Source organism: Fringilla coelebs (assembly GCF_963513975.1).
Source record: "Fringilla coelebs genome assembly, chromosome: 13".
Taxonomy (NCBI): domain Eukaryota; kingdom Metazoa; phylum Chordata; class Aves; order Passeriformes; family Fringillidae; genus Fringilla; species Fringilla coelebs.
In genome coordinates, this window is record NC_140039.1 from 18,952,916 (window position 1) to 19,096,517 (window position 143,602).

Consider the following 143,602-nt stretch of genomic DNA (forward strand, 5'->3'; position numbering starts at 1 on the left):
AACTGCTCAAAAACAGCATAAAAGAATGAACACATGACAAAACTGCTGAAAGAACGTAGGAAGAACTGCAGAAATATAAACTTCTATCTCATACACATAAAAGACAGAACCATTGGATCTTGTATTGATGGCATAGAAATTTCCTTTATTTTGTACAAAAAATACAGAATCTATATATTTCAAAATCATTTGCCATCACTATTTGAACTTTTAAACTTATAACCATTATTTGAAATGGTTTACTATGAAGCATTTTAAAATAACAGTACAATGTCATAAACAAGTTTATCCAAACATAATGAAGATATTTTTCAAATAAATCCCAACAGCTAGGGAAAATTAAAATGAGTCATTTCAGTTGTATTTGATTAGGACATCATTCTATCACTGAATAAGCTTAATGAAAACAGTTTCTACAAGTTTATTGAAATTATACATTGTCTCATCAAATATTAGACTGTTGAACTGGACAAAAATAAAAGTTAGCTCTGAGAGTATCACACAGTCCTATCAATTATTTTCAAAGCAGTCTTGGCCTCCAACAAAAAAAGAAAAACATTTTTGTGCAGCACAGGACAGCCTTGGGACAGCTCATTCTAGAACAAGCTGTGACCTCGTGGGTCACACTGTGCTCCTGCACAGTCCTTTAGTCTTCATCTTCATTAGTGCTGCAGAGAAAAAGCAACGGGTTTGGCTTGGGAGACACCTCCAAGAAATTTCCCTTCCCAGCAGCATCTTCCGAAAATCTGTCAGGCTCGGGTACAGGGTTTTCTTCTTGTTCCTGTGAAATGCAGCCTGCAGTAGCCAATCCTTCAGGCTGCTCTGAAAGTCTCATTGCAGACTGGATTTGCATTTCTAATTCTTCTATCAGTTTTCCAGGAGGAGTCGTAGATTGCAAGGAAACCTTTGATTTTCCATCCCCGACCTCCATCGCCAAAGTGTCTGTGCCCTGCCTCAATCCATTACAGTCAATAAGTGGAGCTGTCCTCTCCTCCTGCAGCGTGCCTTGGAAAGAATTTATTTCCCCATCTTCACTGGTCGAGGACTCCTGCTCATCTGAATCAGAGCCTTCTGTCTCAGATGATGAAGTGCTGCTGGATTCTTCAGAGTCACTTGTCTCCGACTCGGAGCAAAGCAGCTGTTGCTTGGAAACTGTGCCAGCAGCTTTTAACGCCTTCTCTTCCTCCTGTACCAGCACTGCTGCTGCTTCCAGCTCTTCCAGCTCCAGCCCCATGTGGGACTTGCTGAGCGTGGTTTTCTGCAAGGACTCACAGAGTGCAGCCAACTTTTTTGACCTTTAACAAAGAACAAGATATGTTATTGAACCTGACAAGCAGAACTTTCCCATTTGATAACGAGAACACCAACCTTAAACATTTCTTCCATTTGCTTGGTATGCAAACAATTTTCTTCTGCAACCCTGATTGTAAAAGTGGATGTTACAGGAGAAAAAACAATCACAAGGATGCATAATTACAATTAATTAGGGTAGCTTTTCCCACAAGGTTAGACAATATCCCGTTGAAAGGCTTTGAGGATACCTTCCTGAAAGATCCTGCTGTGGAATGCTTCAGCAGTGCACAGTGAGGGAGGAAAGGTATCAGAACAAACCTTTTCAGGTTTGCTGTCTTTAGCAGCCCACTCTGCAGCACAGGGCTGGCTGCATGAAGTTTATGTGCAGCAGAATCATTTTGGTTTCCTACCCTCCCAGAGACATCTGTGAAATGCATATGAACCAGGAGAACATTCTGATTAGTGATCCAGGCTCCTCCTCTCCCACCCAGCCTGCTCACCCACGATCACAGGAGATGTTCAATAACTCTGGCTGCAGATGTACTTCACCCTTCCCTTGGAATTCAGCTGAAATAGAATTCAGCAGGAGTACCAGGACCATTCAGATAAATGCCCCTAATAAAGCAGGCACACCACATTGGCTTCAAATCTCGGGTGCAGCCCCATCCATTTCCTCGAGTGCTGGAAGCCAGCACGTGCTTTACCTGGAAAGGGCACCATGGATTTATAAACAGAGACTGAAATTAAGAGAGCGCCTTGAAATGGAGGGGGGTGAGGGCAGAGGGGAAAACGGGCATAAAAACCCAACATACATCCTGTTTCTTGTTGTGGAGTTTTGCCTCAGACTATCAATCAGCTTTTCACCACTTCCTGCAGCAGCAGGTCTGCTATAAATCCTGCAGTAACTGACTGGGTTTCATTTCCTCTGCCAGGGCTGTGAACCTGCAAGGCACGACACACTGACACGGGAGCAAGGAGCTGGGGATGTAATACACAGCTCCTGCAAGGCAAAAGTTAAAGTGCTTGTTCTCTCACTTGAATGATTTTAAAGATCTTTATATTCTATTTCCCAGGGGGCATAATTACTCAGTATAACATAGATGCTTCCACTTTTTTTTTTTTGCTCCTAAAGGAATTGCATTTTTAAGTGGGGGAAGGGAAATTCAGTAGAGCTTCTTACACGTCTTACAGACAGGGCAACATTTAAATGCTTTAAAAACTTGGAATAAAACACACTGGACTTCCTTAGTTCAACCCACTGACCAGTAAACTGTGAAATAATTTTCCCAGAAGTAAAGCAACAGAAAACAATTTCTATTTCTAGAATTTTAAAATCTAAAGCTAAGAATTAAATGCAACATGATTCTACCAGCCTCTAATAAAAAAAAAAGGGGCACCAAATTTTAAAAATGTATTAATGCTTTCTTTCTAGCAACTTATTTCCATTTATTTGTCAAGGACTTGCATTTTTCTTGAAAAGTTATGGGGGATTTGAGAAATTGCCAACTTAATTGGGAACAAAGCAAGCATTCTCCCTGCTCCATCAGAAAAGAGAAAGGAAGAGAAGCCAAGTGATGCATTGAGAGGTTCATGGAGCCTTGCAGGTAGGTGGGAGCAGAACAAGTGGCTGCAGGGAAATCTGCCTGCTGAGCACACTGGGGAGAAGCTGATTAATACCCCAGGTCACAGGAGCTTATATCCCTTTCAGAAAGCATTTTGCTTTGCTTTTCCAACAGCCTCTTTCCTTCCTTCTAACTGTCTGTGCACGTCTCCCTTCCCCTGTGAGAGCTGCTCAGACCATGGAGGTTCAATTCCTTTTCCTCCCCTGTTCCTGCCTGTCCCCAGCCACAGGAGCTCCAGAGGCTGCCACAGAACCCTGGTTTGTCCCATTTCACGTGGCTCCCTTTCATTCCACTGACACCATGTGCAACTCACCACACACCCTCTGCCACAACAATTTCCCCCAGTTCCCACTGCCTGTCTCAGCCCTGCTTCACTGCTGCCACTATGACAGAAAAGCAATTTTCAAAATCCTGTTTCTCCTCACACCTCCATTGTATCTGTCAATTTCTATATGTATATTCTATAATTCTATTCTGTATTTCTATATGGGGTTTTTTTGCTTTTTCCTATTTTTTCTACCTTTTCATGCCTATTTCCCCTGGTCCAGATTCTCAGTCCTTAAAATCCTCTCTCCCGACTTCACTATTTTCTTATAATGCAGTTTATATATTAAGATACAGAAATATATCCCAGAACTGCACCAGGTATTAAAGAGTTGTATGACATAATGTGCTTTTTTGGCATTAATAAATACTTTGCTGTGACCAGGTCACCTAATGCCAAGTGTTAAGCAAGAAAACACAAGTGATGAACTTGCTTGACTCAACACACATTCTGCTACTAAATTCAAAGTGGTCCTGCTGACAGATAAAGGAATGATCTCCCTAAAGCAATTAAGTTGGTTTTCTAACTCTTGGCCACACCAGGTATTTGCTGTCCCTGCTCACTGCAGGGGGTTGGACTAGATGGCCTTTAAAGGTCCCTTCCAAGCCCAAATACTCTTGACTACAAAAGGTCTCATTTCAGTTTTCTAAGTAGGTCAAATGTTTCTTCCCAACTTTCACTCTTCTCATCCAGTCTCTATCCGAATCTACAGAGCTCAACTTTTAAATAGGAAACAAACTCAAAACTGTCACCCTTCACAATTTAATACATAAACCCAAAAAACTCTGTTCCCCAACTCTGCAATCTTGTATTTAAAAAAAACCCAACAAAGAACACTTGAAGAATGGGGTTGTTTCTTTTCTGTCCCTGTGCAAGGGGACTAAGAGAATTACAATTAGCCATCAGTTCATCTCCTTTAAGGCAATTATCTAATTTGAAGGAGAACCAAGTTTCAGGAGTGCATTTCACATCAGCTTTAAGAAAAGGTGGCAGCACTCCCTGGACAAAAAACAAGGCAAACAGAATAAAAATCAGCATGGAGATGCTTTCAAAGGGAGACAGCGGGCCTCTGAACTGATGGTTTCCCCGGGTGAAAGACAAGCAACAGTTCAGGAAAAGAAAAATGAGACACCAGAAATGAGATTTTGTGTATGAGAGACCTGCAGTAAACAGGTCCTGCTGCTTCCAAAACCTTTTGAGTAGTGTTTGAGAGATTAGACAGCAAATACTTTAATTTTTCAAGTATGATTAATGGAATCCATGATTACTTTAAGACATGCTCATTCAGTATGCACATTTGTGGTAATGATATCTTATTATTATGGTAATAGTGTTCTTACATAAACATGCATAATAGGTTTTAAAGGTGCTACACATGATAATTATTAGTTATCACAATGTCAGTTGCTTAAGGAAAATGTTTAATTACAGGTTAAACTGATCAGATGCATGTTTTGTTTAATGCATAGCTTTGAGGAACAGATAAGAGAAGCATCTCGGGGCTTGTCCATATAGTCTGGAATTAAAATTCCAAGACAGAACTACAGTAATCCTTTTCTAGGCACAGGAGAGTTTCTTCAGGTGCTAGAAGAAGAAAAAAAATCTTGTTCTACAGATCTTAGATTATAAAGGAGTGAAACTGGGCTGAAAAGAACAAAGAATCAAAGGAGATTTAGCAAATAAAGGGAGATGGATAGAACTCAGAGAAAAATAAAAAGAGGATTATGGCAACAGGAAAGGAAGATCATTAGAGGTTTACAGCAAAAGCCACCTGTGGCAGCAGGAAGAGAAGAGCTGGTGATGGCACTGACTGCAGGACTGGGACACGAGTGACAAGCAGGGTGGGAGCAGAGCAGGACACAACTCCAGGTAAAGCCAAACTCCTACAAGCTCCAGTTCTGCTTTCTGTTCCAGGGAGTACAGGGAGCACAGGATCTGAGGAGTCAAGACAGCTGTTATCTCCAGAACATAGAGCTGTGAGGAAGAAGTCTCACTGCAGACAGACATCAGGGATTTGATTGTTTTCAAGAAAGCTTTCACATAAGCTGGAAGACAAAAATCAACCCAGTCACTGACAGTAAAAAACAAATGCAGGACTTGGAGGGAGGAGAGGGTACATCCAGCCACACAATCCTCTCATTTTTCCCACATGATGAAGGAAAAAAAAAATTATGCTTCTGTATATTATGTCCATCAGCCAGCACTATGTAAGGAAAAAGGTTCAAAGAAAGAGTGTTAATAGGTCAGACCTTTCCATCTGCCTGGTACTTCCCTTACATGCAGAACTCTTGTTTTAGCAGTTATGTTAAAAAAGACCCAATAACTCAAGGAGAACTTGAAAATATAAAAATCAGCAATCTGCTCCTCATTCTGAGTGATGGTGGTACTGCATACTCAATCATGGCAGGGGAATTACAGATTATTTGCAAACATGGAGTGAATGTCACTGCCCAGAGCAGCTGTGGCTGCCCCGGATCCCTGGCAATGGCCAAGGCCAGGGTGGACAGGGCTTGGAGCACCCTGGGACAGTGTAAGGTGTCCCTGGTTGAAACTGGCTGATCTTTAAGATCCATTCCAACCCAAACCCTCCCATGGCTCTATGAAGGATGCACACTGGCAGCACAGCCTCCCAAAGCTGCAGTCAGTAACATCCTGCTGTGGAATGGAAAGTGACTTTTCCTGCACAGGCACAAGCTCCAGCTTGCTTTTGTTTTTGTAAACAATAGAAGGATTATTTCTACTGGCTCATCAATTTGGCTTTGCATTCACAGATGCACACAAACATCCCCTGTTCTGAAGTACTCAGTGTAAACAAGGTGTAAGACATGGCACAACCCAGCCTAGTCTCCCTGGTATCTCCCCTGGCTCATCCCAGCCAAGTGACAGCTCAGAGCTGCCAGGGCACATCGAGCTGCTCCTGCCCCAGCACAGCAGGACAGGAACCAAGCACAGGACCCTCAGTGTCACAAACACTGACAGCAGCTCTGCTGGCCAGCCTGGTGCTTGAATGGGACCCAACTGATCTTGGAATGATCTAAAAGTGATCTTGCTCACATGTGCTTAGGGCCCACTCAGTGTTCCAGTGGGAATCAGTGCTCCATGCTGGCAGGGCTGCCAAGCCCTGTTTTAGAGTGTGAAGCACTTACATTAATTATCTTTAAGCCTTGCAGGCAAGATAAACAAGTCTCAGAGGCAGCAGAGCCGTGTCAAGCACAGACGTGCCTGCGGAACGAGCGGGGCTGCGTCCGGCCCTGCAGCTCCTCAGGATGCATTCAAACATTCAAACACCAACCAGCAGCCTGCTGTGCCACTCTGCAGGGCTGACACATACAGAAAGGGCTGTTATTTAACTTATCTCCACTCAGCAGGAGCTCTGGACACACAGGATCCATCTCATAGTAAAGCTGCTGCATTAAGCAAAAGGCTTCCTGTCTGCTGCATCACAAGAGCCTTAATTTTATATCTTTAACACACAAGGAGTTACCAAGTTTAAAGAGAAAGCATCAGGCTATATTTACACCACCTTTCTCCACGAGGCCTGGCAAAACTCAGACTTAGCAGAGAAAGTTTAACAGACAGCCTCTTTCTTTGATAAAACAGATATCAAGCAATACAACCAGACCAGTATCCCACTTTAAATGTGTTCCAAATTACATACCTGGCAGCACTGCTTACAATTTCCCACAATTATTCATTTAGCCAGAGGCACTGCAAGTATTAAGACAATTCTAGAGTTAATATTATCTCAGACATCACCAGATATTATCCCAGAGCCTCAGCAGTTCAGATACAGAGAGTGTGCAAATTTACTATCTGCGAGACATTGAAATGTCAGTTAAACTATAACAAAAAATGAAATTTTCTGCCTTGCCACCAAGACTGGTTGAGGAGAGGCTGCAATAGGACATGACTCGTGTTTCTGCAGGGTCTGTCACTAGTGAACAAAAGGGCACCTGCAAAGGGACAAGCTCTCCACACCCTTCAGATGGTCTCATTTTCCCCTGCTCACAGTGGCTCTTGCTGGATTCCATCCATCACCATCTTCCAGCCCAAGCCTTATCTGCCCACACAGCAGGGGTATGAAGAGCCATTGTTCCAGTCTCCAGATAATGCCAGATGAGCTCCCCATGGAACCCTGTCAGGATCCTGATGTACATTCACATCCCTATGGCAGTAAGTCTACAGCTCAAGTCCTCTCAGAGCAGAAGGCACAACAAGTTACAGCCAAACACAGAAGCAGAAGATAAGAAAGTGAGCTCATACCAGAATGACACAGCTGGCAAAACACCCAGCTAGTCCAGGAAGAAGAAAATAAATTGTGCTTTGCTCTAAAATTCAGACACAGCTTCTGTCTAGTCTCAAACAGCTACTGGAGCAACCAAACTGGTGATCTTTGGGGGAAGCTTGAAGCTGGTAACTGAGATCACCGTGGTCACTGATCAGCATAATCTGAGAGCCAGGGGTGGAGGATCAAGCAGAGGAAAGGCACATCAAAAAATGGCTGTAGCAGAACTTAAAACTTCAAGGGTTTAGCCCAAAAGTAGTACAATTCCTTCAGCTAGGCAACTAACAATGAGAAACATCCCTCCACACCTAGTGTGCACTTCATGCATCTTGAAAGAAAAAAAAAAAAAGATTGAATTCTTATGATACAGAATTGACAGACAATTTGATTTCAATAAAATATTCAAGACATGAAAGAGTCTAGGTTTGATCAGGCCTGACTGGTAAGACACAGGAGCAATAATGATGATGGCACTGAATACTAAAGCAGAATTCATTAATGCAGAAACAGCTTGAGTCAACAGGCACAAAATTGCATAAATGGTCCAACAATGGGGTTAGATCACAAAACCCCTCCAGTTCAGGAGAAGAATCCTTACAAATGGACATTTAGGTGCAATAATAAGAAACTCATCACACTAAAGGCACCATCCATTTGCCCAAACCACTCTTTAAAAAGTCATGGGTTACAAAAGAACTTGAGCCTCAGAATCTGCCCAGAGACAAGAGACTAAGGCTCAATTACACCTTTTAGAGTGTGTTTTATAGCATCTCACATATTTCACCATTTATTATTTCACTTTCAAGGTTATTTATAATGAGTGCTTCAATTATACACTAGTCAGTGACCTCCAATCATAGTGAATTAGCTTTGAAAAAGCAAGTTCAGGATCAGGGAACAAAAATACTCCAAAGGAAGTTCTGAAGGAAATTCAGAGCAGAAAATAATCTTGGTAAGTATTAATAGTGCCACCCACTTTGCCTGTCATGCACACTGCTGTATTACAGACCATGACAACAACTAACTTTACACAGTTTTTACTGCTAAGTACCTTACTACAGGCTTTTATCCCAATTCCCCACAAGTCTGGGCAATCTGTGCACAGATTTTATTTAATCCAGATCTGGAAGCACAACTATTCCTATCAGGTTAAAATTTAAAGCACAACACTACCATGAAGTTTAAGGTATGAACTGAAAAATACATACAGGCACCTGAACCCTTCCATGGCAGCAAAAGGCTCAGTCAGAAGAGCACAGAAAATACTTTAAAATCATCAGAAAGATGAATAAATAACATCTACTAAATTTCTTTCCAGCCTTTATTAGCTGGTTAGCTCATCATACCCTACCTGCCTTAGGAGATGTGAAAGAATCACAGAAGAGGTAGAATTAACAGAGATAAAAACAAACAGCACCATCCAACAGTTTCATGTGCTCCGTTTATTATACACTTTTATAGTAAGAGGGAGAAGCCATAAATAACTCCATTAAAATCTCATTAGCTCTGATCAATGAGTACAGAAGATAATGGAAGAATGTTAGTAAAGGAAAAACAGGATCATTTTCTTCAGAACTTAGGTAAAAATTGACCTAAACTTTAACTAATCTTCTACCTTATCTGCAACAAAAGACAGATGAGTGTAAACACAACAGCAAAAGCACAACACTTGTTCACAGGAATTAATCCTGGATTAATCACTGTTTTCATAGGAAAGAAACAAACCACCTCCCCAGCACATCAAAGACTACTTAATTCCTAAACTTCAAGTCAGTACTCAAAAAAATAAGTGCTCAGTCTGTGCAAGATCTTTCGTGCAACTGCAGGTAGGAATTCTTGCTTTCTGTCTCTCAAGATGATGGACTCTGATTTTTAGCCTAAATAACCCAGCTTTGCACAGTTGCACTGTCCATGTCTATACTGACTGTTAATCATTTCCTTTGTAATAACTCCTGGAAACAGCAGGCAACTTCATCAAATTTAAGAGCAACTAGAATTTAAAGATCTTTGAATTCCTACATATTTCATGAAAATAAGCAGAGGGATGAATAATGAGCCTCCTGGGACAAGGCTGGCAGGACACAGCTATTGTAGGAGGCCAGGGCAGGCACCCACCAAGCCAGCTGATCCATGCTAATTCCAGCTGTGGATACACCTCGTGCCTGGTGGAGGTGTCAAAGGATGTGGGGAAGTGACAAGAGCACAAGGCTTGGGCTGGGAAGTTTATAAAGTCTTTTTTCCTCTTTTCCTCACAGATAAAAGACAAAGCAGAGACTGGAAAAGAGCTCCCTGCACAGCAAATCTTCATTGCAAACAGGAAAAATCAGTGCTGGGTTCAAAAAAGTCTGGAAAAAGCCTCCACTTCAACTGGAGAGGAGCAGAAAAGCTGAAATGCAGCACCAGGAGACAACTCTGGGCAGAGAGAAACCCCCCTTCTGTGCAGGTGACAAAACACAGCCCTGCCCCATAAACAACGGCTGATGGGGAGAATCCAGCAGGCTCAAGGGGAACATAAAATGCTTTAATCTTGGAATTCTGGCTTTCAAAGGGCATTACATGGATTCTGAAACCAAGAGAGTGATGTACTTACACTGCAATCCAACTGGCAGTCTTGTAAACATGAACTGCTATCTACATAGCTTAAAGTATTACAGTTTGTTAACCATAAATCAAATAGAAAACAGCACCAGCGTTTCAATTTAAGTGACTTCTTTTATGTTAATAAGTCTGAATGTTTCAAGTGACTTTCCCCCCTTTATTTATTCTGAAATTCCACAGTGCTTCTTTCATAATGAATCTAAATACTGCATGAGCTGAACTTCACATTTATAAATATTTAAAAAAAAGATGAAGCTTTCCAATATAACATCTTACTTTCATTACTTGGTCTTTTTGATAAGTTGAAACCAAACAGATAATGGATTATAAAAGAAATCAAGTACAGCTTACTTATGTAGATGATATTATGAAAATATTCGTAAGAGAAAACAGACTTGAAATTAATATTAGACTATAAAAAGAAACTGAAGAGTATTTATATGTTTTAAGAATAGTTTAAGGGAGCTCTGTTGCCAAAACAGCTCCAGTAAGTTGCAGCCAGTCCAAACATCTAATAATGGCACAGCTTCCAAAGTCATATATGATAAACACAAATAATGAAAGATGAATAGATAACTCGCCACAAAACAGATGCAGAGAGATCTTATAAAATGATAGTAATATTGGCCATGTTACAGAATTGGAACACTGAACTGCTCTGTATTAGCCCCATTTCCCTCAAGTTTCTTTGCTGCCATTACCTAGAATTTGGTCCTCACCATCACTGCTGGTGATCTAGGAGAAAGCTCTTCTCATGCTGCAAATCAGACAATTTGGGTTACAGTATGGGAATGAAAGGTACTCACACAGCAGGACAGAAAATGTGAATTTTAGTCTCAGGATAATGCTAGCAAAGTCCTGTATTACAAAAATAACAATAATGGCAGGGAACAGGCTTAAAGGCACAATTACAAACATTACTCCAACATGATCCTACCCCTTCACAATGGAATTTATCCACCAAACAACACAGTGGGGCTGATCAGCGTTTAACTCTTCCACTGCTCCATCGCTGCGACCGACACCCAGAACACCTGAAGGGAAAACTTCACCTGCAGCCCCCTCACTCTCAGTCAATCCCCAACCCAGCCTGAAAAGGAAAAGACACCAAACCTGAGCATCTTGCAAACTGCTGGCAGGAAAGCAGATTTTTGCAAGGGCCTGAACAGCCTGCTCCCAGCTCCTCCCACATCTCCACAGCTCCCAGCTGCTCTGGGGCACCACAGAACAAGGGGGATGGCTTGAAACTGCAGCACGGTCCACTTACGTTAGATATAAGAACAGTTTTTAACAATGAAGGTGATAAAACACTGGAAAAGGCTGCCCAGAGAAGCTGTGGCTGCCCCATCCCTGGAAATATTCAAAGCCAGGTTGGCAGGGCTTGGAGCAGCCTGACTGAGCTGAAGATGTCCCAGCTCACTGCAGGAGGGCTGGACTGGACACCTGTAAAGGTCCCTCCCAACCCAAACTGCTCCATGATTCCACAATCATGCCTCATAGGAATAATGATTATTATTAAGCTAGCTGCTGTGCAAGTTGCAAACAAAGCAGGAAAATGTTCCCAGCCTGGAGCTCAGCTTCCCCCTCGGACCAGAGCTGCACATTCCACCTGCTCAGAAAGGCAGTGACTGCACGAGCTCATCCTTCCCCTCATCAAACCAGAAATCCACTCAGCTGAGCTGTGCTGCCTGAACAGACACAGATCACTGACCCTTCTGCAGGCACACAGGAACTGCCTCCCAACAACTTTGGAAAATCAAAGCAGTAGCCTGAGGGGAGAAAAAAATGGCTTTCTTCTTTGCCTTCTCTGCCCACAGCAAGGTGCATTCAGACACAGCCTGAAGGAAGCTGAGCTATAGAAAAGTGATGGAATAAATAGGAAAAAACAACAGAGGGCAGGAGAGCAAAAACATCAAAGGAAACTGCAGCTAGCAGCTGGAAGGAGAGATTAAATCCCTTGTTAAAAATCCATGTTTTACAGGGCTTGCTAAAACATACATGAGAGGGAATTTCTGGTATAATACACACCTGCCTATCACCTTTGTGAGCCCTCAGGGCAGTGTTTTGCCTTGAGGCTCTCAGGTCAGTGCACTGTGTTCGTTGGGTATTGTTATTTACAAGTGCTCTGTGTGCACCTCCTGCTTTACAGACACCTGAAGTGACAGCTCAGGCGTTAAACAAGATGCAGGTCCTAAGGAGAAGCACTGGCAGCAAACAAACAGAAATTGTATTAAAAACATGCATCAAAACACTGGAAGGGGAGACACACAGAATGTGCCTGCAAATTATTAGTTACTCTTCTTAAATCCAAGAACTGGGATCTAAGGTGTAAGAGCAGATGACTTGGAATGAAAATAAACAAATTTGGGGGTTCTACCAACAGTCAATGTACTCTCTGATGAACTGGTAAAGTCCTACCTAAGCTTTAAGGAAAATGACAGCATGTCCTGTTTTAGCAGCATAATAAAACAGCTCAGAATCTCCAATACTTCCTGCATCACACCCAGAACTCAGGTTTGAACCAAAAGGTGTTTATCTGAGCTGTGCAATTTTGATAGAAACAAGGGAGACTGTACAGAATTACCCAACAACACAGGAAGAATGAGTCAACTCAATTACTTTTCACTAGGAAAATGTGAAAATTTATTGCTGTCTGATTTTTTCCTGTTCAAATAGACTGTACGATTTATTTTTTTAATACAACTCAATGGCTAAAACCTGAAATCTCTCTCCCATCATACTTGTAGACAAGTCCTAATCAACCTTTAATTTTCTTACCAATGCACTCCTGATTTATTTGATGTCTTGGAATAACACAGGTCACTCAGACATTTACATTCATGAAGTATTTTCCCCCCTAATCCTCTCAATTTTTCAACATCTTTTAGAACAAGCACTAGAATCAGTGTTTTAACACAGTCTTACAAATGATGCATTTTAAGGTCATGCCACTTCCTTCTTCTAAGTGATACTACTCGGCTTCTTCAGCTGAAGTGCACTCACCCTCTCACCTGCTCAGGTTCAAACTGTTCTGAAGCATGACCCAACCTATTTTTCTGAAGCTGGTGCCCTCAACTGTCTTTTATTCTCCAATCCATAACTGTGTTCTGCAAGCTTTTACTGAGTGTGTCATTTTAGACTTGCTTGTATTAAAATGCACATTGTTCAAATAAGCACTTATGGCCAGTCTGGAGCAGCCTGGGCAATTCGTTTCACACCTTTAAATAAATAAATAATATTTAATGCCACCAAAAAAAAAAAAAATCTAACAGGACACATTATGTACTTTCTTACAGATTTTTAAATATGCATTAAATTAATCTCAAAGACCATCTGAAGCAGCCACTCATTATTGGTAAGAGCAGCTGGGACAGCTCAAAGTTAATTCAGCACTCCAGGCCACCAAGGAAGTGAATGGGAAGCAAACCCAGCACAGCACGAGTACTCCAAGCAGTGCTGCACACTGAACTGCCTGCCAGCAGCAGAAATGCCAGCTTGTAAAACCTGCTAAGAAGGAATTACAATAATTGGGGATTGTAGTCCTGAGCTCCAGTAATTGGGGATTGTAGTCCTGAGCTCCTGCAGCAAGTGCTCGCAGGGCAGTCAGGGTGCAGCCCCAGCTGCCTCACCGTGTTCCAGGTGTGACCACGAGCAGCACCAAGCTTTTGGGGTTTGTCCTTGTACCTGCATGGCTCTTACCAAAGCAGAACAGCAACGGAAAGAATAGCCTTCAAATTAAAAATCTTCAAAATAGGAGGGTTTTTGTTTTGCAGGGAGTAGGGGAAGAGAATTAAGTGGCTTCAGTGCATCCCACAATGACATTATCGTTAAAAAGCTACAGTCAAAAATATAATCCTCTCCCTACAAAACAGATCAAAAGAGATGAAGTTAAGGGGTTTTGTGATGGGGCTGTTACACTACCTGATAAGTGAACACAACAGGCTACGGCAGAACTTAAGCTAAAAACACATGCTAATGGCAAAGCTGCTTTCAAAGCAGCACCATGAAAGCCATTTGGCTTTTCTCTGCACCACACACTCTGCAAACTGGAGTTTTCATCAAACCTGAAACTACTGCAGCCTCCACTAAACCAAGGCTGCCATGGGCAGCAAGGAAGGTGAAGGTGAAGCCCAAGCCAGGCAGAGCAGGAACAGCTGCCCGTGACCCTGTAACACAACACCACGAGGGGCGTTTTCCCTCATGCCTCAACTGGATGAAGTGCTTTAAATGTGCTGTACAAATCAGATTAATCCCACAGAGCCAAGAGGCAGGATTTTCATCCAGAATATATTACTGCTTATGTCTTTGTTCTTTTGGAATCAGGGCTGCTGGATCCAGGAGGTTAACAGCTGAAAATTAGCATATTTCTCTAACATTTGAGAATGCTTTAAAGCACCAATTCATTCTTATAATGTGTTAACACATTCCCTCTTTCCCCCCTCACAAATCAAAAATTTAATAAACTAACATTAGCAGTGCACCATTTGAAAACCTTTTAGGACAGTTTTGTTCCTGAATTCTCCTATCTGAACTCAGTATTTTCACAGCAGAGGTGCTGACACTACAAGAAAAACTCCATTTACTCCCCATTTAGTAGTCCTGAGTTTCAAAGGTTACAATTAAACACTTCCAAGGAACATGGAAGTGTCATAAAGGTGAAATAGGACTTCATGAGTATAGGCAGGTTTAGATGGGGTATTAGGAAGAAATTCTTCCCTGGGAGGGTGGTGAGGCCCCAGCACAGGGTGCCCACAACAGCTGGGGCTGCCCCTGGATCCCTGAAGTGCCCAAGGCCAGGCTGGACAGGGCTTGGAGCACCCTGGGACAGTGGGAGGTGTCCCTGCCATGGCAGGGATGGAATGGGATGACCTTTAAGGTCCCTTCCAGCCCAAACCATTCTATTAATTCATGAATATCAACCCTACAAGCAGAAAAAAAGCAAGTAACAAAAGACTTTTAAAAGCCTGGCATGTGTCTTTTCAAGTGTTCTGAGCTTTTCAAAACCCCAAAACATTGAAGAAAACAAAAATGCCAAGAAGAAACAGCTGCAAAATTGGCACAATCAAGATCTTTTCTACACACTTTCAAACATTTTTCAAAGTTTTCCAGATTTTAGCAAATAATAACCAAATCAAATTTCTTCAGTTGGCAGATATATGATCAATTCCACAAATTATTTCAACATGCCATTGTAATTTATGTTAAAATTCTATTTACATTCACTGAAAGATCATATTTGACTGCAGAAGCTTAAGCATGTTTATATGTTACAAAATATTTTCCCAAATCTAGCAAAAGCCTAAGATAAAGCCAATGCAATGGACTGAAACTACAATACTTAAATTTGAGTTCTTTACTCCCTTGTGCACTTTAGGATCTGATGTGAGGCAGGCAGTAAAAATCCTGTATCTTACGAATCTTTTTTTTCTCCCAAAGTCCTGGACTCCTTCATGCCTTTGCAGCATCAGGGCAGCATTACACTGTATTGATTAAATAAGGGATTCAGAAAACCTGGGGAAAAGAAAAGGGGGCCTGAACAATCACAGTCGATCTCATCACCTCCATGACATGCTGTGAATGTAATTAATCCTACATTTATTTAGGAGAAATTCACATCCTACACATCAAGCAGCAACTCCCTGCTGGCTTCAGACTGGGTAATTACAGTGTAACAAGGACAAGGCTTCCATTGTAAGGAAGAGATGAAAAGGAAAACAGACCTACGAGGCCAACCCACCTTTCAGGGGCTGTCTCACCTGCAAACCAGGAGAAGCAAATATGACATGCTCAGGAATATCTGATTTTAAATTAGTTTGTACCAATGAAGACAGCAGCTTCTACAGAGACTGTAAAAATGCCACAAGGAATCCTGGTTTTCACTTTAAATCAAGGACTCCATGCTCAAACTGGCATGGTACACCTACAGTCACCAAAATTAGCACCATCACATTTGTCTCAGGGTGCAGAGCACGTATTTGTTAAGGATAACAAAGCAAGTTGCAGATACACTTCCATAGAACACAGCAAGGCAATTTAACAGCTCAGCTGCCTCAGCTCACAGCTCTCCCTCACTGCACGTGCTGAAGCTACTACAAAATACAACAGAAACAATGATCTTCATAATCTTATGCTAAGTTAGAAAGTAGAAAAACATACATGTGATCAAACATTCTCTTGTACATGTCATACCTATGAAACTGTGAGGAAAAAACAACTGTAGAACATGCAGGCTGGATGGATGAGTAACCTGGTCTTGTGGAAGTCTCCCTGCCCATGGCAAAGGGCTGGAACTGGATGATCTTCACAGCCCCTTCCAATCCAAACCATTTTGTGCTTCTGTACTGAGAGCACTAAACCCTGGAAAACTGCCAGGAACACTCACAGCTTCACCTTCAATTTAGGAACACAGATAATACACATTTACAAATGTTAAACTGGTACACGTTTAAAGCTAAATATGCATGTAAATATTAGGTAAAAATACTTTAAATTGCCATGGGCTGGAGCTGTTCCCTTGAGCAGGGGTGCAGAACGGCCTGTACTGCCAAGGACTCGAGGAAGCTGTTCAGCCTCCCACCCATGTCATGGCCAGCAGGCACATATGTACAACAGCAGCCAAAAAACCCCATGTGAATAGAGCCTGGCACAAAGGGGAACACAAAACACTGGAGAAAGACATCAGCCCACACAAAGGAACCTCAGCACAGCAAGAGACAGTGGGTAAACTATTCTGACTTCTCTAAAGGACACAGACTCCTGACAGAAGGGAGAAAAAGCTCTCCTGCAGTAAATGCACACCTGGACTGCCCTGGTCCCAGCTGCCCAAATTGAAGCCATCAACCAACCAGTGGTTTCCACAAAAACCCTTCTCCTCTCCTTCATTCCCTTCTGCTTCAAGGAAGGTATGAAAGATGGAGAAAACCTCAGACTTAGAACAAAAATTCAGTTCTAATTTCACCTGGGAGAGGCTGCCATATGTATCAGAGTGGCTTGTAAAAGCTCGGACCTGAAGAACAAAAGCATGCAAACCAGGCAAATTAAATTTAATTTTATTATGGAAATGAAAGCAATAACAGAAGTGACAGCAGGGTGGATGATAAGCTCACTTAGCAGGGGGATCAAATGAAGTGATGACATGTCATTATGACCTCAGGGGTTAAAGATGCAATTTTCCATCTGGCTGCATCTGGCTTTTCAACAGAAATGTTGACACCACCTGCTGAGATTTACCACAAGCTGCCTTCATAGGTCTTTGTCAAGCTTTTGTTAGCCAGGTTAACATTTACTTTTCCCTCTTTTCTGATGAGTTTGGCTGAGCAACATGCTCCCTTTCTTCAAAACCTAACAACACTTAAAAGGATTTACATGCCACCTTACACAATGGATGGAATCATTAATAGTCACTTCACAAGCAGCTTGAAGGGAAATACTAGGAACCTACAAAGCAGGTGAAACTGTCTTTAAGACTGCAAGCAGAAAGATGACATTTTAGCTACACTTGCTAATATCTTCCATTGTCTAAGACATTTTGGAATCTACTTTTCTCTTAGTAACAGGCACCTGAATAAAGTAATTTTTATGGAAATAAAGAAAACCCTAAACAAAAAATCCTTATAATTCCACACCCAGTTTGTACTCCCCATCCCCAGCTGACTATTAGCCACCTGTGTGTGCTTTATTCAGCATCTTCATAATTTCCAATTCCAGATACACTGTGCTTAAAATAAATCAGCTTTTGCCAGCCCAGTGACACATTCACTTATTCATTCATTTATTCCCACAGCCAAACTATGATCTCAAACCAAATCTGTAATGAGCTATTGACACTCTGCTGGCTCTAAGGATTTTGTTTCCACATGGCATACTTAAAAGCTAGTACCTACCAGGGGTGTTTCTCTTCATCTGGAATGGGACTGAGTGCTCTTTTTCACTGGATATACCCATTATGGTTTTGCCTGCGCCAAACTTTCTTCCTAAACCCAGAGATCTGTGCCAACACAGGTGAGCTGATGAGCTTGTTTCCAGCTGGTTTCGAAGTGCCCAGATTCTTCACTAAAAAGAACCTACAGTCTGTTCTAACTGTGTAAACACAGACCCCCACCTCCACCAGGAGTTTGTTGCTTACAGGGAAAGAGGAGAAGAAAAGGAAAACCTTCCATGGATTTTGAGATTATCCTCAGCCACAAAAGGACAAGAGGAAATGGAGACAAAGGAAGTTAATAAAGCCTGATGGAGAAAATAATAGTTAAGAAACAAAACAGGGGAAGTATCCAGACTGACTGGAGATGGAAATAACTTTAACACCAAAAGACCACCACAGTAACATCTATAAACACCTTCCCCTCCCAAAACTCTTCCACCACAACAGCAATTATAGAATCACAGAATGATTGGGGTGGGAAAGAAACTCAAAGCTCTCCTCAATCCACCTCCCTGCCATGGGCAGGGACACCTTCCACTGTCCCAGGGTGCTCCAAGCCCCATCCAACCTGGCCTTGGACACTTCCAGGGATCTAGGGACAGCCACAGCTGTGCCAGTGCTTCAGAGGGAATTCCAAGAGGGATGTCACAACCTTCATCCCTGAAAGGGAAGATGCACCACCCTCCTCTCCAGGTGCCTCACCTTGGTGAGCTGGGACCCCTTGCCTTGAACAGACAAATCACCACCCTGTCAAGGTATGTCCTGAGTGACAAGTGAGCTGAGCTGCTCCCTTCAACATAAAGGAACAAAACCAAGTGTTCCCATTCCTTTTGCACTTGCTGAACTTCAAACACTGCTGAACTGCACAGCAATAACTGCAGCATATGCTTAAATGCTGTCCTGATTCAGGCCTAAAAATAGGACTGGGTTCTGCAGCTCCTCTCTCTCTCTCCCTTGCTCTCCTAATGACAGACAGCCATTGTGCCATGTCACTCTGACAATAAGATAGCTTAATTGCCCTCTTTCCAGCAGCTGTCAGTTCTGCTTAACTGGGACATAATGTGAGAGTCTGGGAGGAAATGTGTTAATCTATCAGTCACTTATAGCTACTGTGCATTTTCCTGGGCTGGATTTAAAGAAACTGGGTTTATGACTGACTTGCTAGTCATTATATTCATTGATATGGGCAGCAGAGGTATTACTGCTTAATGACTCATTTCTTTGTGAAAGACCCATGAAATAACTTTCTCCTTTATTTACTGCACTTTTTCTACTCAACTTCAACCTGAATTTCTCCGTACCTGGTGAATTTCCCACACATTTCAGGTGTGGTTGAAAAAGGCCTCTTCAAATTTGACAGTGTAAAATGAACTGGCTGTTTCAGGAATTCAGCGGGATTGATGCATCAAAATGTTTGGAAACATCTGTAGTTGTTTCAAAGTACTTTATATATTGTTACCTATAGGAACAGAGTCACTGAAAGCACACGGAATAACAATCAGCATCTACAAACCATCATGAACAGCTATGAATGAACTCAGGGTCTTTAATTCTCCAAGAAGTACTGCTAAGGTCACACCTAAACATTACAGCCTGTGCAGGCTGCCTCAATTCTGCCTCATTCCCCCTTCTAATCACAATTATTACCAAATTCCCTCTATATCCCCTTCACTGTCTTGTGCACTTCAGATATTTTATCCCCCAGAGTCTCCTGTTAAATACAAAGACTATTTTAGCCACTGGTTTAGGAGTCTGCATTGCTGTATTAACAGATAAGACAATGATATTTTTTGTGTGTGTATTAGTCATGCCTGTTCCAACTCACACCTTTTGTAGCTTTCAGAGAAGGCTGTGAAAATATAAAAAGGAAGGAAAAATAATACAAAAACTGTATGAAAAACAGTAAATCTGACAAGAACAATATAAAGCTTAGTAAGATTTGAACATGCAGCTTGCTTTAATCATTTAATCCACTTCCCACTGTTTTCCTACTGGTACTTTTGGTTTTAAGCCATTAAAACATGCTGGTATTCCAACCAGTCTGGCTGCAAACTACCCAAAACTCTGGGAATAAGCCATGCTGAGTCCAATAAATGAACACAGGTGAGACACAGAAGTGCAGGGGTTTTGTCTGGAGGTGGCAAAGTCCCTCTTTCCTCTCAAGTAGTGGAAGCCAAAGCTTCCCACAGTGCCAGGGAAAGCTGCAGAGGCAGGAGCACAGAGCACATGGGGATTTATGACACTTGTTCTGGTGTTAATAATCAATTGGTGCAACTGCTACAGCCCATAAATCAATGCTGCATGCAGCTGGGAATGCTTTGCATGTGCTGTCAGTTTTGAACTGGAAGCTCCTTCCAACCTTTATCCTGAAGTTATGTAAGTGCTACATAAACATTTCTCTTCATAGGAAAGATCACAATAGAATGAGAATTCTTCCCCAGAAGCTGTTTTTGCCCCAAAACCCCTATTAACATATTAATGAAAATTCACATTTTTATTTAGAATCCAGTTCCTCCCTCCCTTCACCAGTTGTGTCCCCGTATTTAAAAAAATGCACTGAATGTCTTTGCTTCTCTACCAAGAGCTGCTGGACAGACAGAGTTACTAAATAAAAAAACTGGTCACATTCCCACACATAGGAGACAATTTATTTTACTGATATTTGTTCACAGATGAAGTATGCTAAAAACATTCTCACACCAGGAACTACTGAAGAACTTACTTGACTTTCTGGATCCAGATGCAATAGTCTGTAATGAAGAGATCATTAAGGATGTAAGCAGGGTCACTCTCCATAAAAATCTTGTGAATGTCCAGCAGACACTTCAACACTGCAGCTTTCCCTGGAAGCAGATTTTTGGTTTTGTGACTCACAAGAAATCATAGCAGATCATCTTTATCCTCTCCCACCTGCGGGTTTAATAACCACAGCATCCACAACCTCCCTGGAAACTGGGGTTTGATTCCCAGGCTGGGAACAGCAGCCCTGTAACTGTGTCCTCCAGCATCCACATCCCTGGGGATGGGGAGCCCCTGGATTCAGCAGGAATCTCTGCAGGAGCAGAGCCTGCAGGCCCAGCCATGCGTGTAATTCTCCACAGCTGAAGCAGCCCCTTCCCCCAGCTCCTCCCCTGCTCCAAACTGCAGCACAGACAGGCAGGGCACTGTATTTAAAAAGAAACAAACTAAGCTAAAAAGTAGCTCACAAATAACATGAAGTTATGGCCCATCATCTCGGTTAAGAGGAGCATTTTTCCCTTTGTGCACAATCACCAGTGCTGGGAACACACAGCCCACAGCAGGGCCAAAGCACATGGAACTGTGAGAGGCAATGTGAGGATTTCCTACCAGCAGACCAGGGCCTGGAATTAGGGAGAACTTTCCTGACTTCTACTAGTCACAGAATAGTTTGGCAAAATGAAAGAAAAAACTCACTTCAGGTTCAGGAAGGAGCTATTGGACACACAGTCAATAAATACAGTGAAAGAGTAAAAAGGTGTCTCAGTCCACAACCAGAACACTTTCTGTTGTCAGTTTGACTTTTCCTTCCTATGCAACATTCCAATTAGCTGGAATCTCTCCCCTTAGTTTTCTGATGACAGTTGCTAAAGGGTTAATTGCTGGAACACTTAAAAATTATTTTCACCGTTTAATGGTGGGGAAAAAAAAAACCCCACATTCAAATGAAAACAGCCACCACTGCAAATGGAATCTAATAACCCTCTCCCAAGAGGCTGGCTCCTCCTAGGCTATGAAACCTGAACAGGGATGAAATTACATTTTACAGATTTAGAGGAGAGGGGAAAAAAAAAAAAGAAACAAAAAAGATCAGAACTCCCCCTGCTGTTCAAGCACAAAATTTGTTTGCTTATTTGTAAGTAATTCCATACTGGAAAAAGATACAGCCAGAGAGTGAAAGTTAAGGGCGAGGAAGATGGCAATAAGGAAGAGGAAATGGAGAGAGCAAATAGCCATGGCAAACAGAACAGAAAAAACCCACTGGTTTTAGAAACCAAGTCAGCAAAGCAAACCTAAACCCCCAAATATAACTAATAACTTTTAAATTCTATCCCCATCAATGCTTGTCAAACATCACTATTTTGACTAAAAAGAAGTGTGCTCTTTTACAAAGAAATGATGTGTGGAATTAAAATTTTGCTGATTTTTTTCAGGTTCCAGCTGTCAAGCTGTCAGCCCAAACCATTTCCAACATCCACTCCTGTTACTCATCTGCCAAGTAACAATGTACATCAGTGAATGTTACACTAATTCCCAACTAAAAATGTCTTTCTTCATAAATTCAAAGTTTTGGATTACAGTAGCTTGATGGGTCTCTAATGAGAGGCTGTAAATCTTGCCAGACTTGAAACAGGGAATCCTGCATCAGGCAAACTATCAAATGTCTGCTTTCAGAACATGGGCCCATGATATTTAACAGTTTTTGCATAGTTACAGCTCTGCATTATAGTGATCAATAAATAAACTGCCTTTTATGTGCAGATGCTACTTCCTGATTATTCAAAAAAACCCCACTGGTTGCGTTTAAAAGCACAAATAAAAAAGCTTCCAATGTTTGTAACAGGAAAGTCAGAGAAGGTGTCTGCAGGTGACTGGATCCTTCTGGAGCTCCTTGCTGAGAGATGACAGACAGCAGCCTGAAACCTGAATTTTACAGACTCAGAAATCCAGTCCTCTCCTCACAGACTATTTCAAAATGAGGATAAAATTTGACCCCAGCTCTACATGTGCCATTTGATATGATAATCTGATTTTACACCACCATGAAATTCTACCAGCTTTCATCCTGTGTATTTGGAAGGAAAGTTTAAGTCATATATCTCTATTTTACATTCTTTTTCCCCACAGACTTCTATGTGCTTTTCCATATTTTCAAGAAGGTGCATTCATCTAAAGACAAACTGAACTTTGCAGTTATTTTCTCTTTTTAATGGAACAGTATTCTAAGACACAAGGAAAGAACTCTACAAACTTTCAAATTAAAATATCCTGGTAGTAACTTACCCAGTCAGGCAATATCTCACTGGATCACTGAATGTTCACTGCAATGCTATTTTCTGTTGTGACATTAAATGAAAGCAAATTTCTTACCTCTCATGTACTATATCCTCCCTAGAAAAAGGCTGTCAGCACTGCATCACTGCAGTTTTGTTATCAGAATTTTCTTTTTCACACTTATGAACAGCAACATAAGGCAGTGCAGATAAGTGAGGAGGGACAGCATCCATCTTCCCTTTAAAACTTCACTCCCTGACTGTTATAATGTCAATGGGATTTTCAATCAGCAACAGTTTTTGGCAGTAGTAAAGATTAATATTGCCATTTGTGTGGGTTTTTAATCCTGCAACTCACAAGCATTTAAAATAAACCACTGAAGCACTGCTTCTCATGATCCTTCTGTCCAAAAAATAAATCTAATGCTTTTCTCAAAGAAGTAACTCATGCTAAATAGAGAAGTTGCAGGTAACTTTAACAAGCCAAGGTAAAAAGATGGTTTGTACAACTTCCAGCCCTAAAGACTCACCCAGCTGCAGAATCATGACTGTGTCATTGAAGGCACGTGTCACCAGCTCAAAATGCCTGTACAGGGGATAGCAGAGCACTCTTCTTCCAAAAGATACCAGTACATCATGGATGCTGAAGAAACTCTGTGTGCATCAGTGAAAAATCTGAATTAGTCTGTATGCTTGTTTGTTTTCCTTTATGGAAAAAAGCCAAAGCAGAATAGGGGGGGAAAAAAGCACATTTTGATTTATTATGCCTCTAAAAATCTGTATTTGAATAGATATGGAAATGTACATGTTAAATAGAAACAAGACACTGCACACTGAGTTTGCATGGCAAGATAACAGAAGTCCTGTACATTTTAGTGGTTTGGGATTAAAAAAAAACAGAGAGAACACGGGAATAAAACATCTCAGTCAAGACTTTGCCATCCTTTAGATTAAAGCGATGAATTACATCTGTCCCACATTATTACATATATTAAGGAGAAGCTATAAAAAGCCTTTTAAGAATAAAGGAAAATTAAATCCATATGATATTAACCAAATACATGTGTACATGTAAGATCTTTAAAAATGATACATGACTCTGCTTTTCATGAAAATTCTAGATATTCAAGACAGGGATAAATATACCTGCCTGGGGAGAACAGTTCATTGTCCTCCTTCCTGAGTGAGGAACACCTCTAATTTACTCAGACCAGAGGCATTAAGGAGTTATTAAAGACTTTCTTAAAAGTGATTTCCCTTCCAGCTTTCACTTTCCAAGACAAAATGCTCCCTTTATTAATGAATTTTAAAAAATACCTATTACATCTTGAACTCTCAATCTATTAAAATTAATAAAAGCACTTTGCTGACAGCCAGCACTTCTTTGCATTCTGTGACTACCTCCACCCATTGTTCATTTTAATGGATCACCAGCAAGCATTTAAATCATTTATGGCTTGTGATTGAATATTTAGAGGCTAAGGTGTGTACATGTCATAGCCAGCAAAATGAAAGTCAGCTCAAACAAACTAGAGCTGAGGCATTCTTTTTTGTACAGAATGATGAAAACTCCCAGCCCTAATGGTTGGTCTAACAGAGATAGCTATTCAGAGTTTGGTGCAAGGACTGTGAGTTTTCTAGGTGTGAAATACACTGTTGGCACAGGCTGTACAAGAACTGCTCTATCATAGGGTAAGCACATGCAGAAAACTCCTTCACTATGCTAGGATGTGGGTAAGGAAAAAAAAAGTGAATTAAGACAGGGCATTTTTACTGCACTCCTTTGTAACCTGCTACTGCAGAACTCAAAATAAAACCTGTTGTCATAAGACAAGTTATAACTGAATATAACATTCAACACTAGTGGAAAAGATTGAAGGACTGAACCCAAAAATCCTGTCCAGTTTCAGTTTTGATCCTGCAAAGTGAGACTTGGCTCAGCAGACTCAGAGCTGGGACAGGCCTTTCCACCTTCCTGCATTTTAAGAATTAATGATTTCAGGCCAGGTCCAGTCCTTTCCACCTGCAGCTCTGTAACAGTTTCTTTGCACAGGCCTGGGTGCTTTCAGCGAACAACCTGAATGTGGAGAGATGGAATTCAGGGTTTCCTCTGATCTCTGCTGGTTCCAAAGGATGAGCAGCAACTCCAGCAGGGAGTGGCACTTGGACATGGTTTAATGGTGAACATGGTGATTGTGCTGGTAATGGTTGGACCTGAGGATTTATAAGGTCTTTTCCAACCTTTATTATTCCAAGAGTAAGGCTGAAAAGACGGGGCAGGTAAAGCAATACATGCCAAATCACTCCTGGAGCCCAGAAATCAATTTCTGGTACCATTAAAAACAGGATATACAATTAATTAATCTTCAATACTGAAAGAGCAAACTTGGCACAGAAACAACACAAAACACCAAAAAAACCCCAAGTAACCCAGCAAAAACACAACACAAAACTTGACTTTAACTTTACCTCCAGCCAGCAAAATGTTGCACTCAGTTTCCTGATGTTCCAAGATGATTCAACCTGATTTTAAGAGAAGACAGTAAAACAAGTATTATCTAGTCCAACACTGCTGGCAAACTATAAGATAACATTCTGGCAGCAATTTAAGAACCTTTGTGAATAAGAAGCAGTAATTACATTATGTGCATTGAAATGGCCACAGGACAGCATTAAAAATTATATTGCAATGCAGATGTTGAATAACTGAGTTGCTTCCCATAGTAGGATGATCCAGCCTATGCACAAAATCTTTAAAATATAACAGCAATACACAGAGAAATGATATTTTAATGGAATTCTGTCCCTTTGCACAAAGCAACAGAAACTTGAATCAACAAAAGCCAAGCTCAAATGCCTTGTTTCATGAAAACAGCTCAAGCCTTTTGGCTTGCAGAGAGGGTCCTGAAGCCAGCAGTACATGTAAAATGTCATTATTCTTAATGTGTGACAGATTCATAGCATTTGAGTGGAAGTGTGGTCCAGTGGGATGATTGGGGCAAAAAGCCAGAAAGCCTTGATCTATAATCCTGGCCCTAGTAAAGATTTGTGTGGCCTGAATGTCTTGGTTTTCCTATTAAATAGGAATAAAAAAAAAGGGCAGGGGGGAAAGGAGAAAAAACCCCAGTGTGTTTTCCACACATACCATACAGTTACTGCAAAACCAATAAAGAATTGCACAGCTATGGCCCTGGCAGATTTGCAATTCTGTGCAGCTCTAACATGCAACACAACCACAATCCCAGATTATTCTGGTGAACCAGCAGTTCTGGACATTTTGCCTGGGAATAAGTTATGTTAAAAGGTATGTTCCCTAAATGGCAGTACAGGGTCCAGCACTAGGTTCCTAAAACACGTTGTATTTTTTACTTTTATTAACTTACATTCTTGTCCCCTTCATTGACACGGATCTCGTAGCAATATGCCAGAAGAATATCAATTAATCCAAGATATACGTGGCGACGGCTCCTTTTATCCAGAAGATAAGATTTATTTGTGAACTTCCTCATCTGCTCTCTCTCTTCCTCAGAGAAGACAACTATAAAAAGTAAAAGGATAATTGATTACGAATTTAAAGCTGGCACATTCACTTTAATAGGTGGTAATACTACCTCAACAGTGTCTTTAAAAAGGAGCAGATAACGAATCACAAGTCACCCATCACTCAAGAAAAAGCCTAAATCACTCTCACTTTCCTTCTTAACTTTCATTAAGCTCTGGTACATTCATTTCAATGTCAAGCTCCAGCACAGCACTGCATGTACACACTGATGATTTTGAACCCCTCCAGGTGCCAAGGGTTTCTGTGAATGCCTGGATATCTTACACAGGGATAAATGCACAATCAGGATCCAAGTAAAATGAGGATCTTAAGCCCACATGTATGGGACAAAAATCCAGAGGCAAGTGACAATTTAGAAAGAGTATGGCAGTTCTAACTCTGTTGTTTCTGTTCATGCTAAGCAGGTCAGTATCATCCCTAGAATCACAACTATAGATGATTTATCTCTATTCTACCAGTAAATTTCTTTGTAAGTTGATTCTTCAGTGTAAACATGAACTACACTTTTAAACACCAAAGAAACTCCCAATGAAATTAATGAAAGATAGCAGTAAAGTTTTCTTCCTTTAAAATTCAAACTCTGAAGCATCAAAACATCTGCAACTGGACCATACACACAGAAACTCCAGGTCTATTACATAACAGCAAACAAGATGTAGACTACCCAATTCCCAAAGGTAAATGTTACAAGATGGTCCTTAAGTTGCTGCAAAGTGCCAGGTGTTCTAAATAAAATATCTTTCTCTGAGAAAATACTTCAATGCTGAAAAAAAAGTTATACCAATTGCCTGAAGTTTTTTAAAATTAATTATCCAAGCCTGAAACTCATTATTAACATGTCCAAACCACCACCTACTTTGTTTTCCCTGTACTTCCAAGTACATGGTGTGAAATTATCAGAACAATTAAAATTGTAATTACATTTCTGCTGTACTAAGCCTGTACACTTTTGTACACTTACACTGCCAAGTTTTAGCTAACAATCTGTACCACAATCAGTATTAATCTGATGCAAAGCAGCACTTGCTGCTACTTATCAAGTAAACTAAATTGTCAAGATTTTTGTAACTTTGATTTAAAATTGTTTTGTGTATTTGCCAGTGGCAAAACCATGCCAGAATACAAATGTGTGTTACTATACCCACATCTAAAGGAGTCAGACATTCATCTCACAAGTTACTGACAGATGAGACTGCAGACATAACCTTTACATTTTAATCACCTCTTTTACTTGTTTTAAGCTGGCCATTCCTCATGTTAAAAAAGAAGATACTTCAAATTGTCCTCCAGTAGCAGTGTCAGTGAAGCAGAGTTTAATCTCTGAGGGGAGGATGAGGTCTGACAGCCAGAGGGTGTTTTGTTACAGCCCTACTGCTATTTTACACTGTGATAACACCACTTAAATCACTGGGAGATCTGTATCTCCAGACTACTATGACACTTCCAGCTCTAAATGTGTTAGGGGCACTTAGATAAAATGTGCTGGACCCACACAGAGAGCTGACTCAGTGGTCAGTCAGGAAAGTACAGCTCAGGCAGCACCTCTGATAATCTGCTGGTGAGAGCAGAGCCTCAGTTTATGATCCTGTCAAGCCAAGTCTTGAATCCCACAGCTCTCCCAAAGGGAAAGAACTGAGCAGAACTGACCCCTCATTTTTTTTTCTTTAAACTGAAATATTATGTTACAATTTCAAGGTTTTTAAATGTGTGCCTTTAACCCTGTAGGTTAAGGAATCAAGAACATCAGATGAAGGAGAAGAATGTAGCAGAGAGCAGGTTAGTCAGAATGAAGTTAGTTATTGATATTTTTCTTGCCTTTTAAAACCTGAGATACTTTACAGGGGAGCCTAATCATTAGGAGTTTTGCATGAATAAAAAGCAGAATTTCCTCTCATAACAAAAACTGCTCTGTAAAAGAGCAGAGCCAGGAAGGAACACAAGATGCAAAGCCCTGAAAACAGAGCAAAGCAGGTAGACAGAAATTTGATAAAAAAGAAAAGCAATCCATCTTAAACTTATGAATCCACCAGTAATGGCATATATTTGAGCCAAGCCTTACTGAAAGGTGGAACTTTGAGAGGAAATTGCTTCTCTTTCTATAAAGAAATAAGAAAGAGAACAGCCACTGTAAGCATGAGAGGTTACCCAGAACAAAATAAGATATCCTTGGAGCATATAAATGTTAGATTAAATACATATGTCAGCCTGAGCCTTTGAAGATTATTGTGTTGCCTAAAGAGGAGTTTTTTACAGTAGTGCAATTGGAAGTAGAATAAAAATGAACTCTTAACCAAGCTGAAAGTGACTGTTAGAAAATACAAACCCTTTCATCTGGAATCTGTAGAAGCAAGACACTAATGTAAACTTCAGCAGCAGCAAGGAAGCTTTCCAAAAATGTTATCCCCTCGTGGGAAAAGCTGTGTAATTAATAAGGCTTTATGGAGTATTACTTGACTTGAATGAGACATTGTAAGCGTGAAAAAGGGAATGCACAGTAAGATGTACAAAAAGGACAAAAAGAAAAGACACTTGGAACAAGGAAAAATTTTAAAAAGGCAAAATACACAAACCATGCACACAAGCTGGAGAAAAAGTAAAAAGGTCAAATAAAAATAGATTCAAAGTAAGGACAGAAGAGAGAGATGAAAACTTTAAATGTTAATGAGAAGAGATGAACCAAAAAGAGAAAAAAAATTTGGTAATGAGACATTAGAAGAACCTGATGATGTAAAAACAAAGAGAAAATAACCAGGGATAAATATAAGAGCAGTAATCAACCAAAGAAAATCTTCAGTTAATTGCAATGTCATGCAAAAAATAAAAAAGGCCATCTGTACTTCTAATTACTTCTTGCAGCCAAAGACATTATAAAGACAAAAGTAATCAAGAATTTAGTTCCAAGAAACCAATAAAGATAACAAGTGAAAAGACATCAATGTAAGTCAGGAAAAGGAAGAAAAAAATAATTCTCTTTATTCAGTGCTTCTGAAAAAGAAAATAAATTTTTAAAGAATCTGCTAATTTTTATGTCTCTTTCCCACCATAAACTCACTTTTACATTTAGCCTGAGGAGCAACATGTCTTTATTCAAAAACAAATCCTTCCTTCCCACAGGACAGACAGAATTGTTGATTAACTGCACCATTTCATTGTCTGGGTACAGCAATACAAACCCAGGGGACACATCCTGCTGATGGTCAGATCCCAGGTGGAACAGCCTGGAGCCACCTCCTGCCCTTCTGCATTGCCACTCACAGGAGACCTTCAAGTAGAACCTGCACTCCCTCTCATGGTGGTTTCCTTCACCACAGCTCATTCAGGGTTAGGAACCTCCACTGATTTCAGTCACTTATTCAAACACCACAAATGTCACCAAAACTGAGGTTTCTCCAAGGAAAAGGGTGAGTCTGTTGGCATTGACATCACCCAAACTCCAGATTGCCTCTTTTGTTACTTAAATTTCCTCAAGATTCACAAAACAGTATTAACACCTCCACTCAGCCCCATGAGGGTGAGATTTTTTTTTTTTTATCATTCTTTTTAAATAGATATCTGTTATTACACATGGTCCGGAGCAAAGATGATCCTTTATAAAGTCCCTTTTCCATGTAATTTCCATTAGCAGGCTTGCCAGACTTTTGAGGAGTTTTTCTGGTTTTGACCCTAAAACCCAACAACAGACATGTTTTTCCTCAGTACCCCAATTTGGAGAAACATTCCTTATCAATAAAATCATGCAGCAGCTCTTCATTTTAATTATATTCCTTAAGCCAAGCAACAGGAGTAGTGTTTCATTTACGAAGGAGTGAATGGATAAAAACAAACAAAGGAAGCCCTCATTATTGTATTCTCAAGCCTCTTGTACCTTTGTCCACTGCTTTTCAAATCAAGTGTTTATGATGGACATAATTAACAATTTCAGAGGCTGAAAAGACACCAGGAATGAAGATCAGATTACATTCACAGTAAAATACACAACATCTATCCAAATTCTATTTTTCTCCCAGAGAAAATGAGGAAGGTGCAGGTATTATCAGTGCACTGAGAACCCCTGGTGAAGGGATTATCAGCATCTGCTTTAGGAATATCAGATTTTCATACAACATAGGAAATGAACAAAGAACAATAAAAGAAAATGCACAATAGTAACTTGCAGTGCTCTCTGTAATCACTGTGTGCAGGGAAGCAGCCTCAGTTGTCTGTTAGCAGTGCTCCCACAAGGTCACCTACTCACCCTGGAAACATCCCTTTAGGTTTCTAAATGGACACAAAGAGTTTTCTTTATAAAAAGGTTTGAGACCCATAAAGTAATGTAATAAAGTAATAAATATTAAATGTAATAGAGCAATAAATTTGCTTTAAGAACAATAAGCTGTAACATGGCACCACAACAATTATCATTCAAGCAACTGATGTGTGTATATATATATTTTTATATGTGTGTACTTATATACACATATGTATGTATATTCTCACCAAATGCAGGACTGTCATGTTCCTGATGACTTTCTCTCTGCAAGGCTGTCATCTTTCTGTGAGCATCAATCCACCAGGGTTTGTACTTTAAAAGATGCTTAATAGCTTCATCTTCAAAAAAATCAGCTCTAGGGAAAATAAAAAGAACTTTCATATGCTATTTATTTCAATTCATATTATATGTGGGTACATATTAACACATCCATAGAATACATCTCACTTGGCTTCAGGTTATTTTCCATGTTAGGAATATGTTCTTTGACTTTAAAGCAGAAAATAATAATTATCCAAATAACCACAATATTCTCCTATGTTTCAGTATTCCTTCCTTACCTCCTCCACCTTTCCAGAGCCACCCAGAAGCCCAGGGAATTAATGAGCTTGCAGCATCACATGAAGCTGAACCAACCTGATTTGTTCTGAATGCAGCTAAAGGAAAACACTTCAAAGGCTTCTCAGACAAATAATTTTGTTGGGTAGCTCTCCCACTTAAGAACCAGGGAATTTTTTGGGAAGAAGTCATCCAGGTGAAGACTAAAGGTAAAGCAGGGATGGGGATGGACTTTAACAAGGACACACAGCAGCAAGATGGAAAAAGAAGAGTTGTACATGAATTCTGGAGGAGAGATCACCTCCATCTCAGCACAAATCCACTGTGGTAAAAATCTCAATCTAGTAATTCTGGGAGGATTTATCCTAAAGGATTCAAGTTCTAAGCCTCCTATTACCATCTGAAATTTTGCTTCAAGCTAAACAATGGTATAAATACTAAGAATTAAAAAAAAAACCACAGGAAATTTCTCAATACCTTCTTCATCCCCACACAAAACCTGAACAGAGAATGCAATCTGCTTCCCTGTCACACTGACAGATTTTTTTGTTGCCTCCCTTCAATGTCAAAGCAACTTATCAGCCAGGGTACACTTTCCTCAAGGCCACCAGAACAGTTGTTTGCCCCCATTTCTACCAGAGCTTCTGTTCTCCTCAGGAAAACAATTTTTGCTGAAGAAAGACTGGTATCATCTGTTCTGAAACAACCAAGAAACAGCCATTAAACTAAATGGTGTAGCTCTACCAGGCCAGAACAGAGAGTCTAAAGTTGAAACCTGAAATTACTGCAATTTGCATCCTATTAGAGGTTAGGAACGACTTCAGTTCTAGTGAAATGTAGTTCAAGAAAGCTCTTCTGTTTTTTGTGTGTTATAGGAAGACGAAAGGATGCCTCTGAAATATCCAACTGCGGAAAAATTCCAGGTTTGCAAAGTTACCTTCTGAAACAACCCAAAATGGGTTAAACCCTCTTGTCCCCACAAAACACATCACAGTACTAATTCTCCCCACTGGGGACTATCCTCTTCTCCCACCAGATCCATCTTGCAGGAATCAATTTATTAATAAGTCTCATGGCTTTAATTTACTTTACTTATCTGAACCTAACTTGACCTGAAATACTCCAACCTGAAAGGCACAAAGAATCATCTTCACCTCACTACATGAAATGAAGCATAAAAGAAACACAAAGTTTTGGTTTGGACATTTTCTTCATTCTGCTGTAAAACAAGTTTCACACGATGAAGGCAAAAAACAAAGTAGGCAAGACAAAATTTCATAGCTTCAAAACTCAAATTCTCCCCTCCTAGACAAGCATGGCTTATTAATGCTTCTTTCACAAGGTGAAAACAAAGTTCTCATTTTGTCAGCCCAAGATGCCAGCAGGGAGGGGCTGCTCAGCTGCTGAAGAGGTGAAGTATGAAGCAAGGTTCTGCAACAGCTGACAGCAGCCCCTCTTAAACACAGACTAATTAAAGAGTTGGGTAACCCCAAAACAAATGAGCAGTGTTTTGTGTCAGTGTCATACTAAAAATACCCACTAAGGCATGCTCTGATGAGACAAAACCAGACCAAAAGTAATGCTTTTCTTTCCAAAAGTGATCTTAAACCCAGTAATTTGTGAGAAGGGAATGTGTTTCAGAAGTACCTGGCCAAGTGAAGTTAAACAGTACTCACAGGTAATGATCAGGCTCAAACTTTTCAGCCTCAGCTGCCAAACGTCTCCTCCTACGTTCCTCTGCAGGAGTTTGGTCTGGATCTTTAATGTCAATAACATCACTGAGCTCATCCTGCAAATGGCAACAAAATTGCAGAACCAAGCCTCTGGTGTGGCACAAAAGATTTATTCAGGAAGAATTTAAGAAAGATGCTTATCAGCACTGAAATCCCTAGAAAAGCTCCAATCTCCAAATTCAAGCTCCACTACGCAAATGAAACATCAAAATTCCAAGGAAATGCAATTATTTGAAGCTCCTTAGAACTCATGATTTATCAAGTCTATTCAGGCCATTTTATCATAAGGCAGGGAGGTTATTTTACATTATGATAAATTTGCAATGTTAAACAAAAGCACACAACCCCAACAAAGACAAGATAAGAATCACATACCATTTGTGACTTTTGAGAATACTCTCACTCTCTGAAGTGGCTGTACATTAATTAGTAGGCAATTGCAGTGCCCTTTTAAACATCATTAGGTTGCTATTTCCCATCCCATTTACTGATGGGAAATTTCTTCACAAATTTCATGGTAATAAAGCAGCATGCATGTCCAAACAAAGTAAATACTTTATTAATAAACAGCAATCCTGCTCCAAACCCTGTGAATACTATAATTCATATAACAGTAAGTTAGAATTACATAACTGAGTTGCACTTTTCCAAAGTTCTTGTCTTGTGAGCAAGGAAGCCTACACAGCAAGTTACCCAGAACTTCTAGGAGAAGACAAAATGCACCCACCTGCAGCCTCTGGAACACCCCTGAGCGCAAATTCCCAAATCCATAGGGGTGCTGCAGGGGTGGAGGGCTTTCTTCATAAGGAATCTGTTCCATTTCCCAGTCAAATTCTTCTTCATTCTCTTCAGACAGCTCAGCAGAGGCAGCTGTATCTATGGCATGGTCAGAAAAAGAAACTTATTACATAGAAAAATACATGCTGCTTCCTTGAAAGGTTTACTGTGCTACTGGTGTTTGCCTCTCTTATTTTGCTGCATCTTTTAAGAAATCTCACTCAACACTAAGTCATACAAACGTGTAACCCACAGGTCCTGCTTCAAACTCCCCAACTTTCAAAAATGACCATCAGGAACACTAAATTTTAAAAGCACTCCCTCAGACTGAAATACATCTTCCACTGAAGATCAGCATGTGATCCCAGGGAAACCCTGACAGAACCTGAGTGATGTTATCAATCATTTACAGCAGGAATTAAAAAATCAGAGACAGCCAAACAGCTTTGCCTGTTAAATACTGATGCTAAGGAAGACATGCAGTAGAACTTGTGGTTTTAATTAACTTCTCACTTGAGCTAATAGTCCAGTTGTAGTTGGTAGAAAGCAGAAGACTAAACGTGTGTGTGTGTGTGTGTTCTACAGCCACTAGAGGGGTACAAAGCCCTACAGAGTATTAGCATTTTTTAAAGCACATTTTAGGCATATTTTGGAAAGATTTAAACATAACTAAACTCCTAAAGTTGATATGTATATGATCTGCAGCATATTTATTTTTGCTCTTATCTATACCTTTATTTATTCACACCCTTCTGGTATCTTGGACTAGTCAATAATAAAAATATTGTACTTTTCAACATGTATCCCTCTATAGATCAATAACTGTTTCATTACACACATGTATCATCTTGTATAAATAAGATTGATTTTGTCATACCCATCTCTTCTACCAAAGGTTTTGCTGATCTTGATTTCTTTGGTGCCAAAAGAGATGTCAGCATGTCCAGTCCCTCAAAATACTGGCCAGGAACCTCCTTGGGCAACTGAATTGTAAAAGTACCTTAAAAAAAAGTAGAAATATAATTATTGCATTAAAATATCTGAGACAGGCAAATGTGCATTCTTCCTCTATGAGAAAGGCTCAGAGGAAGTAGGACACATGCAAGCAACATTTTATTTTTCATTAATCCCTGTGCATGTTTTTAACCTTATTTCAAAACAATTCAGGATTTTAATGATAAAATATGAAAGAGAATATTTAACTACTTGAAGTCTCCTGACTTACATTGTATAAACACAAACCAACAGAAGAAAGCAAGCTTTATTTAATTTTTAATCCTTACACCAAACAATCCAGACAAGCTACATTCAACAATATGATTATTGTCTTAAGTCATGTAATAAAGGTTCTGCAAGCAACAAATTTATTGCTTTATCCCTTTTTTTTTGTTTTGTTTTAAAGCATAAATTACTGGAAATAGCAACATTTTTTGACACAGATACCAATACCTTCATCTGTATTGTAAGATGCTTTTTCTCTGCCATCCTCTACAATTCTTCCAGGAAGTGTCAATCTGCAGGCAAAAAATGAGATGCCTCACTGAAAGCCTGACTAATTCTGCAAGTTAATGTCTCAGCCTATAAAAATGTAAGGCACATTCCAAAAGCAGCACAAAGGACTTAGCTACGCTCCTCTTCACAGTAATGCAATCCATGCAGTTCAATCCCCCTGGATTCCTCCCAGCAAAAGACACACTCTACAAAATCTACACCCAGAGAGTTGTCTGGCCATTTACAATTATAAAGCCATTGTACAGTAAATTTAGAAAAGTATTTCTTTCAACTCCCTTTAACATGATTTAATGCCTAAGAACAAAGAGGCCAGATCAAAAAAAAAACCAAAAAAACAAATCTTTGTATGAACTGAGCTGTCGGTAGCCAACACAATAAAAGCTGTAGATGAAGACCATCCTGAAGGGATGAAAATTAAGTTCATTTCCTACTAGGAAGATCAACTTTAGAAAACTTTGTCCACTACTTGCCTGAGAAAGTATGGCTTAGCATAAAATTTGAAATCTTCCCCTTCAAAGTAAATGTCAAACTCTGAAGCTCTGGCATAAGGCACTCTGATTTTTACTGTAAGGAAATCCGGGTCCTGGGTCAGTTCAAAAGCTGGAGTTATCATGATGAATCCAGCAGGAAAAGCAAACACTGCTTGTGTGGCTCTGTAGAAAGAGGAAAAGAAGAAAAGGATTACTGTGGTTTCCAATTTGTGAGAGCAAGTGGTGTCTCCAAAATTCTGTAAGAACATTTCAGATTCCCACATTAATTATCATCCATGTGCTCAAGAAGAAAACACTGATGACAACATCAACAGCATAAAAGTGTTATCAAAAACATGAAGGAACCACCTCTCTGCACCTTAATGAAACAACTGAACACAGAGCTGGAATACAGGAAAGCACCTGTTACATGCCACAGAAAAACCACATTAAAATTCAGTCCCAAAACTTGCCAGCTTTTCATAACTGCTATTTATAATTTCACACATAGCAGATCTTAGACCTTTACAGTTCCCTAGCGAACTGAACACAAACCACTATTAAAAAAAATCCTAAAAACAAGTAATACTTCCAAAAAATAGAGCTGTGTTTTGTAATTCACACACATATTAGCCAGAATGTGAGCAACAGATTTAAGGGCAGTTTAGGTAAAATCCCTCAGAACCATATGTATGTATATACACTGGCATATGTACATATTAGCACAAGAAAAGGAATTTATATAGTGTTATTTGCCTAATATACAACTGTCTGACCTTTCAATAGCTTCTCATCTCAGGCTTAATTTAGAACCCAGTTATGGACTGTTTGGGGATTTCTTTTGTTTGCTTGTTTGTTTTGAAAGGTGTGTTTACAAAATGTCAGAAAGTTTTGAAAATTAGCTTTTTAAACCAAAACTATTTTAAATCTTTAAACAAATAAAACCAGAACAGAACTATTATTTGGGAAATAACTACTTTTCGGTCACTTTCAGTTACCTTTACTAAACATATCCCCATTCTGACAATTCTATGAACAGCCAGAAATCATTAGCAATTAACAAGGCTAAATTAACAGAGCATCCTTTTCCTCATATGGGTAATTAGCCTTATTTAGCATGTATTAAAAAATATTAAAAGTTCCCATTTTAGCATATCACCTGATTCCAGGGTTAACATTTCCACCCATTCCAGGCTGAGAAGCTGCCAGGTGTTTTATGGAATTGTATCTAAATAGGAAACACCTGGCCTGTAAAACACCTACACCTGTACACCAGATGCACTTTCTTGTGGATTTTCTTCTTCTCTCATGACCACAAGCACTGCTAAGAGGTACCAAAACCCCAATAGCTCATTGGTACTCTTCAGGGATGACTTGCCAGTGTGCATTTTTATTTTCCCCAGTCAGCAGTCCATAAATAAACAGCAGCCCCAAAGCCAAGCCCAGTTCTCCCTGCCCTGCGTTCCTGCTGCACTTGGAACATCCCCGGCCCAAATGAATCACCCCAAACCCCTCTTGGGGGTGTGCTACACAAACCCCTGATATCTCACAGCTGAGGAACCACTGGGACACAACACACAGACCGCAGGTATCCCAAATAATCACACCTCCCAGCCTCTCCTGTGTGCTGGGGCAAGGCAGAGGGAGCAGGGCAGGGCCAGGGATGGAGCATGCGAGGCTCGGCGTTCAAACACAGAATTGCTCGGCTTGGGGGGCCTGGGCAGGTGACACAGGAACCGCCGCTGGGCTTGGGATGTCCTCAAGAGGGAGACTCCACGCTCCCCGGGCAGCCTGCTCAATGCTCTGCCACTTGCCGTGCCGAAGTTCTTCCTCACGTTGAGGCGAAACTTTTTGTGTTTTATTTTATGGGCGTTGCTCCCCGTCCTACCGCTGGGCAGCCCTGAACAGAGTCTGCTCGCGTGCTCTGACACCTCTTGGCGGTATTTATGTACGTTAATCTCATTTCTCCCTTCTCCAGCCTAACCAGGCCCAGCTGCCGCAGTCTCTCCCCATCAGAGAGATGCTCCAGACCCCTCAACACCTTTGCTCCCTCCTCTGGACCCTCTCCGTGTCCTTCCTGCACTCAGGAGCCCAGAACTGAACACAGCCTCCCGCCGCTGCCGTCACACCGGGCCACGCGCCGACCTGCGGCCGTACCCTCCCTCAGCCACGCAGCAGCGGTCCCTGCAAGGGAACAGAGCCCTCGGGGAAGGCGGCTGGCAGCGGGAGAATCCCGGGAATACCGCCGGCAAGAGCCCCGGCCATGCCCGCCCGCGTCACTCACGGAGCCCCGCGCCGCTCCCGCCGCCGCTTCCCGCGCCCGCCCGCACCGGGGCGGAGCCGCGCATGCGCACTCAGGCGGGCCGGCCCCGTTGCGGGCGCTCCCCTCATGGCCGCCCCTCAGCCCTCCCGCCCCGCCCCGCGGGCTCTGCTCCTTTGCGGGAAACGTGCAGAAATTCAAAGATCTGTTGTTAATTCTTACTGCCCGTAAATTTGGTGGAGTTTACAACAGGAGTTGTTGGAAAGGGAGTGATTAGCAGGCAGTACGGATGTGGGCAGTGTGGCTGTGTAAAGCGAGGTCACTTAGGGTGAAAATCATAATCCGTTGCCTGGACCAATGAAAAGAATGAATTCTTACCTGCTATTGCGAAAAACATCGCACACAGACTGAACATATTTTGTTTCAGCAGCTGCTTTTCATAAAGAAGTGTGGAAATTGAACTCGAGTGTGTTGGGGAGATGGTTTGTTTCTTTTCTGTGACACCACTGATTTATCCAGTACTAATTCCTGTGAACAAATGTGCTATTTCTGTTATGTTTACACTCCTCTGCCTTCTCCTTTGCTGCAGATAAGGTAGAAGATGAGTAAACACAAGAGTGACCCCACGAGCACTGTCAGAGGAGGAATTCCCAATCACATAAAGCTCTTCTAAGCTACTGGATTAATGCAAACACTGGCAGGGTAAACAGGGGACACATCCTGATGGATCAAAACAAATACAGTAGGAAGGAGAACAAGAAGATCCAAGAGCAGAAAAGTTGTTTTAAAAGCTGTAATTTATTAAATATATCACCTAATGTAGAATTAATCTATATTTTCTGCCTTTGGACCATGAGAAGTATTCTGGTTCTAGATAATTCTCTGCTGCTGACTGCCTTACTGCCCCTCTGAAATGCATTCAAATATTTTTTCCTGGAGGGAAAAAGCATAATTATGTAACCTCTCCTAATAAAGTTTTCTTTAAAAAAAAAAGTGGACAAACAATCCTGCACACTGGAAATCCACTGAATATGTACTGAACTGAACCAGCAGTTCAAGTACTGCACAAAAATTAAATAATTTGCTTCAAAATAGATAGTTCTCCCCACTGGAGAGATTGATGATGGTTTTATAATCAGCCTAAACTTCCTTATGTCCCAGTTTTCACGTGCAGAAATTAAAGATGCATGGCATATGAAAAGCTTTTTTTCATGTTAAGAATTTAATGATATCTAATTTCAGATGCTGTGCTGGCTTGTTTTGGACCAAGGCCTCAGTCATGTCCTCAGAAACTTTTGATGCATTTCCAGAGAACTTCAGCACTAATTAACTTTTAGACCTTAGAAAGTAATCTGCAATAAGTATATTGGACAGAAAGCTGGATTATGAACCAGTAGGCACCATCTTCTCTGGATAAGTTCAAATTTGCAGGACAAGCCTGTGAAAGATAAAGAAGTTTCATCTGAGAATTTATTCTTGTCTCACTGACACTTTCCAAGACTGCCTCAGAATCATATTTTTAGAGCCCAAGAACTCCCAGCCTGATATTTTTTGTGCTAATACTTTCCTTGTAACAGAACTATTTATATATTGATTTTAGTGAAGAAAGTGGTGCATTAGCCATTCTGCTTTTTCATCCAAATAAAGGATGAAGTCACATATCTAAGGAATAAGTATTGCTTTCTTCTGTAAAAATACATACTGATTTTTTTTAAAGCTGCAATGAAAAAGTTTTATTTGGAAATGTACAAAGACTACATCTACTAGTGCATCTTTCTGATGAAGGGAATTTGGCTGGTATAAATTTAATGGAGCACAGAAGAATTAAAATGCATTATCTACAATGTGTTGGGCAAGTAATTAGGACAACTTGCTGTTTGCTTGAGAAATAGAAACATAAAGCTTTGCAATTTATAAGGACAATTGGCTCTACATTGCTAATAATAATGAGTAAATCTGGCAACCTTGGAAATGGTAATGCAAAAAAAAATCACTTAGAGGGCTTAATTGACACATCTAAAGAAGAAAGTGATTATATTGATGATACAAAAATCACACATTTGAACAGCTCAAGGATTTCAGCTGCTGGTACTCTTTTTCATTAAGTATAAATTTTGGTGAGGTATTATTATAGTCCATATATTCTTGGGAAAAAGCATATGTTTATGCATTGTGGTTTTTCTGTAGTTTCTCATTTAGTATTGCTATTTTCTCTTAGCATGAAGTAATTTACATTTTCATATCTGGCCACAATCCGAGTTGGATGAAACTCTTGAAACAGTAGTTGTTCATTGCATTTGGACTGATGCTGACGGAAAGTACATTTTGGGACACCACTGCTGAAGGCATGTGGCGTGAGCAATGTAAAATGGACAGGCTGTACAGTTCCCCTGCCAAGTGAATGCCATTGTCACTTCCAGTGGCTCCACGAAGGACGCGAGGCTCCTCCAGCACTAAACTTGCGGGGCTCCACTTTCCCTTCTCTCCCCTTTGGTGTCTCCATTCTTTGCACAGCTTGTACGCCAGCAACACGGGGCAGCCAGAGTCCTTGTATTTCTGTCATTCTGTACATTTCAAGGTCTATTTCTGTCACTCTGTACATTTCAAGGTCGTAAATCAGATTATGACCCCAAGCAGGATTTATTTCTGTGAGATTCAGTGTTGTGATTTCTGCTGATGTCGCACAGCAGACTGGCTAAGATGGGTCACACGGGACAAAGCCACCCACAAGTGAGTGAGCGCCTTGTTCCTTCTGCAAGCATTGCACTTTCTCGTTTACCTGCCCTCGGTGCAGATGGAATGAGGAGTGCGCGCTGCCTGCAAGTGATAAACTGGGGCAGCAATGCGGAGGGAGGCTCGGTTTCCCCGTAAGCACAGGCAGAGGAAAGGCGCTGTCGAGAGGAGCTTCCCCTTCTTCTCCTGATCACATTCACGCTCTCCCAGCCCTGCTCACCCGTGAAACCAAAGCTCCCTTTGAGTACCCGCGGTCGGTGCCGCGTTAGGAGCACCCACCGGCCTGTGGCACCGCCCGGCGTTCCGCCGTGCCCGGGCGGTCCCGGGGCCGGGCCGCTACTCCAGGCAGTACGGTAGGCGCGGCCCTGCCCGCCCCGCCCCGCGCCGCTCGGGCCGGGCCGTGCGGCCACGTCCCCGCTCGGGCCGGGCTGTGGCGATGCGGCCGGCGGGACGCGGCCGTGCTGCGCTGCTGGCCCGGCCGTGCCGCGGTGCGCACCCGGCCATGCGGCCGTGCTGAGCCGGCCATGCGGCGGCCCTGCAAGGTGGCGGCGGCCCTGCTGTGCCTGGCCGTGCTGCTGCTGCTCTATCTGCTGGCGGGCAGCGCGGCCCCGCCGCCCGCGCCCTCCGCGCCCGCCCGCCGCCCGCCGCGCCTCGGCCGGAGCCCCCCGAGGAGGAGCCCCGCGGGCGGCGGCAGCGCCAGCGCCAGGTAACGGGGGTGGCTCCGTGCCCCGGCCCCTGCCCTCGGGAATCCCCGGCCGCTGTGCCCGTGCCCGGCCCCACGCGTGACCCGCCCGCTCCGCGGGTCCCCTCGGCGGTGTCGCTTTGGTGCGGGTGCGTCGGGCACTTCACTCTCCCAGATGTTCTTCCCCTGCTAGCGATCGGCGATGAAAAACCCTTGTGCAAACTGCTGAGGTTCGCAAGTACAAACTTTTCCCTGCGCGTTTCCCCTGGCAGCGTAGTTGCCAGAGGTGCCACGGAAGGTTTTCCCCGTGTCCGAGCGGGGGGTTCCCTCCTGTGCAGGAGCAGCTTCTGAAATAGCGGCTTTTCCCTTGCTCCCGGCCTTGTTTCGGAGGCTGGCGTGGGCACTGTGCTGCCGGCTGTCTGCACTGAGAGGCTGCTGTCACCTCCGGAGCTGCGCTCCGCCGCTTTGCCAGGGAAAAGGGAATGCGGCTCCTCGTTGCCGTGTGGTGCCGCTGGGTTCCAAACTGCGGAGGCACTGGCAGATTTTAGATTTCGAGCTTTTTGTTTTGAATGTTTTTTTAGATGTAAATTAATTCAGCAGAACTTTAAAGGTGTTTTAAATCGTGATGTGGTGTGTTTCCTGTCCCAGCACCTTACAGGCAGGGTATTTTTTAAAAAACTAATTGGTTGAGAAAGGGCAGCTTTCAGTGGGTGGAGGACTTGTTTTCCCCTTTGCATTCCAATTATATTATGGTCAGTGTGACCTCATATATCTAATTAACTTGGTATGTCTTTGTGTCCCTGATTCATGATTTCACAGAGATGTTCTGAATGAAAGACTATTCCCGTTTCTTGAGCTCTTACTCCTTAACTTATTAAAGCAGTTGGTTTCTCCCAGCATTGTTACCCCACTGAATGCAGGAGATGTTTTCTGGGGCTGAGAGTGGGCCACGGACAGAATTTAAATGCCGGTATTAAAGCAGGATTATTTCCACTAGCGACTGTACCTCCTGAAGTCATTTTTCTTTAAGGCATATCTCTGTGATTATCATGGAAATCAAGAAGAACACTGAAGGAGGGAGCCCGGATAGTGTGAAACTGCCAGAGAGTGTAAACAACCATTCCACTTCAAAGCGCTTTTCAGTGGCATCTTCATGTTTCACAATTTGACATTATCTAACTTTTTGATTATTTTTTGACTTTGCAAGTCCTTTTTACAAGGTCTGCAACACAATGGGGGAAAAAAAAGGAGGAATTCAGTATTCAAAGTGTGCATTTTCTTCAGAATTTTGTTTGTGGGTCTTGGTGGTTGTTTTTTCCCCTCGTTATCCTGCACCATTGGACCCAGCAGGAGTTTGTATAACTGAGCAGCACAATACTGTAGGTCCTATTCAGCCATTTGCTGAAAGATTCTGTGTTATATTAGTTACTACTAAAATTTATTCAGGTCAGGGTATCCATAAAAAAAGAATTTTTGTGGGGAGGGTGTGACATAAGTGGTTTGAAGTGGAGGTGATGCTTGCCTTGTTGGAAAGGCATCAGGTGGTGGGATCTGCTGGGTTTTAAAAGCCTGATCCAAGCTAAACTGAAAGCACTGTGGGGAGTTTGAATTTGGATTGTAAGAAACAGGCCATGATTATCATTTTAGTTCCTCCTTATGAGCAAAGGAACATTATTTTTTTATTTGATACAATAGATCCCACTTTATCTGATTCATTCAGGATAATAACAAATCTGATATGGACTGTAAGATCTTGTGAGGTGATCACAGTGTACATGCTTGTATGAGACTGCAGAATTGATTGACAGAAATTAAATGTAAAACTTTTAAATTCATTTGTGTCAAGGTGGTTTGTCAGAGGATACAAGTTTTGAGCTCAGCTGAGAAACAAAGGTGTAACTTAGAATTTGTGTTTTCTTCATGAGAATCAGCATTGTGCAGGGAAGGTGAATTGTATTTTGACTGGGATTTGTAATATTGCTCTCTGTTGTCCCATAATATCAGAAGACATCAGGTTTTAAGAAGTGCAGAATTCTTTTAACAAAAGAAGCAATACATAAAGCTTAATGTAGGCACATGTCATTAGCTGGCTGATGCCTCACAAATGTTACCAATGACATTCATGTGTCCTGCTTTGTTCATTACATAATTTTGACAAATCTAGGTAAATTTCTGTTAGCTTTGAAAACTTGATTTTTTGTGGTGGTTTTACTGCTCATTCCTGTTGGAAGTAGCAAGTTCTATGCTTCCAGTAAGACTTTTTTATATAAAGAATTTGAAATACGTGCCAAACCCATGTGTGGAAAGTATCAAAAAGAAGGAGGATCATTTTACATTTGAAGGGCAGATGGGACCATGCTCTCTCTTAAACCAGCGTGGCAAAGCAGGGGAAGTGAACCTTCACCAGCACATTTAGTTCCCTGAAAGTAACTTTTCCAATGCAAAACATCCCTTGCATGGCAGCCTGTCAGGATACTTTTTCTTTCTGTGCAGCCTGCGTGTGCACAGATGCAAGTTTGGCTTGAGTTTGATAATAACGTGCTGAAACCCCAAGTATTTCATACTTGCTTCATAAAGAACCCACTTCATAAAAGGAGCAAGAAATATCCATTCTGGTTTTGAGTGGCTTTTCCCTTTTCTCTGAGTTGTAGGATAAGGTTGACGCTTCAACCATTTCTGGATTGACAGCAGCTCCAGTTGGTTTTGTGCAACTGCTACAAAGTGAGAAAGGTTGATTTAAAAACATTTGTATTTCAAAGTGTGCAAGAAAATGTGTTTCACATCATGGAGCTGTTGTTGGGACGTTGACTCAGGGGTGGCTCTCAGGGAAGGAGCCTGTTCAGTGAATCACCAGTTTTGATACAATGCCTAAATCTACCCTTGTTTGTGCTGCAAAAGTAAATGAGATCATAATGGGAAAAAGGTTTCAAAAATCAACAGCTATATTGCATTTTGGAAGCATCTGCATGCATTATCTTTCAGGAATAAATTTGAAGGCTTGAATAGATTAGCAGGCTCTGAAATGAGGTGGGAATGCATTATTTTGAATGGATTTGGATTGATTTAGACAGGTTTTGGGTTAATTATGTTTGAGGCACTTTGGCTGTGACTAATAAGAAAATTACATGTAATCTAAACTTTAAGACCTAGGAATGCATACTGTTGTGCTTGAGCACTCAGGCTGTTCCTGCTGTGTCAGTGCCTTTCTGCAGAAATTGTATTCAGTAAATAAAGTACGAGAGAGCAACTGGATGGGAGTTGCTCTGTATTGTTGGAAGGTCTTTGCTGTAAACATTTTATTGTGCTCCATCTTATCGAGTTCAGTCTTCAGGCACTCCATGGGGATGTTTCTGCAAGTATTTTGTGATGCTTTCTGGAGTGCTTAATCTTAGTTTGTGTATTTGTTCTTGTCAAGCATGTCAAACTTCAGGGCCCATGTCTCTGCCTTGCTTTCAATGTGCTTAAACATTTAATTTAGGTTATAAAATCCAACTACAGAGTGTTCATAACAGACAACTATAAAAGAATGAATGTAAATGTTAGGCAGAATTGGCTAATGATAATAATTGCGTTACTCTGTGGATCTTTGGGCTTCTTAACGTCTTGGGAGTCTCTTGAGGTGGGAAATTCTTAGCTGTTGTTCCTCCTGTCCTTTCCATTCTCCTTGCCCTGTATGGGGTGCCTGCATGAACAGGGCAGGGAAGGGGAGCTGGGATCTTCTTTGCCATGATCTGCTTGTTTGCCCTCCAGGCAGTTTGACTTTGCCTCTTCTACACCTTCCCCTTCTCAGGCTTGTAGATAATTGTTATTTTTTTTAAAGCCTAAGTTTAAATTGCAGTCAAATGCATCCTGCTGTGGAACCATCTCCCATTGCAGCTCACCTTTGTTTTCTCTGTCCTTTAAGTTTCTTTATGTACTTACAAAGAAGATGCAAAATGTTATGTCCCAAAGTTCTTCTGCACCTCATTGCTACTTCTCTCACTGATTATTGCCCTCAGTGTCCCAGACTATGACTGATGTAATTCAAATAACTCATTTTTCTGGGATGTTTATTCCAATTCAGGCCACTCCAGGCTCCTGAACCCCTGCAATGTTGGGAATTCCTCACCTCCAAGGCTCAGCTTTCTCCTCCAGGATGTCTGTGTTGTATGTCTATTGTTATCCCTACTCCTATGGGCTTTCCAGGCATTCTGCTTTCACCAGGGATTGCTTCTGCTGAGTCTGTCCTTTGGAAGTGTTGTCTGTACATACTGGATTTTTCACTGCAAAACAGCTGCAGAATGCAGAGCTCGCTGTGGTTAAAACTGCCCAGGAAAGCCGAGTGCTTTGGTGTGGGGTTTTGAAATGTTCCAATAAAAGTGCAGGATTTAGTCCCTCTCCCAGTGAATTCCATTGCCAGAAACTACATCAAAGCAGCTCCCAGCCTGTGCATGGCTTGATTTAAAGACTCAATTAAAGGGAAACATTACACAGATGGAGAGAAGGGGAAAAAGGTGATCTGTGTGAGCAGCTAATTATTCACTTCAATAATTCAGCAATTTTTACACTAATAGGTTGGAAAGTAAATACCACTTCACATAGATGTAATATTCCATTATTTATACACTGATGAAATTGGGGGTTAATTAGGACTAAAGCAGAAGATTTTAAACTCTTAATGAAACGCGTTGCTTTGTACAGTCAGTGAAGTGCCAGTGCCTGCTGTTCTTTTTTACACAGAGGTGAGTTACTCTGAAGGGTAGAATGCTGCTGTTACACAGAGCAGAACTTCAGTGTCTGGAAAAAATAATAACAGCTTTAAACTGTCATTTTTCTCCTTATTTAGAACTTCTGTTTGTAGCGTTAACTCCAGTGATTAATCATGTGTGTGTAATTGTGTGTTCTGAGCAGGGCTGGGATTGATGTGCTCTGCTCAGAGGTATGTCCAGAGCAGGCAGTGATCTATGATTTGCCTTTTGAACTCTCCAGGAATGATTACTGTGCCTGGGATTTGGTTGCTTGGTCAGCCCCATCCTGTGTGATGAAGGCTAAGTGCCATCTGTGTTGGAATGTGGATACACCATAGTGCAAGCATTCCTGGAGGATGCAATTTTTACTTCCACACTAATCACAGAACCAAAAGACTGCTTTCAAAAGGTCTTCAGCTCCCCAGGAGAACCTGATTTTTCTGGCTAGCTGGAAGCTTCATTGTGCCTCTTACTGTGTTCCCTATATCTGGATGAAATGTATTTAAAGCCCACACAGGTGGGTGCTAAGTGAAAATCCCACAGTTTGGTCCTTGGAATATAGTCTGATTCATCTGGGATATGTGACTATATTTGTTTTCAAAAATCTGTATTTTAGCAAAATCTCGTGGATTCCATGGGGTGAAATGGAGAACAGTCCTTTGAAACTCTGCCAGTGCCTTCAGGCCAGAATTAAGGCATGCATCTTTAATAGAAAATTAATTAACTGTTAGAACAATTTACATATGGATGCAGTGGTTTGTTTTTTTTTAATATGGATGTCTTCTTCCAGTCTAGCTATTATGGGTTTGGAAATGAAATTGCTGGATGCAGTTGTGTGATCTGCATTGTGTTAGAAAGTTGGCTGGGTAGTTGTAACTCTGTTCTGGCTTTGTGACCTCTGGGCTGGGGAAAAAGCTGTCATTTGCACAGAGCAAGGTGGTGTCTGCTTTGAGGTGCAGTGAAATTGGCTTCATCTGTGTCTGTAGTACAGTGGTTTTTGCAAAAAATGTAGGAATAACAGGAAATAGCCTTTTTCTTTATGTTATAATTGTAACACTGTTGATCTGTACCATGGACAGAAATTACCCTGCTATTTGCTTGTTCTGTAAATGTCTAACCCAAAAAACCCTCCTGATCCCTTGCAAAATGATGAAGAAAAAACCCACTCAGATGTCTGTTAATGAGGGATTCTCTTCATGTCTACCTCAGTAATTTTTATGTGCCTATCCCTGAATTTCCTATTCCAGGAAGCCTGGAGAGCAGAAACATCCAAAGGAGCCCTCATCCTTGCAGTGCATGCATCTGGCAGTGGTGGCATGTGGGGACCGGCTGGAGGAGACGCTGATCATGCTGAAGTCAGCAGTTCTCTTCAGCAGCAGGAGGCTCTGCTTCCACATCTTTGCTGAGGATTCCCTTAAGCCTGAATTTGAGACAAAGGTGGGTTTCTTTGTCATTTGGTAAATAAATAAATAATTAGTTATAAGTTTTAAATCTCTGAGAAAATTACATTAACATCAACAAGTAGCAGCTGAACACGTTGCTTATTGTACACAGTTATAAATTTCTTATGCATGCATTTTTTTACAAAAGATCTATAACGTGTAGTGTCTGATTTCCTCCCGCCATGTCTTTCAGTTAAAGGAGTGGCCTTCATCATATACAAAGAAGTTTGAGTCCAACATTTACCCAATAACCTTCTCAGTAGGAAATGCTCAGGAATGGAAAAAGTTATTCAAACCATGTGCTGCCCAGCGCCTGTTTCTTCCGGTAAGGCACCTGGATTTCTGAGTAGGTTGCTTCAGGAAAAGGTTAATTCCACAGAAAGGAAGCTTTGCTGGTGTAATATTAAAACCATTTTCAGGCTGAAACATCTGCTTAAAGATAATTTTAGTCTGTGCTTTAAGACACTGTAAAAAAAAAAAAAAAAACAACACAGAAATCCAGCCTGGCTTTTTCCTGGCTAACAAAGGATGTGTGTTTCTGATTTGTCTCTGGTTCCATGAGCCTCTCGGGCTCTCCAGACTCCAGAGAGAATGTGAGAACTCTGTCAGGGCAGCTCTTTTGGGGTAGATACTGTGTGCCTTTTATAAATAACATTCTTCACAATGTGCTCTCTTTACCCACCATCTTCCTTTCCATATGTTAGCCCCCTTAAACTGGTGCTCTCAGCATTCCCTTTTTTTTACTTCTTTTTTCCAAGACTGTCAGAGTTGCCCTTAAGGTAATAATTCCAGTGAGTTTGAAGTTGGATTTCCTGCAAGAGCTTGGTCTATCCTGGACTCTTCAAGTTCACTGAAAAGTTATATTATACTCAGTGTTGTAAACTTGGACAGAAGGGAAGTGTTGATACCAATTTTGCATATCAGAAGTTGAAAGAGTGTTTGCATAAAGCAATTTCTGTGCAACTGAGAACATCTATCAAAAATACCTCGTGGGTTGCTGTTGATTGGGGTGACTCCAGTGAAGTGACAAGCTGTTCACATGATCCAGATTTCTTCATTGCTGTCTTAGGAGAAGTGGAGGGGGGACAAAGAAATCTTTCCCGTCTCAGATGGAAGCAATCAGAGACAGCTGCATGTCCAGATATGTAGCCTGTGAATACATATGTGAGAAAATATGTGCTGTCAGCAGTTCTGCTGATCTGCCATTTAGGGGTGGACTATCAACAGCACAAAGGCCAGATGGGCTGGAAGTAACTCCAACTGCAGCAGGGATCCTCTCTCCCCTGAGTAAATATTTGTATCACCTGGAAGATAATCCTTAAGCGTGAGCTTGTTCCGTACAGTGTCAGGATGTCCTGGGTAAACAGAAATATCTGTTCTTCTGGGATACTTTCTGTCATTTTGAGAGACTAATCGTAGGAATGACTTTAACTTTTATTTCTCTTCACTGTTCTGATGACAGAAAGGGGTTATGCATTCATGCTGATTCCTTCAGGCTGGGCAGTGCTTTTACTGATTCCTTTTTGTCGCTCACACGTTGCTGAAGTTCTCCAGTAACTTCTTTTAAGGAATATTAGAATGTTGCTTGTTGTGTTAGCAGAATGAGGGGGCAGCTGTAGATGTTTGTTTCTCTAGGGGCAGTTGCAAAATGCTGTGTGTGGTCAGGCTTAGGTTTATGTCTTTGTGTAGGAGGGGCTGTCCAAGAGGACTTGCAGCTGACACGGAGTTGATGTGGGTATAATAAACAAGCTGTCATCATAGCTGAGGTGGCAGATGTCCTGGGGGACCCTCAAAGTTTGGTGCTCAAGTTCACAGGCTGGCACAACCTTAGGCTGTTTCTGGGTAATTCCAGCCATTAGTTTGGTGTTTTGGTGTTTGATAACTGGGTTCCGATATCCTGCTTGAACTGTCAGCACACAATGGGAGCAGAGGGTTTCAAGTGTTCACTAGTTCACTGTTAGAGAACTAGTTTGATTTTTATTTTTTAATAAATACCAGCAGAATATCAGTTTGGGGTTTTTTCATCCTCCTCTGTACTGAGCACTTTTCCCTGCAGCAGCATGAAATGTGCCTGGATTTCTGGAGGACCCCAGGAGAGCAGTAGATATCAGATGCTTAGCTCTCAGTTGTGCAAATTGTCTTGCTCCTGATAATGCTAAACCCGAGTGGAATGCGAGTCTTTGATTCACAAGTGCCTTTCCTGCCAAAGAAATCTCCTCTGCAGCACCAGCAGGCTGTGAAAGTGGACAGGAGGATCTGAGGAATGTGTTCAGGGTAAATGGGGTAAGAACCTTTCAGTGCTTACCCAGTGATGAAAGCAGAGCTGTGGGATGTGACCCTGCAGTTTGCAGTACTGAACTGTTCTGTCCTGGGCAACAGGCTGAAGTGCGCATTCCCAACTTGTTGACTCTGCCCAGGATGCTAAAATATTCAGGAAGACTGTACAGCATCCTGCATTTTTCAGAGGCATTCTGAGACATCTGATCACATTTGCCACTTCGATGGAGGGGACGTTGATGGAACCTCTGTGTAATCTTACAGGTCAATCTCTTGCTGCACTCTGCTGCAGCAAAACCATCCAGGGCATTTATAGAGACACAGAGAGGAAGATGTAGATCTTTTTGGTAAGCACAGAGTGAAACTTTAACATTAAACTAGGAGGGCAGTGCTCTCAGCAGTCACTGGGAACTGGTTTGTATTCCTGCCACGGGTGTTAAGACAGCAGGTGAGGAACATCCTCTGGTCCCAGGCATGTTGGTCCCTCAGGGCTGGTTGCAGCTGTCTGTGTGCTGCTCTTCTGGAGCTACCAAAACAATCAGCTAAAGTATCCTGAAATGCCTAAGGGATTTTTGGATGAACATTTAGAGCCCTTCTCAAAACACTTAATCTACTTAAGAGCTTTTAAGATAGATTAGCAATATCCCTGTGTTACAGCTTTCCTCTTGAGGGATGCTCAAGTATCCAGCCCAGGGGGAATAGATGCCAGGGCCTTATCTAGACAAAAGTCTCTGCTGTAACTTGAGTTAATCTCTTACTACAATGAGGTTTAGTAACTCAACTTCGTGGCACTGTTACTCTAGCATTAAGCTTAGTGATTTGTCCCTAATTTTGGATAAAGCTGTGCTAAGCTGCAACATGAGCCCTCACAAACCCTTAGGTAGCCCAGCTTCACAGAACACCAGTGTGTGTTTACTCAGGAGTGTGTTATTCTTTGCCAACCTTGCTAACACAGGGAGAATCTATGGAGACAGAAGTTGTGAAATCAAATTACAGATAATTGAGTATTTAAGTGAAGTGCCAGGCTAAATATAGCCAGTTCTATGCAGAACTTTTTGACAGATTTACTAAGAATACTCTATATAGCTGAAAAAAAAAAAAAAAAAAAAAAAATCACACTTTTTAAGATGCAAGTGCCTGCAGAGCAAGGGGAAGACAAGCAGAGCAAGCTGTGTTTCTGGCCATCCCTTTCCAAAATCCCAGGCTGTCGAGTGTGTCTGCATGGTTTGTGTGAACTCAGACCTCCAGACACGGCCTGGCAAAACTCCTGCTCCAGGTCACTGTGTGTCACTTTTAACCTGCACTGCAAGTTCCTGCTCTGTGAGGAACTCCTACAGCTGCAGTGGGTGAAATTAAATCCCCCCTACCCAAAGCACAGCCAGGAGAGATGTGAGCAATTCAAACTGACATCTGCAGCTTTTAAAGGAGTCTTAACACTCAACATGTGAAAGTGGGAAGGGTTTAAAGGAGGTAGCACAGCTCTTTTTTTAGCCACTTGGGTGTCATTGCAGGGCAACACCTTGGACACAGGAGAAGGAAGAATCTTTTAACCAGCAGAAAGGAGAGCATGTAAATCCTGAGAGGGCTGGAGTCAGGGCTGGTAGGGACTGCACAAAGAACTGCAATACCTGCTTGAATCTGTAAGAAAATTATAACAGTCCATAGACTTCCACAGATTTGTGTCTTGAAAGCTGCCTAAAGAATGTTTTTCTGCTGGAACAAGCAGTGGCCAGGCTGTCACTTATGCTTGGGAAGGATGAGGAGGGTCTGTAGGTACCCATTAAACTTCCCCCTGAACTGGGGTAAGTTTTTCCTGCTGGAAAATTCCTCAATTTGCCTTTTCACCAGGGCCCCCTTAGACAAAAATCTTACATGGTCTGCAGTGTGCTTTGGATCTACGGGGAAAGTCTGCTCTGCTTGTATTCCAGTGTTACCTCCTGTCTCAGACTAAATTTGGGACTGGTTTTTCTTTTTTTTAATACATTTTGATTTTATGTGACTTCATATAGCAGGTCCCTATGAATCAGGGCTCCTAGGTGGTACAGAATAATTAATACACAATACCCAGGATATCCTTAAACTGGAAACCTTTTTTGTTTTCAAACTGTCTTTCTTCTACTGATTTATTCTTAGAGTAGCTGTCTTTTTTATTGGTTTAGTTTTTTAATACTGGACTTGAGGATACTTAACATCTGCAAATATTTACTCTGAGCTCTTAGTGTTCTACTGTACAATGTTTGTCACTTACTTACAGATACCTCCACATCGTGGCTTGTGAGGTTTTTGTGGGAAAATGCTGTATTGCTATAATCCTCCATCCAGCAGAGATCTGGGCTGTGTTGAATGTTTTTACTTAGAGTTTGTTGTAAGCCTAACTTTTGTTTAAAATGCAGAGACAGTTCCTTCTCCTGCTTGCCCTGTTCTGCAGGAAGAACATGTAGTTATCCTGTCAGAAATACAGGTCAGGGATTTGTTAAACTTGACTAAATGTCAGTCTGAATCCCAATGGGTTGAGTCAGGTGAAAAATCTCATTTAAGTCTTTACTCAGGGATTTGGCATTTTAGTGAATTCTGGTTGAGCATGCTTAGAGGTGATATTTTTCACCCACTTTTTCACCCATCAATTCTAATGTTGTTCACTCTTATTTCACAGGTAATCCTCAGTCACAATACATTAGAATTTATGTAAAACCCGATTTCTTTGGTAGAACCTGCATAAATAGGAGTGTTTGTCATTAATGTCATTGCAGTTGGATGAGAGAGTGATTGTTGTGTTCCACATGGTGAAAATCCAAAGCCTTTTGGGTTTGCTTTTCAAAGAAGGAGAGAGAAGTAAATAGGGGTTTTGTATAGACCAAAGTAAGAAAATTTCAGTACTTCAGGAAATTTTGGACAGTTCTAGCAAATAATGAGCAAGAGCAATGAAAATGTAGTTGGGACTGGTGGTCAGCTGTAGGTAATAAGTAATTTATTACTTTACAATAATAAGTAGGTAATAAGTAATTTATTACTTTACAAAGACTTGAAGCACCAGGTGATTTGTCCCACCATGGATATTAATGAAGGAGTGTGTAAGGATTTGGGCAGCCACAAGGGGGAACATGGTCAGCAGGAACTGTTGAAATATCCTGGCTCTAATCTGCAGTTACACCCTTCTGACCTGACCAACTTTACTGTAGTTACTCCTCATACAGAATCTGGTAACAGAGCTCAGAATATGACCTGGTATGTTTTAACGTGACATTTCTGTTTAACAGCCAGATTTTGTTCTTCAGGGGGATGCACATATGTTGGTGATCGATGGGGTTGTCTTAATTAATGTGAAACAGGTGTATATATTAATTATATATGAAGGTAAGTCTAAATATTCTGGTCTCCTGGGTTACCTGGTTTACCCTTTCTGCCAGTGGAGATCTTCAAAATGGCTCACTACATGCATTTTATTTACATGTAATTTCTGACCAGGTGCTAGGTAGTCCTTGCAGGTATTTTTGGGAGCTCGGTGAATTGCTGCTTCATAAGAAGGTTAATCCAACCTCAGTGCCCTGGTAGCTGCTTTATTGTGCAGTCTGAAAAAAAACCACAGCAAACAGCAAGCCAATAATCTGATAGCTGTTGTTCCTCTGTGTAGTTACATTTAGCTGATAAATCAATAACCTCTTCCAAATGATCAGTTTGATGTAAAAGTGCCTTTTGCCAATAACCTTTGTGTTTGTTGCCTCTCTTGTTTATTTCTCATCCTGCTGCACAAACCCCAAAGGTGATTTTAAAGGATGTGGATTCGCTGCTTTACGTGGACACTGACGTGCTGTTCTTGAGGCCCATCGATGACATCTGGCACCTCCTGAGGGAGTTCAATTCCACCCAGCTGGCTGCCATGGCCCCTGAGCACGAGATCCCCAAGATTGGCTGGTACAGCCGCTTCGCCCGGCACCCCTACTACGGCAGCACCGGCGTCAACTCCGGCGTGATGCTGATGAATCTGACACGGATCCGCAGCACTCACTTCAAGGTGAGAGCAGACAAACTCAGGATTGCTGTGTTTTTGTAACCACATTTCTCCTCACAGAAAAAAACAAGGCAATCTTCCCAAGAATATTTCTGGGATTCACATTCTCTGAACCTCAGAGAATGATCAAAACAATTCTTATCTCATTTGCTGTGCCTGTGTTGTGCCAAAGTAGAATGCACTGTGGAGATTGTTTACCCAGAGTGATGGTGTTTTGTTTCCTTGGCGTATCAGGGCCAAACGTGTGTGATTGTTGGGACTGTTGGCTGACAGTCACAAGTTGTTGTGCAGTGGTGTGCAGAGTTGAGTGCTTGGCAGATTCAGTTTAGATGTAATGTAATACAATATAGAATAATATAGTATAATAAAGTAATTAATTAGCCTTCTGATATCAATGGAGTCCTCCTCATCATTCCTCTCCTTGGTCAAGGCATTCCCTGCAAATACTGTATGTTTTCACATCTTGGAAAGCTCAGTGTAAAACTGCATGATGTTCGTAGTACAAAGAATCAGAAAAATATGGAACATTTATAATTGGATATTAAAAGCTATTGTGAATGAGATTATTAAAATAAATGAAACTTCCTCAAGGCTGGAGCTGTGCGAACTTGCAGCTGAAGCAGTCTGGTAGCAGTGTTAAAAATGCCTTCCCCAATGTCTTACATTTCCCTGAAAAGATACATGAAAGAATAAACTCAAAGATCTTGAGTGCAATAGCTGTATTTTTTTTTTATTGGAAAGCTTGATGTGAATACCCTGAGAAATTGGTGATTTTTGCATCTGTTGTGAATAGACTTTTGCATCCTGCTGCAGATAAGTGACTCTGTGAACTGATGTAAGTGAGAAGGGAACATTTTCACAACAGATCTGTGTCACTGAGCACATATTCCGTAATCACTAAAACTTTGCTTACCCCAAGGGCAATGCCAGGGTTTCCCACATTGTTACAGGAACAGCTGGAGGAAAAAACCCCAAGCATTGCTCTTACTACCGTAATTCCCAGGGAAGATGATCTTTAGTCTGTAATTTTCCTTGTTTTTATACCTCGGTTTTCACTTTGTCCCTACGTTTTCCACTTTTTCACTTTTTTCCCCTCTTGTTACTTGGAATAGGAAGATTGTGAATAGCAGGAGCTGACATCAGAGCTGGGCCCAGAAGACTTTGTTTTCCTGTTTAGATAAACACAGTGAGTTCTGCTGTTAAAGCCCTGTCCAGGTCCAACATTTCCTGGCAGTTTTTAATTTTTTACCTGGGTGTCCAACATGGCTTAGCAGAGCTTAGAAATTTTTGTGTGCCCACTCTGGGTCAGATACCACAGCACTGATCATGGTATTAACCCCTTGCTTCTGTTTTCCTGCCCTGCAGAACAGCTTGATACCAGGTGGCTTGACTTGGGAGGAAATGTTATATCCATTGTACCAAAAGTACAAAAATTACATCACGTGGGGAGACCAGGATTTGCTAAACATAATTTTTTACTTTAACCCAGGTAAGGAATGATTCTTGGAGTCTTCATTATCTGTGCTGGGAAAATATATTGAGCTTGATTTTTTAAAATGCTGTTTGTTATTTATAATATGCATCAGTACTCTGGTATGGAGTTATGTGTAACTGCATCCCCAAAGGATTTATAACCTATGAAAATATTTCTGACATTGCTGCAGGTAATGGGGCTTGGACTTGGTTCCATTGAATATATAAATCTGTTTTCTGGAGATTTGAGAAAATAATGAGGTGTAAAAGTAATGATGAAGTGAAGGGGTGAAGTTCATGTTGTGTATGTCCTTTAGGGTGTCACTGGACCAGGGTGTAGCTGCAAAAATGTTTTTGTTTCAGATTACTTATCTGAACGTAAAATGCCAAACTTTCTGCAAAGCTAAGCCCCATTTTTCTGAACTTCAGCTGACTTGTGATACTTATGCAAATCAGTAACAAAGCTAATACAGGGAGAAAGTGGACACAGCCATTGGAATATCTCACCTAAAGCAGCGTCTAGCCTCTGAGCTGAGTGGCCTGGCCTCAGCAGGCACCAGATGATGTCATGGATGTCCTGCTGGTGAGAAATGCAGGGATTTAAACACTGGAGCATAGCACACATTTCCCAGAGAAGCTGAGAACCTCATTTCATACTTCTAAATGGATGCTGAGTATCCATCCCTACTGCTTTTCCTGGTTTCCTGTGAACTTGTCACCTTAACTTATCTTAAGAATAAACCAAGTTTGGAATTATCTTTATTTATTTTGCTCCCATTTCTTTTTCTCTGGAGTCACAGGGTGGGTAATTGGATATACTCAAATCCAAGCAAACTGCTGGAGTGAGGAGAAGCAAAGCAAAAGGCAAACATCTGCTTACTGCAGACAGATATTCAACATCAGTGTCCCATAGATTACCCCCAGTCCTAGGGAAAAATAGAATGGGAATTTATTTCCAAAAAGAAACAAATGTTATGGGAGCATGGTCTCCTGGAGAAAGAAAAATATAGAGCCAGGTTAGTTGTGAAGTCAGACACAAGCTGTTCACTGAAGTGGGCAGGAAAAAAACAAAGGCTGCAAAAAAACTTCAATATTGTGATGAGTGTTCTCTATCAAAGCTACATGTGGAGTCTCTTCTGCACCACAATCTGTCCTTTCCCCAGAACTGGTAAAGGATTTTTTGTGAATTGTGTAATATCAGACTGCTCCAGAAAAGAAAGAACTGTGTACCATTAGCACAGAAAACTGGACTTTCTGGGGTTTTCAGCTTTGGGTTGTTACGACTGGCTGGGGAGGGAATTGGCCAAGACTGCTGCAGGTGCCTTTTTATAGATGTGAGTTAAAACCACAGAGAGCTCTGTTCCCTGGGCCTGAGGAGCTGCTCTCTTTACCCATCGCCAGACTGCTCTCCCTTTCTGGAGAACTCTGCTGGAGAGGCCTTCAGGGAAGAAAAGTTCAGAAAGTTTTTCTTCTGCTTTTCAAGAATCACATGAGACCAGCTGCAGGCTTCCTGGGAAGCTGGGAAAGGCCAAGGGAAGAATTCAATCTTCAGTGCTTCTGCCATGCCCTGCTGGCACCAGCCATCATTCATTCTTCCCCAGGGCCAAGGCAGAAAGGTTGCAGGGACTGGAGTGATTTATGACAAGCAGATTGCAAGCACTGTGTGCATGGAGTTAAAAAAAATCACCAGGAGAAAGGGAGTTATGAGCCCTTTTGAGAAATTAGTCTCATCTCTAAATAACCTAGACCTGTGAAATTAATGGATGATGACTCTTTGGAGGGCTGTGGATAAAATACACCACCCCTTATGCTCTGCTGTGTAACAAATTGTCTGGCCTCTGTGACAGCATCAGCAGCAAACACTGGATATACTTGCAAGCTTTCCCTTGCTGGCTTCAAAAGGAGTCTGAATTTTTCATAACCCCACTGCTGTGTGTGCTTCCCCAGTCATTCCTGTCACTCCAGAGACTCCTTCCTACGGCAGAGGGTGCTGGACAGTGCCACCTGCTGTGTGCTCTCTGGTTTGGTTCTTCACTTCAGCTTTCTGAAGAGCTCCCTTGGGTTGTGTTCAGTGCCAGATTTTGTGTTGTCTGTGTGTTCAGGACCAGCAGCTGGGGAGTGGAGTCACCCAGGAGGGAATGAAGTGTCTCTGCTGGGGATACTTGCAAAGAAATGACTGAACATTCCTCGATCATCGGTTCCAGGCTGGTTTAATTTATTCTAACTCTTGTCTGACGTGTCTCCTCTCCTTCCCTGTGCCCTGCTGGCGTGGGCAGAGTGTCTGTACGTGTTCCCCTGCCAGTGGAACTACCGGCCTGACCACTGCATGTACGGCAGCAACTGCAGGGGGGCGGAGGAGGAGGGCGTCTCCATCCTGCACGGCAACAGAGGTGTCTACCACGATGACAAGCAGCCCACCTTCAAGGCCCTCTACGAGGTGATCCGGGATGTAAGTGCTGCCTCCACAGAGCCACTCCCTGTGCCTCAGGGTGGATTCACTCAGATTGCTCTGCCAGCCATCAGGCCGGGTAGTTGTGTTTGGGTAAAACCCACCAGACACAAATGAACATGGTTGCTTTGGCTTCTCATGCATTTGAGGTGGTTTAAACATTTCTTTTTTGTATTATAGTAATCAAAAAGGCTGATCAATTGCTTTTCTGTAGTACTGAAGGTAGAAAAAGCTGGAGTGGAGTTTCTCATACTGGGGCTGCAGCTCTGGTCCATAAATTCCCAGGGAAAACTTGTCCTCCCTGAGCACCTCAAGCCTCCAGGCACATAGGGAACAGAAGGTTGTCTGTAGGCACAGGCTGGGATGTTGTGTGTGTACAGCTCTGCTTGCCAAAACTCCTGTTTCCTTACAGTATCCTGACATGAATAAAATTCCTGTCAATGCACACTGTCAGGCAGGCAGGATATGAAGTGATGGGGTCGGTGACACTTAGCAGGTGAGGGATAAGACATTCCCTACCTATGGAAGGTTTTCTCTTACAGAAACTTACAAACTGCCCTTTCACAGCTACTGAAAACTAAAAATTCTTTTTTGTTTCTTTTCCTTAGTTTCCATTTGAAGACAATCTCTTCCAGTCCTTGTACTACCCTCTGCAGTCGAGGTTTCTGGATACAGTGCACACTTTATGTGGCAGAATTCCACAAGTATTTTTGAAGCAAATTGAGAAAACAATGAAGAAGGTGTATGAAAATCGTGTCATTGTGTACTTGGGGGCCAACCACAGATACTAACTGTAGCTCTCTTACACAGAAGTTTTAAGTCTTGTACACCATTTCATGAAGGATATAAATGAAGAATATGAACTCTTTTACTGAAACTCAGAATTAAAATATTTCTTTTTCCAGTTTTCTAATAACCCTTGAAATTACAAAAAGCAGGAAGTCATAGGAGCCTACTGAGATTGTTGCTGAGAAATCAGGAGAATCCTTTCTTTGTGTAATACAGTTGTGGCCTGCCACCTCAGTCCCTTACAGTTTAAGAATGTATTCTCTGGCTTGGTAATGTGATTTGCATGAGGCACAGTCCAAGACTATTGTCAGTGAAGAGTACAAACCCAGATACTGTTGATCCATCCTCCTCTTTAAATACTATTTCCTGCACAGTAACAGCAGTATTCCACTGCCAGACAGTTTTCCATCCCTGCCTTGGGAGATGGCCAGTGCTGCCCCTGACTCCCCTCTCCTGTATGGAAGTGTATTTCTGCCTGACACTTCCATTTTTGGGATCACAGGATCACAGAATTCAAGAATGGTTTGGGTTGGAAGGGACCATCAGGGATACCTTGTTCCACACCCTGCCATGGGCAGGGACACCTTCCTCTAGACCAGGTTATTCCAGCCCTGTCCAAGCTGGCCCTGAACACTTCCAGGGATGGGGAAGTTGAGAGCTTTATGCTGGGATCAAAATGAATAGCCTCAAAGTGGAAAGGATACAAAATGGCTTTGATGTTTATTTAAAATACTTAATTTAGCTTAAATTTCCAAGGTATGATCATCATCTTGTGATAAGCACAAAGAGCTTATTTAAATTGCAGTAGCTGAAAGATGCTTGGGACCATTCCCTGGGGAACTGGAAGTGAGGACACTCCTGCAGAGCAGGAGAAGTGAGGACACTCCTGCGGAGCAGCTATCCAAGAGCAGACTCACTCCTAAAGAGCAGTGATCCAAGAGCAGACTCCCAGAGGGCATTTTCTAGGTGTAAGCCCCATGGGTGTGTGTAGGAGTGCTTCAAGGAAGCAGCAGAGAAAATGATGTTACTTTTCAAGTCTGTTGAGCAGAAAACATCAGCCATTACTTGGAACTGCTCATTTTTGTATCTAACAGGCAAAGTAGGAGCTGGGTGAGGTAATGGAGCCTTCCCCTAATGAAAGGAAAACTGGCACAGATGGGATATCCTGTACATGTACCATACATTGGTTAGAGAGAAATTCTTGGGGACTGTGGATGAGGGAAAGGATATGTTCCCAAAGTTAAAATAGGATTTCTGAGGAATTGCAATTTTGGGCATTCTCCCCTATCCAGTCAGGGTTTCATAAGAGAACACCAGGAATCTCCCATTTATCTCAACATTTCTCTCTCCTTGTGTGGCAGTTCCTGAGAGGAGGGAAAACATGACCTTGTTGCCATCCCAGGCTGCCAGATAAGAGCCTGTGCAGGGGATGGAGTCCCAACAAGCTTTTCCAAGCCCTGGAGCGTGAGAGTGTCTGTGACACAGCCTGGCAGAGAACAGGGCTGCAGGCAGCTGAGCAGGGGAGCAGTGGGATGGGGGCTTGGAGTAAGGGACAGCAGAACTGCAGGACCTCGCAGGAGTGACAGGAACAGAAACCTTGTTTGCACCTCTGCTGCAAATCGTAATCACAGTTTGGTTAAACAATGTGCTCTGACTCCAGCCCTTATCTCACAGTGTTTGCCACCTGAGTGTAAATTGACATGTGAAGGACAGAGGCAGCTCGACTGTTGGAACTGAGAGCCTGGGAGCCAGAAAGTCATTTAAACTTGAGCAGAGATACCTTTCCAACTTACCTTAGGATTTTCTATTTCAGCTGAAGTTTCAGTTGCCAATTTTTAAGCAAGAGTACGCTTCTACCTACTCAGAGAAGTTTGAAATGTAACCCAAATGAGCATTGAAGATTTCAGAACCAGAAGACAGAGAAAAGAAGGTAAAGCTGCTGATTTAAAAAGTCTAAAATAATGTATGACAGGTAAACCTTTAGACCAGCAATTCTGAGAGCTTGTATAAAGTATTAGCTTGCTTTTGGTCTTTATTTTCAAGTGTCAGTATAAAGCTGACACAGGTCTAAGGAGCTGGTGGAGCTGCATGCTGGGCAGGCTGAATTCCTGATTTCCATGGTGTCTCCAAGGCACAGAGAGCTGCAGAGCACAGTCTTGCTGCCCAGACAGTTGCAGCCCCAGTGCTGAGGCCCTGCAGTTTGGGAGGCTGTGGTTGTGTAAGCTGTGATTCAGCGAAACCCGCAACTACGGGCACATTCAAATGAAGGAGTGGAATTCATTACAAAACAAAGGCATTATTGCATGTGAACTGATAAGAGATTAAAGCAGTGCTTTTTATGTTCACAGGAGGTGCTGCATTTTGGTTAGGAAGAACTGAGTTGTGTTCTCAACAGCAGTACTTCATATATTTATATGAAGTACTTGCTTTAACATGAAGACTCTTGTTAATGTAATATCAGCTGGCAGGAAGAATGGGGGAGGTTCCCCCCTGCTGGGCTTTTTCTGAGGAAAAAGCAATAATTTGAGCTCTCCAAAGTGTTTTAAAACAATTACGTAACTTTGGTTTTTGTTGTTGTTGTTAGAATTTTTAATTTATATTTCACTACAGCTTCCAAAACCATGTTATATTTTATTTTTAACAGTAGTTGATTGTAATATTCATCTTACTTAGAAATGAGTTTAAATTCATTTTGTATTTCATACTTGTGGCTAATTCCATGTTAATTAGCCTTCATTTATCTTAATAATGGGATGTGTAAATACTTACAAAGACTTTATGTCCTCATTTCCCCTTCCTCTCCTGTGTTTTAGTTATTTCCACTGGTATAATGGATAGAGCTCACCAGCATTTTGCTTACAGGGGAAACTGGAAACTGCTCAGTGTGTGTGTGTGCACAGCATGAGCGTGTGTGTAAAAAAATGTCCCTTTTCTCTGTCGCTGAATTGCTTGTGGATTTTTCTTTGACAAGTGCACTGATTGTTACAGCTCCCAAGGAGGCTGAGCAGTGCATTTCTGAGTTGAAGACTATCCCTTGGCTTACAATACAAATAAATGAAATTTTAAGCAAGCTCTATAATTTGCTAGTTTTCTTTTAAATACAAGATTTTGTGCTGGTCTGGTTGGGATAGAGTTTTGTAGGTGTGATGTTTTAGTGTGTGTATACCGGGTTTGACAGCAGGGAACACAGATAAATGTTCCTCTTTTACAGTTTTACTGTCGTGAAAGAGTCTTATATTGGATATAAAGAGACAAATGTATTTAACTTCCCCCACAGTGCTCGTGTGTCATGCTGCAGCTCCAGCTGTGTTACACTGAGCATAGATCAGAACCTTCTCTCAAAGGAAACTGGAGTTTATCTGCTGCTCTTTATTGTTTCTCCATAATGTTTCACTCTCTGAAGGTCATTTAGCATCATTTCCTCTCCCTCCTTCTTGTATGCATTTTTTGACATTCTTGTGTGGTCACTGCTGTGCTGTCCTTGCTTGTGACATCTCTGTGTGACAGAAGCTCCTGGGCTGTCTGTTCAGCCAGATCCTGGTGCTGACGCTGTTCCCAGCCGGGTGATGTGTTGGGCTCAGCCTGAGCTCTCTGAAATTAAGAATAAAACTGTCATTGATATGGATGGGCAGGGGTGGGCCAGCTGTAAAACCCCAGCCCTGCGTGGGTTCAGGGAAGACTCTGGGTGTGTGGGGTTTGTTACACACTCACAGTCACACTGCTCAGTGATCCAGGGTTTTTCACTTGCAAACCTGGCTCCAGCCAGTGTTGCTGTGGGGAGAAGAGAGATTTCCCAAGCTGGGAATAAAGTACAACTAAAGAAAGAAATAAATCTTGACACTTTATCAGCTATCAAGAGAATCCTTTTCCCCTCTCCATCAGGTACAATAAAATGTGATGGTAATAAATAGAGAGTGAGCACCCCTCCAGAGGTGAGATGGGATGGGACAGTCACCAGGATCACATTTCCCACTGCTCTTGGGGCAAGTGCTTGTGTGTGCTGGGATCAGCCTGCACCTCCTGCTGGCATGAGATAAGGAATTGTTATCTCAGCTTCAAAAGAAAGAGTGATGTTTGGAAGTTTTGCTTTCATTCTGGATCAGAATAAAAACCAAACTGTCAACGCTTCCTTTGAAATGAAAATGGAGACAAAACACCAAATTGAGAATCAGCATGGAAGATGAACAAAGCACTTTGTTAATCTTTTCTTTTGAGGTAAAATATTTTGGTTTGACTTTCACATTTCTGTAAATGGACCTTAATTGCTGCTGTTACTCCACTAGAGCCCAAAAGTGTGTATGTATAGTTTTGGTAATTAATGCTGAAATAATGACATTATAAAGACCTGTTCTTGTAGAAGCATCTTTTCCTGAATCCTCCTGAAAATGTTAATTCCTTCCTGTGAGGGTTAGAACTGTGCACAGCCGGTGCCTTCTCAGGGTACACACCTCCAGGGAAAGATCTCCCTCCCATTCTGCCCAGCGCTTCCAAAGGGTACCATGGTCCTCACACCTGAGGCTCCAGGTGAGAAAAAAGGGCTGGTTTTAGTCTGGCTGGTCCCAGAGTTTGTGCAGTGATGTCAGGAAGCTCCTGACCCAGGGATGTCCTGGGGGGAAGGTGTGAAATACAGCTTGGAAAGAAAACTGCTGGCCAGTTTGCCACAGGCTCTTGGATTAATAGGAGACAATCCCTTGCTGGGGGGACTTGCTGGGGCCAGTGACTGAGCCAGGTAAAGTCTGGAATGTTTGTCACATCTGACTATTCCCTGGGTTTTTTCTATCTCCTGTGGGTAATCTTTCAAAAGAAACAGCTCCCACAAATACAATTTTTCTCCTTTCAGCCTCTTTTTTTAAGGCACTGTGTGTGAGCTGTTCTCATGTTTCGTTACTCCCAAGTCTTTCAGATTTTTTAAAAGCACAATAAAGATTTTTAGTCATTTTCTCAGAGGAGAATCATAATTTGTCTCAAGGTGGCTGTGATATATTTTAAAGAAAAAAAAAGCCAAAAACCAACATTCCTTCCAGAGATCCATGATTTTTAGTGTCAAGTTATTGTACCATACTCAGGGTCTGCAGCTATAAATTTAAACAAACCAAACAAAATCTCTATGCTCCTTTTTTAAATCCTTTGATGTGTATCGATGTACAATATTTTCTGAAGACCTAAGTGGTCTTGAAATATAAGATTGTTGTCATTTTCTTATTGTTCTCACTGGATTCTGCTGCATCTCCCTTCCTTGAATGCCGCATTGAATTGCTACAGATTGTTTCAAAGCACAACAATCAATTTTGGTTCAAACTGGGTGGAAATACCTTACAAATTGCTGTCACACTTCAGTGAAGGGAAACTGCTTTAAGTCAGGTTGGGTCAGGGCTCTCTAGATACCTAATCTAAGCTTCATTACTGAGAGCAGAAGTAGTTGCTGGTCTTCCACCACAAATAATTTTAATTATTGATTCATGCCATGGGATTGAACAGCCTATAACTCTCAAAAAGTATGTTTTTAAACCTGAAATGTAAATCTTAACGAGTCTTTGTGTAAGTTTAGTGGAAGAAAAAAAATCCCTGGATTGTCAGTTTCTCATTGTTCTTTGCTTAGGTGTTTAAACAACCACATCTTCCCCAACTAGGTGGTTATTCTTATTGTTGGGTGTCAGTGAATACAAGCAGGCTGGGAACTGACACAAAATGAAATCATCCTCTCTGTGTACATTTTTATTACAAGGTGTGTCAAATACCTTACAAGGAGTAATTATAATTTACGTTTCATTAATGAAGAAGCTCAGGTGCGACTGCCTCACCCCTTTGCCTGAGATCACGCAACAAACTGATGATGAAACTACCTACCAGCTTTTTGTGTCCTAGGATTACATTTAAATGTTTCAGCTTTGAAAATGGAAGGAAAAGGTGAAAAAGATGAGCAGGAAAAGGTGAACTGACCTCTTGCCCAGTTAGTAGATGGGCCTGGGCTAGAGCCTCTTATCTGCTCCTTGCCTCACCTCGGGACCTTGGCCAGGAAGGAGTGACAGCTCTGCCAGGGCTTCACATCCTCTCCTTAGAGCAAGAGCTGGCACAGGATGGGCGAGGGGATCCTCCCCGGAGCACAGGGAATGTATGCCAGGCTGGGAGAGGCAGGAGAGTCTCCTGGAGGAGTCTGAGGGGAGACCTCACTGGGATCTTCGACATCCTCAGGAGGGGAAGCTGAGGGGGCACGTACCGATCTCTTTATTCACTCCCACCACCAGTGACAGGACTCGAGGGAATGGCCTGAAGCTGTCGGAGGTTGGGGTGGGATATTAAGAACAGATTCGTCCCCCCAGAGGGTGCTGGGCACTGCCCAGGGAATGGTCCCGGCGCCAAGGCTGCCAGGGCTCCAGGAGCGTTTGGACACCGCTCTCAGGGATGCACAGGGGCGGATTGCTGGGGTGTGTGTGTGTGCACGGTCAGGAGCTGGGCTGGATGGTGGGCCCCTGCCAGCTGGGGATCTTCTGTGATCTTCCTGAGAATAAAAAGACAGACACGTCCTTGCGCAAGCAGCGGGAGCGCAGTCACTCTCGGCCTGAGAGCGGGGAGGAAAGAACAAGAGCTCTCTGAGGGGCCGGCGCGTGAAGGGGAAACGGCTCCGCGTTCCCTCCCCCGAGGATCCGCACGGCGGGGCCGGAAGAGAAGCCCAAAAAGAGCCGCGCTCGGACCGTGCCTGCCGCTCGGACCGTACCCGCCGCTCGGTCGGCCAGGCGCTGCGGCCGAGCCTTTCCCGCCGCTTTTCCCGCCGCCTTTCCTGCCCCTCCCTCACGGCCGCCGGCCCCGCCTCTGCCGCGGGCCCCCCCCCCGTTAACCCCGCCCCCGCCGCGGGACCACCCATTGGCTCCGCCCAGTGGCTCCGCCCCCGGCAGGCGGGGCCGCGGGGCCGCGCACGGGCACGGCGCGGGCGCCATGTTGGAGCGTCGCTGAGCGCGGGGTCTTGCTGTGAGCGCGGCCCGGTCTGCGCGGGACTGGGGCGGGGGAGCCGCGCGGAGCCGCGGGGGAATCGCCCGGGCGGATCATGGACGTCGAGAGGCTGCAGGAGGCGCTCAAAGGTGGCGGCGAGGCTGGCGGCGGGGGCTGGGGGAGCGGTGTCGCCGCGCGGAGGGGAGGACTGTGGTCCCTCAGACCCTGTGGGGGGAGCGCCCCTCGCTGAGGGCGACGGGTCCCCGCGCTGTGGGGTGGGGGCTGCTCGCTGGGGGGGGGTCCCGCAGAGTGGGGAGAGCCCGGGGGTCGTTGTGGGGAAGTGGAGGGCAGAGCCCCCGTTCTCCCTACCCAACGACCCTCGGGGCTGCGTGAGGGGGATCGGTGACTCTTGGGTCTCCCCGGCTGCCGCCCTGGACTCCCCGGTCTGGCCGCCCCTTCTCTCTCGTTCCTCCCCCTTCCCCCGCATCCCGGCCCCTTCCCTCGCATCCCGGCCCAGCCCGGACCTGTCCCCTTCTCCCTCCCCAGCCCGCTCTGTTCTGGGTTCAGCTTGAGGAAATCAGTCTCTTTCTGTGCCGTAGCTGCTCAGAAGAAGTTGCAAATCAACTTTTGCTACTCTAGTGCGTGCGGTTTCTCCGCAGGAAAAATAATAAGTGTTTCCCAGGGCTGGGAAGCTGGTGGAGTTCATGGGAACAGCCGGAGCATTGTGAGAACACAACAGTGTTTATGTGTGAGCTGTACTGATAGTTCAAGCAAATCGCTAATTGTGAATTTTTGTTCTGTCCCGTCTTCTTTTACCATTCTTTTTGTGTCGTTCTCATGCCAACAGATTTTGAGAAGAGAGGAAAGAAGGAAGTGTGTCCAATACTGGATCAGTTTCTTTGTCATGTTGCTAAGACTGGAGAGACGATGTAAGTGTGACTGTTTTGGTGGTCCTCAGTTGTGACTTAAAACAATTTTACGTCAATGAGATTCTACAAGGATTCTTTTTTTTGCCTGTAGGTTGCTTCAGCGAGCTGAATAAGCTTTCCTTAGTTCCCATTTAATTTTGTGTGGATTAATTTAGTCTGCTGATAGTTTGATCTAACGAGGGGAGACTTCTTGAATAGGCTTTGCTCTGGGGTGTCTGTTGGGTCTTACTGATCCTGCTCAGCACAATAAAAAACCTGTTGCTTTCCATGGATTTTTAAGCGACATTCAGGTTTTGCAAGTGGCAAGTTCAGCTGCTGTTGCAATGCCTGCTATACGCTGTTGTATAACTGTGTTCGCAGTATCTAATTGTGTTATTTACATAAAGATATCAGTCGCTCACATTGTTTCTTTCTGAGCTCTGTAACCATCCTGTGATTGTGTCTGGGCGCTGCTGGTGAAGGGGGTCGATCCGGAGGTGCTTTTGCAGCCGAGGTGTGTGGGAGCCGCTCGGAGCTGCCGATGTTGTTCAGCTCGGTGGAGTTTCCCTCGTGCCGCCCTTCCCGTGCCGCTTTCCCGGCGGCTCTCCCGGTCGGTAGCGGAGGGAGCCGCGCTCCTTCCAGGGATCGCTGCTGGTGACTTCCTTGTGGCTCACTATTTGGCAGGAAGGGGAAAGGCTTCCCCGGCTGCGCTGCCGTTGCCTGGCTCACTTTCTGGCGCCCAGGCTGTCTCCTTGTTTTTGAGGCCTAGTGCCAGACCACGGCTCCAGCAGGGGAGATTTGCTTTTGCGAGTGTTTTGTGATCAACCAATGACCGCAGGGGCTTTGTTTGAGTTTCTAGCGTCCCGCGAACTTGTAAGAGGTTTTGTAGGTTTTGATGGGTTTTTTTTGGTGGTTTTTTTTTTTTTTTTGGTAGCTTGCTTGTGCTGCTTGGATTAATGGTTTAGAAAGAAAAACAAGTTCTGAAATGTACTTTGCTCTTTGAATGAAAGGCTCATGCTCAACAGACATACACATCTGTAATGCTTCATGCTTTGGTGTAGTGCTTATTATACAGAAAAAACACACCACAGTAGGCCCATACTAAAATATGTTTAAAATTTTTTTTCTCATTCTGAGATCTTTCTTCAGGTTGTTTTCATTGTTTCTGCCACTATCACGCATATTCCAAAGTAATTTTTAAAAAGTGATTCTACAGGGGCAAGTTCTTGGGAAAATTATTTCCTCTCCGATTTTTATTTTCATTTAGGAACTCTAGGTTTATTTTAATTATTTTTATTTTGTTTTTACACACTTAAACCTGAACTGGGGTCTGTCATCTGATATACAGATCCTGCCTTCTATGTTTCCAGGGTTTTCTTTTTGGATTTTTTTTTTGAGGTCTGTAGTTCTTTTCAGCCTTCTTAAACATTTCAGTTGCATTAAATAGGTTTTTAAAAGATGTTGGATGTGTACATCAGAAGTGCCTAATATAATCTGGAGATAGGCATGGAAATACTGTTTTATAATACTCAATTTTGCTTCATATTATCTACTAAAGTCTGTATTTGTTCATGAAACATGTTTGTGTGTTCACTGTTGTGTTATGTATGAAAATATCAGGGGAAAAATGAGTAAAAAATTAAAATCTCTTGGTAATCACTCATATGAGGATTGCTAACATGCCTTTTAAGAACTTAATGTACTTTTAAGCTGGTACAGCTTGACAAGTACAAGTATTCTGGAATAGGCAGACCTACCAAGTACATGCAAATTTAAAATGCACTAGATAGTCTTTATTTTCACTTATGTAAAAATAACTTTGTGTAATAGAATCTAAACCAGTGGATACTTTGAAGTGAGAAGATAAATTACTAGTTTGCTGTGACATTTGTTAGGATTTTTACAAAGTTCAGAGTATAGCTTAAAAAAACAAGCAGTGGGGATGGTTTAGTCAGGGGTAATTACACCCATGGTTTGCAGACTTGATTATTGAACAACAATGGATCTTACTCAGTCACAGCCTGTTCCTAATGTAACAAACAAAAAGTACTGAGGCAAATCAGGACGAGTGAAATGTGAAATATTTTTGTGTTCAGTTGTTAGTTCTAGGAGAGTTACATGGTCTTCATGGCGGTTCTGTCAGCTTTTTAACTTCATCATGAATACTGATTATTAGAGGATAAGCTGCAGTCTGCATCCTGGGGTAAATGCTCTCATCCTCCATATGTTTCCAGACGCAGTTGCAGCAGATCTTGGTGACTCAGTAAAATTAGTTTGAAAAGGTAGTAATGAAGTAAATTAAAGTGACGTTTTAGGTTCTGCTCAAAGCTTGGTCGTACGCAGCTCACCCAGCAGATGGAAAGCACAGGCTCAGGTAAGGTCGCTGGGTACTTCCCTGCCCCCACTTGTTCCAAAGTGCTTATTCATCTGAGGGAGCTGGGAACAGGTAGGTGCAGGTTTAGGTGAGGCTCTGATCTTCCTGGGATTACTCTGGCAGCAGCCTTGCCTGGTGCAGCCCGTGGGTCACTGTTCCACTTGGGCTGTTGAGCTGCTTCTGCAACTCCATAGGAACCTGGGGCTGGAACTTCTCACAGTCCTGACTCTTTAGGACAAGGCTCAGTTCATTGATCCACCTGTTCTGTCCTGGTAGCTGGTACTTCCAACTGCACTGCAGCTGGAGAGGTGGTGAAGGGGAGGAACAAAGGAGAGGTGGTAAAGCCACCACTGCAGCTGTGATAAGGCTGTTAGTATCTTTATTGTAATTAGAGGTCTTTTTCACTTACAAGGGAGGTGTGGAACAAAACATTGCTAATTTTGGTTCTATTATCGCTGTAAGCCTAGGTGAGTTATCAGTGCTGTGCAGTAAAGTCCTGATCATACAATGATGTGCATTCACTTCATCTTTTTGAAGTTGAAGTTTTCCTCTTGTGCAAAGTTAACCATTCACTTAATTGCTGCTGAGATTATGGCCTACATTTACAGAAGCCAGTCTAAACTTCCTTTATTTGAGGTGACAGAAGCAAAAGTCTGATTGCTTGGCTACTATGAAATGTTTTTGTTTCTTAACAGTTGCCATGGTAAGACATAGCCTTAGATGAAATTTAATATAAAGTTTGTTGTTCAACCTTTTTAAAGTTGTCTTGAATCTTAGGAATTTTTTTTTTTCTTTTCAGAGCAGTAACATACTCAATTTTACTGAGGAGTATGTTTACAATTTTACTGGCTTTTTACTGAGATACTTATGTGGAATTTCCTTTGTGAGACCAAGTACAGTCAGGGAAGTTTGTTATAACCTCCTTGTCTCCAGTTTGTAACAGATCAGTGTGACTTGCAACACTGAGGAAAGTGAAGAGGGAGGAAATCTCTTAGTCCTAGTACTTAGCTGTATCTGAAAGACCTAGAAACAGGATGAGGTTTTGTGTTCTTTTTTTTTTTTTTTTTTTTGTAAGAAATCCACTTATCTATTTTTTCTGGAGTAGAAAGAGCCTTAAAGGATGGGATAGAAATCAGATCATTGCAGTACTAGAAGTAAAATGCAACAGCAACATTTTTTTCTTGTTTCTGAAGAATTCTTAAAAATAGTTATGAAGATCACTTATCAATTGTGATCATGTGTCCTGTATTTAAAATGTTTTCTCTTACCTCTTAGAAAATTCTCTTGGGTTTAGAGTCACTCTGCCCCTTCAATAGCAAAAATGTTTTAAACGCATTTATTTAGGTACTTCACCAAGAAAATCTAATGTGTTGGACTGGAAAGGAAAACTAGATTTTTCTAAAGTGGAAAACAAAACTTTGAAAACTAAAGCAATCAAAAATTTTATGTTGGTTTTTTATGCATTTCCCTCACTCTTGCCCTGGGGCAGGGAACCCATAAAGTGCAGTTTTAATGGTTTACTATAGTGGAAAGTATAATGCAGAAGCTTACTGCCAGTGAAGGAATCCAGAAAGGAGTGAAGTACCAAAATCTGGAGCAATGCAGTTTGTAGGCAGAAGTGAATAATTGTAAAATCCTTCTAGGCCTAAGTAGAGAGCACTGCCCAGGACGTGATGCAGTTACACTGGTTCTTCCCCTTAGTGCAACTTATACAGCCATTAAAATACATTCTGGTTTTATTTCTTCTGTAGTGAAATTCTTTTGGAAGCTCTGAAGTGTTTATTTGAACCTCATCTGAGCCTGAAGTTGTTTCTTCGCATGTTTTCTGGAGGGCCAGCATAAGTGGGTTTTGCAGAGTTTCTTGAGTCAGGTTTAATTCATGTGAGTATAGGGCAAATCTGGACATGGGTATTGTCATCACAGACTAGTTGGAAGGGACTTGTGGAGGTGATCCAGGCAAACCCTGTGCTCAAGAAGAGCTAATTCCAAGGCTAAATAAAATTAATTAGGGCTTTCTGCAGCATTTCTGAAAATCTCCAGTCGTGGCAATTCCATAGCTTCAGTTTGGCTCCCTGTTTCACTGCTTAACCATGTGCATGGGGAAGCGTGTTTCCCATGGAGCGTCCTGGGCCCAGTGCCTCTCAGGAAGGAACCTGTTTCCATCTCCCTGGATGCGGTTGGCCCTTCCCTGGTGCCAGTCAGCAGCTGGATTCCACCAAGCAGAGCCTGTGTTCCGAGGCAGCCGAGCTGCCTCAGCTTCCCGCGGCAGCCTCGGTCGCAGCACGGCCGGCAGTGCTCGGCTTCCCCCGGGCCAGCACAGGGAGTGGGTGCCCTGCTGTGGGCTCTGAGCACCGGCGTTTCTAACTGGGTGTGGCTGGACTTTGGATCCCGGCAGCACAGGCACTGCAGAGAGCCTGAGCTGCACCGGGGCTGCAGCTTTGCTCAGGTTGAGCTACAGCGTTCTCTGGTCCTCCCTCCTCGGCAGTCGTCAGGTGGATCAGGGATGATTTGCCTTTGGTAAATTACATAACTGTAAATGTAAGTTACATAACTGCAGTTCCACCAGAGATAATGGCAAAAATACTTTTGACCTTTTGATGCTGTTTCATGTACTTTATGTAGCAGTGAACTTTTTTCTTATTACACTCTAAAGCTTTTTGAATCAGTTTAACTTTCCTGTTAGTTTATTACAGCAGTGAAATAGTTTGTTTGCTGTAGGAGAGCTAAATGAAGATACAGTAGCCATGAATTCCTACAAGAACAAGTTTGCATCTCAGTTTAACTGTTTTAACTATGTACTGTGAAGACTTGTATAATATCCTTTCTCTTGTTACAAATGTATAGGTTTTTTTAGCCATATGTTCTCTGGCTTATTTCACATGCTTAAATTAAATCTGTTTTTTTCCCTTAACTATGTTCTCTGCTTTTATTCAGCAAGCAGTTGTCTTGCTCAACATGTGTGTTCTAGCATTTTTTCTGATTTGGAGACAACTTACTTTCTGGAAATCTTAATGCCTATTTGGGGAATGTAATTCCTTATGATTTTTTAAAAGCATGAAATAAAACAATTGTCAAGTTTCTGCTGTAATAAGCACGATCTTATTTTTCTGAAAGCAGTTTCTGTGTGCCTTTGATAATGTAAGCCTCTTCCATTTCCATGTTCTTGGTAAAGCAAGAGATGTAAGTAAACTTCCTTGCATTGTTGTCCACTATTATTCCTCACTAACTCCATTCCATTCAGCATCTGGAATTACCCCCTACTAATTCCCATTCCACTGACACTGTTTTCTGTTTCATAATCCACTGATGTCTCCAAAGGAGAGGAATCTTTGGTCAAAAGGCCTGCTGATGTACCTTTGTTAACACTAATTTAGCTTCCTTGTTCTTTTACCTCTATTATAAGCAAAAATTTCTGTATGTGTGAATTGTGTAGCTGCAGTACTTGAGAGCAGTCAGTGGTGATATCAATGAAATCACTTGCTGCTTTGGGAAACACTGTTGTAGTGTTTTATTTTAAGTGCTGCCACTTCATATCTATTGGGAGTGGGGTTTACAGTATAAAGGTCAGACTTCAACTGCCGTTATAAAATGTGTGTGATGAACTGAGCCTAATAAACATTAGTCTCTCTATGTAACATGTGTAAGGAAAGGCAAAAAGCAAATTCTGATTGCAGCACTGAGGTTTTTGGGGTGATTGGACTGTTTTAATCACAAATGTAGTTCTTTGCACTTTAAGAGTTGCAGTGTGAGCATGGCTTCCTTCCCTGTTGATATACACAGTTCATTCTTGTAAGCACATTTCCTGATAATCTTTTTGGCAGCCAGTCCATGTCACTTTGCACAGAAAACCTCCCCACCATGCATTCTCTGGTAGTTAATGCAGTTGCATGTGTTTCTGATTATCACTTTTATTTGTATTCTGTGCTTATCCTTCTCCTCAAGCTCACTTCTCTGCCTTGTTTGATAGGATTTGTTGTCACTGTCAGGGTTTCTCTTGATTTGTACCTTCACCTTTCAGTGACATTGCTGTAGTGACTGCTTCAGTGTGACCTCTGATATTTTCCAGTGGGCCTCAGATCTCTGTTCTATAGGGGTTGTGCTTGTTAATATTTCAGCTGAAGGTGTTTTCCAGGCATTTGGGTATTGTTCTTTCTATATTACACTTCTCAGTGGCAAGGATATTTTCCCATTTTGACTTTGTAATTGATGAGCCTTGATCCCTCTTCCTGTCTGAAGCTTTTGGCAAGGTTTGTGCCTGATGGCACCTGGGGGGAAGGAACAAGGCAGTAGTGCGCACAGAAGGAGGGGTACAAAGCAGTCTGGTTGACTTGGGGAAAGTGGATTATCAATTTATGGATAAATCAGACCAATGCTGCTTTTCCACAAAGCTGATACATGTCTGGCAGGTCTCAGCTTTAGAAATAAAGCTACTTGAAGACAATGACAAAATTTCCATGATGGCAATACCTGGTGATGCTTGGAAGTGGCAGGGGAGTGTGAAGATGCAGAAACACCTGATGCTTGTGGATTAGGTCAGTGAGGTAGGGTACACCTTGTCATCCCAGGCTGAGCATGTGTCAGCTGAACTGCCTTGTGGAGAAGCCAATTAGGTGGCTTTTGTTTCTGGTTTTGCAAGGAATCAGTAACAAGTGCAATTTCCTTGACCCCAGCAGAACTGCTGTGAGGCCTGTGGGTTTCTGGGACACTGCATAAGGTGCCAAGCACAGGGACTCACTGCAGCAGAGATCTAGGAGTAGCTGCACAGGGTACATTTTCCTCATCTGCTTTCCCAGCTTTATTGCTTGATACAATAAAGATCTGATCGTATTATGTCAGTGTGGCCTGCAGCTCCTCTGAGGTGACCAGCTCCTCTAACAGTGTCAGCCGCACTGGCCAGAGGAGCTGCAGCAGTTCTTGTGTGGATTTGGTTATTCTGGGTAAACTGGTGATACCTGAAGCGACATTGGTGTCCTGTATTGCTTTCTACTCTGATACAAGGAAGTTCATTTTTGAATGAACAATTTTGTAATCTTGTACTTTTTTGTCCTGTGGTCAGTTTTTGACTTTAAAATAAAAGAAAATGAAAGGTACTTGAGTTTGTTTTTAGATAACTGTATTCACGAATGTACTTCGTAGAAAATTTTGGCCTGAAATTTTGTTTCTGTTCTGTGGGACAGCTATATTCTGTTAGAGTCAGCTGAATATTTATCAGCAGAGATTAGAATTAGTCCCTTGATGATTACAGATAGTGCTTTAATGTCTTCTTCAGCTGCTTGTTTCCATAACTAAGTCTTAATCTTTGTTGTTCCTGGCAAGAGTAGTAGTCATTTGCAAGCAGCAGAGGTGAACACTCTCACTACTGAAGTAGATGTAGTTCTAATGCCTGACAGTTTCCCTGGTTCTGGAATGAGCTCATTTTGCTCCCAAGGAGAGCAAAGACTGGATTTAGATTGACAACAATCAGCTAGTGAAAATGGAAAAACACCTCCTGTGCTTGTGGGAAATACCAGTTTTTCCTCCTTTGAACTCTTCAATATATTTTTAATTAAAATGAAAGGTAACATGAGGTAAAACCCTGCTGAAGATAAAATGTGAGTGTTTAATTTTACATGAGTTATCAGGTGAAAGGGAACAGGACGCTCCCCCAGGACGAATGCTTTGCCAGTGTTTTCCCAGCAGGAGCACACTGTGCAGCAAGGCAGTGTTCCAGGAAATTCACCCTACCTGGAGCATCTCAACTTTTAAATTGATTGCTCATTTAGAAACACTCATAAAGGATCTAGCACTTGCTTAAGGCTTTGATTTGATGTTAGGTTGAGGTGTTTGTGTGCTTGCCAGAATCCAGTCTCCATTGGTGTACAGGGGATTTTACAGTGTCAATCTGTTGTCATTGTTTGGAATTTCCATTGTTAATCTGCACTGTGTGAATGGTGAAAATAGCAGCAGTGTGCAAAATCATGACAGTAAAATGAATTGCATCAAAATACTGTTAAAATAAGGCACAACAAATAGAAAGATAGGTTTAAAATACAAAGAATATTTGACGCAAGAGTGGAATTAGGTGAAGTATGGTCTTTTACCTGATAAATGAGTGCTGCTGCTTAAAGAAATGGCTTAGTTCCCTACTAATCACATCACACACCTTACTCAGCCTTATCTGCAGCATTAATTTTGTGGTTAGATCAGTGATCTGCCTCACCTCCCTGTGTGTGGGATCACAGGAACGTGTGGGAGCAGCAGAGCAGGCTTGCCCCTTTTAGTGTAGACAAAGGACAAGGTTGAGTGTCTGGTGGGCCAGCACCCTCCTGCTCCCCACTGGGATGGGATCCCTGTGGGAACCTCAGCATGGTTCATGTCCCTGTTACTGGGAGTTCAGTGCTGCAGCTTTTTATCCCAGAAATGTTCAGTGGTATTTTCTGAAAAAAATTGAAAGCACATCTGTTTAAGAAGTAATCTGTTTATATATTAAATAATGAAATAGTAATTCCTGTATGAAAGCTAACATGTGAAATGGCAACAGGTTTGGGTTTTTTCATTTGCTGGTCTGAAAATACTGGGAATTGTGTTTTACAGGCAGTTCTTAAAATTTTTAGCTTGTGCACCCTTTCTGTACAATTGTGTATGTCCAGGTATCCTTGTTTACAGCCACTGAATAGATCTCAAATTTGGGTGTGCTGGATAAGGTTAGGATTGATTCAAAACAATGGAAAGGTGGAGGGAGTAGGAGTAGAACAGAGACACCCAAGGGAAGAGCTGAGTATGGCCTCGGTCTCCTTCCCCACAGGCCTGCACTCCCTGGGTTCCCTGGGCAGCTGCAGCTCTCTGGGTGCTGCTCCGAGGGCTGAGGCCCTGCCAGGGAGGAGGACAGGAGTGCCCCGGGCAGGCTCCCGGCGCTGCCTCCCCGCTGCTGCTCTTTGCACAGCCTGGGGGAAGGGAGCCGCACTGGGGCTCCTCATGCCTGCCTTGGGCTCTGTGCTCCCTGGTGGCAGGCACGGGCCGTGCATCCAGGCTGTGGAGGAGCATGCTGGAAAGTTTGCTGCCTTGCCAGGGGCTTGAATTGGGTATGTGATTGCTGAGTGCACTTCATTTTCTCTGCCTTTTCACTTTGCAGATAATTCTGGAGATCCCATTGATTGACCAGAATAGCAAAGGAATTTACTTGTTTTGGATGAAACTTTAATTTTGCTTTTGACAGCCTGGGGAAATTACTGTCTTAGAGTATATCTTCATCTCCTATGAGCTCTAGAACAAGACACAAAAGAAAAGAAACAGTTACTAAAGTTGGCAAGTTACTTCACTTCAAAACATCTGTTTCCTACTAGCAGGTTTCTGTGGGATTGTCATGTAAGTCAGCAAAAACTGGGGGGGTAAAGGTAATACCAGTGACTGACATCTCTTGTTCCATGTTATGTGACTCCCTCAGAACACATAAGGAAAGAACCAGAGGACAGTCTCTGAGGGCATTGCCTTAAAATCAGCTTAGCTGGACATAAGATGTTTTCATCCTAATTTGGTGGAGGTATTTTTGTTTTGTGGTAGTTTTTTGTTTGTTTGTTTTTAAATTTCTGCTTGTCAGAGAGCCAATAGTGAGAGAAGTGTGGAGAGGGAAGTATTTCCTTTTATTAAGTTCTGATATTTCTTTTATGGCCTGTTCAATGAACAGAATCAATAGTAGATCCACTTTGGTTTCATTTTATGTTCTGTGTGGTATTCAGCATCTCTCCAAAACAGATGGCATCCTCTTAAAATTTAAATCAAGTAATTTTGTAATGAACTTAAACACTCTGAAATCTGAAGACAGACATCCCACCAGGACTCCTGGGACTCTTCATGTTTTAAGTACATAGCTGGGTCTCTGGAAGCTTAACATCTCTTCAATATGATGTTTTTCTTAATTAAACCTCTAATCTGTAAGGCAATTCCAGAAAGATTTATGGAACAATTGCAGTACTTTCATTTCAGGAGTTAGCCTTGTTTCAGTCACTCTGAATTCTTCCTTCAGTTCTTCAGTGAATTTTAGGTTTTGTCCTGCTTTACTTCAATAGGTCTTACTGGAGTTTGAACCTTAAAATCTGTAGAGTTTGTCTAAAGTGGATGAGCCATATGCATTCCCCCAGGGCTATGTCTGATGTTTTATGTCAGTTTTTAAAAAGGAGATGAGTAAATCAGTGGAGCTGCCTTCTGCACTCCTGGAGACTTGGCAGCCCCGCCTCCGCCTCGAGTCCAAGTCGTGTTCTTGTATAGGGATGCCCTGTTACAGCAAAGCCTTGCAGTGCTAAATATGTGAGAGGGAACCATGTAATTTGTTCAACATGGATAGTTTTCCCTTAAAAATAGCAGGGATTTTTATCTTTGTCAGGTCCTGCCCAAACAACTTTGTTAAATATTTTAGGCATTTTACTCTTCTTGTTGACACCTTATCTCCCAAAGTGACTATAACAAGTGGAAAAAGAATCAGGTATGAAAACTTGTCCAATGGTCAGAAGAAAATACCAGTTAATTCTCTGACAAACAACAGTGCAGATATTGAGCTGTTCTCCTCCTCCCCAAGAACTGTTGTGGCAGGAGAGAAGAACTGCTTTTTGGTAAGAGAGAGAAACTGCTTTCAGTTTCTCCAGGACAAGCATTTTGCATAAGCAGGAGATAAGGGAATGAGGGAATGTCTTTTACACTCTAGGAATGATATGATTAGATTATTTCCATGTAAAATGCAATTTTGTTTGGATATGCATGTTCAGAAGGGTGAATCCTGTGCAAATCATGTTAGCAGAGACACAGTCATTCCTTGCAAGTAACTTTCTGCTACTAATTCTTTGAAATCAAAGCATTGCATCAGATTTTGCCCTTCTTTCTGTCTGAGGTGGCCTGTTCCCTGCTGAGGATGCTGTTCATCAAGTAGAATTGGTGCATTTCTAAACTTGGTTGATGTTGCTTGGCAAATTCTGTTGATCTGTAGTAATGGATTAGTTCCAAGAGCAAATCATGTAATTCAAGTACAGGTGTGAAATAGATTGATTGCTTTTATTAGAGAACAGAGCTATTTAGGATTGTGTTCTTCCATGACTCTGCTCTGACAATATTAGATTGTGTCTAAATTAATCTCTCTTTTTTTGTTGTTGTTTTTTAGTATTCTTCCCTGTGCAGTGGAGATATTTTTGCTGCTTCATCAACTCTCTGTGACTCACTGTGTTACTGTTTCACTGTTCTGACTGTGGAGTTCCCCACCCCTCCTTTGTGGCTTTCCTCTTAGAATTTAAGTTTCTTGTCTTCATCTACTAATTTTGATCCCATTCTGAGGTTTTGTTAGTTATGCGTGGGATTTTTTGGAAAAAAAAAAATTATTAGTGTTTTTTTTTTTTTGTTTTTTTTTTTTTTTTTTTTTTTTTTGCTTAGCCTGTCATTTAGTTTAATCCCTACTGGCTCATTTCATGTCTCATGTCTTGCCTCACCCTTTCCTAGCGTTTTGTCACCTTGTCTCTCTAATTATATGTAAATCTTCTCAAAACTTACTGATGTTCTTTGTAGGATTGGCTGTTTGGTCAGGTGCTGTCTGCTTTCCTGATTGACTTTGAAAACACAGCTGAGTGTCTTCAAACACTGAAGTCTTTTCCGTCCATTTTTCTCTTATGTCTCTAATGTTCAATGAAGTTGCAAGATCAGGGACTGCACTGGGGTGCAATATTAGGGTGTTAAACATCTTCTCATACCTTGAGGCACATTATTAACATGTATAAAATGTTTAAGTAAGGTAGAAAGACTGAATTTGTTGGACTTTGTGTGAGCTTCCATGCTCTCATTTGTTGCTTGACTTTTAAAGGTGCTTTTTTAAAAGTTAAATTTTTTAAGTTAAACTACCAACATTTGTGTCTGCCCTGGGAAAATTTGAAATGTGTGGTGTCTGTATGGATACAAACTCTAGTTCTGAGTGCTGTGTTCCTCTTCAGCCATTCCTTTGCCTTTCACTTTTTTTTCCTTTTAGGGGCTTTTTTCTTGAAATCAGTTTCTTCCTCTTGGTTTTTTGCATGCCAGGGCAAATAATTTAGGTTGATAAAGGGGAGGATGGTGCAGGAGCTGGTGGGAGGAAAGCAGAGGAGTTTTATGATAAGCTGGCATTTTTCCTAAATTATTTTGAGCATATGTGGAACTCCAGGCTCATTAGCCCAGGAGAGCTCTTTGTACAGGTACATTTACACAGGGTGACCCAGATACTGTAGTGAAAGGTGCCTTCAAGTACAGAAAATGTATATAACTACAAAGCCATCATTCTCTAAAATGAAAGTACACTGAACCAAAACATTTTGGGATCAGCTAATTTTTTGAAGTATTGTTTTTGAAGATGTTGTTTCAGATCATGCGGTGCTCTCAGTAACTTTTTTCTTTGAGTGGCTCTAAAAGCTCTCAAAGTTGCTGATACAAATTCCCAAGCTGGTGTGGTGGACAGGAAGAGCATGGTTTGGAAGAAAAGGCTGATTATGTGCAATGCTGAGTGGGAAGAGCAAGTATTTATAAACAAGCCTGCTCTGAAAAAAAGTATAAACAATATTTTCTTCATGGAATTTCTTAAATTTGTTTTTTCTTTACAGAATTTATCTTGTTTATCAGTTATTTTCCAGTGTATAAAACTTAATGAGCTCGTACATAAAACAGAGTAGAAAAAATTTTGCTTCTGTTTGGCTCTTGATCCAGCTATAGAAAGTATTGACGAAACTTTTCTCTTGGTTTTGGGTTCTCACATTGTGTAACAAAGCAGAGAAAATAGAGGTCTTTCTCAGGAAGCTTATGATACATGTGGAATATTTTTCTTTTCCTAGAAAACAGATATTTGGCACTTGTTTGTCTCTTCTGTTGTCTGTATTTCTAAGCAACCAGTCTTTCCATGAATGGGAAAAATTTTTTTCTAGAGTTGTAGATAAAGATTGCTTTGATAGCTAGCAGGATATGTGACTTCTAATCTTAATTTTGTACTGCCAAGCAGCTCGACCCATTTTTATGGTTTTCTTCTTATGGAAGGAACTGGTATTCTCTGTGTAAAGTTCAGCTGATGCCAACTTGTACGTGTCATTTTCATAGACTGGTAAAACAGGAAAGGTGACTTGGCTCTTGTGACACTCACTTTTGATCACTTCCACTAAGTAAATGGGAACTGAGAAAATCTTACTGTCCCTGCAGAAATAATTTTGGTTCTTTTGGTCAGAAATGAGTTCATTATTTTAACAACACTGATGTCAGGAGATGCACAGAACAGCTGTGTTTATTGTTTGAATTGCTGCTCTGTCTGAGATTGCACTGAGTGTAACAGTGGCCTTTGAGCAGTTCAGCTTTCCTGCTGCTGCTACTGCAGCCCGAGCAGCAGGGAATCCAGCAGTGCTGGGAAAAACTGCTGGAGAAACACAGTGAATGTCTGAGCAGCAAGGCTGTGCTGAGCCCCTTCTGCTGTGCTTACACAGCTTCCAGCAACAGTTTGTTGGGTTGATTTGAGATGGTGTCGCTCTCTAGGCTAGCTGTGGTCACCCTGTGAATGCAGGGTGAGTTTATCCTCAAACCCTGCTGCCTCTGTGTGTAACCTGCCTTCCGTGTTACCTGGCCAACAGCCATTTAGCAAGTGGTTTGGAATGCAGGTTGAGAGATGCTTTCTATGTCAGTAGTTCAGTGTGTTGCAGATGTTAAGTTCTTAGCCTTTTTATAATGGGAGAAATGCTAATTCAGATTTGTAGTTTAAAATCCAAGTGATGGTTTTATCAACTTCTCGATATAGGCACAATGTTACAATCTTTGTTTTCTGTAGTTTCAGCATTGTCAAGGTGGGTGCCACTTTCAGGTAGGAGATTGCAATTTTAAACCTCATGTTGTTGATTTATTTCAAACACTGATGTGTTAATAGTTGTGAAAAGATAAGTGTAACTATTTAGCAAGAAATAAGTAACAATGAAAACAAAGAACAAATCAAGTTTGACAGTGTGGAAATATATCCAAATGGGGTTGTCAAAGAATGCTTAGAATTATAGTGGAATCCCCTTTCATGAGGCAAGTAAAGCTCTTGGATGCTCTGTGGGGAGTAATCCCACACTGTCATGAGGTTGTTTACTGTGGTTGTGGTTTGTTTATGTATTAAATCTGTGATTTGTTACTAACACTTTGGTTTCATGGTGGTAACACTGCAGAATTGTACAGCTTTTTAATTTAACATTTGCAGGCAGTAGTAATGCCTGATAGTGTACTTTGGAACATTATGGTATTCTGCTTTGGATGTAGAATGCTGATTGGAGACAATCCAACTAGACTCAGTGGTGCTCTTTAATCCATACCATTCCCTTTTGGGACCTTCATGTTTATTTATTTATTAATTTTTATTATTATTCACTAAGTCCTGTGATCCCTCTTGGTGTGAGGTGCCTGAAGGTCTCTTGCGAAGGAAACAGAAGTTTGCTTTCCTCTTTGGAATACCCCTATTCTTGCAAAATTTATCATTCCTGGTGAAAGACAGGGACTTTGTGTTTGGATCTCTGTAGATAAACCTGAGCTGTGTTTCTCCCCTTTTCATTTCATAATTATTTCTTTGAGAAAAAGGTGAAAATTAAGGCAAAGATGACGTGGCCCTGCTTTTCTGGTGCAAACAGGCTGATAGAGCTTCCTTGGCCCATGGTTTGGGATTTGGTGGTGTTGGTGCTGGAGAAACAAACATCACCACGTGTGGTTCACAGCACACATAGCTGTGTCAGCCCCACAGAAGGGCAGCTGCTGTTTGGGGTCAGAAATAGGCAGGGCTGTCAAAGGCAGCCTGTAGAGATAGAGCTTTTGGCTAAATAGTTTTCTGAATATTGCTTTGAGCAGGAGCTGAAGGGCTGTCCAGGGGCTCACATTTGACACTTGTTTGGTTTGAGCCTGCTCCTACCAGAGCATGTGTGTTACAGATAAGTGTCAAAGATAATTTTCTCTCTTTCATTATTGTTGGTTTGTTATTCCCTGTTTCTCCTTTTTCTCTGTGCTGGAGCTGTGCAAGCTCCTGCATCAGGAATAGAAACAAATCGATCCTGAACTAAATCAGTTGCTGCTTTCACGTGGCTCCCTGTGCTGCTCAAGCATGCACATCCCTGGGAGGCCCTGAATGTCTCCTGTGGCTGCCATGGGTGGGGAGGGGCTGCCTCAGCACTTGTCTGTTGTACCCCATGAGAGGGACCTGTTTGCTTGAAAATGGCAAAATCTAGAATTTTATAAATGATGAAACTTGATGCTGTAAGGCAGGAGTTAATGTGGAACCATCCTAATAGCTTACTGCTGTGGGAATGTTTATTGGGAGTCAAAGTTGTTTTGCTCAGTTATTTGTCAGCAAGTGCCGACTGTGGTACAGCAATACTTGCCTTTTTGAGAAAAAGAGGTACCATGAAATGTTTTTAAGGTGTGTGGAGTTACAAAAGCCCTTCGGTAAGGTTTTGTGAGGGGAGCAGATGATGCTGTGTATAGTTGCTCTATGGATTCCAAACTTGAAAAACTTAGTGGTTTGGTGTGGTGGGGTTTTTTGGTGTGGGCTTTTGTGGTTTTTTGCTGGTTGGGTTTGTTTGTTTGTTTCCCCTTTGACCTCTTATGAGCTCAGTGAAAACTCTAAGCTCCCTTGACATTGTATAGACACCTGTATATTTCAGGTTTAGGCTTGCCTTGTCAGTGGATATTGGTTCTTTAATGAAATGGCTTCCCCTGCTGTTAGTGGCAGTTGGTTTGTGTCCCATTGTTCCAGTGTAATTGTTGAAATAGTTACCGTGCTTTAAATTCAGAAAGGGAAACAGCACTGCATTACTTGCCTCGTTTATCTCAGGACTGGCATACCAGGGGGAAGATTGTTATGCAAACATAAACTTACACTGTTGTTCTTTAGGTTTAGGACTAACTTGCCTATGTCTCGATGCTTGTGTTTTATGCAGGGTTCAGTGGTCTCAGTTTAAAGGCTATTTTATTTTCAAACTGGAGAAAGTCATGGATGATTTCAGAACCTCAGCTCCTGAACCAAGAGGGCCCCCCAATCCAAATGTGGAATATATTCCCTTTGAAGAGATGAAAGAAAGAATCCTGAAAATTGTTACTGGATTTAATGGGTATGTATCCTTTGTTTTCTAAAGCCAGGGTAACAAACATATTTCCCATGTTTTTAACATACTAGTTTGTACTGTCTCTGTGACTGTTCATTTTGCTTCCTTGAATAGATGAGCAGAAGCAAATATACACTTTGGAAATACATTACAGTAGTTTCTGAACTTTATTATTGTGTCACTGAATGAAAAGTGTGACATGTGACATGCTGTGCTGTCATTCACTTTGTTTTTTCAATATATGGTTAGTTTTTAAACACTGCAGTTCAAAGAAGTATCATATTACTGTGTGCATTTAAGAGATTAAATAGGCAGTAAAGTCAGATTTCTTTTAGTGCATTTTGAAATACCAAATGGACAGAGGTCTTCTGGTGTTCAGTTCCTGATTGTTTTGTGGCAGTTCACTGGCTTTTGAAGAAATTGTGCTGTGAGAAACAGGGTGTGACCAGGAGGCCAAGGTGTACCTGGGTTGGAATTACTAAATTATGCCAGATTCAAATTTATAGCTGAAGTGATACTGATGAAGGACATGGGGTGTTTGATCTGTTGATAACAGTGTCCTAAATGGAAATGTATCTGTGCCCTTTGCTGGTTTGCTAATTTTGGAAGTTTTTGTTTCCTTTCAAATAAAGCTCCTGAAGTTTTTGTCTTATTTGGTGTGTCCTTTTTACTAGCTTACCTAGTATTTCTGTTGTTAAACTGGATTACTTATTTGCCATAAGCTGAGTCATCCTGCTTGTGGTGCTCAGTGCTTGTTAAGAGACCTTCAGCATTTTTCCCAGCTTCTTAGTAAATGGGCATGTTCTAAATCTTGCCTTCCTGATACTCTGAAATTTCAGGTTCAGAGGTACTACTGACTTGTCCTTAGTATTGTATTTGATGCTGTATTTATCATTTATACTGTCATTGTTTCATGCTACTTCATTTATTTGCAGTTTAGGAGCCTTAAGTTGGATCTCCTCTTTCCCCCACAATTGCTCTCATGTAGGAGACTTCTAAGAATGGGAAATTCAGCTTGTTCTCATCTCCCCAATATTTATACCTGGCTGCTTCACTGCAGGAATTTAAAAACAAACCTATCCTTTATGCTCAAGTCTGCCTCTCTCCCGCCTCCCCCAGCTTTTTGTTCATGCTTCATTGCCCACAAAATGGGTAATGTTCTCCCAGGGACAGCTAATGAATGGGCTGCTGTTATCTGCTGTTGTTCCCAAGTGCACTGAACAAACCTCTGGATGACGAGTCTGGAGCTTAGGCTGTGCCTGTGCTATTTTCATCCTTTGCTGTAACACTTCAGGGTGCTCAGCTTCCTCATACTTTCCAGTGAGACTCCCAGGCTTTGAGGGAGCAAACTGCATCCATTAGTTACCTTAAAGGAAATAATGCCTGGGGATGTTTCAGGATCTGGGATTGCACAGTGGTTCATTTAGTAAATCCTGTAACCCCGGCAGGGAGGATGTGATTGTAAAAGCTGAATCATGGGGAGATCTGTCCAAAAAGCAGCAGCAGGTTTTGGGTTGTGTGATTTGTATATCCAGGCTGCTTTAGAGCTGTGGGTGTCATTTCAGGGTACCAGGGCAGACAAGGAATCTACTTGATATGACTTTATTATTGGGACATTTTTATTTGTGTTTGTTTAAGAGAGAGGGAAAGACTTCATCAAAGTAGCAAATTTATAAAAACTTAATTTGAGTTGAAGAAGTAAGACATTAAGAGTGACCCCTGTTGTGGGGTATTTCTAGCTGAAGTGCCTTTTAAAAAAAGCACAAACTGCCTGTTTTGACCTGTTTATATCTATTTGACATGGTGCGTCTGCACAGGTCTGCCGAGCCAGATTCTCCTTATAATTCTCTTAAAATTGCTTTGGAGTAGGAACTTCTGTCATTTTCTAAATCCTTTTATCCTTTGTTAGTGAAACAAAGAAGTTCCAAGTTCTAAGTTGTTGGGATCTCTCATGGCAGAGAAGTTTTCACAGCATGAATAAAATAGATCATAATCCAATTTTCATTTACAGGGGTTTTTTTTCTACAATTTAATGTAGCTGTTATAAGTAATGTTCCCAGATCCCTCTTCAATTCTGTCCAGATGAATTTTTGGTTTGTTATTCACTCTGGACTGTAGAGCTGGAAGTGCAGTTTTGAGTGTGTTGGTATAGAATTTTAAGTGGTTACCTTAAGTGGGCAGATCAGGACTATTCATGCAGCTCATGTACTGAGCTAATTAAATTTCTGAGTATTTACAATCAGTTCTTGTACTGCGCACAAACTTTACGTTGGTGTTCCTTCATAGATTTACACCAATTTAAATTGCTTGTGTTTTAAAATTACCTTGTTGAACTATTTTAAAACAATATTTTTTTCACCAGAAAGAGTTTCTGAGGTGAAGTTAACTTTGGCTTTTGTCAACTAAAAGCATTTGTAAATGTCGAAGGAGTTCTGTGCAGAGGGGTGATTGTGTGACCCCGGGTGCCATCTGCTGCTCAATGCACGAAGTTCACTTTGCTGGGAAGAATTTGGAGGGAATTGAGTTAGCTTTTGCCTTTTTCTTTTTAACTTGTTATAACTGAGAGAAAAAAAAACAACAAAAAACACAGCTTTACAGTTTTTCCTTCTGGAATTAGTTGCAGACTGCACATTTCTTGAATTTTCTGTTGTACTTGGGGAATTACCACTGCATTGATATTCCAAAACACTTCATGGCACAGCATTCCAGGGCACCAATTAAAACTACAGCTAAACCCAAATTAGTCAGGTACTGATTCCCCAGGATGTCTTACAGATCTGGCTGATGGAGAATAATTTAAAAATCTGTATGTTTTTGTTTCTGTTGAATAAATGGATTTTTGAATGGACTGTCTATTCTATTAAAAAAATAGGAAAATCTCTTCCATTTTGAATTTCCAACCCAAAACCAAAATGACCATCACAAGAAATAGTAAGATTAATTTAATATTTTATCTGTATGGAAAGATTAACTGATTGAGGAAATTCTTTTTGACTTAAAAGAAGGCACTGTGCAGAATCTGAATAGTGTGAGTATGGACTTGATCTTTAAGGTCTCTTCTAAGGTAGATGATTTTTTGAAGAATTTGGGTGTCAAAAGATTGCTGCTTGACCAATGAAGAGCAAGGGAAGGGAAATTAAGAATTCCAGAACTATTGTCAAGCTTAAGAGCCTTCATGTAATAAACTGAATTAGAAGGAACACTTGTTCCTGTGGTTTTTCTGGTTTGTTGAGGATTAGGACTTCCTCAGTAACAATGTACAGGCAGTTCTGAAAAACATAATTAAATTGTTGATACTTAGTCACTCTCTGAGTACTACTGGCTTTTAGTTAAAGTGAAGTGTCATGTGGGATGATGAATTGGAGCTGTGCTGACCTCTCTGCACTGAGCTGGTGGAGATCTGGGCATCTCTAATGTGGCTTTTTAGCTAATGAGCAGCTGGAGATCCATGCTGTGTTAGCTCATGACACAGGCTGGAGATACTATGTACTGACTTCCTCAGAAAATAATAAATGTGGAATTTGGACAAAAATTTACTGTATGGGGATGTACACACACATATACATGTCAGTCTGGATTGATGCTGCTCTGGATTTGGGGTCAATTGTATTCCCAACCATGAAATGGTTCATAAATATTGTATTGTACCAAATATTCTTCTTAGATAACTTTTAAATGTTTATGGCTTCAGCTTCCAATAGTTGACTATAAAAATGCATGGTGCTTCATAATTTTACTGAAATATTTTTGACAGAAATTTTTTAAATGTGACACTGAACTTGGATTGAAAGTGTGTGACACCTCAGGTAACTGGGAATCGTTTGTAAAGTGTTGCTTGTCTGAAAGGTCAGTTTCTCATTTCACCAGGGATGAAACTGAGTGCAGAATTGTCAAAACCAAAAATGTGTTTATGGGGTTCCTATGAGCTTACACATCACTTATTATTATTATTACTTATTTTTCCTGATCTGTTCCTTGATAGATGAGTACATTGTCCAGTTGTAGCAAAATAGATTATTTGTAACAGCTGAAGTATAATGGTTCTACTAATTCCAACATTTACTGCTTTTTTTGTAACTGTGTTTTGTAAAACCTGAAATAAACTACAAGTTGAGACTTTTTTAGCTCTAGTGTGTATGACTCAAATTTGTTTTGAATCCCTTACAATTTCTGTTCTGGGTATTGGAATAGTACAGTCAGAAAGTTTGCTGTTGATGATCTGATTTCGTTTTCATTGTTTAAATGAATCCTGTGAGATGTGGGATGGTGTGTTTAGGATTCTACTTGGGTTTTGTGGTGGTGAGCACAGGAAACAGCTTTGTATGAGATAGGAGAAAATAAAGCCTTGAGGTGCCACCCAGTATTGCTCATGGTAACAAATTTTGATCCTGGTTTTGTTCCACCTTCTCAGTAAGGGGGAGAAAGTGATAATGTTGTTACTTCCTAACAGTTGTACTTACTAAAATAAAATTAAATTGTTACAAATCTATTTCATTGCAGCATCCCCTTCACTATCCAGCGACTCTGTGAGTTGCTGACAGATCCTAGGAGGAATTACACAGGAACAGACAAATTTCTAAGAGGTGTGGAAAAGGTATGTATTTCTCTGAGAGAGAACGCAGCTCCACAGTCACAGCCACTGCTTAATAACTTCCCAATTGCTCCCAAAGGTCTGCTGCTTTCCTTGGGGCTCAGAGCCAGAGTACACCTAATGGATGCTCTTAAGTGTCTGAGCTTGGTTCATAGCTTTCAGCAGCAAAAAGCAGTTTTTAAATAACTGCAGACAAAAATTAATCTCAGGGCTGCAACTGCTGTGTTTCCCAATCACTGTGCAGTACTCCACCTGTACTGCAGGTTGTGGAGGGTGGCAGTTTTTGTATGGAGTCCTAGTTAGAAATGATCAGATTAAATACCCTCAATCTTTTGATCAGGAATTTCCTCCCTCGTTTGTTTCAGAGTAGATCCAGAGGTGAAGAAGATGGGAGGCCCCTTCCCTCCAATGTCTTTTGTTTCAGTATTTAAATCCTGTGGTCTAGCAGAGTGTGCCTTCAGAAGAGCACACAGGTGTCTTAACTGGCATTTTATAGCTTGAATCAGAACATGGGATCCTTCAGAAGCCAGGAAGAGACTTTGAGAATGTGGTTCCACAGTAGGATGCTTCAGCATTTCTGAGTACTTTGTTCTCCAGAGATCCCTCAGTTAGAAATTACAGACACTCAGGCCTGAGGATTAAAGTGCTGGACAGTAACAAACTTAATAAAATCCTGAATTTTAGTGTAATTATGGCTTGAGCTCATAAAAGGGAGCAGAGGTATTTTAACAGATAGGACCAAAATCCTGTAACTTTTTAAAAAGTTCTGGGATGTTGTCAAGAGCTGAAGCTTCTATTTCTGAACTCCTGATGTGTTTGTTGTTTGTATATTACAGAATGTCATGGTTGTCAGCTGTGTATATCCATCCTCAGAGTGAGTATAATCCTTTTTTTCCATGAAACTTCAAGCTTGTGTCGGTAACAGGGAGGATGCGTGTGTGTATCTGATGTCTCTCTTGCTGTCAGTAGTTGTATCTAAAAGCCAGGCATGCAGAGTTCAGCTTTTGTTACCAACAGTTCAGTCAGCAGCAGGGATGGTGCCTGCAAGTGTAATAATTTGGAAATAAATAAAGAGCCCTTGGGGACTGACAGTGGGGACTTTGTAAGATTCAGATTGGGAAATTCTGTGCAAACAAGCTTAAAGTGATTTAAAGTTTCTTTATTCATAATACTTTGTTGTTGTTTTATTTGTTAGGAAAAACAATTCCAGTAGTTTAAATCGGATGAATGGTGTTATGTTCCCCGGGAATTCACCAGGGTACTCTGACAGGTGAGTTTAGCTCCAGGGGTTTGTTTGTACTGGATCAAAGCAGTGGAGTTCTGGGAATAAGCACCTTTAAAAATGAGGTGTGATGTGAGATGCTGGGAATGGGGGTAGAGGAAGCATGAGCATGTGTGCTGTATACTCTGTATTTTGATCTCTCTAACCTCATTGTTAGAAATTTTTTTTTGTTGAAGTTTTTTTATCAAATCTGCACGTTGCAGGCGAGGAATGTTTTATTCAATATAAAGCAGCAAGGTCCTTCATCTCTTTGTTTAGTTCTGTTGATCTTTTAAAGGAAGGCTATAACTACTTTCTGCCAAGTAGGAACAAATGACTTAGCTGAAAGGCTGGATTCACTTTTCATTGTTATTTTTAAAGATCGAATGTAAATGGCCCTGGGACCCCCAGACCTGTGAGTCGGACGAAGGTTTCCTTGTCAGCTCCCATGACAACCAACGGTTTGCCAGACAGCACAGAGCATAAAGAGCCCAGCTTGCAGCAAACAGAGGAGAAGAAACACAGGTTTGTCAGGAGGAGTGTGTTTGAAGCTCAGGTTTTTTATTTATGTTTTAAAAATAGTTTAAAAAAGACTGACCCTCTAAGGGATGCATAATAGAGTCTTAAATCAGGAGTGATGACTTTGAGGTTTTGTTTTGTAGTAAGTGGAGCAAATTCTATTGTTACCACTTAACATGTTTTAATCAAAGGAGTTGATTAATTTAGCTACTTTTTTCTTAAAGTGTGACAAGATACAGAATGTTTGTCTTCAATAAAAGCTACATTTGGTTTTGTTGCTTTTAGTGAATCACCAGCGTCTGAATCAGAAGGTGCTCAAAGCAGCCCAGTGAAAAATAAGCACTCTGAGGATGATCCTGCAGAAGCAGAAGGACATGAGGTAAAAAGACTTAAATTTGACAAGGAAGGGGAAGCCAGAGATGCACCAAACCAAACTGCCTCCAGTGAAGTCTCTTCAGGCATGGGGGAAGAGACAGAAGCATCCTCTACATCTCAGGATAAAGAAAAAGATGCTTCCTGTGCCAGACAGCACTGTACAGAGGAAGAGGAGGAAGGTATTTCAGATTTCACTGTCTTTTACTTCCAAGGAGTTGGGATTTTCTTTGCTGTGAAGGTCTCCATTTGTGCTTAAAGAAGAGCTCCCTGTTCCTACTTCAATTTCACATAATCTAGCAATTCTGTTATTTCTTTTTCCTTGGTCCTATGCTCAATTTGAAACTTACACAGGGGTACTTAAAATCTTATGAGGCCATGAACTCGGTTAGGGTGCACCAAGAATTCAAGAATCCTTGTGTTAGGCTATTATTGGGTGTTCTCATCCTTTCTCCAGAACGGGGATGGGTCACAAATCTGTTTGACTGTCTTTATTAATTATGGAATTTATTTAAATACAGATACAAATTTATGTCCTTCCACTGAGGAGACCGAGCAACAATATCTTCATATCCTATTAGAACAGTAAAAATTATCTCACTGTAAGGCAGGATCAGTACCTAAGTTTAAAAAAAAAGTAAAATAACTGCAGTTAAGAGACTAATCTATTTTCTACATATTCTTCAAAGTTTCCTTTGAATTATTTTTTGTGGCTCATGTATTTGTACAATGTTGTTGGCTGCACACCTGAAACAGACATGGTTTCATAATTTCCAAAGAACTGCTTCTGAAAGCAAGTGGAGAGTGTTGGGGAGCCAGAAAAAGTTACTACTTAAACTTTGTCTTTATCCAGTGATAATTAAGTGAAGCTACCTGTTAAATAAAATAACTTTTTTTTTATTGTATGTCGGGATAGCTTGGATATCGTGACAAAGATGGCTCTGACGCTTTACCTCTTCTAATAAAATTGGGATTTGTCTGTTTTTCCTGTCCTTGACTGTGCTGTGGAAGTTCTGCTCAGCATAACGTGGAGTGGAAAGTAGCATGATCAAGATATGTTGGAAAATCCTTTTGTAACACTGTGCTTTTTGTTCCTAGAGTCCTTCATGTCTCCCAGAAACGTTGGTCCGGACAGAAAAGATCACGACAAAGACAGTGACTCCTCGAGTGTGGCTGAAGAGAGCTCTGAGGAGAGCAATCCCATGGAGGAGTCTGAGCAGCCACGGGCAGAGAAGGATTTACACTCAGCTGACAGTGACATCAGTGCATCTGCCACCAGTGGAGCTGACTGCAGTGACACAGAAGAGCTGGGGTCCTATGCTAGTGAAACTCCAGAAAACTCCTCAGAGACCCCGATGGAAAACAGTGATGAAGCCACAGAAGCTGCAGATGAACCTATGGAGCAAGACTAATTTAAATAAACCTTAGAGGCAGTATTTTCCATAAGGCTCCGGTTTTACACTGTATAAATAATTTTATGTAATAAAGTGGACCTTTAGTTTTACAAAAAGAAGCAGGTTGTAAAATAAACTTCTCCATGGATTGAACCTTGAAAGAGTTGTACATGATAAGAACTGTGAATACCAGCTCCTTCAGGTCCTGCTTACCGCTGAACTTTCGTTTGGTCAAATCAGTGGTTTGTGTATAGTTTTTTTTATTTAGAATAAAAGTTTTTAAACTGGAAGGTAATTATAATTTTGACAACTTTTTTGGAGATCACCACACCTAGTTGTATGTAAGCAAGAAAGCTTTTTGTCTTGTCTTTTCTGACAGCTCTAGCAGTTACTCCATATTTTGGTTACAGTTTCAACATTTGACATGTGAAATTCGGGGTTTCAGGCTGGTTTCCGGATTTTTATTTAAATGCACACCAAGAAACCTTCTGTTGTGTGTTTCAAATGTGTTCCATTTCACACACACATCTCCACACAGCATGCACACCTCCGTGTACCCTCGCTGTTCCAAGGGGGAAAGGGTATATTTTTCTGTTTCTATAAAAGATAAATACAGCAAATACTTTTTCTATAGGAAAAGACTGAGTTCACCTCTCAAGGCACTTTGCTTTGCCTCTGGAAAAACAAAACACATGAAATCTGGCCCATATGAAACCCTGAAAATACTAACATTGTTGAAAACACCAGAGTAAACACATTCCAAGAGAACTGTTCCAATGACAACATTTTTGTATACTTCTGAGGTGCCTGAGTGAAAGGAGAGTTCATTTATTTATGAGAAAATGTGCTTTATGTTGAGAACGTTGTAATCAAAACATTAGTTTAAACTTTTGTAGAAGAAATGTTTGAAAATAAAATACCTTGGAAGAAATGAGCAGGTATTTGCCTTTTTGAGTGCTTCTTGGAGCTTGTGAATATTGTAGAGAAGTCTCAGAGTTCCTCCAAGGTTTGCAGGTGGCATCGGGCTGATCACACCACTGGATGGGAAGGATGGAGATGTGACCCTGGTCATGTTCCTGAGCTACAAGGGTTAGGGGTGCAGAGGAATCACCACGATTTGTATAACATTTTGGAAGTGAACTAAATATTTTTGAACATGCTACTTTGACAGCCAGTGTTACATTTTTTTCAAACCAGCTCAAAGCACAAACTACTGCTTTAAACTCAATATTTTCCAGTTCCCATATTTAAAGACATGCAAGCTGCAACCTCCCAGTCACAATTACTGGCTGCCAAATTTATACCTGTTTCTTCAACTGTACCTTTTTGATATTTAGAATTTTTAAATTTCTGTAAAGTAGATTTTTTGTAGATTGTAATGAGTGCTCACTGCCATTGTGAAACGGTATATAATTGTATAATTTCTGTGTGTAAACTGAATGCTTGGGCTTTCAATACAGTATTCATATAAAGCAATAAATATTAATGTTATGAAATATCTGAGTACATTTTTATCACACTTGTCCCTCTTTGGTTTTAAGTTCATGTACCTAAAGTACAAAAATGACCTCTAAAATGCATGCTGATAGTTTCTTGTACTACATGGTCTGCTTTGTATTGTTTGGGGGAAATTTAGGTTTTGGTTAATACCAGAATTAATTTGGCTCAGTTGGACTATTTATAAAGTAATTTCTTGCTGATGTTACCTATCAAGTTGTGAGCAGACAGGATTCAGGGAGACGCTTGCAAAAAAAATAAAAATCTTCTTGATCGAGATCCCCTTGCAGAAGGAAAATTGTACTTTGACTCATTTTCATTGTGCTGAAGGGTTGGATGTGTGTTATCAAATTAAAGGACTGAACCAATATACTGAAATTAGGAAAGTTTAAGAATATAGTGACATCTTACACTTCATTTTTTTTTTAATATTTTGCCAATGAGAAAATTTTAAAATTTCTAAGTTTAGAGATTTCTGAAATTTTCTTTAGATTGTTTATTTGTGACGATATTGTCAATAAACTTGTTCTTTAAGCACCTGTGACCTTTCCAGATGTTTGTTTGAGCAGCGTTAGTGCCACTCCTGCAGAGACCTGCAGAGGGATTTTGAGGTATGCATCCATTTCTGTATCTGCAACTTATTTTAAAGACTAATAAAAACTGAAATTATGCTTCAACCTCACAGCAAAGATCTTAATCCTAAATGTGCACCCTACATTTAACGAAATCTGCTTTAAATTCCCTAATTATGCACCCCAGAGCACGTGGCTTCAAACTGAGAGTGGGTTTAGATTGAATGTGGGGAATAAAGTCCTGACTGATGGTGCTGAGGCTGCCCTGGGTCCCTGGCAGTGCCCAGGGCCAGGTTGGACACTGGGGCTGGAGCAGCCTGGGACAGTGGGAGGTGTCCCTGCCCTGGCAGGGGTGGCACTGGAGGGGCTTTAGGATCCTCTCCAACCCAAATTATTCTGTGACTGTGATGCTGTGTTTGTGTACAGCCAAATGGAGTGTTCTACTTGGAGGAAACGTGAGGTTAAACCAGCATGTGCTTGGTAGTGTTTGTGGGTGGGTTTCCTATAAAAAATTCTGTGGGACCAGAATAGAAAGTGAAATGGAATTTATTCTTCAGAGTACAAGGTCGAAGTCAGCACTTGATTCTGCTCTTGATACTTAAAAAAAAAAGTTTAAAAATTATTTCTTTATGGTATCCAAGGTTCTCTGTCAGCCTTGATTTTTAAACCTCAGGGAATACTTGAAAGCTTGCCTAGGGAGAGCTTTCTAATACAGCATGGATTTGGGGTTGTAGAGACTAGATTTGGACTTAAAATGTTCAAAAAAGTCTTTGAGTTGAGTGAATGGAGCAGAAGTTGTTGGATTTCGGGGTTAATTTATGGGCAGCAACTTCTGCTGAGGGACCCTGCAAGGGCATTGCTCCCAGTGGGAGAGCTTTGCTGGAGGACAAATCAATCCTGGAATCCTCTTGCCTGGAATCCTCGTGTGTCCCAAATGGAGCTGGGACAGCAAAGCCCATGGGCCTCTGGGGCTGTCCTTGCCTGCAGCTGCCTGAGGCAGCACAAAGCTTTGGGAAGGGATTATTTGGGAATTATTGCTGCTCTTTGCATTGCTGCCCAGCTCCAGGACTGACTGGGGTTTCTTTTGAAAATCCTTTTGGATCTACTGTGAACTCCCACAAAGTGAACTTTTTTTTTTTTTTAAATACAAAAATTGTGTTCAGGAGGTTTCCAAGGCTGGGGCACCTCTGCAGCACCAAGTATTGTTTTTTAACACTTCAGCAGAAATACTCATAGCTGGAAGAGTAAATTGGAATTGTGTTTCAGTTGATGCCTGGCCTGGGGGATGCAGGAAATGGGCTAAAATAATCTGCTTCAGCCTGTGAGTGGTTCTGTGTGAGTGCTGTACTTTGGTCAAACAGTTCACTGAGAGGCTGCATCATGACTATCCTGGGTCTGGTACAAAAGAATCAAGCTTTTATTTTTAGCTTCTTTGTTAATTGTATGTGAGGGGAAAATAACCAACCCCAAGCAAAAGCCTGATATAGTCTTGATTCTGTGAGTTTTCTGTTGCAATAGTTAAGTGGCAACACAGTGATTTATTAAAAAAAATAGATTTTTTTTTCTAGAATGGATGCCTTCTATTGACTGCAACACCCTTCTGCACTCCTTTGACATTTTTCATGCATACAGTGCACTTCTAGGAAGAGTTTAATGGTTATTTGCATCTCTGCTGTCTCAGGTTGTGTTTTTCAGTGAGACAGTTACAGATTGCTGCTGGCATCCCTCCATTACCAATGGGAGGCCCATGTTGTGTAACTTGTAAACTCTTGTTAATCAACTTTTCATCCTCATTCACCTCAAGGACTTCTTGAAGTAGTTCTATAATCCTGTGGGAAGCAAAATACAGGGTGTCAAAAGGGAAGAGAGAAAAGCAAGCAGAGCTGTGTGGGCCAGCAGCACGATGGATGCGCTGGGGTGACACGGAGGGGACAGCGAGCCCAGCTCAGGAAGGGACAGGGACAAGGACAAGGACAGGGACAAGGATAGGGACAGGGACAGGGATAGGGACAGGGACAAGGACAGGGACAGGGACAAGGAAAAGGACAGGGACCGGGACAAGGACAGGGACGAGATGCGCGGCCGGCAGAGGCCGCCTCGGGAACGTGGGATGTGTTGGGACATCACAGGAGCTGCCACAGCAGCGCTGTCACAGATCCCGGTCCCAAAAACAAACCCAGTAACCTTCCACATTACACAAACCTGGGACTCCTTTATAATTTTAAATCCAGCCCCTCTAAAGTTCCCAGCTCTGCAAACTTTCCTCTCGAACTTCGCCCCTGATTTCGGTGGGAGCTGAGCCGTTCCTGTGTTAATTCTTTGGCTCCAGGAGATGGAGCTTTAGAACAGACAAACATCACACTGAGGGAAAACGGGCACGGAGATGCTCCAGGAGCAGCAGCCCGAGAGATAGGAGGTGCAAAAGTTTTTTTGCTTTTCTCCTGTCCTGATTTGGAAAGATGTTAAGGAGATGCTTTGTTCTCCATCGGCTGAAAGGCTGCTCATGTGGGAGACAGACACTCCTGCCTGCTCTTGGCGTCACTTATCTCCCTGGGAATCTCAGCAAGGAGTGACAGTCCCTGCCACAGGGGCCTCTCTCTCTCTCAGGCAGTTTCCACGGCCAGGATCTTGCCTTTGGATGTTCTGCTGCTGGGGACTCCCCATAAATCTGCCCCTGGTCAGTGATTGCTGCACTCCTCAATTTATTCCAGGAGCGATTCATGTAAATTCCCCAATAATTCGGGGAGCAGGAGGTTGGCACGTGTTTTCCTTGACAAGGTGACTGAGCTAGAGGGTGATGCTCAAATTTGCTTTTTTCTTTGTTTTCCTGGGCCAGAGAGACAACTTTTGATGCTGTTGAATTAAGAAGAAGGTAGGATTAGAAAGTAAAAGTGTTTAATGAAAGAAGCAGGTTTTTTATAATGTGACTCGCTAAGGTGATGCTTGATTAGTCAAGTAGAAACACCTCACACTATTAGTAAACTATGAGTAACACCCTCCAGAGAACTACATCTATAAACCATAGTCACAGATAAAGAAATAATAATTCTTTAAATTGTTTCATCTAAGTTTCTCACAGCTTCTATGTATCTTCCCAGGATTTTCCTGGGAGAACTATCCCTCTCTCTGTTTAGAAGATATGTAATTACTGCAAACTTTGATTCTTCTCTTGAACAAGGGATAAACTTAAGTCATGTGGAAAAACACAATTCTGTTATTATTAGGCTCTTCTCCCTCTGTAATTGTGTAATTTAGAACAAAATTCACTTTAAACAGCAAAAGAAATACTCATACTATTGGACTCTCAGAACAGATCTGTGTATCTCAGAGTCTCACCAGCTTCTTTCTACTCCTGTTCTTTTGATTATTTATTCCTTTCTGCATTCTCTTTGACTTGTGGAGGAGCTGTGTGCCCTGCACCTCCTCCTCAGATTCCCCTCTGTCTGCTACAACACCCCACAGAAAATACAGGTCTTGACTGTGTGAGATCCTAAAGGGGGCTGTTCTCCAAGCACAGGGGTTTGGCTTTATCAGGGCATTACTGCAGAGCTCTCTGGGGCCTCTTGCAGAACCCTCACCAGGTTTTCCTCAGTCAGGGAGAATGCCTGAGGCACAGAGAGCTGTGTTGTGTACCTGTGTGTGACTGTGGAGAGGTGGGACCTTTTGGAACTAACTTACTCTAAATAGCCAGCTTCTAAACACATTTTCTTCCCAATCATTTGAGGTGTTTATAGTGGGATTTTCACCTTTATGTAGTTTTAAATTCTTACAGCATTTTTAAATAATAACAGGAACTTTCAATTTAGGAACTTTATGGATCTTGCCTGTGGCCATGGGGGAGGAATTTGCACTTGAGTGTGTCTGATGTTTCTCTGGAAAGCTGCAGCTCATCTCCAAGCACAGCTCAGCTGCACTTCTGCTGCAGGAATCTCTGCCTGGAGAGAATCTTGCACTGGGGCAGAGGTGTCAGCAGATTCCTCTCTGTCCCCCAGGCTGCTGTGCTTTGTGTGGCTCTGGAGGGGCTCTCCCCTTTGCCAGCCAGCCCTGAGGAGGGCAGGGCAGATGTTCAGAGCAGCTGTGCTGGGGGAGCTCTGGGGGTGATCCGTGGACCAGCTCGGAGGGGTCAGCCCTGGGATCTTTGATCAGGCAGAGCCACTCTCAGACAGGCTTGACAGGAATGCAGAATTCAGCCTGACAATGCAGAATTAAGCCCGACAGTAGAAGTGGCTTTTAAAACTTTCTCTTCCTCGCAAGTTTCTTTAACTGGAGTTCCAAATCTTGGCACACTTCAAGGCTTGTGATTTCTTCCATAAGTCATAGAGAGGGAGTGTTTTATACAACTGCATTTGAAAGAGAGGCATAATTTAATGTTGGAGGCTGATGCTTTGAAAGTATTTATGTGATGGGGAACTTGTCAGCTGTGGCTGCACAGCCTCCCTTTGACTGGCTGGTTGTTAAAAGCACCACCCCAGAGCCAGGGGTTGCACTCTGGACAGGCTTGTGCACATCTGGTGTCTTTTAAGCTTGTGGGAAGACTGGACAGCTCTTTTTTTTTTTTTTTTTTTTTTTTTAATCACCATTTTTTATGTTTAAGACAATCTTTGTAGAAGTGTAACAAGAAAATTATAACGCAGGAGAAAGGTAAAAAAGGAGAAACTGGAGGTGGGTGAGAAAAGGTAGAGAGGGAGAGGGAACATTCTGTGGCAGAGTGGGAATCCAGATCTTTTACTTGTGAGTACAGAAGGCTTTGCTTCCCAGAGCTCAAAGCATGAAATACTGTTTAACATTACCCTGTCCTTAGCCATCAGCTGGCTCTTCAAAGGATCTGAGTGTGTCTGTGTGGGCTTTGCTAATCTAAATCTACTGCAAATGGATGGAGGAGCTGGTTAACTTCTTGTGTGAAAGGTTATTCTGTAGCTGAAATTGCTTTAGGTGGCTCAGCTGTATTTTGTCAATAAAATGTGCCATCAATGGAGGAATTGGCAGTAAAGCTGCTCCTGTGAGCTTGTAAATGGGAAGCACGTTTGAAGGGCAGCAACAGAGTGTTTGGGAGATGTAGTTGGCAATTGTATCATCACCAAGGCTGCCTTTTTTTTTTGGATTCAGAATTTCAGTGTGTTTAATTGCAACGGGCTGATATGATTTACAGCCTGAACGTGACTCTCCCATCTCCTCTGGTGGCTGTAAAGTGAACAGTGTGGTGTGCACGGGTTCAGTGAAGGGCAGGAGAGAGGGCACTGCCAAAGGGTTCATGGATGCGCTGGGGATGCTCCCTGTCACATCTCTGTGAGGCACAGGGGGTGTGTGGGCTGGCCAGGGCACGTGGTGTTGAGTCCTTTTTCATTTGGGGTGCAGGAGATGGGAGGAAAGGTCTTGCCAGGCACTGAACCCCTCACACACTTCAGCAAGGTTAAGTGCTGATTTCTATTTCCAACAGGATTACATGGGCCAGGTTGTTCCTTAGTGCAGCTCCTCCTCCTGAAAACACAATTAATTAGTCTTGATAATAATGCTGCAGGCTTGTACTTTTTCCCCTAATGCCTTGTACTTTTTCCCCCTAATTTTAAGAGCGAGAAATGATGGTCTTGACAATAAGACAATGTCTTTCTTGGTTCTGAGGCAGATTTTGTGTGTCCTAAGGTGAACTAATTTATCTTATTTGCCCACTTGCTGCTTGCTGTATTTCTTTGGGCTGTATTGAGTGGCACCTACCAGCTTTTGCTGCACACTGTGGTTAATGCAATGAGGCCTGAGCTTCTTTAGGGTTTTCAGGTGTTGTGGAAATGGAAATATTTGTCTGGGGGTGGAGAGGCTGTTCCACCTCTGGCTTCCTCTGCTCTTCCTGTCCTGAGCAGCAGCAGTTGGGTACTCTGGGACAGAAGATTTGTTGATTCAGCCTTTTTTCAGCCTTGGCTCTTTACTGAAGGGTCCTGAGCAGTGGAGATGCTCTGGGATATGTCATCCCAGCAAGGTGGTTGTGCTCAGTTTGGCATTTTGGAGAGTGCTGTCCTGCCTGATGATAAAAAGACAGGATTATGGAGCAGCTGTGTTACCTCACTGCAGGGAGGGGAGCGAGGCGTGGGCTTGTGAAAACTGCTGGGGGATCAAGTGTCTGCTTAATACCAGGCAACCTAAAACAAAAATGATGTGTATCCAGACTAGGGAACTGACTCAAGAAATATGGAACTACTAAAACAAATCCTAATTGTAACTTTCCACAAACCTCAGGAAATAGACAGGTTTGTTCTTTGCAGCTTAAATATATATATTTTTTTTTATCATTGTCATGGTTTGACCCGGAAGTGAGTTTTTTTTTTGGAAAGTTATGGTCAAACCAATCAGTGGCCAGATGTGAAATTGGCATTTGGTGTGGCCACTGAGGATTTGGGTACGCCTCCGAGAACACACTCAGTGGGTTAAAAAGCAGAGGATTTAGAGAAGACCTTCCTCTTTGGAGTCCGGCCGGTGAGTTGTTCTGACCTCTCCCCTGCCCAGCGGCGTCTGGGCGGGGGAGGGGAGGCCATGCGGCCTGGGAAGGAAGGCCGGAGCCCCGGCAAGGTGCAGGGGTGGAGGAGTCCTGGGATGGTTTGGGCAGCCCCCCCTGGGAGAGAGAATGACAGAGACTGTGCAGGCTGGAAATTTGTTATCTGGTGCCGGGAGCACAGCCAGGAGGAGAAAGTGGGAGGGGGCAAGGTGCCCAGCCGTCAGCAGACCAGGCCGAGCTTGTAACCTTTTTGAACCTTTGGAAGCTTTTAAAACACTGATCCTCCCCAGCTGAGGAGTGAGAGGAGAAAGAGGATGGGAAAGAAGAAGAAGTTTAACTAGGTGAAGAAATGCTTGTAGATGAGAGTGCCCTAGGTGGAGGAGATGAGTGGAGTGGCTTTGGCTGGACTTTTCTCTTACACAGCCACGGGCGAAACCAAGTTCTTCTGATAATACAGAGACTGCTCCTTGGGGGAGGCGGTTGGCTAGAAGCCAGGAGTGACAAGGCCGCGAAGAGAAGCGGAGAGAACAGAGACTGAGGGGGAGGGTGTGGTGGAGCCCTCTGCCTCCAGGGAAGGATCTCTGTTCCTGTGAACCCCAGGCCCCAGGGGAGAGAATATGGGGGGGACAGGTGTCCCAAATGGTGAGAGGCAGCCACTTCTTGGAACTAGGCAAAGCATTCTTAAAAGGACCTAAGGAGCAGTTTGGATCCATGGACAGTGGTGAGAGCGCTGGACATGGAAGGAAGAATGGTCACCGCTACAGATTTTCTTCGGGCGGCTGCAGTGTGTGACGTGGAAGCACTGGGGACTTTGCAGTGTTTTCCTGGGGAGGCCCATGGTGTGAGAGGAAGACTCCTCTCTCCTGATGAACTGGGGAGAGTGTGTGTGAAGGAGGGTATTGGAATTGAGAATTGATGTGTTAGAGGGGATTTGTTTGTTTGGAGAGGTGGGGGGAGGAGAAGTGTTTTTGAAGATGTTCTATTGTGGATTGTTGTGTGTAGTTTTTCCCTTTTCCCCTTTTGTGTCTATGTAGATTAATAAAATGTTGTTTTTTTTTTTCCCTCCATTCCCAAGTTGGAGCCTGTTTTGTTCTGTTCCTGGGTCACATCTCACGGTAACCATTTTGGAAAATCCACCTTTCATGGGGGCGCTGGCACTGTGCCAGGGTCAACCCATGACATTATTGGTTCCCTGACCGGGAAATCGAGATTTAAGTAAGGGAGAAGATGGAAACTGTGAGATGGATCAAAAGGAATAAGAGCAAAGCATGTAAATAGATTGATTATAAAATTTAAGGATGGAGGTTTTGTGTATGTCAATTGAATGTAGTTTTGTTAATATGTTGGAGTGAAATGTGTGTTCTCGGAAGCGAGAGGTGGATTGTCATGGTTTGACCCGGAAGTGAGTTTTTTTTTTGGAAAGTTATGGTCAAACCAATCAGTGGCCAGATGTGAAATTGGCATTTGGTGTGGCCACTGAGGATTTGGGTACGCCTCCGAGAACACACTCAGTGGGTTAAAAAGCAGAGGATTTAGAGAAGACCTTCCTCTTTGGAGTCCGGCCGGTGAGTTGTTCTGACCTCTCCCCTGCCCAGCGGCGTCTGGGCGGGGGAGGGGAGGCCATGCGGCCTGGGAAGGAAGGCCGGAGCCCCGGCAAGGTGCAGGGGTGGAGGAGTCCTGGGATGGTTTGAGCAGCCCCCCCTGGGAGAGAGAATGACAGAGACTGTGCAGGCTGGAAATTTGTTATCTGGTGCCGGGAGCACAGCCAGGAGGAGAAAGTGGGAGAGGGCAAGGTGCCCAGCCGTCAGCAGACCAAGCCGAGCTTGTAACCTTTTTGAACCTTTGGAAGCTTTTAAAACACTGATCCTCCCCAGCTGAGGAGTGAGAGGAGAAAGAGGATGGGAAAGAAGAAGAAGTTTAACTAGGTGAAGAAATGCTTGTAGATGAGAGTGCCCTAGGTGGAGGAGATGAGTGGAGTGGCTTTGGCTGGACTTTTCTCTTACACAGCCACGGGCGAAACCAAGTTCTTCTGATAATACAGAGACTGCTCCTTGGGGGAGGCGGTTGGCTAGAAGCCAGGAGTGACAAGGCCGCGAGGAGAAGCGGAGAGAACAGAGACTGAGGGGGAGGGTGTGGTGGAGCCCTCTGCCTCCAGGGAAGGATCTCTGTTCCTGTGAACCCCAGGCCCCAGGGGAGAGAATATGGGGGGGACAGGTGTCCCAAATGGTGAGAGGCAGCCACTTCTTGGAACTAGGCAAAGCATTCTTAAAAGGACCTAAAGAGCAGTTTAGATCCATGGACAGTGGTGAGAGCGCTGGACATGGAAGGAAGAATGGTCACCGCTACAGATTTTCTTCGGGCGGCTGCAGTGTGTGACGTGGAAGCACTGGGGACTTTGCAGTGTTTTCCTGGGGAGGCCCATGGTGTGAGAGGAAGACTCCTCTCTCCTGATGAACTGGGGAGAGTGTGTGTGAAGGAGGGTATTGGAATTGAGAATTGATGTGTTAGAGGGGATTTGTTTGTTTGGAGAGGTGGGGGGAGGAGAAGTGTTTTTGAAGATGTTCTATTGTGGATTGTTGTGTGTAGTTTTTCCCTTTTCCCCTTTTGTGTCTATGTAGATTAATAAAATGTTGTTTTTTTTTTTCCCTCCATTCCCAAGTTGGAGCCTGTTTTGTTCTGTTCCTGAGTCACATCTCACGGTAACCATTTTGGAAAATCCACCTTTCATGGGGGCGCTGGCACTGTGCCAGGGTCAACCCATGACAATCATACAAGCATTTCATGATTTTTCTTGTTACAGCTGAGTGTAGGCTTAAGGAGCAATACAATTCACATATTCAGTTTATATTCATGAAGCACCTAGCAGCCTCAGCCACAGACCAGGGCTCTTTCAAATGAGATATTGTGCAGGTGTCTGAAAGAACAGTGAAAAGCCCTCCTACCACACTCTGCACTTTATCAGCTTCCTACAGCTTCAGACCCAGGCAGCTTCTGAGGGTTCAGTGGAGCCTTTAATCAAATCTCAGGGATGTTATGTGGGAATATCAGTTGAAAAACTAGTTTGGTGTCAGCAGTTCTGACCAACATGGGGCTGTTTGCAGCTCTTGCTCAAAAGCAGCAGCTGGTTTGGTTCTCTGCTGGCTGCTTGGGAAGGAGAGCTCTGGTGGGGAATTTACTCACTCACAGGGCAGGGGGCTTCAGAAGCACTGAGATGGGTGGGCAGGCTCTCCAAAAATCCACAGGATTCCACAAGAGTGCTGATAAATGCAGAAGAATTGATATTTTAGCTGTGGGCTGAATCTGGTGGGCCCTTGGGCTTTAACTTCTGGATTTATGGTGTTTTGTCTCATTAGATAAAATAAAATTGGAATTTAAAAAGAAGATCCAGAGTCCAGGGTTTTGAGGCTGCTGGGTGAAGGCTCTTGTAGCTCACAGGCAGTGAGCTACAGAAAAATGACTCTTACAGCAGCCACAAAAGTAGAATTCCGTGGCAGGACAAAATTCCTTGTGATCCAGAAAAGGCTTTTTCAGCCAGCCATGCAGGCAGGGTTTGGTGGTTTTCTTTTGGCCTGAGGAAAGACTTAGAAATATGAGATTTGATACTGTGGTGCTCAGGAAATAGATTTTTTTTTCTTCTGTTGCTCTCTTAATTATAAACCCTGGATAAATGTATATTTTGGTATAAATATTACTAACGTTGGCAGTAATAGAAGGTGAGCCTGGCAAATGTATCTATCAAGCCATTTCACAAGGTAATCATTTATGAACATGGCTCTATTAGTTTGTTTAGTCAGATGCAGAGAAGCAATAAAAGTGATTGACTAAAAACAATTAAAACAGTAAAAGTAAATTGTTGTGTGCATTAAAACCTGCTGAGCCTGTCAGATGAAAATTGTAGGTTTAAATGTGAAAATTAAAGCTATTGATTTTAACTAGTGTGTATGTGGCTACAGAGTCCTAATTTGTTCTAGTTTCCTTAGCTAAAAATTGCTGAGACAAGAATAAAGAGAATCCTGAAACTCGTTCCCAAAAAGACATATATGATAAATATTTGTCTTGTCTTGGGGAGATGGGAGTGTTTTTTGGAAGACTTATCTTAACTGTCAGTATCTTGACACTGCAGAACTGAATATAAATATTTACCAATAATGGCAACTTATTGTACTTCAGAGAAGGTGAGGAATGAGAGAGAGGCATGAGAGAAAATCCAGCAGTGGTAGAGACCAGATTAGAGGGCTTCTTGCTTAATTTATGTGTGTAACTTTACTGTCATTTTATTTTTATGCCCAACAGTAAATCTTGCATTCAGTGAACTATTATTTTTTAGTATTCAATTAAAATGGTGGCACAAAGAGAGGCTGTACCCAGACAGGTATTAAGGGATAGGGCTTGGGAATGAGGCTCCAGCCTGTGCCCAGGACTCCAGGCACTCAGGAAGGGCTGGGTCAGGAGCCCACTGAGCCAGGGCTGTAAACAAGAATTAAAGGTGTTGGCTTGCCAGTCTTCAGAAATAGGCTGTGGTGTTTGCTGGGTCCCCAGGACGAGCTGAGAGATGAGAATCTGACTCCTTGTTCTCAGAAGGCTGATGAAAAAGAATATAATATAATATAATATAATATAATATAATATAATATAATATAATATAATATAATATAATATAATATAATATAATATAATATAATATAATATAATATAATATAATATAATATAATATAATATAATATAATATAATATAATATAATATAATATAATATAATATAATATAATATAATATAATATAATATAATCTACTGGGGGAGTGTGTCTAGGTGTGCTTGGAGAGCCAAACATTGAATTAGGCTGGATCAGGTGGGCCCTTGGACTTTAACTTCTGGATTTATGGTGTTAGTAATATTTATATTAGTTAGTAATATATATATGTATATATAATATTACTATATTATATTATTATAAATCTATCTAGCTATCTAACTATATATATATAGTTAGTAATATTTATATTAGTTAGTAATATTTATACCATAAAGAAAGAGAAGGATACAGAGAGAAGGTTTAACAAGAATACAAACTTGTGACGACTCCTCAGAGCCCGACACAGCTGATGGTGATTGGTCATTAAGTCAAAACAATTCACATGAAACAAATCAAACCTTCACCTGTTGGATAAACACTCTCCAGACCACATTCCAAAGCAGCCAAACACAGGAGAAGCAATCAGATAATTATTATTTACATTTTTCTCTGAGGCTTCTCAACTTCCCAGGAGAAGATCCTGGGCAAGGGGATTTTTCCAGAAAATATCATGGTGACAATAGGTCACTGTGTTATTTCCTCTTTATATATCACCCATCTAGACTGTACAATGTGTTATTTGGTAGTTCTTGATCAATAGACAGAAGTCTTTTAAGTCTTGCTTTGAGGAGTGTAAAGCAGGTTTTCCAGCAGCCCTGTTTTTTTCCCCTTTTGGAAGCAGACTGAGAGTTTCTGTGACCTACAAACACTGAATCTATCTAGACTAACGTGAGAGATGGGGAAAGTTTGAATTTTTCTGCGTGCCTGAGCAGCCCAGAGTTCACAGGCAGTGTTTGTCTCAGTAGGGGATTTTTGGAATGGGAAATTCAGATACTGGGGCTGATTCATCTGAGCAGCGTGGCACACCACGAGTTCCTGTGAGCCTGTTCATCCCAGATGAGCTCCTCTGAGCACGTCCTTGCAGCAGACCCTGCAGTGCAGGTTACAGGGAACCTGCAGCCCCTGCACAGCTCTGAGGTGCCTCTTTCAGCCTGTCAAAACACCCAGCTCTGGCAGCATGCAGCGGGGCAGCATGTCAGGGATGGTGATGCTGAAATGCCAGCTGTCACCAACACGCTTTATGAAAAATCCTTTCCTTGGGGTTTTTCCTCCTGAGAAGCTGAGAGGGCTCAGGAACAAAATGCAAACAATGATTATCTGCTGCTGTGAGATGCAACAGGTGGGGCTGGGATGGGTCTCATGTGGTTGTTTCTAATTAATGGCCAATCACAGTCCGGCTGTCCAGACTGTCTGGTCAGACACAAACCTTTGTTCTTCATTCCTTTTCTATTCTCAGTCAGCCTTCTGATGAAATCCTTCCTTCTATTCTTTTAGTATAGTTTTAATCTAATATATATCATAAAATAATAAATCAGCCTTCTGAACATGGAGTCAACATTCTCCTCTCTTCCCTCACCCTGGGACCCCTGTGATCCCTGTCACAGCCAGCAAGGCAGCAGTGACACCTGCCTGGTCTGAGGCAGCAGTTTGGGGTTTTTGAGCAGCAGCTCCATCCCCCAGGCTCAGCAGGAGCTGAGCTGCCCAAGACAGAGCCCCAAGCCCCACAGGGCACCCCGGGCAGATGTCCCCTGTGCCAGGCTGGCAGGGTCCCCACGGGGTGGCTCTGGGCAGTCACAGGGCAGCGGTCACAGGGCGTCACTTCTGGGCTCTGCTTCAGCAAAGCTCAGGAGCATCTGCTGGGATGCTTTGCTGAATCAAGTTCCAGCAAAGAAACTTGTCAGAAGTGTTTTACCTCTTCCCATGCAACTGTCAGGGTGATCCTAATCCTTCCAGAAACTTCTGTGGGAAGTGTGTTTTCCTAGTAGTGACTCTCAATTCAAAGAAAGGTTTATATATTCCAGTTGTGAGTAAAGCCACACTAGTTTTTTCTACTTCAGACTTTTAGATTGATACTGTTTTTCTAGAAAATAACAAGAAACCTTTATTAAAAACAACATTAAGCCTTTGTGTCACGTTGGTGCAACAGCTTGTTTATAAAGGCATTGCCTTCTGCATCTTTATCATCTCTGTCGCCACCTCCACCTCTGGAGAATTTTCATCTGAAGCAGAGACTGTGAGGAAGAAGAGGAGCAAGGACAGAAAATTAAGCTAAAGCAATATTCTGGTGGAGCATGTTCCCTTTGTTTTAAATTCTTGGTAATGGTCCAAGTGATGACTGGGAAATGCAGTGTTCAAATGCAAAGGGGAAACAAACAGCATCCCCACCAACTGAGAGGGTCCCACTGCTCATCCAACAACCCACAGCTTACTCCTAAAGTAGTTTTACCTCATTTTCCATTAAATAATGGAAAGCACTGCTCAGGCAGTGAGCCTGCTAGACAATGAGGATAAATGTGTGGCCACAGATGGACAATAGCTTTCCCCAGTATGCTAAAACAACAAAGTGAGATACTTAAATTTTATGGCCTTACATATGTAGTCGTTGTCCTGACTGTGCATTTTCATATAAATAATAATTTATTCACACCAATTTTATTTTCACCAGCCCTAAAATTCAATGTGTTTTATGTTTAGCATTATCACAGGAGGAAACTATTCCCTTGAGGGCAGGAACTTAGTGAATTCTCACATAAGCACCACAGCAGCATTTCCTTCCTTGTGGAGACTGCAGCATTCAGCAATTCCAGCCCTCCTGGGAGCTGTAGTGTGGCACCTTTACAGCAAATAATTGGAGTGGTTGTGCTCCTGTGTGCTGTTACTGGCAATGCCACCCTGAGCATCTGAGGCAAAGGACTCTGAACATGAATGTGAACCTCTGAGGCTCTTCCAAAGGGGAATGTCCCCACTGAAGAATAGGAATAACACTGATTTTCCCTTGAATGGCTTGCTGGAGGCTGGAGAAGATGCACCTCCTGTGGGATATTAGGATTATTTTGACTCTTCTCCACGTGAACCATGGGCTGCTCTGCAGGGAGCAGCAATTCAGAGTGAACACTCATTTCTGCACTGGCTGGATCTCCACATCTTTGGTAACATTGATTCTGACATGAATTCAGTTTGGCACTGAAAGCTTGGCTCACCTGAGGAGATGATGAGGTTTTGGGGGACCAAATTTTGTGATTCTAAGCATTGCAGAAATTCTTGTCTGGAATTGTGACTCCTGCTAGTGTTGGAGCTGAGATGCAGTTAGAGGTGCTCATAGTCCTGGGTCACCTTCCTATCCAGAAAATGACTTAATTGGAAGCTTAGTTCCCAGTGTGTACCCTCCCCCCTCCAGATTTAGCCTTTATATTGTGGTGAGATGAACACAAACTTTTTGTAGAAGTGACTGTATTCCTAGACTCTTAATGCACCACGATGCTTTAAAATGTCAAGGTGAAATGCCACTTACTATTTGTATTTTCAGTCAGGATTGACTAACCTGTTACTTCAGGTATTACAGAAACTCAGTTTTAGCTCTTTTTCCCCCATGTATTGATAATACAAAATTCAACTTTGCTACAGAACATTACTCCATAACTTTCCCCGCAGTTTTAAATGCAAACTGTATTTAATATGTATGCAAATGACCTTTTTCATGGAAGTAAAATTTCACATAAATTGATAATTAGCAATTCAGCTTCTGCTGTGTAACGTGCATTGTGACATTAAAGTGCTAAACAGATCTGATTTTTAAAAAATTCAATGTGAACTATGACTTTTGGCAGAACATTAAGAAGCAGTGCAATGAAGCAATAGTAAGTCCTAAATGCATAGGCCTAGTCATCCTAAAAAAGTTTTTTTGATGACCATTAGAGTGGGTCCTAAAAGCTGAGTTTAGTATATGATCACCCCTGAAGTTTCCTGGTTAGTCTTTAAGTCTGTTGGGATATGTGGAAGGTTTTTACATGTATTTACCTGTGATTTGCATGCTAGAATCTAACATGAAAGCAGATTAACACGACATGGCAGAATGCCATTTTTAGTTGCACCAGGGTGCCCTGTGGTGCTGCATTCCTTAGGCTGCAGGTGGGGACAACAAAAGGTATTAAAAAGGAGCCAGGGTAAAATCTGCTCAGGGGCTGTTGGCTCCTCCAGCACCTGGAACCTGGGTTAGCTGTGGCACTGGGGGCTTGGGAGGTGTCTGCAAGCTCCAAGCCCTGCCCAGCTGTCCCTGCTGGCTCAGTCACTGCTCCCTCCACTGCTGCATTGACTTTTTTTCCAAAAAAAGCATCTGGATTTCTAAGTGTTGCTCCCTCAGCTATCAAATAAACCCCTTTGTTGGTGTGGAGCTGCCTTCCCCAGCGCCTCTTTGTCCCTCCGTGCTCTGCTCAGATGCAGGGGATGCAGCCTGAGCTGCTCCTCAGCTGGGGTGTAAATCATGAGAAATGCAAAGCTGGGCACTGTGTCATGCATCATTGTCTTTGGAACCTCTTTTTTTGGGCATCTTGGAGAAGCTTTCTGCACATCTGCCTCCTTTTGGAGAGAGAACTCCAGTCTCCCAGGAAAAATGGGACCACTCCATCGAGCTGAATTGAGGGGCTTGGTGGAAACCTTACTTAATCATAGTTATGGGCATCATTTCAAACAAAATATAAATCAGGCCAGATCTGTTTGAGCTAAAGCTCAAATCTGCCAAGAAGATTTGCAGACTTGAGAAAATGCAGTCCAATTTTTACATCTTCCACTGCAATCCAAACTTGCTGTGATTTGATCACCTTTGCAGAAACTGCACAGCTCCAACGAGACACCTTTTTTCAAACACTTCATTTAAACTTTATGCCACGAGAAGATGTGAACTCCCACTTCCTTCAGCTCTGCAAGGAAAAAAGTGACAGTGGCTGTTGTGTTTGGAAGTGTAAGTGTGTGTGCACTCACAGGAGGGGTTTGCAGAGGAACAGAATTTGGTTCTCTGTGTGGCTGGGGGAGGAAAATACTTGTGGAGTGTTCCAGTCCTAATTTAACATGTGCTGCAGTGAATGGCTGCAGCACTGCCAAGAGAGGAAATAGAACAAGATGTGATGTAGGGCAAGACAGCATTTCCAGAAATGAAGAGCTGTTTCTTCTGGGGGCTGCTGGTGGGCTGTGGATCTCCACTGGAGTCAGAAGTACTGAAAGGAAATTCAAGTTTTGTGTGCAGTGCTGCTACAGAGAATGGAGGTGCAGAACAAATCCAGAGTTTAATGTGAGTGCTCTTCTGGACTTCCCCAATTCTGGGATTTCACCTGGCCTCTCTGAGGACCCTGTGATGAATCCTGGATGAAGGGCTGGAAGATGGGTTGTGGCAGAGATGTGTGTCCTGCCTCTGGGGGCTTCAGGTCCTGGCTTGGCAGTTCAGACACAGCTACGTATAATATATATAAATTTATATATATATATATAAAAATATAAATAATTAACATGCTGGCTTTCAGTTGGTCTCCCTGGCTGCGGTTGATTTAATGAAGTTTATTTAATGCAGGCACTTAATTCCCATCCTGCTTTTCTGCCTTACTCTAACTTGCTAAGGAGTTTGCTTAACCATTTGACAAGAAATGATCAAATAAGGAAAGGCAGTCACTGTCAAACACCACCTCTGTGGTTTTGGCTAGCTAATTATTTTACTTCTTTCTTTACTCTCTAGCAAATGCTGGAAAAATAATTTTTGCAGATCTCTTTTTACTTTTTTTCCCAGTTCTAAGAATTCTTGTGATTAGCCAATGGTGGTTTGTTCTTCAAACGATGCTATGTGTTATAAATGAGCTTTTCTTTTTAAATATTTTTGCAGCAATAAGTTGGGGGTGGGAAAAGTGCCTTTGTTTGCCTAATCACATTGGCTTTATGGATCCATAGAACATCAGTGCCTTAATTACTACAAATGGATAATAAACACTTTCCTGGATAGGAGGATGGGAGAGGCACAGTGTGACTGTCATTAGGAACAATTGGATTTTCTCGTGATAAGTTGGTAAAAAATGTAAATACTACAAATAACTGCCTGAGGGCTTGTTTAGATAACGGTGCCAGGAACCAGGCAGCAAAACTGGGTTTTACAGAAATTGCTTCCTCTCTTGGAGCTGAATACAGAACAAGCTGGATGCACATTCTCACATAAGCTGCAATATTTTTCAGTTTCTCTGTGACCACTTTGCATTAAGATATCTGCTACAAAAAGAAAAAGACCTGAATCTTGGCAAAGGAGTGGTTAGGATTAAATTTTTGGGTGAAACCATCACAGGGCTGTTAAAATCACTGCACTGCCCTTGGATTCCCTGTCAATCCATGGGAAATTTCCTCCTTGCTGGAGCCCCTGGGAGCTGCCAGGTCACACAGGGGAGAGGGAGCGAGGCAGGGCAGAGCTGGGGCCAAAAGCCTGGCTGTGCTTTGGGGTGCTGGCTCTGACAGCCCAGGAGGGGAGCACTGGACAAGCTGGTCCTGCTGCCCAAGGGAGGTTTTGTAGGGAGCTGCCACACCATGAACTGGGGAGGAGGAAGCACAAGATAAATGAGCTGTGCCATCCTTTACAGGGGAGGTTTTATGATGCATTCTCCCCTGCCATGGACTCCCATCATACCTACCCCCTAAAATGAAGGCTGGTGAATAATGGTTTGGGCAGGCAATAAATACATAATGCAATGCCACCTCTGAACCTTGTAGCTTGTGTGTAGGTCAAAGATTATATGGGTTGTAATCATGATTTATGCCTTCAGTCTCTGGATATTTTTTAGGCCATCTTTGTTTGTCTGCTGGTATGACTTTAATTATTTAATTATTCTATTTTAGGAGGCCACTGTGATCCTTCTGATACTGCTGCAAAGCACACTTTTTATTTTTCTGAATATGAAATAACTCAAGCTTTGTGTTCAGTGTACAAAACCTTGTGTTTGTTAGGACAAGTATATTCAGAAAAATGTCGATAAGTACATGTAAGTGTCTATATTCAAGTTTAACAATTTGTTAAAAAGAGAACTTGATTTATTACTAGTACCAGACTTAACAATTGCCTGTCTCTGAGCAAATAATGTAAACTTCCTAATTGTTGCAGAACAGTAATTACACAAAGACATCTAGACAACTTCTGTATTAATTAATCTCTCAGTGGTTGATTTGAAATTTTTGATCTCAAAGCTTCCAAGATTAATGTTGTTTGATGGTAAAAGTGCATCAATCAAGCCTTAAGCAGAACTTGACACAATAATGTGACAGAGATGTTTTCACACCTCTCCTGGTCCTGTTTCTGTGCTGTACCTGAGCTCTGGGCTCACCTGGCTGTGTTTGCTCTCTGGTGACATGACAGCCAATATTGACATGTAGTTCCCCTCTTTGCTCTCCTGGCTGTTCAGCTGGCAGGACCTTTGCTGCAGATGAGTGGAGCCTGCTCCCAGCCCTGCAGGAAGGGCTTCACACAAAGCTCTCTCTCACTCCCAGCTCTCAGGCTGAGCTGCTGTGATGTGTGAGCACCTCGTGTCTGCTGCTGCAAGGCAGCTCCCAGCCTCCACTCAGAGCCCTGGACTGTTCCTTCCCTGTGCTCTGATGGTTGGAGTCTCCTGTTCTGTGGAGCAGTGGGTGCTCCTGGCTCACCTCATTCCCTGTAGGATCCCTCGGTGTGCAGCTTTCATTCTGTGCCTTTGCTGTACTTGGCAGAGTCCTTCTGTGCTCCCTGAGGATGCTGGAGGTGTTTTTCCCCTGGGAGAGGTTGGCTTTATGGTATCTGTGCTCAAACAGGGGTGCAGCAGCCAAAGGATCCCTGCATTCCTTCTCCAGGGGCATGCTCTGGGTGCTTTGTCACCTGGGGGCAGCGACTGATGGGATCCTTTCCCTCCTTCCCTGGTCGTGGAGTGTCCCTGGAAACCTCAGGCTGTGCCTCAGGAGGCTTTTCTGGGCTTCTTGGCCGGCTGTGGGATGGAGGAGGATGCTGGCTGTGGCAGGGATGGTGCAGTGTGTGCACTGTGAGTGCTGCAGCCGCTGCCACAGCCACGCTGGGAGGATGCTGGCACACCAAATCCTCAGTGCCAACTCCGTTTTTAAACCTGCTGCCTCTAAAACACGCCACCAAAAGATTCCAAAGCCACACTGCTGTCTGCTGCCACTGACATTTTAGTCCACTTTTAGCTGTACTAATGTGTTTTCACTTTGTGTTTCAGTCCTAATGGTCTGGATAATCCCATTAACTGTCCAGGAGCTGGAGCGTGGCCCATCAGAAGGAAACCTCAGGACTGCAGCACTCAAATGTAAGTGCTCCTGAACATATACAGTTAACAATCAAGTGTAATTGCAAGGAATAGTGCTTGCAATAGATGACTGCACTCCAGCCCCAGGGCATTGTGGCAGATGCAACATAAGGTTTAATAAACTAGGTCCCTGTTGCCACTATTACTATATAAGAGTAATAATAGCAGGGAGAGTGAAAACATCCATCAAAAGCTGACAAATCTGACACAGATCATACATATGCACATGCACAGACTAAAGATGCCATTTAAATCTGATGGAGCTGCTAATAAAAAATCATTGATGGTCTTAATGAAACATCATTTTGTGCTTATTACTCCTTTCACGTGAGGTTATTTTTGTGGAAACAATTATTTGAGTGTTGGAAAAAGGTGTTTGTAATTATCAAAGTAAAGAGCAATATGTTGCCTGATAAATCATAGACACAATAACTCTATCCAGGGAGCACCTTGTAGTAAAGCTTAGAGTCAAAACCAGCAGCATGGTGGATAGATACACTTATTTTTAGCACAGAGGCTGTGTGTCTTTCTTGTTGTGTATTCCACCAGGAAACCCTGCTAGACAAATGACTCTTATTTCAGTTTGTGGGTGGCCTCGTTGCAGATGGGCTTTTTTAAGAACCAGAAAAAGAACATATGTGTGATTGTAACGAATTTGTGTGTGGGGAGGTTTCTTTTTTAAACAATGTCCCAGCAGAAGTAGCAAGGAGGACATTCCTTTGAGCTGACCCAGCCACCAGTATCCCAGTGAGGGGGCTGATGTCTTTGCTGGAGCTGGCAGTGGCACCTGCAGGACACAGTTCTGACATGATTTTGGCAGTACCTGGTTATTGTACCTGCAGGGCACCCCCAGTGAAGGAAATGATTGGTACCTGACTCTAACACTCACTTCATGAAAACAATATTATATTACATTATACTAAATTAAAGAGAGATACTATACTATAAAGAATAGTGAAGAACACTAAAAGATACTTAAGAAAACTCGTGACTGTCTCCTGACAGTCAGGACACAGTTTTGACTGATTGGTCAAAGAAACAAAAAACAACTTTTGGAAGAATTCAGTTACCAAATTCCTTCAGGTAAACAACTTCCTCAACACCTTCCACATGTGCACTAACAGTAAATGAGACAAGAATCGTTTTGATTATTCTTTTCTCTGCTTCTCTCACAGCTTCTCTCTGCTCAGAGGGCATGTGAATACCACACCTGGTGGGCCAGGTCACCCTTCCTCCCCTCTGCAAGGAAGTGTTCTGAGATCCATTGGGGAAAACCAGCGTGGGTGTGAGTGGGCTGGGCAAAACTGTTCATATAACCCAATTTTTATGGCAAGACTCAGCACCAGTGTCTTATTTGAATAAGGGCAAGCTGCATGTCACAACGAACCTGAAGTGGCAGAGTAAATAAAAGCATAATAATAAATAAAATAATAATAAATAAAAGCAGGGTCTGTGGTTCAGCTGTGTGCTCTCAAGCACTCTGGCACTCACAGCCTGCTTGCTTAGGAATTTCCTCTTGTGTGCTCCATCAGTCCAGAGCAATTCTGGACATTTCTGCTGGTGGTACTGGGACATCCAAGGACGTGCTTGTGCCTCACCAGAGTCAGTGGAAGCTGAGATCCAGATCTGGGTTTTCTTTGGAGCCTGTTGCTGAAAAAATGCACTTGTTTCCAAGCAAACATGCTGTTTGCATTCAAATGCAAGTGTTAACAATTGTGTGAACCTGTTGCAGGTGCTGAAATGTGGCACCTGCTCCGGGGGGTTAACAACACCAGTAAAAGCAAACACAGCCATGAGGCTTTCTTAATGTGACCTCAGAGACTGGGTTTGCTCCTCTGGAAATGTGTGCTAATGAGGGAGCTGTTCAATAAACCTCCACTTTTTACTGCACAAAATGTGTGACTATTGGAGCATTCAGTTTTTGGCTTTCCAAATGAATGCCTTGCAGAGTGTCAGTGTTGTACATGCCTGTGGGGAAACTTGGGCAGAGACACTCTCCACTCCAGCTTTTGGGTAAAACTGTTCTGACTTACAAGGCTCCTATTCTGGGAGAATTTGGAGGCCCTGGGTTTGTCTTTGAGTCTTCTTTCGTGCTCACCAAGCCCAAGGAACTATGTGGATGTGCTTATTAATTGTTATTATTGTTGAAAAGAAAATTATGGCAGGACCTGAGTTATACAAAGGTGCTTTCCAATTCTGGAAGGTGATGTATAGGCCACAGCAGAGATCCTGTTTGTTGAAGTTAATATTATTTAAGTGTGTTCTTTGTGTAATCTCATTAGAGTTATTTGTGGCCAATGACCAATAAAAACACCACTGGATTTTGCTGTTTTTTTTCTCAAATGTGTGATATATTCACATTTTCCAAAGTGGAGGGGTTTGTTTGCATGGTTGTGCAGCAAGAGCTAATATATTAAACATTTTCCCAAAGGATATCAGTGGTCTTTAATTAACTTTTTTCCCATAGGCCTATAATACAGAATTATACAATATTTGGTCAGTACCCTGCTCTCCTACTCCTGGGTAGGACTTATTGGCTCTCATTTCCTAGGGGAGCATTATGAGTGCAGACAGGAAGAATGCATCAAATGAAAAGTTAATTGTGTTTAAGCTGTGAGTGAGAGGGAAACAGGGTTGAGACTTCTGTTCTACTGTGCCTCTACAATAAGAAAAGCTAAATATACATTTCCTAGGCCACTACCCCAGGAAAGCAGGGGAAAATCAGCTCAGTCACAGAAAGGACAAAATACAAAACATGCAGGCAGCCACAGGGAACTTCCTACTTCACTCTGAGAGCTGGTGACAGCATGGCAGAGGTAAGAATTCATTGGTGGGGATCACTTCCTGAGGAAGGATAAAATCAAAATCCTGCCTGAGGAAGGATAAAATCAAAATCCTGCCTGCTTCCCAAGGCTGCTCTGATTGCTGCCGTCATCCAGACCCCACAAAAGCCACAGCCAGGGCTGGGACAGAGGAACTCATCCCTCCTGATAAATCATGACAGAGTGTTTGATGCCAGGCTGTGGGCAGGGTCGTGCCCAAGCCCTGCTGGCAGGGTTTTTAGGGGGAAGCCAAACGGGGCAGATCTGAGACGGGATTTTGGCACTTGGAGCAGCCCCAGCTCGCAGCTTCCTCCTGCAAAATCTGTTTAGTGCAAGGACATCAGCTCCCAGGGGGGTGATAGCATGAGAAATAGCAGCTGTTTCAGAGCAGGATTTCCAATATCCTCCTCACTGGAGATGTCCCTATTGCTTATAGGACATTTTCATTGGAAAAGCTCCAACTGTCAGCAGCAATTTACCCGGCCAGGGTCTGTTGTTTTCTGCTCTAATCTGGTTAATGGGGCTTTGTGGAAGCAGGTCCTCAGATGTTTGCTTGATCACTGCTCTCACTGAGACAGTTCTAGATTTTCATTTTGTTTTAGGTTTAAGGTTTTTGTATTACCTAAAATTTGGTGAAAATTGCCGATTAAAAATGTGGCCTCTGCCTTAGCTCTGTGCCAAAGCATTTGAATCTTACCTGGCACTGGAGTTTCAACTTTAATCCAAATTTCTTTGATACTTGACAGTAGTTTACTCAAATTCATAAACCAGAGGATTGTTTTGCTGGGACTTTAGCAAAAGTTGGTTATGTTAGTTTAGAATTTATTACAACCTGTGTTTGGTCCTATTTCAGGTTTGAGCAGTAGAGGCCAACTCCAGAGACAGAATTTTGTGAACTTCTGGGGAATGTGACATGGGGGATGTGGGGGAAGACAGACAAAAATGCCCCTGTGATGATTCCCTTGGAGTTTGATTTGGATATTTTCGGTCTTTAGAGTGCACAGGCCAACAATCATTGAGTGAGAGCAGCTCAGGACCCTTCCCAACAGTGAGCATGTGTGTTCTTGTAAATCAAAATTAACTGGTGTGCTGGGATCTAATGTGCCAACTGCACATGGCAAGTGACAACACCACTGTGGCTTTATTGCTTGGATGCTTGTAACCTCTAGAGATCTTAATTAAGGTTTCATTGCGCTGTTCGTACACTTAATTAAAAAAATCAGTTCAGTCTAGTGTCCTGATTCTGCAAATACCTGCATGTTCTTACCTTTATAACAAGTGATTTTGCTGGAAATATTCATAACATTTCAATAGGATAATGAACCAAGCAGGTTGAGTACTTGTCTGTGCCCCAAGGTTGTTGCTATCAGGCTGATACTGATGATAATGTTTAAAGAAAGGTGCATTATTAGTAAATATGTGCTCAGTTGTCACAGCACAGTCAGAGGAGCTGCACCCCGTGCTCCACATTCATGTCCAGGTGCACCAATCACTTTGGATTTTCCTTTCAATGTGATGTGACAGACTGTGACTGACACTGGGTAACAGGGAGAGTGATCATTGCCCAGGAACCTTGATTGGCAACCCAGGGAAATGCAAGCAATTTTCTGAAAGAAGCCTGCTGGAAGAATCTTAAAATAATAATAAAAATACTGGGGGAGGAGTATTTAGCTTTTAATAGAAAAGAATTCCTACAAGGATCAGACTTTTTTTAACATGAATATGTAGATTAAGTACTAAAATGCATGAAATCCTCTCTCTCCTCTAGCACCCTGGTTTTATTCAGATTGCAGGCACACAGATGCTGCTGTGCCTGACTTTAGCTGTTATGTCCATAATACTAAAACAAGATGATTGGATTGAGGCTGTTTGTACAGAACACATTTAAATTAATTTAGAAATGGTGGTTTTCATTGAGATGGACAAAGTTAATAGTTTTCTTGGATATTTGTTGTGTGATGGGCTTTTCTCTGCTGTTGGGCATTATGCAAACTCCCATTTTAAACAATTCCTTTGCAGGCTGTTTTTCCCTGTAGCCTAAACAAGAACATAAAAATTGCTGCTACGCTTCTAATCCTGGTGACAACACGTTATAAAAAATATCTCCTGATCTCAGACATCATTAACTGTGATTAAAACAACTGGCAGTGGCTTGATGAGCAGCTATAAAGGGGAGTGTTTAACTGCCTTCTCAACCTTTCCTTCTCCTAACAGGACACTCAGATCAAATTCAGCATCAGTGGAACTTAAATATGCAGTTTCAGGTAGGATGAAATAAAGATGATCACAGCTTGCATTCTTTTGTGGAGAGAGCTTGGAAGGCATCACAGGAATCTTTATTTGAAGTTTGAACAGGTTTTTTTTTTGTGTAGACAAAGGAGTTGCCTTTGAGCTCGGTTCTGTGTGGATGATGGGGGGAATAATTTCCACATTGATTTGTGACCAACTCAGGGTGCTGATAATTCAAAGTCTGGCCTCACTCAGTTCTTACAGGGAAATGCAGGATGAATTCTGGATTTGTGTGGTCAGTAGTAACCTGTATTTTTATTCTAGCTGGATGTTGTGAGTGCTGCAGAAGCTCCTCCTGAAGGAGCTTTAGTTAGATCTCACCTCACTGCCCCAGGCTGTGTGGGAAACATCCAGCAACAGCAGAGCCAGGTCACCATTTGCTTTAGGTACCTGTCAGAGACATGTCCAGCAAGTAAAAATGACACATAAAGTTTGTGTGTGTGCTTTGAAATAATAATAAAATAATAAAGTTTGTGTTGTGAAAGCAGCAGGATTGTTATCAGAGCATAAAGGAGTTTGTTTGTGAGTCTATATATGGATTTCCCCAAGATCTTGGATCTTGAGGAGAATTTAAAGCATCTGAATCTTTCATTATCTCAGCTCTGGTAAAATATGAAGGCTTTTTATGCTGTGGCACAACGATATTTTATTATAATTTATTTTTCAGTAGGCCCCAAGAAGCAGAGGAATTACTTTCAAGCAGTCTAATTTATAGTCTAATATTTATATGGGACTGATTCACAAGTAATTAGGTATCTGTGCTTGTATTGAATTTCCTTTTAAAGAGCAATAACTTAACTCTATAGAAAATGCTGTGGGATTTCACCCCTTCCAAAGCCTGAAAGTGTTTGTTTTTTCAAAGTAAACAATGGATGACACTTATTTCCCTGCATGTAAAACAATGAAAAAACCCTTTTTGAGGGACACAGGTTCACTAGTTTAATGTCCAGCAGCCACACCCCACTGCGCTGTAAATGGGATCACCCACACCAGCTGGATGATTTGGTGCCCAAACTCTCTAGGAAAAGTGGATTTGGAGATTTTAAAGTCTTATCCTGGGAATTTTTTCCCCATCCAAGTTATAAAATCCGCACATCTCTCTTGTGACTGCTTTTTACTTGACAGATTTTCCTTAAAAATGGCAAAATGGGAGTAAGTGATGCAGGCGGGGTAAAAATCAAGGAAAACACCAAAGCACTTCTCAACCACTCTGAATTCTTGCTGCAGGAAATTGCAGGTGGACTGAGCAGGTTTGGCAGAGGCATTTTTCCCATTTCCCAGATGTTTCCTTCCCCATTTCCCTGTCATGGGAGCCAGTTCTGCCCCAAGGGTGGCACATCTTTGGTGGCACATGGGCAGGGGGCACCAGGGAGGGGCAAATAAAGACTGGATGCCCCAGGATGGTCTGGCTGAGCTCTCCAGAAACAGAGAATAGCAGGGCCATGAAGTCATTCACCTCCCAAAGGGCTTCTTTTCTTTTTGTTTTTAATAGGAAACAAAATTATTTTCTTTAAAAACCTATTAAGAAAGCAAAAGTTATTAAGGAAACGAAGTTATTTTCTTTTATTCAGCTTTACCTGGTGTTAATTAAATTGCTGACTAAATGCTGTGTTTTGGAAGGGGGAAATGGGCACTTCCAGGGGAAGGGCAGGGATTTAAAACCAAAATTGCAGTGGCTCTTTTCTAATGAAGTTCAAACTGTTTTCTCAAATGTTCATTAATAGGGTGATTTGGATTATTCTGTGTAGAGGGAGATGGTGCTGGATCTTCTTGGTTTTGAAAAGCATTCAATAAATGGAATTACTGGGCATTTGGGCAGGGTTTATACACTGTATCTGTTCCTCTCAGCTGTGGTAAGATAAGATGGGGATGACTTAAAAACGTAATTCTGGCTTGGAGAAATTTAGCAGCGTTTGGACAATGTTGAGAATGAGACTCCAGAATCTTAAATATATGTTAGCACCCCTTGGATAACAAGCAAATCAAGGCCTACATAATGTTCAGGTACTTCCCCATAGAGCAGTGAGTTTAAGCTTGTGCACAAGTGTGAATTTGCAGAAAATGACCAGAATTGCAGAACTGAGCTCAGTTAGTTCTGCAAAGAGCCCCCTCAGCACAGGGAGCTGTTTGGGGATATTGGAGCATTGCTGGTGTTAATATTTGTGTTTATGGACATCTGGGTACTTTCATGCTGTTAATTTTTTATAGGGATCCTTAAGGGTGTGTCTGTGTATAATTATGTAGCTTTGTGGTCTTTATGGAGTTCTGTTATCCAAATTGGATATAGCTGCTGTTCTGAACATTTCAGCTTCACCTTGAGCACTGAAACTTTGGGTATGGTTCCATAAATCAGCCAATAAACTCTTTGCTTTTAAGAGTTGGTTGGAGAAGTTGCAGATCTGTGGAAATATCTTATACATTGAAATGCCCCCAAAGCAACAAAACGCTGGAAGCTGGCGTGAACTGGCGTGTGAAAAGCTGATTTTTACCTCACACTTATTTTAAAATTACAAAACTGCTGTGCTTGGGTTGTGAGTTACCAGAGCAAGTAATATTCTGCATTGAGTTGGAGTTGTAGTAATAAAAAGTGTCCCTCTGAACGCCTGTTTGAATTATTGCAGTGGTTTAGAAGCCTGTGGAGAATTTCCCAGGCTATTCTGTACTGGCAGGGGCAGTGCCTGAGGTTCTGGAGGCGCTGCTGCTGTGAGGGATGTGCAAGGAAAAAGCTGGAATGGGAAATTCCCAGCTCTCTCTGGAGCTCTGTGGGGAAGCAAAGAGAATTTGGTGCTTTCACTTCTCCTGGAAGGATTGCAATAAGCAGGGAAAGCTTGCTTTGCATCAGTGAGGTTTTCAAACCCCACTTTGTGGTGGTGTGATTTTGGGCTTGTGGTGTTGGGAGTGAGATGTGGAAGAGTGACTTGATAGGCACTTTCTCAGCAATTATGGGTTTGGTTATTAACAGAAAGATCCCAATCAAGCTTCCAATTCATATTTACCATATAGGCTTAATAGCCTGTCATGCTGCTGCATCTTAAATAAGAAGCAGAGCCAGGACTGTTTCACTGTTATTTTTATTATTTGTACCTTTATGCCCCTAGAAACTGATGGGAATGAATTCTGTACGGGGCAAAGTTAATTTCAACAAAAACTTCAGTATCAGTCTTTGTGAAAGCTGCCTGAAAACATTTCTGTCAGGATTAGGAGTTTGTGACTTGTTTATTTTTACAGTCCCTTATGCCAAGTTGTAATTGTATTTTCATCCAGTATTTTATGTATTTTCCATTCTCCTGACTCAAAAAAATAAACCCTTATCAAAAAAAAGAAAGTTAACTCTCGTTACTCAAATTATTCCTTGTTGCTTACCAGACTTCTTGCATAACATTTTCTTTCTTTAGAATGAAAATTTTAGGAAGATGATTTTTTTAAAGATCTAATTTTTGAATAAATAATTTGATTTTGCAAAATTGCCATGATTCTAGAGATGCTCCTTGCTGAACATAGGGCAGCCAGTGACTGCTCAGCAAGATTCAGCAGGACTGTTTAATGAGGGGTGAAGACAATACAAATGCAAATCCAGGGAACAGTTGCTTTTTCACAGTTGGTAGGCTGTGTTGCAGGTGCATTTTCTTAATGAAGGTTAATTTGTCTCATATTTTAACCTGACAATACTTGGCACTGTTAGTATATGGGCTTGCTTAAAGAGGTAAAGGGGAGTTTTTCTTAGGTAAGATTGGGTATTCAATTTCAAGTGTGCTGGAGTTATTCAGAAAAGCCCTATTAGATTTTTATGAGAGGAAGGGCCTTTTGATGATTTTGACAGATTGGCACAAGGCCAAAATCAGCTCTTTTCCTTGGATATAAATCCTGAAAAGCTGAGACAAAATGGAATAGGTTGGTGCTGATCAAGATTTACTGAGGGAGAACCAGAGGCAGGGTTGAGTACCACAGCAAGTAATAAAAAGTCCTTGGGCACTTTCTGCCACATTAAACCCAGAGTAAGAGCCACTGGCCTGGCTCAAGTTGGTCAAAGTCCCCTTAGAAACTTTACTGTGGAACTGTAAAAAAAAAAAGAGAAAAATTACCCTGGGCACAGTCAGAAGAAAAAGCTTTTCTGCAGTTGCTTATTAAGCATCATGTGTAAATTATCCATTGTTATCCTACTGTACCTCAAAGCCTTTTAAATCTCTCCTGCCTCTTGTATCGACTTGTTTTCTCCAATATGAGCTCTCATGAATGTGGATGCTGGAGGACTGCTCAGAAATCAATTCCAGCTGCTGAAATATTACCTCCATACCAGTGACTTCTGCTTCAGGGAATCCAGCTCAATATCCTCTCTTACACCCATACAGATGACTCCTTCAGCTTTCTTATTTCTGCAACATGCAAAGGGATATTTCTGCTATTGTAAAGTAAATAACAGCGGACATCAATGTGTGAAAAGGGTCTGTGCTGTCTCTGGCAAAGGAATTTGGAGTTCTTCCCCTCTTGCTTGAGTTGTGATCCCAGTGGATAATAACTGAAAGCACCATTTCCATGGTATTTATAAATAAGCCAATGGCTTTAGTTTGGTCCTTTATGGATTCTCATGGAAGCAAAAGCAGCATCATCTGGCATCTGGGTTGAAAGTCTCACTGAGATGTTGCTTCCACTGGCATTTTCATCTTGTGCTCTGACACAGACACAGAATTGGTAAAAGGATTTCTGTATTAAAAAGATGTTTATCTCATTTATCTCATTCAGCTGCTGAGTTCACTTCAGGAGTAGGTTTTAATAAGAAAATGCCTCTATAGTAGAATAAAGTCAGATTAGAATCATAGTGTAAACTATTGAGGGATCATTTGCTACATGTTGCTCATGGTGAGGTGCAGCATTTTATCCTTTATAGCAGGTTAAAATTGTGGAATATTGATAAATTTGGATGTTTGCCAAGAGTTGTACTTAATTCATCTGATAGATTTTTAAATTTTTTTTTTTACTTCTCAGAAGCATTTTTGAAAATGATCTCTGGTGTATCAAGAGTTTGGTTTGGGCAGTACCTTTGGCATTTATGCCTGCATCTACATTGTGTGTGTGTGTTCCATCAGGGGGAATTACACTCAGCCTTACTCAAGGAATCCTTTGGAGAAGATGATGTTTGAATGTTTAAATGTTTAAATTAACAACCCAAGGCCTCAGTTCTGCAGAAAGAACCAAGAGAGCTCTTTGGGAGAGTCAGAGCTTCTATAAAAATTGAGGATAAAGGGAGTTTTGATCAGTTGCAGGGATTGAGGCAAAGGAAACAGCTTAACAAGGTGAGATTTCAAAAATGTAGGCATTTCAGGGCCTCTGTGTTTTAAAAGAAATTCTTGCTTCCAGAGTTAGAGCTTCTCTCTCACCTCACAGACTCAGTTCCTGCAGCATCCTCACAGCCACCCAAAACTGAAGATTTAAAATGTTTGGAGACAGAGCAGGATGAAGCTGGCTTGCTCTGCAACAGCAATTATTGATCAACCCAAATTTAACTTAAAAAAAACTTTAAAAAAACAATAAAAAACTTAAAAAAAATTTAAAAACTTAAAAAAAACCAATAAAAACTAAAAAAACCAATAAAAAATTTAACAATCAATAAAGCAGAAGAGGCAGAGATGAGCAATGCTGGCAGTGAGCTCAGGGCAGCGCCTGGGGCTCAGCTCTCAGGAGGGGACACAGGGACAGCCCAAGGGTGGCTCAGAGGGACACAGCACCTCTGGACACACAGAAATGTGCTCACAGGAGCAGTCAGCAGCTTTGCAGAGGATGCTCCTTCCCTCCTGAGTGCTGTGCTGGGTTAATTTATTTCTGCCTAGTCAGGGCAATGATAGACACAAATCTCACCTCTGACTAAAACCAAATAAAACCATTAGTCCCCTGCAGCAGCTGGGGTGCTGACAATACTCTAAAGCAGCAAATCCATCAGAGAGGAGCTCTGGAATCAGCTTAGCATGAGGTCCTGAGCAGAATGGTGCTGGACTGCCAAATCAAACACAAATACTCCTGATTTTAAATAATTGTGTAACAATTCTTTAGGTCCTGGCCTTGAGAAAAGAGATTTCTTTCCCTTTTCCTTTACTTTGCAGTGTAAAATTTCCCTCTGATGTACCATATCTGTTCTTGAAAGGTGTGCTCTTATTGCATCATATTTTATGTGCATAAATAATTGTTGGTGCTGCAGGTGCTGCTCACAACGATTTGTGTAACACATTAAGCTACAAACTTGCTTTTTATTTTGATTAAATTCCTAATAAACTTGCTGGTGAGTAGTAATTTCTTTTTTTTAGCATTAAATTGCAGAGCATATTTGAGGTGTGGTTAACCTGCTGCTCATAGTCTGGTTTATTTAGGTAGGATGCAGAGTCAGGGTTTGTCATGAAGGAAAGTTCTGTTTTTCTGAGTGATGCCCTGTGCTCCTTCCCCTGTCTGTGGAGCTCAGGTGTGCCCTGGCCAGCAGTGAGGGGTTGATCTGTGATCAGACATCTGTCTGTCCCACCACAGCTGTCTGTCCCAGCTCCAGCCCTTACAGAAAGCTCCAAACCCTTTCTGGGGAGTGTTGGAATTTCAATGTAAGGAATTCTTAGAGTTTTCAACCTGTAAATTAAAACTTAGAATTAAATACAGGATTTGATCTGAGATTTTGAAAAAAGCTTCTAAAATTAAGTGAGAGAAGCAAGAACATAAATTTATATTTTAAAGTAAAAACACTTTTAAGAGTTAAGCATTTTGTTTAGATTTCCTAAATAGACAACTAAAATCACTGAGCTGTTTGAATGAATACTTTACCCATACATCTGAGCCTTTGTGATGAAGCTTACTCTGGACATTCTTCTGGATGCCCTCTGATTCATATTTATTTAAATATTTTATTAATTCAATAATAAATTCTTTATTAATGAACGATTTTGATTTTAATTTTCATTTATATTTAAATTATTTTATATACTTTTATTATATAAAATTTATTATATTATATATATTATTATATAGACTATATTATAAAGATTAAATTTTCTATATTATTTATAGAATTATTATATATTAATTACAGATACAATAATATATTATTATTCTATATAATTATTATATATTATATATAATTCTATATTATATAATTATATATCTTATTAGAGAATATTATATTATATGATAATATTATAATATATATTATTATATAACATATAACATATAACATATAACATATAATATATAATATATTATATAATATATTATATATTATATAATATATAATATATAATATATAATATATAATATATAATATATAATATATAATATATAATATATAATATATAATATATAATATATAATATATAATATATAATATATAATATATAATATATAATAGATATTATTTTATAATGGGCATAATATATTCATTATTTCTATAATTACTCACATATTGTTATTATATTTCATATATTATATTTTATATTTTATTATGTATTACTAAATATAATATTTATATAATTACTCATATATTATTATATTTTATATATTATATTTTATATTTTATTATGTATTACTATTTATTATCTATTGTTTTAATAATTTTTATTATTTCATTTTATCTATTTATCTTTTTATTTATCTTAAGAAATTAAAACTTCTCTTAACTTTGGTTGCAGAACTGTTGAAATATGTCATAAGCAGTGTCCCAAGGCCCTGAGCTCTTGCTGTGTCTGCAGCTGCACGGGTGCCTGTACATGCAGCACCCTGGTAAAGTTCCAGGCCTGACTCTCAGTAGGTTTTATTTAGATTTCTCCCTCTTGGCTTCAAATTGGAGCTGTGGGAGCTGCCCTTGGCATTGCATGGAAATCCTGCAGCAGACTGCTCCCTGCTGAGCCCGGGCTGCAGGGTGGGAGCAAAGCAGGTGGGGAGTGTGCTGGGCTGGGAGATTCAGCCAAAAGATGAATTATGTCTTTCATTGAAATTTTAAGCTCTTCCTCCCTTCTCTTCTTTCAGGAGCTGGAAAGATCAGATGGATCCTAAAACTAAAATCCTGAAGTGTACAGCTGAAAATCTCTGCTTCAGATCCCCAGTGTGCTTTTTTGTGTGTTTTACAAAGGACTTTGTTAAAACCAGAAATTCAGCTTTAGGAACCGAGGAGGAAATGTGTTCTTTGTAAAACAAATCAGTGTGTACAGAGGTTTGTTTGTTAAAGCTGTGTTTTGGGATGCAATTAGACCACAGCAATTGAGGAGGAGTAACCCAAGCATTTCCCAGCATCTGATAGAGATTGATCCCTGCAGGATGAAAGAGCTCTCCTGCACACTGGGGCTCTGTGGCTGGGGGAGGCTGCACAGGTGAATGAATGGGTTCCAAGACCCCTCTGAGGTAATTTAGGCTTTGATTACCAAGGCAGCTCACAGTGCTGACCTAACTCTGCTCCTGCTGACGTTGGAAGGGGTTGGGGCGAGGCCAAAGGTGGATTTTGGAAACTCTGCTGGGCTCTGAGTGCCTCTGCCCAGCCTGTGCTCTGTGGGAGGCAGGAAACTTGGAGTTTTTGGGGTAAAATATTGGAGAGCAGCATTGCTGAGCAGCGATGGCAGCCATCAGCAATTCTCTTTAGCCATCACAGCACAGAAAATATTCCTGTTTATTCCAGTGTTGGTGTGCACTGGAGTTCCCTAGATAACTTTTGTGAGTTATTTTAATTGACTCTGGGAGCAGGGGAGTAAATATTATCAGGTGTTTTGATTTGTTTACTTGCTGAACAAAAGGCAGACAGAAATTGTGGAAAAGCTGGGCTTCATCCCAGGTGCTGCCTCTTCCAAGCCCCAAACAGATGTAAATAACCAGGTTGGGAGCATGGAATGAAACTCTGGACAGCAATAAAGCAAAATTGCCATGCAATTGCAGCAGGGCAGAGTCAGAGGAGTCTTGAAGGAATTTTGAGCGAGTTAGAGATGGGATCTCTGAGATTTTAGATTTTTATTTTTGTATCTCCTATATAGATAGGAAGGGCGAGTTCAGTTCACATCTTTACTGCATGGTTTAGAAGGTCCTAAGACCCTTAGTTACAAGGCTTTTTAAGGATTTATTGAGCAATGAAATACTGTTAACAAGGCTATTTAAGGTTTTGATCTAATTTTTAAATATTTTGTCTTATGGACCTATGCTACAGTGTGAGTTTTCTCAGTCAATCATATTATGATATATAAACCTATAATGCTGTATTATAAACTTCTTGTTTGTCTGCACAGCAGTTTTGTGGGTTTGTGGTGAGGAATCAGGCAGCCAATGTCTTATGGGATTTCTTTGCTTCTGCAAAGAAATTTTGCTTTCCACTCCATAATTTCTGGGGTGGGGGGGAGTGATTTTACACAGGTTCTATTGGTAGTTTGGAAAAAAAAAAGAGGGAAATGAATCTTTGTGAATTTCAAAATACGTTAATATAAGTTAATCTAGTCAAAATATATTAATATAAATTTATTAATTTTGGCAAATATTTTATTGTTGGCCATTAAATTGTGTAACACTAACCAGCTTTCTGTTAGAAAGTTATTTAGCACAATAAAAAAGAACATGAAGAGACAATGGCAGAGAAGAGTGAACTGCTTCCCCTGGTGACCAGTGAGGGTGGGAGATGCTGGAGCTCTGCCTGGGAGGTGTCAGGGATGGAGCAGAAGGGACATCCCCTGGGAGCTGTGGCTTGGGCCACATCCAGGCAGGCTCAGTGAGACAAACATTGGTTGTCAAAAGTATGGCTGGGGCTCTTGTGCACAAAGCTTAACTTAATTTGGAGTTGGCAACAGTGTCCCAGCAGGAGGGTTTCACTTGGGATCAGTAGGAAAGGCTCAGATTGCTCTGGGGGCATCTTGCTGTAGAGGAAGTTTAAAGTTGTGTCTGTCAACAAAATTGCTGGAGAGAATCACAGGAAGTGGAATTTTATAGATTCAAAGCAGTGTGTTTGTTTCAACTCTTTCAGGCATTTCTGCTACCCATTTTTCAAAAAAGAAACGAATAAAATTTCAAAATTAGAAATAACATTTCCTTGCAAGTGCTTAGTGGTGCTGTTAATATTTATGCCTAATCTTTCAGAGCAGCAGTTTAACAATTTAAAAGAGATTTCACTGAGCTCTCCTCTCTGAGTGCACCTCAGAAGGTGGATTTCCTTCCTGCCCATCTGGGCTCCAGGTTGGTTTCACCCTGGGGATGACAATTTCCCTGCAGGGCACAGCCATTCCTGAGGCAGCCAAGAACCCAAAATTATGGGTGCCAGCAGCAGTGACCAAAAAATTTGGTGTTTAAACTCCTCACAGCTTCCAGCACCACAGGAACTCCCCTTGTGGCTGGTGAGGATCCTTTGGGGAAAAAACCCAAAACCAACACATGCTGCATGGAATAAATCTCTTGCTATTCCTTTTTTAACTCCAGTGAGAGTTTGGCTGAGACTTCCAACACATTTGCTTTCTTTGGGAGTTTGCCAAAGGTTTCTGTACTTATTCTTTAGTTTGCATCACATTCTCCAAGTAGTAATGCTGATTGGGTGTCTTTTCATGTCAAAACTGTAGTATTCTATACTTTAAAAAAAGAAAATCTATTTTTTTTTTAAAGTCTCTTGCCATTTTGAAGCAAATGGCAGCAGTCAATCTCTGAGAGTGAGTTTGCAGGGCAGAAGCTCAGCTGTTCTCCAGCACAGCTACCAGGCTTTATCCCAGCCAAGGAGCTCTGGGGGAGCTCCTTCTCCATCCAGGAGTCCTACAAGCATAAAGGACCTTTCCAGCTTGACCATTATTTCAAACTAACAGCAGCAGCTCCTGAACTTCAAACACAGCAAGATTTGGGGGAGATGATGCTCAGTTACTCCTCACAGGAGCACTGTGGTCAAAGCTGAGACTGTGGTGCAGAGAAAGGGCCCATAAATGGTGTTGCTGACCCATTCCCAGCCAGAATTCCAGAACCAAGGATGCTCTGGAAGGTTTCCCTTGGAGCTGCCTGGACACTAACACGGGGTAAGAGCCCTCTGGGGGTGCCTCGACTCCATTTTCCATCACAGCTCCCAGCTTTGCAGGTGAGTAATTGGGATAACCTCAGCACCATGCAGGAAGGTGGAATCTGTGGTCCCATCTCTTGTGTTAGAGAAGCCCTGTGGGTTTTGGAGTTCACCTCATCTGGTTTTGGTGGCATCACCTCTACAAGGACCTATGGGGTGTTTGGGATTTTGGAGCTTGCCCTTACAGCTACATGGCCCCTACCAAAACTGGGGCTGGAAAAGCATCCTGCAAGCCTGTCTCTTTCAATATTTTCCTGAGCTGCTTGGCACACTCCTTTCTCTTTACCCTTTCCATGCAGTAAATCCTGCTCTTGCTGACAGCCCTGGTAATTGCCTTATGTAGAATGCAAGTTCTCCATTCTCTTTGTTTTTATGGTATGGAGCCTTCCCCAGTGAAGTTTAAAAGGACAGAAAAATTCATGGTGTTTGCAGTAAGAGCATGTTTTATGCTTCCCTGCTGCTGCAGCACAGACAATGCTGCCCTGATATGGAGATGTCAGGGGCACAGGCCTGTATCTAAGGCAGTAAATGTTTCTTTTATTCCTTATTCCCCTTTATTCTGGTTGCTATTAATTTTAAACTTTTCTTGGCATTTGCAGCAATAAAAAGGATAAAATCTTGAGGCTTTGTTCTTCTGCTCCTGAACCAAGACTTAAAAGGGACCCAAATGGGGCTTGGGCTTATTCTGCTTTCAGAGACAGCTGGGAACTCTTACAGATACATGTGAGCATTGGAACACCACTGCCTTGGGGCTGGAGGAACATTATCTGTTCCTGATGAGCCCCACTCAGAACATGTGCAGTGGGGATGAATGGAGACAAATGCCTAAAATCACCACAGAAAAAATCAAAATCCATCTTCCAAGCCCTTGTGACTGTGGCCAGGTGTGGTGCTGAGGCTGCTTTGTGGGTTTTAGCTGCACCCTCTGAAGGATGCACACAGGCTGTGCCTCCAGAGTGTGACCAGGGCTCTGCTGTGCCTTGTGCTGCTCACACCATTCCCCTCTCACCCCTCTCTGTGCTGCAGGAGATGGGGGGCACCAGGTTCAACTCCTGGGATGATTCATTCAAAACTCATCCTGCCTTTGGCAGACCAGCCTCAGAGGGAACAACGACACCTTGGCTGCTCTCGTGCCTGTCAGGGTTCCAAAGGCTGTGCAAGCTCAGCTCAGATTAAGGAATCCGTGGTGCTTGGCAGGGCTGTGCAGGGCTGGAAGATAAACTCAGATGTAGCAAAGTGCCAGACGAATTTCCACAGCCCTTGATTTAATCAGGGGGTATTGACAGGAGGGCTCAGCTGTGTTCTTTGGGTCCTAGAGTGAGCAGGTATTGTCATGTTAAGGGAGGCATCCCCGGCGAGCTCTGCCCTGGCTCACAGCCCTGGCAGCCAGGAAACAACAGCTCCGTGCTTGAGCCAGGCTGCTGATGGAGCCGGGCTTGCCGGGACGGGAAAGGCTGTGCTCAGTCTGCCTGGGGATGTGGAAAGGCTGTGCTCAGTCTGCCTGGGGATGTGGAAAGGCTGTGCTCAGTCTGCCTGGGGATGTGGAAAGGCTGTGCTCAGTCTGCCTGGGGATGTGAGAGCCCTGCCCCGCTCAGGGCTGGCCACAGGAGCCCGTCTGAGCTGCAGGGGAGGCACAGGGACAAATGCTGATGCTGCTCACAGACGCTGGGACCAGGTTTGTGTTGTTAATCCCACACCATTGTATAAAGCTCAGCCCTGTAAATAAATATTGGTTCTATAATTACGTGGTGTTGATGAATGTGAGCAGCTTGGGCTAGTGGAAGGTTCTCTGCCCATGGTGAGATGATTTTTAAGGTCTCTTCCAGCCCAAACCATTCTGTGATTTTACAGACAAAGTTTTCAGGAGGCCTTTAACCAAGATGCTGCTCCATTATGTCATGGGAAGGAAGATTCCTTCAGAGCATTCCTCTCTCAGAAGTGAGATTTCCCTTCTGTTCTGTATAAATAAGCATGGAACTGCTCATCCTTTTTTCTGATATTACAACAAAGGGGATTTATATGTGAAATAAATCTTTGTAAATCTTTGCAAGGGTGCCTAAATTATTTATGGGGGTTTTAGTTTGGTTTGCATGCCATATTGCTCTCTTGTGTTAAACACTTTATTCACCACCCAGCTTTTCACATTAATCACTGCAGGATGTGCTCAGCTCTCCCTGCTCAAGAGCCATCTATTACATTCCAGTGGCCACAGCCAAATGGTCTAATTTTTGTTAGTTGTTCTATCCAATGGTTCATAAACTCATGGCTGTTATTACAGTAGCAGAGATGTTTTGTTACACCACGTTGATGCATTTGTTATTTTCATGATTTTGTCATTTTCTTCTCTCCTTTTGTGGAAGAAATCATGATTGAAATGGGAGCTTTGTTCAGCGGGTCCTGTCCTGAATTTCTTTGTCTCTTTATGTGTAAATAGGGCCCTGCTATTTCAGCTTAGGCTGTTTTCCAAACCAGGTGATGACTGCTTTTTTGGGAACGTGTCCAAAACCTTACAGACATTGCAACTCTTTCTCATTTTGATTGGGGAAAAAAAAATAACCTTGACAGACTGACATCTTTTATGGTGTTGTTGGCACAGACTGGGAGACTGATGCAGGTGACCTCAGCTGGCTGGGATGAGCTGCATCAGAATTGGCCCCAGTCCCTGAATGTGACCTCTGTCAGGGTGTCATTGAAATGCTCAGTGTCTGTGCAGCTCTCTGAGTCTGTTTCAGTATCTCTAAATGCCTTATCTAACATTTAGGTAATGCCTTCTGTGGGTGTCTCAGTGCTGTGCCATTTCCCCTTGCATCATTACAAACAATAAATGGGGCATTGATTTGTCTGTGCCCACACAGCAGGGCTCTGCTGTGCTTGTGGGTATGAATGAGAGCTCCCAGGGATGGTGAACAGCACAAAGATGTGCAGTGGATGAAGCTGTGCAGTTGAACTTGCCTCACATACAGCTGGCAAGGTCTTTGAGGCTGTTTTGGTAATTCCTTGGGAGATGGAATTCCTTATCTTTGTGAAGGTGAACTGTGACACCTTGAGGGCAGTGCAGGCTTGTCCTGGTGCTTCTCTTCTGTGATGCTTCTCCTCCCTGGTGCTTCTCTATTGTATTTTTGGGGTGCCCCAATAAAGGAAGGAATGATGGATCTGACTCCATGTTCTCAGAAGGCTCATTTATTATTTTATGATACTATATTATATTAAAGAATGCTATACTAAACTATACTAAAGAATGCAGAAAGGATACTGACAGAAGGCTAAAATGATAATAATGAAAACTTCTGACTCTCTCCAGAGCCCTGACACAGCTTGGCACTGATTGGCCAAAGAGTGAAAACAACTCCCAGCAGAATCCAACAAACAATCACCTGTGGGTGAACAATCTCCAAACACATTCCATAGGAGCACAACACAGGAGAAGCAAATGAGATAAGAATTGTTTTCCTTTCCTCTGAGGCTTCTCACCTTCCCAGGAGAAAAATCCTGGGCAAAGGGATTTTTCCAGAGGATGTGAATGCCACACTTCTCCTCCCTGGTGCTTCTCCTCCCCTGCCAGGTGCAGCTCAGACCTGATGCAGCACAGCTCACGTCAGGTCCCCTCTCAGCAGTGCAGGGGCTGATCACCACAAACACAAATCCAGCACAGCTTTGGTGGGAACAGCCAAAATGGAGCATTAAAAATGCACGAGCACAGATGGCTGCAGAGTAAGACAGTCACAGCTGTTTGCTCTCTCATGGTTCTCAGGAACTTGTTTTTAGCTAAGGTGCCTAAACCACCTTAAAGCAAGGGAGGGGGGAACCTCCTGCCTTCAGGAGAAAAACAACAGGAGCCTTGTTCTGCTGTAATTCATGGGGGTGCTGCTCCCACCCATAAAGCACGGCCACGTGTTCCCATCCCAAAGGGGCATCATTATTTCATGATAACAGCTCTCCCCAGAGTGGCCTTACTGGTATTTTAAAAAGCAATTATTGTGGAGAAAACCTATCTTTTTAGTGCTGACAGTTTTAAGAATATCGAACAGTGGCTGCAGCTGAGACAGTGATTCACAGAGATTAATGCAGCTCTTCAGACTTCCCTCTTCCCAAGCCAGGGGGGATGAAAGAATTCTTGACATAAACAGCTGTAAAAGTACAGAACTTTAAGCACCCTCATGCAAACACCAGCAGTTGTCAGGCCCAAAGAGAAATCATTCATATTTTTCTTTTAATAGGCCAAACTGTGGAGTCCTTTGATCCAAATCTCTGCGCTGGTGCTGGCTCAGGTTTTTCCAGGGCAGTGAGCAGAGTGTGAGTGGTGTTTGCTTTGTGAGGGAGGGCTGGTGCTGAAAGCCTGCACACTGTGGGAGGGGAGCTTGCCACTTTCTGAACAGTGCACAAACAATTGCAGCATTGGAGTTGGGCTTTGTTCATCCCCTTGTGCAGATACCCATCCTCAGGTGACCACAGTGCCTCACACAGAACTGCTTCAGCCCCTGTTGGGATGCTGCTGCAGGAGAGTTTTACCCTGACAGGCTTTCAGAAGCACATTGCAGAGCTCAGGATTCATCATTTTCTAAAAGTTCCAGTGAAAGAATGTATTTGCACATTTCCTGAGCTTGTTCTGTGTTGATTCTTCACTTTTCTCCAGGGCCAACAGTGCCCGTGGGAACTGTCTGGGTGAGCAGGGTTCTCTTTGCCTGGGCACTCTCCATATTTCCTCTCTCCCAAAGAACTTGGGGTGTCAAAGCACAGGGTGAGTTTGGCTGGCTGGAATCTCTCTAAAGGACTCCTGAAGCCTGGATGTCTTTCACCACTAAATTTCCCTTCTGCTCTGGGGGAGGTGGAGCACAGGGAGGTGCAGCAATTGTTTTTGTTTGTTTTTAATAACAAGCTTTAAGGCAATAACAGGCAGGCAGTGTCAGCCTGATGTATTCTGCTTTGATTTCAGGCATTACACAAGGGACCAGACTCTTCACATCTCCCCCTAGAGCTCTTTAGCAACAACAGCAGCAATAATAACATCCAGGTTATTAAAAAAAAAAAGAAAAGAAAGGAGAAAGCATCAGTCAGTCCCCTTAAGGAGCAGCACAAAGCCAAGGTGAAGGTGCACAGGACTGGGCATCTTTGCTCCCAGGGTAAGAATAGTGCACATAAATAACAATTTCCAGCAGTGTTGCACTTTGAGCATTTCTGGTGTTCAGGAAAAACAGCCTTCCTTTCAGTGAAGGAAAAATGAGTCTTTTCACAAAAAAAAAAAGTTGCCTTTTCAACCTTTGCCTGTGTAGGAAAATGAAATAATTTTCTTAAATCTCTTTAGAACAAGCACTGAGAGAACTTATGGGATTGCAGTGAGTCAGGCTGATGCCCAGGGTGCTGCCTGGGAAAGAGCAGTGAGTTGTGTCAGGGGGCTTTGCCTCACATTGGGGCCTGGAGAAAGGGAAAGGCAGCAGAGGGAAGAGCTGAGGTGTTTTTGGTGTGGCAGGAGGAGTGGGGAAGTGCCCCCAGACCTGCTGTGTGCAGCACCCAGGCTGTGCCAGGGCTGTGTTCCAGGAGCACAGCCCCAGGGAATGGCACAGACTCACCTTTGCACCGGGTGAGTCTCAGGCTTCCATCTCCTACAGCTTCAGTCAAGGCTTCCCTTTCTCTTTTTTAATCTAAAATGATTAAAAAGAGAAGCTCCAGGCTCTTTTGTGCCAGAACTCTCAAGAGGATGCAATTCTGGATTTCCTGCGTGGTTTTCAGGTGTGTGTGATGCCACAGAGAGGAGCTTATGAGAGGAGTTGAGGAGAGGGGGAGCAGTGCTGGAGGGGACAATTGTGCAAATGTTTGGTATGAACGTTTCATCAGAGCAGGAGCAGCAGAAATGAAACTTCTCCGTGGGGCTGGAGGAGGTTGGTAGCACTGCAGAAATGTTCAGAGCCTTCAGTGACCTGATTTTTTCCATTCAGAACCATCTGTGGGGATAAACAGAATCCCAGAGCCAGGTGGGAAAACAATACCCTGGCTGGAGCCAGGTGCAGAGCCTTTGTCTTCCAGGTTGTGGCAGACATGGAAGAGTCCTCTAAGTTTTGAGCCATTATCTGCACCCCTGTTGCCATTATGGGCAGAAGATTCCCTTCAAATCAGTAACTGTCAGGATTAATTACATTAATTACCAAGTTTTTGCATTGATTTGGCTGGGCTGGCTGTCCTGAAGATCTTTGAGGCGATAGTTGTTGAAGAGTTAAAGGAATCCTGCTTTGCAGAGGAGGGTGGTTATGGCTGCCCTGTCAGCTGAGAGTTATGCTGATGGAGAGGGCCCAAGAACAAATGTGAAATGTGCACATTAGTGAGCACACTCCTTGTTAATTAGTGCTGTAACATGTGCATTGTGCTGGGACTCAAAGGCCCTGGAACATCCCTCTGACTGCAGCTCCACTGCAGGGCATTTTGCCTTCTATGAAAATGCTTCAGGAATGCAGGTTCACCTAAAATAGCCAATTTTTCAGATTGAGAGAAGCAAAGACAGAAAGAATTCTCTCTGTTTCTTTCTTGGTTTAACCTTCTCCTTGTTCTTCAAAACAAGGCATTAATCAATGACAATAGAAACTGCTACTCTTAGGGCTGTCAATGTTTATAGCTTTGGGTTTAATAGCAAGGACATAAATATATACCTTTCATTACATTCTTGCTGTTATTTGCTCATCATCCACAGTGTCTGATATTATCATAACTCTTTGGTTGAAGCTATTAAAGTTATGGTTTGTAGCTCACACTGGCACGAAGCAGACAGAGAGCCATAAAAGCAAAAAAAAAAAAAACCCTCAGAGACTGAGATCAGCTATTAGGCAGAACTGGTCATTTTCTCCCTGGTCACACAACAGCAGCACCATAATCTTTCCTTCCTCCCCTTCCTTTCCCTTCCATTCCTTCCATTCCTTCCTTTCCCTTCCATTCCTACCTTTCCCTTCTTTCCCTTTCCCTTCTTTCCCTTTCCCTTTCCCTTTCCCTTTCCCTTTCCCTTTCCCTTTTCCTTTCCCTTTCCCTTTCCTTCCTTTCCCTTTCCCTTTCCCTTTCCCTTTCCCTTTCCCTTTCCCTTTCCCTTTCCCTTTCCCTTTCCCTTTCCCTTTCCCTTTCCCTTTCCCTTTCCCTTTCCCTTTCCCTTTCCTTCCTTTCCCTTTCCCTTTCCCTTTCCCTTTCCCTTTCCCTTTCCCTTTCCCTTTCCCTTTCCCTTTCCCTTTCCCTTTCCCTTTCCCTTTCCCTTTCCCTTTCCCTTTCCCTTTCCCTTTTCCTTTCCTTCCTTTCCCTTTCCCTTTCCCTTTCCCTTTCCCTTTCCCTTTCCCTTTCCCTTTCCCTTTCCCTTTCCCTTTCCCTTTCCCTTTCCCTTTCCCTTTCCCTTTCCCTTTCCCTTTCCCTTTCCCTTTCCTTGACTTTCTCTTTCTTCCCTTCCTTGTTTGGGACAGACCCACACTACAGAGCAGAGGAATTCTGTTCCTGTGCTGAGCAAAAGCAGCACCCTGAGTAGGAATTGGAGCAGAGAGGACTTGAGGCTGTGCTTGCAGCTGGCCCTGGTGGTGCCCAGCCCAGCTCTGACTGTAAATATCCCCTGGGTCACATTTTTAGGAGGAAAATGGAGTTTTTCTCCAATGGGAAATCTTTGCAGAGAAGCTTTTTCCTTCTCTGTGTTTGGTTTTGCCTGGCAAATTCCCCCAGAGGGGCCCTACCCATGAGCTTCTCCTCTGCATGGGAGGCCCCTGTGCTGTCAATAATTTGGCCTCTTTCCAGGTGGGTGTGTAGGAAGACAATGAGCTGATGGAGCCAACTCATCCATTAAAGATGGCCAATAAGCAAACAAAGCCTTGGCTGAGACTTGTCAGGGTAGGAGTGATTGAGGTGGTGACTTCATGGGTATAAATCATTCATCTTCTGCTAGAGGATGTCTGGCTTCCTTCGGTGTGAAATAACCAGCAAGACATTCCAGATCAAATCCTGATCTGGTTGGAGCTGTGCTGGTTCTTGTGGTGGTGCCAGGTTCTGATAGGCATGGTGGGGAGGATCCTCCTTCAGAGGCCTGATCAAATCCCCACTGCCTCTGGTGAGTTTTGAACCAACTTCTGAGGACTCCCAAGCATTTCACACTCCGTGTTTAAATTCCTGTTTACACACTGTATTTCAGAATATAAGTTTACAAAGAGTACCAACGCTCTTTCAGATCTCCCCCTTCAGAACCAGTCAGCTGTTGGCAGAGACTTTTGCTGGGTTTTCCCAGCTTTCTGCAAATAATCCAGGCTAATCCTTAAATAGCATAATTCTGTGTCAGAGAATTTTAGGATTTATTTCAGCCTCTAATATTTCATGTGACTATCAAAAAAAAAAAGCATCCTTAAAAAAAAGTCTTTATATAAATCTAATTGTATTTCTCTCCAGCAGCAGCATGTTTAGCAGCTTCAGAACAAGTTTGATTTCTATTTCCAGTAAGGTGTTATTCTTTGAAAGCTGCTAAATGCTCACAGTAACCCACAGAGAGGAACCAGGAGTGGCTGCATTTCCCATCTCCCTCTCTGTGTGCATTTGCTGCTTCCTCACCTGAACCAGTGCCCCTGTAGGACCCAAAATAACACGACACGGACACGCAGCCCTTCACAAGGGTAAAAGAGAGGGCTTAATTTCTGACTCCAACATTTACAGATGTCCAAAAGTGACAGTGGGTTGGAGGGTGACAGTGCCACCTCTCCAGTGACGCTGGACAAACCAACAGTCCATCACATTTCTCCTCCTCCATAAAAGAATGCAAAACAATGAGTTCTTTTGATAAAGTGTGTGAGAAAGTTCGTTTCAATAATGTAAACATCAGAAGGATCAGAAAAATTAAAGAATCAGGGTGACAAACCAGCACCTCAAGGCTCACTTTGTATTTGTCCTGTTTGCATCACACCCTGGGGTGAGGGCTCAGCCCTGGGGCAAACCTCAAACTCACATAATCCAGACTTTCCTCTCCAGCCATGCTGTTCAGGAGATGCTTCTGGAACCATCTCCAAAGCAGTGCTGTAGGTCAGCCCTCATTAATTCTGGCAAAGAATAGTTTGGTGGTAGGTGGGGGTCTGTGAGAGTGAGGGCTTTGTGCCAGTGTCTAAATCAGCATTTTTGACCACATGTGTGCCGGGAGGAGCAAACAGTGGCTGGTGACACAACTGCAGATGCTCTGCTCAGTGCTGCTGTTTGCTCAGCTGCTCACCTCCTGTCCTGCCTGAATTCCTCTCCACAGCTCAGCCCAGTCTGCCAGTCTTCAGGGTTTGTCTGTCCTTCTGGGTGAGACCTCCCACAGGACAAGCTCCAGGCTGGCCCAGGACCAGGAAGGTTCCCACAGAGAAACCCAGGGTCTGTGAAAGCCCTGCAGTTACTGCCTCTGGCTGTGCTCTCTTCTCACTGGGGGTGCTCATTTCTAACCCCCTATTGGGCATGAATTGCTTTGGGAAGTCCTTCCACCTCTGGAGAGAGGGACAGGGTGCCTCTCCCTGAGCAGAGCATCCCTTTGACTTGCCACAACTATTTATGTCCGAGGGCCTCAGGAACATGAGCTCTCCCTCGTGTCTGTCTCCAAAGAGAACTGACTTAGCTTACACAGAGAAGTGCTGCCTGTGTTTGACTGCTGTTGGAGTGAAAATTCATAATTTGATCCAAATGGATCTAAAAAAAACATTTTAGTATTTTTTTCAGAGGAGTGATACGCTTGGTCTCTGAGCTTGGAACTCTTGTGTTCCTGGGTTTTTTAACAAATGGTTGTTGTCACCCAAACTGATCAGCCAGGAAAGTGAGAGGGGTTTAAGGGGCTGCTGGCAGAGTTTCAGGGGAATATTCTGAGTCCTTTGCTGGGGTCTATTGCTGCTCTTTGTGGGGTGGCACCTGGGCAGCCTCAGCCAGAAGCAGGTCCCCTGCTCCAGCTCTGGAGAGGATGAAAACCTGAGCTGCATTGTTAAGGCACCCTTGCTGCCTCAGATGTTGGTGATGACTTGAGGTTTAGGGCTGTGCTGGGAATACACAATCTCTTTGGCAGGCACTTGTTATTTAGCAGAATTACTACATTTTGGGCTCCTGTGCCCCTGCTGATGGCACTAATCTCCATGTCAGGAGACAAAGTACCAGCTGTGCCTGGCCCTATTTGTACTACTTTAGCCACATGGATGTTCACCCATTTAATCTGGAAATATTTCTCCACGCTCATCAACAGCCACATGCAGGCAAATGAAATTGCCACATTTATTCTGACTTAGTTTTGAAAACGACAGATGCTGCATTACTGTGAAACAGGGTGAGAGGGTTTGCTAGCTTTGGTTTTGTTCCTTCCTTGTGAGTGTTTGATATGTGAGCTATTAATGCTGATGAGTGAAGCTACTTCTCTTCAAGGTTGGCTCCTTCTCTCAGAGCATCAAGCAAAGCTTCCACTGCAGGACTGATGTCATTTGTGCTCAGATAAAGGACTTAGAAACTGCCCTGGGACTCAGGGAGGAGAAGAGCTGGCACACGAGTGACTTGCAAACACAGGCAGATGTGTTGTGTGGTAGTTATTACTTTTTCTTAATAATGTGACTTCTTCCCCAGCCTGAATAATTCAAAGGATGCTGTTGTGCACTTGCCTGAAGGAGCAGAACCTTCTGCATCCTCTGGGTGTGTGGTGTGTGCTGCTCCCAGTGCAGGGATTTTAAGGGGGCAAATACAAAACCATCTGCCAGATCTGGTGTATCAAGGGTGAGTCTGGTACAGCTGCTTCTCTTCTCACACCTGACCACTTTTAGGGCTGTGCTATTTTGCAGGGTGAGGTTAGAGCCATATTCCCACTCCTGACCTCATGGACCAGCTGTGCTTGGGTCACCAGAGGGGACAGGGACTGTCACTGCCCCTTAGCAGCCCAGGACCCAAAGGGCTCTGTTCATGTGCCATGTGCCAGGGGCCACCCAGGTCACCTGGCTAAACCTGAGCCTCTGTCAGCCTTTAGGAAATCTGGAATTGGGGTCCTAAATGAAAAGGCCTGCAAGAGCAGGATGGGAAGGACACGCTGTAGTGTCTGTCAGAAAATGCCTGGGGAGGAGAGAGAGCCTGTGCTGAAGCTGTTAGACCCATTTTAGTGTCTGGGTCATTGTCCCTTTGGGGTTTGCCTTGAAGCTGCATCCTGCAGCACCTGGTTTGTTTCTATTGTGTTTAACAATCCTTCCTAATGCCATGTTTGGGTGGTGAATGCAGCCAGAGGATCTCCAGAGGTCCCTCCCAGCCTCGATTTCTCTCAAATGCAGATGTGCAGGGATCCCTGCGAAGACTCCTGGAAAGAATAGATGAATCAGAACCTCTCAGCCTCATTGGAAAACACTGACACAGGAGAAAGCTCTGTAGCTGTAGGTACAGAAAGGGTCAGTCTTTCCTCACTAGAGACAGTTTCTCATGGCTTTGGAATGGAAATACTGAGAAAGGCTCATCAGCTCATTACCAATCATGCAGTGCTTGAGCTCAGTTTGGGAGCTCAAATACAGCAGAGCACACAGGTGTTTCTGGAACAGCTTTGTAAGCTTGCTTTTGTGTTTTGTTACGTTTTGCATCTGTGCTTGCTGGATTTTATGGTGTAAACAAGTCATGTTTCTTGAGGAAATGATTTGGATGTGACCTTACTGCTTTTATTTGGGTTGATCCCTCGAGCCTGAAGGAATATAAATTTTGGGTGCTTACACTGAACTGGGGCAAAGCAGCAATTCCATAAACCTTGGGTGCCTTCAATTTGCAGCCTTTTGATTTACTTTTATTAAACAATTATAGCTGGATTTGCCTTTTGGGGAGCCTTTGTTTATGGCATTCAAAGCTAACAAAGGCTGGCTAAGCCTGAGGATGGATTATGGAAAATCAAAGCTAGCCCTCCTAATCGGGACAATGGAGCCTCGCCACGACACCTGGGAGGCCCCCACTCCAATATGATAAAGTATTTTCTTTGAGGGAAGGTCACCAGAAGTTCACTTTTACAGAGGAGTTCTTATTCTCAGCTAATGGGGCTCCCTGTAGCATGGTCCTGCAGTTGCTTCACATAAAAAGGATGGATTGTCAAAGAAATTACCTTTAAAGCTCCTCCCTGGCAAACTGATTTGAAAGGACAGCCCAAGTGTTGTGTCCTGGCCAGAGGAGCAGTCCCTGAGCCAGCCACACAAGCTGTGGTGCCTCCTTGCACTTGTGCACTTTGGGATTTGTCAGCAGTTTGAGCCCAGCCCTTGTTGCTGGGCAAGTGCCATTCTTTGGGCTTTGCTTTATAACAGGATCTCCTGCCTGGCTTCCAGAGCAAGCCATTTAATCTTTTCATGCTGTGGAAATGAAGACATTTTCAGTCCTTTGGGGATATTATGTGCTTCTCGTGTTGTGAGCGAGATGGACTAAGTCCTTTTTTGGTCCTGAAGAACTAAAGACAAAATCAAAACACATAAGCAGAGCCAGACTTGGCTCTTGTTCTGTGTGTTACATGTGTAATTTCCTGCACATGTAATTGATCCCCAGTCATAGCTGGGCCCACACCCAACTCTGGGAAGCTGTGGGGATTATTCTTTCTGATCCTGTTCTGGCTTAGCTGGCTCAGTTTTCCCAGAAGGGGGAGAGAGATGCAAGCAGGGTGCAAGAAGTGTGACCTAAAGCCAACATCATCTGCTGGGAGAAAGGAAGGGGCTGTTGGGGCTTGCTTTAACTTGATGGTTCTTAGAGGTGATTGAAGAAGATTCTGGAAAAATGTAGCTATCTTTTTAAAATTACTTTGATTTTGCATGGAAGGGAGAAATGATATCAGCCCAGATGTTTATTTGGGCACTGGCTCCACTGATTTGGCTCCACTGATTTTTTTTTTAATGCTATTGGCATTACACTTTTGTAAATTAAAACCCTAATTGGAGCATTGTTGCCAAGTCATTATTAATTGATTTGATTAAATCTCCTGTAAGAAACATTCTGTGTCAGAAGATGACAGTTGTTCACAGGAAACTGGTAGAACCTTGTTCTCATTTTGATCAGTAAAAAGCATTGCAGTTATGCACTTAGATCCACAATGCTGAGGTACAAATTTAGGTAAAAGAAATCAGGTAAACTTTTAATTCAGAGCATTCAAAACTGGCAGATTGACTCCAGTAGAATAGACACGTGGCTTTTTAATTAATTTTGGGTTTTGTTCTCTACCTAGTTCTCAGAGCAGGCAATTGCATTTGTTATGCTGTAGGAGTGAGGATGTTTCTAGCATTTTTGGGCATTTTAGGATTCCAGCAAGAAGCTTTAGACCCAAGAGCACTGAGCAGTGCTTGCTGACTGTGAACCCACTTCGTGGTCAGTTCTGCAGCAGCTGCACAATTCCCTTTGCACAGATGCCCTGGAGCTTCTGGAGGAGGGCAGGGGTTGGGGTGGCAGTGTTCTAGCAGGGCTGCAGGAGGGGTTTTTCCCAAGCAGTGACCATTAGAAGGGCTGTGGGAGGGGTGGTGAGCAGCAGGGAATGCAGTTGTGCTGTGATGGCCTGTCCCTTCAGATACTTCTGTACAGTGCAGGGTAATTAACTGTGCAAGTTAATAGAGTGTTCCAAATCCTCTGGGGCTGCTTGGAGTGGTTCAGCTCCAGAAGTGGGCTTTGTGGCAGGCTTGTGCATTACAGCCCTCCTGCTTGAGCAGGAAATCAGCTCAGCTCCCCTTTCTTTGTGACCCCTTCTATTTCATAATGTTAAATACACCCCCCTGTCTGCACCACCCTCAGCTTTGTCCAGTGGCCAATCCTGTGGCTCTGCAGACATGATCTGATGGTGAGATCTCCCCACAGAAACACAAACCTGGGGTTTGTGCCACTGCAGAGCCCTGGGGGAAAGGGAGGCTCATTCTGCACGTTTGCACTCAGACAGAGAACACATCTCCACAGGAACCCTGCGTGGCTGAGGTGCAGGAACCACCACCCTCCCAGCTCAGCTCTGGCTGGGAGCTCACAGAGCTGCTCTCATGAAACCCCAGCAGAATCTTTGCTATTTTGTCACATCCAGCAATTCACATCCAATAAAACCGAGGGCCTTGGGATGGAGGTGCAGCATCTGCTGTGTCAGTCTCTGCCTTGCTTTTGGTTTTTGAGTTTTCTAATTAGTTTATGTTCCAATAAATCCTTAATACAAAAACTGCTTTAAAACAATCGAAAAATAAAACAAAGAGAGGAATTTAAATTGCTTATGGCTTGCTTTGTATGGCTTCCAGGCATTTGAGCAATTTTGCTAACAAGTATCCGGTAACCTATTTCCAAAGGCCACTAGCAGATAATTATATTTGGTTAATTTACATACTTTCAGTTTATAATCCTAATTAGTTCTCCAACCAGTAGTCCCTAGGCAATATGTAGTCTTACCTCATTTTATTTGCCATCCCTACTGTGCAAGTTCTCTTAATTTACAAAAAAATGCTGTTAGGTTTGGTTCAAGGCTTTCCCATCTCAGTGCACATCTAAACCGGGCGGTTCCATGCCGCTTCCAACCCGATTTGCAAAGAAGTATTTTACATTTTTATAGATTTTTACATCTGGGAGACGCTGTGCAGCTCAGGGAAGCTGACCCCAGTTTGACACAGAGCCTGTTTGCAGCCACATTCTGCACCAACCTGTATCCAGGGTGTCCCCTTGTCACCTCTGGTGGGATGGGTTCTCAGGGGATGGGGCTGAGGTGTTGCCATGGCAGGAGCAGGGACAATGGATGACAATGTCGTGCCTGCAGCAGCAGGAATGTGCAAGGGCTCTGGGAGAATCTCCAGGAGCTGCACACACACGTTCTGGTTAAACCTCCGAGCTTGGCA

General features: G+C 42.3%; 3 protein-coding genes across 5 annotated transcripts; 2 read left to right on the forward strand and 1 right to left on the reverse strand.

The window, feature by feature from the left end:
* Positions 1 to 261: 261 nt before the first annotated feature.
* On the reverse strand, positions 262 to 38,236 carry SHQ1 (SHQ1, H/ACA ribonucleoprotein assembly factor). The gene is made up of 12 exons (XM_084214233.1): positions 38,202 to 38,236; positions 35,918 to 36,100; positions 35,385 to 35,449; positions 34,813 to 34,935; positions 33,886 to 34,034; positions 33,102 to 33,214; positions 31,095 to 31,222; positions 26,440 to 26,594; positions 25,526 to 25,579; positions 23,587 to 23,710; positions 20,767 to 20,887; positions 262 to 1,295 (listed from the first exon to the last, which is right to left on the reverse strand). The coding sequence occupies exons 2-12, from the start codon at positions 36,058 to 36,060 to the stop codon at positions 647 to 649; spliced, it is 1,824 nt and encodes a 607-aa protein (XP_084070359.1). The 5' UTR covers positions 36,061 to 36,100; positions 38,202 to 38,236; the 3' UTR covers positions 262 to 646.
* A 3,070-nt stretch (positions 38,237 to 41,306) lies between these two features.
* Positions 41,307 to 61,828, forward strand: GXYLT2 (glucoside xylosyltransferase 2). Of its 3 annotated transcripts, XM_084214378.1 has the most exons (9): positions 41,307 to 41,616; positions 47,567 to 47,756; positions 47,955 to 48,086; positions 53,799 to 54,050; positions 55,413 to 55,536; positions 57,797 to 57,969; positions 58,578 to 58,709; positions 60,572 to 60,688; positions 61,107 to 61,828. In XM_084214378.1, the coding sequence occupies exons 1-8, from the start codon at positions 41,435 to 41,437 to the stop codon at positions 60,638 to 60,640; spliced, it is 1,254 nt and encodes a 417-aa protein (XP_084070504.1). In that variant the 5' UTR covers positions 41,307 to 41,434; the 3' UTR covers positions 60,641 to 60,688; positions 61,107 to 61,828. The 3 variants fall into 3 exon arrangements, with proteins under 3 accessions (XP_084070504.1, XP_084070503.1, XP_084070505.1); XM_084214377.1 differs by having other exon boundaries at positions 60,572 to 61,828; XM_084214379.1 differs by lacking the exon at positions 58,578 to 58,709 and having other exon boundaries at positions 60,572 to 61,828.
* A 3,846-nt stretch (positions 61,829 to 65,674) lies between these two features.
* On the forward strand, positions 65,675 to 93,219 carry PPP4R2 (protein phosphatase 4 regulatory subunit 2). Its single transcript, XM_084214165.1, has 9 exons — positions 65,675 to 65,834; positions 66,533 to 66,614; positions 82,884 to 83,054; positions 87,549 to 87,642; positions 88,476 to 88,513; positions 88,835 to 88,909; positions 89,282 to 89,425; positions 89,705 to 89,973; positions 90,890 to 93,219. The coding sequence occupies exons 1-9, from the start codon at positions 65,801 to 65,803 to the stop codon at positions 91,201 to 91,203; spliced, it is 1,221 nt and encodes a 406-aa protein (XP_084070291.1). The 5' UTR covers positions 65,675 to 65,800; the 3' UTR covers positions 91,204 to 93,219.
* Positions 93,220 to 143,602: the final 50,383 nt, after the last annotated feature.

Bases quoted from the DNA above. Each gene is read 5' to 3' on its own strand.
- SHQ1 (XM_084214233.1), bottom strand. From the start codon at position 36,060: ATGATAACTCCAGCTTTTGAACTGACCCAGGACCCGGATTTCCTTACA. The intron at 34,936-35,384 runs GTATTGGTATCT...CTTTTTTTTAAG, and splicing joins ATCTTACAATACAGATGAAG to GTACTTTTACAATTCAGTTG. The intron at 20,888-23,586 runs GTGAGTCTTTAG...ATCTGCTTCCAG, and splicing joins AGTCATGATTCTGCAGCTGG to GGAAAGCTGCAGTGTTGAAG.
- GXYLT2 (XM_084214377.1), top strand. From the start codon at position 41,435: ATGCGGCGGCCCTGCAAGGTGGCGGCGGCCCTGCTGTGCCTGGCCGTG. The intron at 41,617-47,566 runs GTAACGGGGGTG...TTCCTATTCCAG, and splicing joins GGCGGCAGCGCCAGCGCCAG to GAAGCCTGGAGAGCAGAAAC. The intron at 47,757-47,954 runs GTGGGTTTCTTT...CATGTCTTTCAG, and splicing joins AGCCTGAATTTGAGACAAAG to TTAAAGGAGTGGCCTTCATC.
- PPP4R2 (XM_084214165.1), top strand. From the start codon at position 65,801: ATGGACGTCGAGAGGCTGCAGGAGGCGCTCAAAG. The intron at 89,426-89,704 runs GTTTGTCAGGAG...TGTTGCTTTTAG, and splicing joins ACAGAGGAGAAGAAACACAG to TGAATCACCAGCGTCTGAAT. The intron at 89,974-90,889 runs GTATTTCAGATT...TTTTGTTCCTAG, and splicing joins TACAGAGGAAGAGGAGGAAG to AGTCCTTCATGTCTCCCAGA.